The sequence below is a fragment of the Corapipo altera genome, unplaced genomic scaffold, assembly GCF_003945725.1.
Source record: "Corapipo altera isolate COAL_440 unplaced genomic scaffold, ASM394572v1 0, whole genome shotgun sequence".
Taxonomy (NCBI): Eukaryota; Metazoa; Chordata; class Aves; order Passeriformes; family Pipridae; genus Corapipo; species Corapipo altera.
Genome location: NW_020884872.1, coordinates 68,324,989 through 68,469,167, shown reverse-complemented (window position 1 = coordinate 68,469,167; position 144,179 = coordinate 68,324,989).

Sequence of the window (144,179 nt, the reverse complement as noted above, 5' to 3'; positions counted from 1 at the left end):
TGTCAATGACAATACCAAATGTTTTTGTCATTTTCTTTAGTATAGGCTTCACAACTCTTTCTTTGCTGGCAGTATCACTTAGCAGGAAGAAGAATACATGGGAGAATGACAACAACAGTCATCTTTGGCAAGAACAAATGGCTTTAAAAACGTTCTTCAGGCAATGTGCATTCAGAGGGATTGTTCTGTAATGCAAACAATTTGCTTGCAAGCACACTGCGATGATGACTTACTGTGAAGAATACCTTTGTTGCATGCTCTTCTTCGGCAGTGTGAGAAGGATCTATGAGGTCATGGATAGTTACAATTGACCCCAATGGGTGTCCATTACTAGCAATTCCAGTTGCAGCCATGTGCACTGTGCACAGTCCTGTAATGTAACACATACCATAAAATATCTGATTGGCTTTTTATAATTCTTTTATTTTTGTGGCAACAGATGTCCAAGGTTTAAAATAAGTGTGCTGTGAAAACAGAAAATGAAAACAGCTTGGATGACTTCATAAGAGATTATGTGATGAAGTGTCTTTATTTCCTTTCATGCCAATGTATGTAAGTATATTAAGTATATTTCAAGAAGGGTAAATATTAGCATATTACTGTCCAGTAGGGACATTTATCACCAGTTACAAGTCTTTACGTGCCTAGAACCAAAGCATATAGAGATAATTATGGTTGGTTAGATAGCTACTGCTGTACAGAACCTAAAAAAAATTTACAAGTTGTCTTGGAGACAAATACCATAAATGTACTAAAACAAGAGTGAAAATAAGAGGAAAGTTTTGAAATTCTGAAAATTCTGTGGGATGATACTAAAACCTGCTGAGAATCCATGAGGTGGATTCCCCATGCACAGAGGCCATTATTTCAGTTTCCCAATGTAGTGGAATTCCGGGTTTAGCACCCTTACGCACACCTGCATGGGTGAACACACAGTCCCAGCACAGTTCGTACAGGATAAAACCATCCTGGATGTTTGGAAAGCATCTTTGCATGGTCCCAGGTCCAGATGGTCCCAGGTCCAGCTTATGAAACCATAACTCGACTTTTCAGCAGGGTGTGTTAACTTGGGTACAGCACAGCACTTCAAGACTAGCTCTGAGCATGGGCAAAGTGAACTCAAATCTCTCTGCATGTATTCATTTAGACATATCCTCATAGTTCTCAAACATATTGTTGCGGTGGTTGCCAAATTCCCAGTGGCGACAGTTTTGACAGTCACAGTCAAAATATAACTGTGTAATAATAAGTTTTCATGTGGCAGTTGCTCATAAAGTCCCTGGGGACTACACATAGATACCAAGAGACATTCTGGTGTGCTGTTTTAAGATTGGCATGACTTTCATAAAAAAATTCTGTGTGTTAATCAATAAAATCATGTTACATAGTTCTACAAGTCCACTACAAGATGAGAATTACATTTTCTTGTGTTTATTTTCTTTCTTGTGAAAGATTAGAAAACTAATTTCCAAGATCTTCCAAGCAGAGACCACATAAATAAACTTAAAGATTTGTGTCTTAGAATGGTTAAGAAGATTGGTCAAGATAGATTGGTGTTTCCCCACCATGAAACTCACCACCGCCAGAAAGAAAGGTAAAATCAATGGAAAATAAGAAAAGTTATTTAAGTGAAAATCTTATATTATTTTTTACTCTTTTTTTTTAAAGTGGATTAAAAAATGGTTGCTACAATAAAAATAAGATGTTGTTATATGTGCATAGCTGTGGATTGTAGTGAATGTTTTACATGTCATAATTCTCATCCTAACTTGGACCTGAGAGTCTGCCCTTATCAATACAACAAGCCATGATCTGTGCAATTAACTGAAAACATTTTGTTAACCTGATCTTTCCTTCTGCTTCCTCAGTTGCTGCATATTCCTTCATCTTCATCAGGAGTTACTTGTTTGTCTCATCTACCTTTTGAAGAATAAGATGTTTTAGACTGATTTTTGACTATTTTAATCTCATTGGTTAGCTCTCATTCAAGAGCTTTTTAGATGAAGAAACAGTCACTGTGCTCTTTTTTATTCGTGGTAAGTCTGCTTCTACAGAAGATTTCCCAGTAAACTTATCAGACTGTTGCTGCCCTCGCCTCTGTTCATGTCATCCTAAGATGATACAGGTCTGCACTGCCTCTGGAGGGGCAGCCACTTTATACAAGGGAGCCATCTTTTCTAGTGCTGAAAAGGAACAAATCATTTCACATTTTTGCATCAAAATGAGTGAGGAAACTGGACAAACCATGATGACTATCACTTCTTTCTTAAATCATCTTGCTTCTTGGGGTATGTAAGTCAATATAATGAAGCACCCTAGTACACTTCTACAAAGTTACTCATGCAGTTACTCATACAGTTACTCCGACAAATAATGATGGGACTGGGCAAATTGTTCACACCTGAAAATTGCTCTTTTGCTTCGTATTTTTCTTTTGGACCACCTCAACCAGCTGCCTAAAAATCAATTCTCAGGCACAAGTAGGCAAGTACTTCAGTGCAAGGACCAGTTCCAGAAACCAATATTGATAAGCCTGTATGAGGTCTGGCCCACTCCATCCTGCACAGTCCTAGGGATCCCAGAAGGCTCTTCATTCTCACAAACACCCATATATTTCCACCTCAATGCAGATAACAAAGGCCTTAATTTCTTATTGATGGTTTGCAACATGGTACATTATTTCTGAACCAAGAATTGAGGAAAAAATGCACTCAGTAATAAGTATATTCCAGATCCCGGACCAGTGTCTGTGACACTCATGTCAATGTTGCATTCCAATTACTGTGATATAACTGTTATCTGAGGATCTATTGGTATGCAGCATCAATGTATCTGACCTGGTGATATGGTTTGAAGCTGGCTCCCTGCCAAGTCTCCAAACCTTACCACAAGAAGTGTCATACCCCCCCCCCCCCCCCCCCCCCCCACCAAAACCTCAGGGAGAAGAGGGAGGAAAACAACCAAGAAAAAACCGAAACAAGAGAGACAGCTATAGCAATATATATATAAATATATTTACGCTTATGTTACAGTTATATACAATTGAAATATATATACAATTTCACAAGGGAAAGGGAAGGGGGAAGGGACAAAGGAACAAACCAAAATAAAATATATATATATCCTGATTAGTAACCCAATATCTAGCAACTAAAAGAGTTAGCAAAGAAATATCTCACTACTCTCCTTGGGACAACTGAGAGTCGCTCCGGGACGATTGCCGGCAACCTCCATCTCCCAAGGTCGACAAGGCCTTACCAGGCCTCGCTCCCCAACACGGCAGACTCAACAGCAGGGAACCTGCACCTCCAAACCGCCGGAAGGAAAGAGAACGAAGGCCTTCCCTCCTTTCTTCTTATAGTCTGGTTTACATAAAAATCGTAGGGAATACTGAGTAAATCTGAGCTCTTCCTTGGCTACAAACTGGTCACCAAGGAAGGCCCAGACCAAACTACCACAGCTGGTTAAGGACAGGCTAGCCTCAAATCATGTAGAGGACCTCTCCTCTCCACCACTTGACCACAGATTGACAAACCATTCACTCGAGTGAATGTGTTGAACAGAACAGATGTGACCCTTGTGAGGTTTGCAAGCAGGGACTCGGGACCATCTTTTGATGTCCTTCTCTATTGCTATTGAATTCATAAAGGAGGTTGAGACCAACTCTTTGCCTAAAGCAGGGAGCTATTACTCCTATTTGGAGCTCTAAATCTGTCTCACTGCCGACATGAATGATATGCTCACATCACCTTTAAACCCAGCACTCACACAATTAATCTTTCTTATATTACAGCTGGCTCATTCAGTGAAACACTTGTTTTGTTTCTGGGGATGGTAAGATTGTTATTTTGAACATAATTCCCTGATATGTTAGAAAAACTACAGAAAGGTAGGAAAACTGGTAGAGAAAAACATGTAGCAAACACTGAAGGATTTAGTATAGTAGATAGCAGCATTTCTGGAGGCTAAGGTTGTCTTCTTTTTCATAAAAATTCTGAGCCCATTCAGTGGTATTTTTTGGCTTTTTCTCATCTAGAATTGTCAAGTTATTTTTAATTGTGTAATTCTCCAGCAGCTTGCAAATGTAAAACTTTCAATTTCTATTAAGAAGTTCTTTTCAGTTGAACTTCTATGATAGAAAACAATATTTCCACGTGAGCCAGCCATTAGACAGTCTGAGGGAAGCAACATCTGGGTTAACAGACTGTTTTAAACACATTCTCTCAGGACCTTTCTCTTCCCCTTCAGCATTTTCAGCCTGTCTGCCTCTTGCCTGCATATTTCTTCAGTGTTCTGACCAATTGTGACCTACTTGAAAAGATAGACTGGATGTATTAAAGAATGGCTTTTCATACCAAGTGAAGATTTAAAATAATAGAACAGTACACATTGCACAGAACAAATAATAAGCACACTAGCAAACAACTAACTTTTATCTCATTAGTTGTCCTTGAGTTAGTTGTAGTTCTTTGATCTTATTTGCAACAGCAATAGCAAAAATAAAGAGAAATCTTTACTCTTTTAAGTGCAGTAGCACTTGCTCACATCTGTCGGCCTCAAAGATACATGACTAGTGTGTACATGAGTTGGACTGCCTCTATGCAATCTGTGTGTGACATAAAGCTCAAGGACAATTTGCACAGCTGAAAAAGAATAAAACTTTATATACACACTACATAAGAAACTTTTCATGGGTTGTTCTCTATGCTGAAACCTCCAGACTTCCTTTTGAAACTTACAAGCTTACTTTATAAAATACCTAGGGAAGACCTGAGTCAGTGCTGTGCACTGCCTTTGGTATCAGTAGCCTCTAATATTCCTCCCAGCAGGAATGCTAGAGTTCACTGCCAACAGCTTGGAGGTAGGCTGATGGTATGCAAACTAAAGGAGTGCAGAAAGAACAGCATTAGCAGGTCCAGTGAAAAAGAAATCCATGTTACAACACCCTCAGGGCTTTGAAATAGCACTTGTGACAACATTGCATTGTATTCTCACGTACTATGATCTAACTCTTATCTGAAGAAGAGGAGTTTTGGTTTCCACAGAGACAGAATGTGATGTTTGGTAATGACATAATGATAGGTTGAAGCCCTACAAGACTGTGTAAAGATCATCAGTTTCACTCAGAACTTAAGGTGAAATTATCAACTACAGCACAAATAACATAAAATCCCTTCAGCTCAATTATCTGTCTTAGTCTTGGAGATCAATGCCTCCAATTTGTAGTCCATATTTAATTTTCTTGTGATGGATGTAACAATGGAGGATTCCCATCAAGATAATTTTGGAAAACACTTGAGAAGCTATATGTCAGGGTTTTCACATTAAATCCATTTAATCAATAAACATTAAATATTAGATAAATATTAAATAAAAATATTTTTACTCTTAAGGCACTGCAAAAGTGAAAGTTGTAATAACAAAACTTACCTGAAATTTTTTTTCAGGAGCAGAAAAAAAGTAAAGATTATGGTTTGTAGATTAAAAATTACAGAACGTGATAATTAAGAAAAAATTATTTTTTCGAGTTATGTTTGTTTTTCCAAATTAATAGGCTGATCACATCAATCTAGTCTTCAGCCCCATATTAATCTGCTCAAAATTATTTTTAAATCTCATTATTATACTGGTATCTTAAATGTAACTGAGATGTCAAGACAGTTTGGTTGATAACCAATAACAACAAAATGAGAAGAGAAGGTGATGCCTTAGAATTCTTAAGATTTGTAGCACATAGATTTTTAATATAGCTGTATGGTTTCTAACACTTGGGAAAGGCAGTTAACTGAAACTCCTTTCTCACGCTTCATATCAAGTTCCCAAAATTCCAGTTTTGTTTAATGTTCTGTTCAAGGAAAAGGCCTTAGAGAATATGTCTTGTCTGGGACATGTACCTAGAAAGCTATCATTGTAGACAAAGCAACCTAGAAGGCCTGGAGACCTTGGAGAAGCTCCAAAGAAGGGGTGTGAGGTGTGTGAAATGAGAATGGTGAAGATGACGAAGAAAAGGGTTCTGAGACCTCTGACTCAATTCTGGGGGGCTGAGGGGCGGTCCTGTGGGAGGTTCTGGGGATCAGATAATTTTCGGGTTGGACACATCATTAGATAGGATAATTAATTAGAGTTATTAAATTGTGAAAGCCCAATACTGTATTGTACACTATAGTACACTTCTGTGTGTAGTGTGCCTTAAAGCGTTGTAATTAAGGACTACTATCTACTTTATCTATATTAATACTCTCCAGAAAGTTCATTACTTCCATTTTAGGCAACACAGGCACAATCTCTTTTTAACCCAGTGGAAGCATCATATGATAAAAATGCCATATTGGCATCCTGGAAATTGGAAATTCTCTTTCGGAGGCGACATGTGACTTTGAGTAAATCACTTAGTGGGTTAGTCAACCCTCAGAGTAATACCAGTCCAGTCTCACTCAACATATCAGTTTCTTATATGTATTCCCAATTATACCTGTTTGTGCTAGAGAGAAAAACATATTTCTGGTGTTAACTCCTCTGAGGCAACGCAGTTAAATGGATGTAATCTGGAGTCTATCCTTGCTTATGAAGTTTTAGCACAGGTCACAGGCTGCATTTCTAGGGACCCATCAGTGCTGCAAAGACAAAAGAAGAGTCTCTGACACTCTAGGTAAAGACACTAAATCTAGCAGGATAACTCAGGTCCCAGTACTAACCTAAAGTATTTTTGCTAAATGGAAAAAGTAAAATTGACTGTGGAACCCTGGTCTGAATTTGCAAGGGATTTGGGGAAAAACAAAGCTGATACTCTCATCTATCATATTTGTGTTGAGAACCATTGAGAAAAAGTAGAACTCTTGTTATGTGATGAGAGTTCAGAGTAAGCCTGTGTTGCAATTGTGGATGAGCTGAGCTGTGTAGGCACAGTTTTTTCTGATGTCCCTAGAAAAAAGATGCAACTGACACTCGAAGTTACCTCTAGTCTAGTGATACTGTTGCTGAGCTCCTGTTGCAAAGAGGTACTGAGCATTGCCCTAAAGCCACAATGGAGGAACAGGGCTACATTCAAGAGCAGCGTATTCATATTTGGCAGTGAAAGCATCTTGTCTGCAAGATTGACACACTACACAGTTCCTGCACATGAGTCAAGGTGGGGAGGTCTTACTGGGGTATAGGTGCTGGAGAACTTGGAGGCACAGTGGATCCTCTTCTCCATTATAACTAGAGACATGCTTTGTCCTGAAAGAATGAGACACAGGAAAGCTGACAAGATAACCATGACAGATTTTACTGTGATGAAGGATAGCCTGGCCAATCTTGTGTCATGCTCCTTTCATACAGAAAGATAGTTCTCGTAAAAATTCTTGAGAGTCATCAGGTAATGTAAAGAGATCAGGTCCCTCAGGGAAAGGCAAAAACATGGCTGAGATTGTGAACTTCAGAGCTATAAGCACAGAGACAGCCTTCCAGTTAGGTGTCCTATTATCTGAAAGCATTGGCTATGAGCCAAAATAGGCATAACTAAATTAAGGCTCACACATTAAGGCATTCCAATGCAGATAATATCATTACACCATCACAAAAACAGTTTCAGAGGTTAGTCTCAAGCCCTTTGGGTAAAGACACAAAAAGACCCAAATATATTCATTTACTTCACATATATTCATGCTGAAGAGTATGTCAGAAACATGCAGTTTATCTCAACCCACAGAAATCTATCCATAAGGCATGTACAGAAACACATCCCAACATAGTGACTAATCCTGCACCAACAGCACTGTTTTCTTTGTCACTTGACGGCTTGGAAGATACTCACATTTAGAACTGAGCTGACAAGTGAAAGTGAGTATTTTAATGACTTAAATCAACCTTTTCCTAATTATTTATTTGCAAACTCATGAAAATTTCCTGTCCATACTTTAATTATTCAAAATGAGTCATATTTTTTTGGTCATCCTAGATGTGTAGGATTGTGGGTATATTGAGAGGTGCAAACCAAAATATTCAATGTCTTTAAGTGACAACTGATTATACAAGTAACATGGTTCTGTCTCGTTTCCCTCACTGTCTCAGTGTAATGGTTGACATTTGGACTTGAAGAAGCTGGTACAGGGCTGAACACCCCAGGGGAGCATGGTGATTTAGGGATAGGCTGTAGCTGAGAGAAATAAGAGCTACTTTAAACATTTATAGATGCATCCTTTTCAAACTACATAAAACATCACTTAGTCAGGATCCTAAAAAATCCTCAACCTCCTACTCTCTTTATCGGTATAAGTGCAGAGTTTGAACTTAATTTTGGCTCAGACTACTCATACAAATGAATCACCTGTGGGAATGTTTGGTGCGCTGGCAAAAAAACATCCATACTTGACATTTCTTCTTTGAATCTGGAAGGTTTGACAGATCTAATATTGGTCCCCATGATGGTGTTTCTAAATTTCCCACTGCTGCTCTTGAAACCATCAGTATGTCCTAGCAATAGCAAGGGAGCACTTAATCTAGGTGCTTATGACAAAGAATAAGCATCTGCCATGCCTTTTTTTAGTGTTGTCATGTAAGTGGTTTATTAGCATCAGACTTATCAGGCATAACTGGAACCCAAAAGATGAGACTGTTGAAGTAATGATACAAAGCTGAACAGAAGCAAGGAGCCAAGGAGCTACCCAAGTTGGCTTCATTACTTCCTCCAGGCAATCTCTCCCTCTTGCACAGTGCTACCAAGGGTTAAATCTAATTTGACAGTACTTATATAGTGTACTCTCTACCTCCATTCTCTTTTACAGACAGATTGTCCTAATACACTCAATATATAATGCAAGTTTATCTGTCTTTTTTTTTTTTTTCCCAGGATATTGAGACCTTTGAACTGAAATATACACAGCCTGCTATCATAACAGAGCGTCTGACATATCAGTATAACCCAGCTTGGCAGGCATCCCTGCAAATACTATTAAAAGTTTTATTGTTGAAAAATGCAGCTATTCCCTACCTTGTACTCTCCTAAGGGATCAGGTCTTATGTATACCATGAGGAAAGAAACTTCCATGAGCATGTGAGGCTGTTGAAGTTGTACTTTTGAGGCTACATCTTATTGCTCTTTCCTGAGGAATGAGAGAAGGGGAGGGGGTATGGAATGGCTGCGCATAAAATAGATTGATAGAGAAGTGGTGAGACACCACACTAATAGCAGAACTGGTCAACGATGATGTTAAAGAAGATAGTATGGAACCTGTGCAATTCTTCATTGGAAGAGAAACAAACTCATAAGAAGCAAGATAAGTGAGGAAGAGATGATATTGCCTGGAAAAATCACCCAGAGGACTATGAGATCTACAAATGAAATCAAAGGAGGGGTAAGGGATGATTTCTATTAGAGTATGTTGGTGCTATAAGTTAAAGCTGATGGTAGCTTAATCAGGTATACATGAGTTAGATGGAAATTAACAGATTCTGCGACCAGAGGACTTAATGAGTAATTGCAACAGGGCAGAGTTGAGGGCAAGATTTAAAATCTGTACTGGGTGCCATGTTACTGCAGTGAAGTATTCTCAATATGTACACCAGCTAGTTACTTAGTCTACATAGCTTGGACATCCGATAGATCTTAAATATTAAACCTGAGTATTACAAATTTGTTTCTATTTATTAGGAGCCAGGGTCTTGGCAGCAAACATCATGGACACTCTTCTGGCAAAGATGCAGACTGAACCTTGACTCCTGATTTCCATGTTTAGGCCTTAGCTGTGGTGGCAACTGTCTTAGTAATTTCAAATGGACCCAGCAGTTAGAAGTAGGAGAAGGTATGTTGCTAAGCATATCACTCCGTATGGGACTGACTGAGTTGCAAAGCAGGACCAGGGAAGTGATCCTTCCTCTGTACTCTGCGTTGGTGAGGCCACACCTTGAGTATTGTGTTCAGTTCTGGGCCCCTCAGTTCAGAAAGGATACTGAGGTGCTGGAGCGGGTCCAGAGAAGAGCAACAAGGCTGGTGAAGGGACTGGAGCATAAGTCCTATGGGGAGAGGCTGAGGGAGCTGGGGTTGTTTAGCCTGGAGAAGAGGAGGTTCAGAGGTGACCTCATCACCGTCTATAACTACCTGAAGGGAAGTTCTAGCCAGGTGGGGGTTGGTCTCTTCTCTCAGGCACTCAGCAATAGGACAAGGGGGCACGGGCTTAAGCTCCGCGAGGGGAAATTTAAGTTGGATATCAGGAGAAAATTCTTTACAGAGAGAGTAATCAGGCATTGGAATGGGCTGCCCAGAGAGGTGGTGGATTCACCATCTCTGGAGATTTTTAAACGCAGATTGGACGTGGCACTGAGTGCCATGATCTAGTAAATGGACTGGATTTGGACCAAGGGTTGGACTCGATGATCTCGGAGGTCTTTTCCAACCCAATCGATTCTATGATTCTATGATTCTATGAAAGCATTGTAAGTTATGGTGACAGGGAACATATTAGGAAGACTCTGAATACGTTGATCAACCATTCACTGTGACTTGGGAAGGCACTGCTAAAACACGTGTCTATATGTTCTTTACAGTCTTTGAGTGTCTCAATTACAATTAAGAAGCCTTGGGTCACACTGGTTCTATAGGTATTCACTGAAACTCCACAGTTCAATCACTCCCATACTGACTATGTTTCAAACTCTTTTTTACTAATGCTGGCTTCTGGTTTCTGACTGATCTAAGTGCGTTTGGTCTTAGGAGGCAATTTTCCTTTCAAAGCTGTCAGCAGCATCTGCTAACAGTTATCCCAAACAACCTTCTAAAAGCACAGTTTAGTACTTTTTTTCTTGCTAGTTTAACTACTAAGTGGGAAAAAAATTAAAATAACACTGAGGTTTACCTACACCTGAACTTTTGTAGGCTTTATTATGTTTTATTTGGTTAGGCACTTTATGATGTTTTGAATGATCTCCTACAGTTACTGCCTCACTGTCCCCCATATTGCCTTCCCCTGGTTTCTTTGTTCCCCACATTGCCTTCCCCCAGGTGTCTTTGCTCTCCACTTCTCCTCTCTAGAAAGATTTTAAAACAGATAAGTGTCCTCTGGTCTCAAGCCATAGAAGTGGGACAATAAGCTTGTTAACCTTAGCCTGAACCAGGCAGGTAGGCACTTTCAGATTAATAGCCCACCCGTTGCTCTCTGAAGGACTCTTGGTATTTGCCCTGGAGATATCTTATCTCTATCACTGAGCAAGCAGGAAATGAAACATAGATTCATAAAGTTTAAGCCCAGAAGGGACCATTAGAAGCACTATTCTCATCTTATATATATCAGAGGCTCTTTAATTTCACCCATTTATCCTTGTAGTAAGTTCAATAACTTCTGTTTGACTAAAGGAAATGCTCCTCCTAACAGATGCTCCAGATTTAAATTCATTCACTCAAACAAAAAAAAGTATCAAGCACGTAAACCAGACAGGTAAAACTGCCATTGAAATCCAATACAGACGTCTCTCTCATCCTCTGTAACAGTGTCTAGATCTCTTTTGATGCAGGCCAGACATGTTTAATATGTCACTGTCACGAGTCACTTTAAAATTCACCTGTTCCTAGCATAAGAATTAAGATTAACACTGATTAGACACCATAACAACCTTTTTAGGTAGATTTTAAATTATAGTAAATCAGTACAAAAGTATCATAATACTCTGTGGAGGACTGTGAATGTCATTGATTTTAAAGTCTATATTGACAAATGAAGGAGGGCAATCCTGACAACTCAATTTGTTAGCTCTCTTCCCAGCTCAGTTTTTGCTCATATCAACTGTCTCTGTCCAAGGCATATTTACTGTAGGGGAGTCTTACACTGAGCATTGCAGATGTAAGACAGTCCCACACGATCATGGTGTGAGAGCTCAGTCACCTTCCAGTCTTCTTTCATTTAGCTGTGTCAGTAAGTCTAGGTAACATTTAAAGGAGAGCTGAGGCCAGCAGGGAAATCATTACAGTAAGTGCAAAAGAGTAATATACCCTATGATGCTTTGCAGAAGAGCAGAGAACACTCCAAATCATCATTAATCAAAGTAACAAAACTGACTCTAAATAGTGATCTTTCTGTCAGACATAAAACTATTAAATACGGTAACATCTTTGGACACCTGTAAAATGTGTTGACATGGGGAAGTTTGGTTTTTTTATTTCTATGTATTGCAGTTATACACCCTCCTGAATGCATGATTATACCAGCACTCCTCCATTGTATTTGTAAGCAGTCATTGAACACAGGGAAGTTTTGAATAATAACATACTCCCTGGTGGTGTACCATCTCAAGGAAGGAATGTAAATATGGTTATAACACTCCTTTTTCTAAAACCATCACAACATTTAAGTTGACTTTAATTCAATAGATTGAGAAAGGTTGTATTTACATACCACTCTTCACTTGCTAGATTTTAGACAAACACTGGCCTGTAGAAGTAATGAGCATGGTTCTATCCAGATCAGATAATTTCAGATAATGTTACTTGGATTTATTTTTTCGTGGATATAATCTTCAGTATGCTCTAACACACAGCATTTCAGTCTGGGGTATACTTAACCATATAAATCCAAAAGACCAGAGCAGAGAAGATTTTGAGCACTTTCAATCAGCTTCTGAATTTGAAAAAGTGCTCGTGTGAAATAATTCTCTTAAGTCTGGCTTCTTGCCTTCAGCATATTCTGTATCTCTGGCTCTGGAAGTCAAGACAAACATGCTGTTATTCCTGAGAAATCTCTTATTACTACCCAAAAGAAATTATAAATCCCACAATGCCATGAGGGAAAGCAGTTAACACAATATGTACATGTGTCCATCCAGGGAGAACATTTTGCTGACACAGTTCACAGTTGCATAACAATGCTGATCTAACCAAAGTTTTACTTCATCTGTACCCATGCAATGGTTGGAAGAGGATTCTGCAAAGTCTTTGAACTAATTTATGAGAAAAAACTAGGGAAGAGCATTCCTGAAAAGGTAAGGGATTCCTTCAATTTAAAAAAGTAAAACTTACTAAGTTCTCATTTAAAAACTGACCAAAAATAAATAAATAAACAAAATCTGCAACATTTTACAGGAATGCTTATGGGTTGATTCCAGAACTATAGATTAGCACAAGAAAAGAATTTGAAGGGCTTTGCACAAGGTTGACCCCAATAAACAGAGATTTCTGTGAAGTCTCTAATTTCAAACACCTTATCCAGGATTAAATCAGGTGCTAGTTCACAGTTTCTATTTTATAATTTTTTTAGAGCAGCTACTGCTGATAAGAATCTGTGTTAATCTAGCTCAACAACCAGTCTATCAGTATTAATAACAATCAACAGACTAATTAATGTGTACCTGCTGCGTGTATTTCAATAATATAAATATCTTGCTATGCAAAAGGTGTAAAAGAGTAAGGTAATTTTTATAAGTGGACTCTGTGTTCTGGTTGTCATGGGCAGATGAAATATCTTTTGGTCTTAGTGTGGTTCAAGATGCAGAATGATATTTTCAACATTTTATGCAGAATGTAGTCTATAATTTTCAAATAGGTAACTGACTTTCAAATTCATCTTTTTATATCTATTGTTTTCCTTAATAAATACATATTGATAATATGTACTTTTTGCAAGCAAGAGGCCTCAGTCTTTTCATTTTGCTAGTTTTATGCTGAAACAACTCCAATAACACTGATTTATACCAACATGGCTGAGAATAGAATGAGGTCCAATGACAAAAGAAAAAAACATAGGAAACTGAATTTCAGTTCTTCAGCCATCATAACAGACATTCCAGTCATTTAAGGAGACTTATCTTGTCCATGGTAGCCTCTTTACTACACAGCAGAAAACCACTGAAGCTTTCATCTCATTACCAGTGTTTACATATGATTGCATTGGTATTTTGCTATGAATATGAGGGAATTGGTGAGGTAGTGCCAGGCCTTCATTTGCCTTCCTACATACATTTTTGTCCTTATTATTTCTTTAATATCATCATATTCAACAATAAATTTAATAACATCTTTGACAACACTGTGCCTACTAGTCAACTGTGAGGAGTTGGAATAGGTTTTGAAAGACTGCATATATAGAAAAACCAATCAAGTCATTAAAGTTACATCTTATTCTCCTGTAATGTCTCACTGTAGTATCCTATAAGCATTATGGAGTCAGTCTAACTGACAAGAAGACAAAGATTTTCTTATTAAGTATATGGATACTTGAAGCCTTCTCCAAGTTTTGAAAACACTGTAAACTTCTTTCCTTTACCAGTTGCCTGATATATGTTTACAGAAACCATTTAGGATTCCAGTGCTCCTTTGAAAATCTAAACTTTTAATTGATGAAAATTACTGGGCTTATTAAGAGCAGTAAATGCTGTCTGTAATGATCTTCACTGCCAAGAAAACTGCCTAGAAGGGGAATATGTGTGCTATTTGCCACTATCATTGTGCATATGCCTCCAGAGAGACCCCAGTCAACACAGTCATCACCATGGCCACTTCCATAGCCAGGGCCCATTTCCTTCCCCAGGAGCTGGAGCCTGGCTATGGGGCTGGTGGACTGCAAAGCTGTAGGGAGCTGCAGGAAGCCCACAGCAACCCCAGCAGAAAGACTGGGCAGGATGAGGAGGACTCAGCAGGTTCCTAGGGACAGATTGCAAATTATCCCTTTAGTTTTATTTGGTGCTGAAGGCACTATGGTAAATATCTGGCTGTTGTTGTGGGGCTGCTTCTTGTGAGTGAGTGGTAAAGAGCTTCATGCTGAGGGTACCTGTCCCTGCAGGTGACAGCTTCTGAGCTGTGGTGGGCCTACAGTCCTGCCTGCCTGCACCTGTATGGTACCAGTTACTCCATTTTATTTTACCCCTCAGGGTAAATATGAACCCCTGGGTGACACCATCCTCTCATTGGGGTTATGTGGGAACCAGAGTTAGGGAGAGCTCTTGCAGTAGCAGCACTGGTGGCTGGGAAAGGTGAGTTGCCCTGCCACACTGGTACAGTGACCTGGAGTGACTTGTGCAGTTGGACCTGTGCTGCCAGCACAGAGCAGCTGCTGTCAAGTTCCCTGTTGTGACACTTAGAAGAGTCACTTCTGTACATGTGATTGATGATTTTGAAAAGTGACAGATATATTGATGGCCTTAGAGCCTACAGCCTCTGAGGGTGTTCATAGTTTACCTAATAATATTCTGAGTTGCTAAGACAGATGTAGTTGCTGCTGACAACAGGGAAAATGGAGCCAATGATAAATGTAGTAACATTGGAAAAAGGCATCTGCTATGCACTGTGGAACAGCAGTTTTTTTCCTGAGGGATCTAATACATACTTTATGTACATTGTGGGGTTTGCTGATGCTTTGTTGAAAAACTAGTCTCCTGTTGCCAAGTTTTTAATAGACTAGTAGCATTCTTACCTTGTATTTTAAACAAACTTGGTGGCAGATTTGCAGTTTGATAACTGACTTCCGTGAAAGATACCGTCTGAACTTGGACCCCACTGATTCAGCTTTTCCTCATACTGTGATCAGTCAATCAGTGTGACTCTGGCACCTGTGTGAGACTGATAATACCTGAATCATCTTATCTAATGTATATAATGCCCCTGTGGCACTTGGTGTCTGCCATGATGGTTGTTTCCTTAGAGAACTCTTTAAAAGTTTGATTATTTTTTTTTCAGTAAGAGTAATTAATACTGGGAATGATTAATTAATACAGTGTTCAGTGATGCTGCTTCAACTTCATTAATATACTCCTTTGTACTTCACTTTGTTTGGTATTTGCAAACAGTGTTTGCAGCCTACTCTCTTCCTGCCAGGCAGTAAGCTGCATGACTCTGTTTCTGTTGGTTTACCTGCACTAAAGCAAGGTTTGTTTTGCAGTTGCGTATTTTTCCTATTAAAGTAAATGCTGGTGTTAAAAGATTTCTATGACACAAAGTTTTGGTTACAAAGAATTAGATACACACCTTTACAATCCTGGATACAATTGAATTTATATGCAACTTAAGCATGTCTGCCTTGACAGCAGTGCAGCCTTGAGTAATGCTTATCAGCTCAAAATCAATAGGTACCTTACAGCTAACCTTAAAGATTCCCAGGCATTGAAGTTATGCACTGTACACGCTAACTTGAAACCTCAAACTGGTATCAGTGCATGACTTATGCACAACGGTCTTGCAGTTGGAGCGATCATCCAGAAGAGAGGGACCAGAAACTTATTTGAACAGAAACCTTGCAGTTATGCTATTTCTTTCTTGCTTGTTTTTCTTTTAACCATGTGGATCTTACATGCTGCGCTGAGGTCTGGCCAGGTGTCGTCATTTAGGGATGGTATTCCCACTAAAGCTTCTCCCATCCCCCTCTGGTGGGAGACACAAAAGGGTGATGGATTGAGATAAAAACAATTTCCTGAAAAGAGCAATGAGATAAGAAAATGAACAGCAACAGCAACAATACTAATAACAACAATGTACAAAAGAGAGGGTGATTTATATACAAAATGCTCACCAAGCCCAGACAATGAACAGTGGCAGACATACCCTATACCCACCAGGATTGCTACCTTGTCCAGAAACATGATGCTCCTCCTTCCCAGAGGCAAGAGAAAGAGTCCCTTTCCCTTGTCCCTGGCAATGACATAATGTGGTATCAAATAGCACAATGTCGCGGTTGATCTGGGCTGGAACCAGGACACCAGGTATCATCTTTCCCTCCCACAGCACTCTACAGGAAGGATCTGTAATATGCTCTTTGGGGCAACCCTGGCAATAAGGGTCTGATCCCTCTTCATCTGAAGGAGGTTGGAAACCAGATCACCCCCTTCCCGAAACACTGCTCTAATATCATTGGTCTGTCATAAAAAAATGGCATAAACACAGCCATCTGGCAGCCTTAAAAAGACAGAAGTTCAGATCACCTGGGCATCTGTGTGGAAAGGCAAAATATGTTCAGCACGGAACAGAAATCAAAGTTTCAGAGAGGATGGGAAGGCTTCTGATCTCTGCAGATTTTCTGACCGCATCTATGTGGTACCAGTGCCAGTCTTTATGGGCAGTATCTCTCTACAAAACCTCTAGATGATCTAGGCAGCTAAAGTGGGTTGTGTGGGCCATCCTTTGGAAAGCAGGGGTAAGTGGCTAAACCCTCAAGTTTTGTATATGTCCCCTAAAAATTCAAACACTCAAAATCAATGATCTTGCACATTTTTTTCCTTATATCAATTTGCCCACCACCTCCAGAGCACCCTCTTCCAGGTGCAGAAGGACTGAGAGGGATTAGCAGTGAGGTGGATCCCACCGTGTTTTCCTGGGACTTCCGTACAGGAGTTAATGGAAAATAATTTTCTTGATGGCAACTCTGACCAAATAAATTCTATTTCAGACCAAATTTTAGTTTAAATTTAATATTTCAGAGCATACTAAATTCTTTACCACTACCAGGCTTTACAACCTCTGAATGTCATGGCTTCAAAGGCAATTTCACCATGTATTTTAAAGATTCCAAATGTATTAACGGTAATTGAAGCTTAATCTTATACTCTATAGTGATACTGTCATTTGCATAAAGTTAAAAAACTGCAAAGATTCCTTATTAAACAAAGTTATATGCTGCTTAGTACCAAAAATGTCAGCCTTTTGCTTTATGCAAGAAAACAAGATAATTACCCGCTCCATCACAACGATGGATACACATGACAGATACTGCAATGAAAAACTTTGCTTAAACATTTTTTGAAGCAAGAGGGCAATTTTACCATTTTTAGATGAAGTTAGAAATAAGTATGCTTCTAACAGAAATTTCATCCAACTTTCTCAATCTCCTGGTGGGTTCTTGGAAGATTATCAGAATTTTTTAAAACTCCAGTGATTGACTACAATTTGTACTTTTGTTTAAATTATAAGGAAAGTATGGCATTCTTCCTGAAACTTTGAGAACAAGTCTTGACTCTGATAATTTTGTGGTGGTCAAGTTGTGATTCTGTGATATTGTCCCATAAAAATGCCACCTACTAAGGGCAGGATTCATCTCCAGACTCCTAACCTTAGGGTGTGGTTCAGTGACCATTCAAACAGTTCTATTGTTATATGTGTTGCTCTGAGATGCAGCAGCTTGTCTCCATCTGCAGTTCCAGAGGGCACGTACCTTCTTCAAATTCTCTTCCATAACCTCCAGCAATAGAATCTTCTGGGAAATAACCTGAAAATTGGGAGATGGAAGTTAGTCACTCATATGTATTTTACTCTGCCTTATGGAAACTAATAGAATCAGAATCATAGAAGGGTTTGGGTCGGAAGGAACCTTAAAAATCAACCCACCTACCATGGGCAAGGAACCTTCCACTAGACCAGGTTGTCCAGAGCCCCATTTAACCTGGTCTTGAACACCTCCAGGGATGCTAATCCACAGCCTCTCTGGGCAACCTGTTCCAGTGCCGTGACACTCTTAAGGTAAAGAACTTCTTCCTACTATCTAATATACACCTACCTTCCATCATCTTACGACCATAGATCATATCATAGTACAATTTCAAGACTTAACTCAGGATTCCACAAAAATAAGTTTCTCCCTTGTTTTAGGTTTGCAAATCAGTCTGAAAGTACTGTGGACAAATATGTAACTAGAGGAAATCAATATCAAAGACAAAATGTAAAGATTTTTCCCTTCACAGCAGACTTTCCACTGATCTCAGGGGAAAGGATTTTGTTCTCAGGAGTCACATGTTCTTAGACACTATAGTGCCTAAGTGAAGCTGTTGCTAGCAAGTTTGCATTGAAACAGGATCTTTGGAAGGATGAGAAATATATACTTGGTAAACAAATTAAGAGTCATAGCAACTGCCTAAACACACCCGCTGCATGAATATAACCGCCTCAGTGACATGCTCCAATCATTCAATCTCTGCATGATAAATCTGTGCACATAACAGCCAAGGGACGTTTGCACATTGTTGGAGGGAGAACGTGGGAGAAGTCAGGGCAGGGCCAAATGCAGTATATTTTCTTGTTACCTAGTCATCAAATTCCTCTAATTCTACCAAAAATCGCAATGCAAAATATTGTTATCCTTGGCACTGATCACTGCTGAAAGAAAACCACACAGCTCACAGTTGGCTCAATTTTGGCACTAAATACGCAGGTGGGAATTTGCTGCTCAATTCACCTGGACAGTGCCTGAACTCTGCATTACTGTGTAATGAAGTTTTCCTGTAGTAGCAAGATCTAACTGTACATACAATTTACATAGGTGTATGTATTTAGTCATTCATCTTCTCTGTATTTATAGGTTTCTACCATTTCTAAAAATATAAAATAATTTTTTTTTCAAGTGAGTTCAGCAGACAGCATTAGAGGTAAAAATAATAACCTATAACTCAGAAAGTGAGATTTTCCATTTGGTCAATTGGAAGTAGTTTATAAAGGAATCTTACAGAATAATTACTCTTACTCAATAAATTGGGAAGGGAAGTATGAAAAGGGAAAAGGATCTGGTTGTGGTAATTGTGTTTCAGGTCACTGACAGAGCTGGATATCAAATCTTCCAAATTTTAGCCTGGAACCAGCTGGACTGTGCCTCTCTCCAAATAGGCAGGTGTAAGGACTGACCTGAACAGCTCTACTTGCCACCTGTCCTATCTACAAAACCAATCTGATACTGAAATAAAAAGTTTTCAGTGACTTTCCATGATTGTTCATCTGGTATTCTTCAAAACCTTTGCTGTGCTTTTTTGGTCCTCTCCAGTTCCTTTTAACTTCATTTCTTTAATTTGTTCCCTTCAGTTTTATTCACACCCCCCACCAAAAAGTTACCAATTTCCAAAGACTAGATTTCACAATTAGCTGTCAGCAGCTATACCAGAAGTGAAAACTCCTCATAATATATGTTCTTTCATCCCATCTGTGTTGCTCAGGGTATCAGTGGCTGGGATCTACCCTGTTCCCACGTGCTCTCCAGATGAGGTGGTGTGGCCATCCTGCTTGCTCTTTGAGCCCAGAACTGTGGAGTGGGTTCAGCTCACTGCTTAGCTCTCTAATGGTAACTCTGGTATGAAAACGTCTCACCTAATTTTAGACATCTAAAAGGGAGTTGTTTCATGGAAGGTTTGGTTATCAAGTCTCCTTGTGTAGTCAATGCATACAGACAGGTGTTTTCAGAAGATAGTTATTTCCAAAGGTTGGAATCCAGAGAACGTGTGATAAATAAGGCCCTCTGGAGGTGCTTGTCTCTTTTTATAGGCTAAAGACAGAACCTATCTAAGTAGAGTAGACAAGATGCCTTATATTTAGATAGCTGTCATTAGGTGAGATAAAAATTTACCTTTAATACTTTCACAACCTGTTTTACTCATCAGTTAACTGGGACTAATACAGGCATCAGTGGGATGCCAGATGTCCACATCTATTATTATCTGCAATTACAGGGAGGTCTTTCTTTGAATGCATAATTCTGTGGAAGTACGAAGAACTCATTATTCACAACTGTGACAGATGGCAGAAGTGGGTTTGGGCGCAGTTTACTGTAAATATTCCATCTATTACAATTTGCTAGGAGGTGTAACCAGGCAATAGGGAGGTAGGATGACTGCTTACACTGCCTCGACTACAGGACAGAGGGTTCAGTAGCAGGAAGAGGAGATTGGTCTAGCCTTTCCTGAGAACAGATAGGTAGGCCTGGTTAGGAGCAGCTGCCAGAGTGCTGCCTGGGGCAATAGAAGAGCTAGAAACAGTGTCAGCAAGGGGGATGGCTGCAGTGGGACAACCCATGGTCTCCCAAGAGGAATTCAGGACTGGTTTGTAGAGCAGGATACAGAGACCAAAAGTAATGCCTCTGGCTTTCCTGGGGAGTTACAGTAGCCCAGGAAGATGCTGAAAATTACTGGACTAGAAAGCAAATTGAAAGAAGCCTCTTGGAACGGTATGGTGGGGAGCAGTATCTATCTTCCAGCCTTTTAATTTAACCTGCATTAATCTGCTGACTGTATGCGATTAAAAGAGATATTCTGTTCTTTTATTTTTTTTTCACTCTGATAAGTCTCTCTTTTGAACCACTGTGATTTTAAATGCCTTTCATTGTACATGCTCTAAAGAAAAAGCAAGGTAATTTCATATTTGGCTCATATAAAGTCATGTCACAACCCTCTACTTTCCACTCATGCTATTTACACTGGGCTGTGTGGATCTCTGGTACAATTGGGTAACATATCTGATTCAATTTTAGTGAAGACCCACATGAAATAAGTATTTAGTCCTCTGAGAGGGGCCAATTTGTTCGAGAAATTTGTTTACAATTTGATTTTACAAATATAAAGTTACATTTGAAAGTAAACATAGTGCTTTTGAAATAAGATGGCTACAGGACTGAATAAACTACAGAGACAGTTAGCACAGAGCAACACATACGCTGTAAATCAATACTGTCAACTCACAATAGCTTCTTCAGAAATGCAGGACTGATAGATGTGCACATGAGTGCCTTGAAGCTGATGGAACTGGAATGCCTTAAGCCAGTAGGGAATTCGGACCATCACCTGTAATTAATATGAATCACCTTTCATAATCAAAAACGTTCTTTGCTTGATGTCAAAATACAGGCAGAAGACCAGTTTTTCTGCTCTGTCATACCTAGCTCAAACCATTTTGACCTTGGCAAAAATAATAGAAAAATGAGTATTTGTGAGGTATTAGTGACAGAAATAGACATCAGAGCAGTTAGAAATGTACTTCATTAAAAGGTTCACAGATGTGCAGAGGGCCAGGTTAGTGCACAAACTTAATAAAGATGTATTTTGCAGATTTGCTTGGTCTGAAATGAGATACTAATGCACTGAAATGAAACAACTCTTTGGCATAAGGGATTTTGATAGATGTTTTGACTCTACTTTTGCACTGAATGTTTATTTCCATGGAATTATTCAACCTGGGGATTGTTTGTGCGCAGTGTAGAGCAATGAAGAATAGGCATCACCATTGTACCAGCCTATCCTCTCACATTTTTATAAACTTGATGAATTAAGTGGACACTCACTATTCTTTACTTTTCTAAGCAATAAATCCCATTTCTGCTGTTCTACATGTATTGAATTCCCTTCTTTATCTAGCAGGAAGAGCACACTATTTGTACCACAATACATGGAAACTCAATGTTCACACTTGTGTTGCAAATGTCAGTGTAATGTGCAGCATCTGTTAACAGCTCTCATGAGGAATTGTATTGAGGTACATTCTGGTGTTAAGAGTAATTTGGGAGTTCATAACAATTTCTTTGAACTGATGGTCTGTAACATATGCACAGCAACCCATGATACACTGAAAATTTAAAGAAAAGGGTTATTGTAGAGAAACTTTGTTGCTATTTTTTTAATTATTATTATTTTAATACAAGATCATCAAGCAGAGCAATTACTGTATATTCAGATTATTTACCTAATAAAATTTCTTATAGGCAGATGTTTACCCCTAAGAACTACTCAAAAGAGAGAATTTTTGTAAGAAATGCACTTAAGATCATAAACACCAGGAACAGAGAACAGCTTGCATTACCGAGCATTTGCTTTCTAAAGATAGATAATAGTATATTTTTTTTTACCAATAAGCATCTGAAAATTGAGAATCAACCTCTGACAACAAGTTTTTCACTAAAATTAAGTTAAGAATATGCAGAGATTTAAAACATGTTAATTTATACAGATCTGAGCCGTTCAATTAAGCTCATGCTCAAAATGGTTTCCTCTGAAAGGAGCTGCCTACCATCTGTTAAGTCAACTATTTCTATTGCCAATGATCTTAAGTTCATCATTTATGCTGGAGAGATTGAGATTCTTAATCATAAATATCATCCGTTCTTTTTTCTCCCTGTCCTCCTCCTCTTCATTTGAGTCAGGATTTTTGGGGGGCTTTTTAATCAGCAGGTTCTGAAAGTGAAACTACTGGAAGAATGCAAGCACAACCTGGGAAGGAGAAAAGAGGCAGTTCTTATTGATGTTTGCTGCTTTACAGTGATTTTTCGTTGACCACAGTTTGTGTGCATTTTCCTTGCATTTGATACACTGCTGCAGTTAGAAAGGATGGTAACTGTAGCTTCAGGTCATCTATTCACTCCTTTCTGCATGTCAGTGTTTTTCACATGGACAAAAACCTTTTAATTTTCATAAAAGGGTCAAGTCCCTGAGGAAGTGTGAAAGATATCTGAATCAGCAATATTTGCTTCAATAATCCCCAGAAGTTCCCTAATACAGTTCCTGTTGGCCAATCTTTGTATCTAAGGCTCTCATATTCTGAGAGTAGCATATTTTTCTAGACAAACATTTATGTTTAACCAAAATCAAGGATTGTTTCAAACAAACAAGGAAAAAAGGGTTGTCACAGTATCTTCTTAGTGCTTTTTGGAGATGTACAACAAAGTAGAAGGACAAAGATTTGCTGCTATTTTTTTCCATTTGCTGTTTCTGCATTTCTGGTACTTATACACATTTATCTATTTCCTTTGCTGGCTGTTGTATTCCCTGGGTCTTTCCCTCTCCCTTGTCTTTGCAAACATGCAGACTTCCAGGGCTCTGCCAACAGGAAGAAATCACAGAAAGGAGAGGTGAGGACCATCCCCTCCTAACCCCACTTTTCTACACAGACACTGAACACATTCTTCATGTTCCATAGCAGCATAGGGCACAGAAATCCATGTTTAAATTCTTCCTACTGACTTGAGAGTCCACTGGGTCTTACATGGACTCTAGAAATGTATACGTGTTGACTGTGTGATTCTCATAAAGTCTAGGTGGTGCAGACTTTCCAGGGCTGCAGAGGAATCAATGAGTACCTGTCATCTGAGAGCTGTTGTGCTTGCATGAACAACATGGATTGCAAGAACTTCTCCTGGCATAGCCATTGCACCCCCACCCTTGTCTCCTACTTTGTATTTTCACCTAATGCAGCAACTCAGGCTTTGTATTACAGTAAAAGATAGCAGGGGATAAGAATAAATTAATTATTGACTTTTTAACTGTATATTTCAGGACTGTTCTATTTCTCTTTGCCTTTTTTTGCTGTGGGTAGATATCTTACCTGACAATGAGAGGCAGAGTGAAATTCAACATTGAAGACAAAATGATTTTATCCGCTAGGTAGCAGTGAGGGTGCTATTACTTTTGCACCACCAGCTGCTTACTACATAAATGATTTATGAAAGTGTGACTGACTGATTTCACATTAGTTTCTGCCTATTTCAGCACCCCTATTAGGAGGGATATTAGCAAAAATTATCATTCTTCAGTGTTTGAACTAGAATTTAGAAGCTTATATTATTCTTGTAAAGCAAACAACACAAACTCAAATAGATTGCATTAAGAACAAGAAACAGTGACGTACTGAACTCCTGCAGCTCCCACTGAGGCAATGGAATGAAGGCATTCTGCATTTCCTGGGATGGGGAAATCTAGTTCACTCAGTACTCTGATAAATTATAAATACACAGTTGATTTTACAACTAGGTCTTGATGAAGAATATATAGTACTGGAACAATCATGAAGGAATCAGAGTGGACATTTAAATTCATCAATATTCAGTTGATATGCAAAAATGAACTCACATTTTCTAAGCTACTTGGAATCTGTTTTGAAGTGTATTGCCATTTCCATGCCATGTTACATTTCCAGGAAGAAATAGAACCTTTTGAGGGTACTGTACAGTATTCCACAGCAATTTCTCCACTAACACATAGCTTACTTACTTAAAATATGTATTGAAACTCCAAGATAGATTGCAGTTCATTAACAATGTGATTCAAACTCTGAAAAAAAAAAAAAAAAGAAGAGATAAAGCTGCTGTTTTAACATGGAATGTGAATTCCCTTGGCCAGATTGTAAATATGTCATTACTACGCTGTTCTTACACTAAGGAGTTATGATGTAATTGAACCTGATTTATTTTCTATTGCAAACCCTGCTGTTTAATTTAATTTAATCTACCTTGTTATCAAATTTAACATCATCATAATAATATAACTTAAATTCCACAGATAGTAGGTCTTTAACCTGATCCTCCACAAGAACCTAAACTGAATTTCATGGTATGCCACTACAGCAAGAAAAGTGCATGTTATGCCTTCTATGACAAAGATCCCAAAGCAAACAGAAGAAATAACTTCACGAACAAGCATATGCTACCATGAAATTGATATTTTCTTCCCTCTAATTTTGGATCTTCAAAACTGGGATATGGTTATTAGAAATGCCTTTATAAAGTCACTGGTAAAATCCACAGCTCCCTTGGAGCTTGTGAGTGTGTTCAGTGCAGTGACAGCCATTCCATGTGACCATAGGGTGAAACTACAACAGTATTTATTATTATGAGGAAATTACGGCAATTGAGGATCATATCCCCATAGTTATTTAGGTGCCTAAGGCTAATGCTGGCATTTCCAAGTCTGCAACTGAGTTTCTGCTCTTCCTGAAGGTGACTAATTTTCCCTTCTTCAGTGTCTGTAAAGCTGACTAAAGTAGCAAAGCTGTTTTGCTGCTGACTAATAGCTCAGAGACCAAGGTCAATCTGAGGCCCAGAAGGTTCCCAGAAGTGAAGTTATTGAGAAAATGAAAGTTTTCTACTGAGAAGAAAATACCTAGGGTTTTACCACATTCCTCTCTTGTCCCATTTTAGTCCCATTTCCCATGGCATGAGCCAGGAACATGCACTTGTCCAGTGGCAGGGGAGGGTGGTAAAGCCTTCCTCATGACTGCAGCTGACAGGGAAGATGATGTCATCCATGGGGGCTGTGGCAAGGGGGGAAAACAGAACTGTGTATGTCAAAGAGTACATATCGGTGAGGCCAATTGTGTGCTGATAGTAGTCCCACAGCTGGGGCCAGCCTGCTGCCACTGGGCTGGTCATGTCCTACTCACCCCTAGTGACATCCCTGGGATTTGAGGAACAGGGGAAAGATGTCATCCCATAGTTTCATGCTCTGACTATGTCCACTTGTTCTTGGTTGTTTTGCCCTCCTACTGAGCCTAGCTGGTATCCTCCAAGCTTATCTGAACTTTTGTATGGATACGGAGTTGACAAACAGAAGAATTTCTACATGGAAAGGGTTATCAAGCATTGGAACAGGCTGTCCTGGGAGGTGGTGAAGTCACCATCCCTGAAGGTGTTCAAGATGTGACTGGACGTGGCATTTTGTGCCATGTCTAGTTGACAAGACAGAGATCAGCCAAAGGACAGACTCGATGACCTTGGAGGTCTTTTCCAACTTAAATGATTATGTGATTCCATCCTAATTGGTAGAAGAGGAACAGTGCAATATCATCACAATGACCACTGGAAAAGTGTTGTATGTTCTTTGGCTACCAGGGCTTGAGCTGTCAAAGCAAATGATTCTATGTGTGACTGCAGTTATGGGGTTTTGACTGAGGACTGTGAGCAGAGGACTCTCATCAATCAACTGGCTTCACCATTTTGCTCACTTAGGCTACTGCTCTGTCTTCCCCTCTCCTTGGCATTTCGCTCCTGGCCAGGAGGCTCCCCACAGAACTTGAAAGTGCATGGACAGCCTGACAGCTCAGCTGGTGGCTCTGAGCACTGAGAGCTTGGGAAATACAAGATGGAGCAAAGCAGGAGCTGGGTAGGAGGTAGGAATAAAGCAGTATCTCCATGTCAAAATAAAAGTGATCTATCTTAATTGTTGAGCAATGTAAGAAAAACAGTATGCCCATGTAGAAACAAAGCATTTTCCCCAGGTCAAAATGAGTTTTCCCCAAACTTGTTAAGTCTGGTAGTCCTATGAAATATTGAGTATCATCAAGTCCCAGAGTACTCTCTCCACACAGCTTTCACCCTTTAAAGTTATTAAGGTAGGACTTTATCTTGGGGTTTTTTGAGGTTTTGTTTGTTTGTTTGTTTGTTTTCCCCCATGTTATTATTACCTATTGGCAGACAGAAAACAGCCAGTATGAGTCAATAAGGATTGTCTCCACTTGCCATTTGACTTGTTGGAGCTCTCTTAAAACAATTCTGGTTTACAGTTAGGGAAAAAAATTTCCTTAGTGTGAAATTAGGATGAGAAAATTGGTCAGTAGAGGTTTATTTGTGTCTGGAGTAGGGAAACAGTTTTATAATAGAAATATGAGTTGGACTGTTATCACATTGATTTTAGTAAACATTGCCATCCTCTTCTCTGTATGTGTGTGCAGGTTAATTAAAAAGTTCATAGCCTTGCCTGTGAAATCCATCTTTTTAAAAATGTAGATTTGAATTTAGAAGCTTAATGAGATCTACAAAAATCTTACAGTGTTTTCTGTTCAAAGTAAGAAGACAGAAGAAATAATACTACAATCTGTTTTCTGACCTTTTCTGGAGCAAATTGACTTTCTTGGATATGCAAGGCAATTATTAACTCCATAGACAGTAATTACATCCATATAATATTTATTGCGCACCAAAAGAAAAAAAAGGAAATCAAAATTCCACGTTCATGTTCAACACACAAACAACACCAGTATGACCACTGCTTGTCTTTTACTTCCAAAGCCCAGAATAATGTTTTTCAGAGAACAAGCATCCTGCAGGATGAAGATTTAAAATCATTGCAGAGAGCTCCACCACTCAAGCTCAGGGAGCAGCTGATGGCAATAACAGAGGGTCATTTCTATGGGTATAAGCAGAATATTGGGTTGCAGAGTTTCCCACTGAGAGTCCAGATAGCACTGAAGGAGTGGCCAATGCCAGGAACCTTGGGCTCCACTCCCGGCTCTGGAGAGGAGTGTGCAGAACCATATCTGCTTTTCTCACACCTATGTGATCATTTCTGTTCAGATACATCTCAGTCCTGCCTTCTACCTATCCCACCCCAACCTCAATCTCTGTGTTCATATCATCTAAGTCTATTTGCTTGGTCTTCACACCCTAAAAGTAGACTTCCTGCATGGCTATTTTCAGTCCTTTGGTTTCTTTCCTTCAGTGTACTTATTCAAAACCCCATGACCCCTCCCTATCTTTATTTTTGTCAGCCTCTTTCCCCCACTTTACCTTCTAGCCATCTATCCCCCCCACAAATTCCTTGTCCTAATCTCTGTACTGTGACTACTGTAGCAATTTCTGACATCACCAGTTCTACAGCTTGTGACAGGTTTTCAAAGGCTGCCTACTACTCTGTGAAGATAAACTCCCCTACCAGCTTCTATACCATTTTCTTTTAATAACTGGCATGAGAAAGAGGCATTGCTTTTCCTCCCTCCTGAAATTTTATGTAATAGCCTGATTTGTAGACCTCTCATCTAGGAAGTAAATTCAACTCCATTTTCAGGTTGAAGCATCCAGACGTGCAAGTTTTATCACTCCAACAGCGTGATCGAAAATATGATTTTGCTGGCTAGGAATGTGACACAATACCTGCCAGTTGGACCACTGGGCTGAGGCTTGATTCTTATCTTTGCTGACAAAAATGTATCTGCATTTGACATTAAAAGTCATGAAAATAAGATACAGAAAGACTTTTTGAGACTCAGATCCTTTTTTCCCCTCTTATAGAAATGGTTCAAGCCACCACTGTAAAATAAAACTGTTTTCTCTGTACACCTTGCCCGATGTACCTGATACTTTTTCTGTATGGTCACAGAACTTGTCTCAGACATGAAATGGAAACCTCCTATTTTACAACAAACCTGTGGGCTAAACCATCTGAGTGTCAATATTACCACTAGTTTCCTGTGACTCCAAGAGAGTTTCACAAATCTCTGAAAGACTGTTTGGTGGTGCAAAGCTGAGTTGTACATCTCTAACCTTCCTAGCAATTTCTTTTGGTAAGTGAATACAACAATGAGCAGGACAAAGAAGTTGCAATCACATGTGAGTGGTACAACCATCAGAAGGTGTAAGTTTCTCAGTATTGTCTTGTAACTCCCCCCAGGAATACTCCTGAGAGAACTCAGACCCATGAGAGTACAGTAGTTGATACACTAGGAAAACTGGGGTAGCAGTTTTCCTAGAACGTCTTCCAAAGAAATCCTTCTGACAAGGTTCAAGATGTATGAATGGATGTTCATGATGGATGCAAGCCTGCATCTGCTGGAATATCTGAACTATATCCATGCAGGAGTACTGCAGGTCTTCCTGCTTTTTTAGAAAACCAGTACACATGTAGACAGCACTGGTACCCTGACCTAGCTCTCACATCTCAGTACAAGATATGGGATGCTTCTGTAAAAGAACCAAGAAAATTAATATTTTACTCTACTAAATGAAAGTTTCAAAAGAGTTGCATCTACCTCCACAACAGTAAAAAAAAAAGTAAATTTATCTGAAAAAAGTCTAGGAAAATAAGAAAATATATGTCATATATTCTTCTAGTCAAACAGGTAAAAACTGCAGGCTTTGAGCTAGAATTTTGTTAGACAACACCAGTCTTTTTATACACATACCAGTCAAATAGCCAACTTGCCTTCTTAATGCAACTTATATTGAAGGTTGTAATTCTTTATAACTATTATCTTTGTAAAACAAGATTGTTAATATCAACTGTTTAGTTAAGCAGTGGCACTGGTTTCCCACTGGTTAATAAGAGCCTTTGTATACACAAGGTCTCATGCAGGAATAGTAATTTTCTTGTTTGGCAGCTCCCAAATGTCATTTTGCTGCAGCACCTATGTTAGGAATGGATACGGTTTCTGTTAGTGTCTAGGATGTTTTCCAATTAAATGAGTCGGCTTAGCACTTCAGCTGGGTTGTTAGCATAACTTAGACTTTTTGTTAACTTCCTCAAAGTGACCTATAGAGTTCCAATTTTATATGCAGCCTTCACTTAATCTGATTTCAATAGATGCTTGATTCCTCAACAGCTTTGTATATCTGTTTCTACATATCTACTTTAATTCCCAATTAGCCAATCAGATTCTTCTATTTTAATGAAACAATATTTTTACTTAGGTAAAATCCTTAAACTGAATTGGGCTTTCCACTTCTACAAGAAAAAAATATATTATATTTGGGTGGAAATAAACATAATCACTAATTATCATTAACAATTTATTATATGTGTCATTAAATTATTTAAAATTACAAAGGAGCAAGTATTTTTCCCAACTACTAATTATATTTTTAAGGAATCTCTGATTTTCTTAAAACAGCATCTGCTTTAGTTATGGATTTCACAGGTTTTTATGTGTTTGCGATGTGCCTATTTGCTCTTCAGAAAATAATCATTTATTTGTTTATAGAGATCATTCCTTTTATGAAATGATACCAAATGTTTCTCATTTTTCTACCCAACAGAGAAACTGTCTGTTACCTTTCTTACTCAGTCTATTTCTGTCAATTATTTATTTCATGCAAGTTTCTCTAACCTAATTGATTTTCACACATTTTTTTCCACAGTCAAGCTTGGAAAGTAGAGAAAATCCAGTTAGCTGAGGTTATGACTCCAGTTAAACAGAATAAGGAAATTTGGTATGCTGTGATTTATTTTATCAAATGCCTATTGAATACTGAGGAAGGTTCTCTGCATCTGATATCTGTGCAATCTACAAGTCAATCACATTGGGCATTTGATATTATTAATGCTTTTTGAAGTCAGACCTTTGTTCTTCATTTGTTGTATGCCAGTAAGAGGTTTTGTTTTCAGTTGCCAAAACAAGAATCTCAGTTTTGCATTCTGTAGTTTAACACTATGAACAAAGGCCAACTAACCTGAATTAGGAAAATTTAAAGATACCAGCAAAAGCTCAAAAGCCAGGGTCCTGACAGGATATTACTCCAAGCTTTCCATTTGATGCACTGAAATCCATGGTGAAGACCCAGGCTCCTCTCTCTGGGCAGTGCAGTGGTTCCACAACTCACTTGACAGATGCCATGTATGCATGGCCACAGCTTCCTTTCAGCAGAGATGATGGTTGCCAACCATGATCCAGAAAATATCTGGGCTTGTCTCATTCCACATCTGGGGGAGCTAAAGTGACCAAGGTTCTCAGATCGCAGCAAGTACGTCTGGACATTATCATGCTCCCTAAAAAACATGGTGGTTGGATGCCTTTCGTGCAGTATTGCAGTAATCAAAGTGTTCTTGGGGCTCTGTTACGGACAAGGATATCCACTCTCACCAGGGACACTGCCACCACAGCTTTTCCTGGAGCCTGTAGGTAATTGTGGGTAGCTACTCTCACCTTCAGACAAGTCTGTAGTTTCATGCCTTCTCTGCACACAGAAGAAAGCTGGGAAAATAAGAAGATAATTTAGCAGCTCTTAGACTCTCAAAAAACCCCAAAGATCCTTTCTCCATTTCCTTTTTAGAGTGTTTGTCCTGAAAGATGCCTGGTGAGATATATAGCTATATATCTATGCAATGGTAACCTCAAATATCAAGATAAACTCTGCCAAATCTTGACTTAAATGGTTATTTTAACCACAGTGGGTATCCTTTCTACACTTGGTACCTTCAGATGGTACCATATCAGATGGTATCTTGTTGTATAGACATTGCACAAACAGCGGTGAGCACCCAAGGGAGGTTATTGACTTATGGAATGGTTTGGTTTAGAAAAGACCATAAAGATCATCTATTTCCAACCAGCCTTCCATGAGTGGGTCACCCTTCCACAACAGGTGCAGCCTTTGCTAGGCACAGTATGTATTTGGGTAAATATCACAGATAGATATGGGTAAATGAAATGACATAAAATATGTAGACATTTTGACAGTTTGTGGCTCTCAGAATTACCTCCACATTTTTTTTTTCTAGAGTCGTAAAGGGGTTTTGCGTCGTTGGTTTTTTTTATTCTGTTTTGACTAAAATGTGGTGTCTTGAAACCCCAAAGGCAGAAGGTTCCTCAAAAAGGCTATAGATAAGCAATAAACAACAGCAAAGAACTCAGTTTTCAGACATGCAAGATTTTGAGGCATTTTTGTTAAACTGCTGTCACAGTTGGAATCTGGAGGTTATCAATAATTATTATCCCTAATGTAATTACTTACAATCCAGAAAACACAACTAGAATAATGAGTATCTTATTGATAGTGAAATTGAGCAGACATGGATATTTAAACAGAACTACACTTCCAGTTCATTCTCAACATTTCTTGCTATCTTCAATGTTCCTTACTGTAGTTTGTTCTCCCACCTTGGATAACCAGTCCTACCACTTATCCAGAAAAACCTGATGTACCTGACTCTTGCTATTTACTTTGGTGTTATTTTAAATATTTTTACTCTTGTTGACATTAAGGAAGAGATTTGGAAGTGTTTATATAGCAGACAAATATTGGAATCTATTTCACTCAGGAGCTTAGAAAGAAGTTTGAAAGATCTTAGCTCTCAGTTAGAGACAAAAATTAATAGATGTGGTTTTACATTTTTATTGCAGGGATTATGGTCTTTTTATAGTATTAAGATTTCTATATTCATACTCAAATTTACCAGTTAGTTTCACATTCTGTCACACCACATTTTGAAACTTGTTTGGCTAAAATGAAAGACATTCATCTATACATAAACACCTGTGATAAGAAACAGTTTTCTGTTGGATATTTATAGACTTAATATATTCGGTCTGTAAGTAAGTGGATTTCTATACCCTTTTCCAAATGAAAATAATCTAATTTTCAACTTAAGTTAAGCCAGTGCTTAAATATTGTGCTGAATTATGCAATGATTACTTGTTTGTAAAAAATACATTATTGTTTTCTGTTTTGATTTGATTCCTCACAATACAAAGGAGCTGTCTAGATCTGTGAACATGTACTTGCACAGCAACAAAATCATCTGGTCAACCTTCTTACTCAATGAGTCCTTTATATTTTTCATAGATGTATAAACTAGGATTTATGCCACAGTGAATACATTCAGGGAAATATAAATCACACAAAACATTGCACATCATTATAGATTTGTGTCCCTGTCCGATATGATGTATAACAACTCTGAGCTGGCCCGGCTTTTGCTAGCCAAGCCACATAAATCCTCTTTAAAGTAGGAATTCTTAAACATTTAACAAACAGTTATTAACTGAAAGATATAAGACAATACCAATGATGTCTTGCAGAGAAGATACAAAAAGGTGTGCCAAAACAATACCTTTGCAATATGTAGGTATGCACATCTCATCCTCGTAGTTAAAAATTAAATGAGAATAGCAAAACTGCATTTTGGGGGAGCTTCATCCTGGGATGAAGTGCAATGCCCTGTAGCACATTGGGGATGGTACTTATTCACTGAAGCTAGGCATGAGATAGAGATGTTCAGTAACATTGGTTAGGGGATAACTCTCCTAATACATCACTAAAAGTTCATACATTCCTTGATCTCAGTGATTGTCTAAGAGGTTCTGAAATAAAGGGTTTAGGGGCACAGTAGATTTCTCTAAAAAAACATATTTTTAAGGAAACGTGAAGGAAGATTTCAACAGCCTATGAATCCAAATCCCTGGGAATGATCTATATATAGATATATAATAATATAATAATATATTATTACCTTCCATCTATGTTACAGTATATTTGTTAAAATCTCCATAATCAGAAAGACATTTATTCATATCAACAGACTGTACCCTGATTTTTCTGTTGAGCTCTCTTTAATGCTACATTTCCTAAGGACATATCTTCAGTGCTCACTCTGCGTCAGCTTAATGAGGGCACCTTTTACAAATGAGAGCAGTCAATGTTCTCCCATCACTGGTCTTTTTACTATTCTTTCCTTTTCAGGATTTTTTTTTTCCAAATGAGAAACTCTGAATATAGTTTTCATTTCTACCATAGCTGGGCCACTACTTAAGTGAGTAGCTTCAGGAAATAATGATTGAGGAATCATTATTATTCAAAATACCCAGAAACATGGTCCTGAGCTACAGAAAAATTGTCAGGGTTGAATGACAGAGTATTGTTCAGTCCTCTGCAGTCAGCTATGTACCAACTTACCTGAAAATTGAGAGTTCAGAAGTTCAACATGAGTTCAAATGTTATTAAGTTCATTTTTCACTAGAGGAAGAGAGAACAAGTGATTAATGTTTATACTACGGTATTGGATTAAAATATATATTTTATGGCTTCTATATCTACTTAAAATTATATCTGAATAAATTGTACTACTGTGACTGGGCAAAACACTCAAGGCAGTAAACCAGTTAAATGTGAACAGATGGGACTTGGCTTAAACTAATGAACGAGTGACCCTTGAAAGATGCAGGTGACTATGCATCAAGGACCTGGAATCAGGATGTGCAGTTGGAAATGCTGTAAACTGATCCAAAGTAAAACCCACTCACATTAGTGACACAGAGCATAGATACTGGCAACTGGGTGATGTACATTTCTCCTGTCTGTGTCAGATCTTTCTTAAATTTTTGCTTGACTGATGAAAGGACAGTTACATATGTGTGTGTGGTGGGTTGACCTTGGCTGGATACCAAGTGCCCACCAAAGCACTCTATCACTCCCCTTCCTGGGCGGACAGGGACAAGAAAATAAGATGGAAAACAACTCTTACATTGAGATAAGGCAGTTTACTAAAAAAAAGCAAAAGTTTGCATGCACCCAAGCAAAGACTGAAAAAAAAAGCTTTATTCTCTACTTCCCATGAGCGAGCAATGTTCAGCCACTTCCCAGGAGCAGCGCTTCAGCACATGTAGTGGTTGCCCCAAAAGGAAAACATTGTAAATAACAAATGGCGCTCTTTCATTCTCCTTCCATTAGCTTTTATGTCTGAGCTGATGTCATATGGTATGGAATATTCCTTTGGTTAATTTGGGTAAGTTGACCTAGTTTTGACCCCTCCCAGGATCTTGCCCACCCCCTACTCCTTGATGTGGGGACAATGCTGAGAGACAGTGCTGATGCTGTGCCGGTGCTGCTCAGCAGTAGCCGAAACACAGGTGTGTTATCAACACCTTTGTACCTACCAATGCAGAGCACAGCACTGTGAGGGCTGCTGTGGGAAAATGAACTCCATCTCATCCAGACTCATTACAATGTGTTAAGATCTGATTAGTGAGAGATGCTTCTGCTCAAATTAAGGTGCAAATGAGACCATATGCCAAAGTCAATAATACAGACTTTATTTAACAATGAGTGTGAGGCAGAGAGAGAGAAAGAAATAGAAAAGAGAGAGAGGAGAGAGAACGAGATATCAAGCAGAAGATAGTCACCATCTGTGAATCCAGCAGCATCCCATTGCTCCTTCTTCACTCTTAGCTTCTTGGTGGTGGAGTCCCAGAGTAGTTCTTCTGGGGGTACCACTTTTATATAGCCCAAGTTCTGGGTATCCACAGGGTGGTTGCAGATGCTGTTCCCATAACTTGGGATGATATGCGTATGAATTGTTGCATCCTTTCCCAAAGTTTGCCACAGTGGGAATTTCTGTCCAGACACGTTAACCAGGATATGCTAACCAGATGTCACCTCTGTCAGGTTTGGAATTAATGCGTTCTTGTTGCAAATTCCTCCCCTCTGTGCTTATCTTAAGTTCCCACTGAGATGGTTTATCTTATGGCCTTCTGTGGTCCTGACAGTGTTTGAGATAGGCAACTGTGCTCTTTAAGTCCTAACAATGTGATAGTACTTCCTGGTTTCTTTAAACCCAAAGAGAAATCACAGACCTCACTGAACCCAAAAGCTAGAAGGAGACCTCAGAATGTCTTTGACTTCATTCCCTAGCTTGGAAACAAAGTCTAATACAGTTTCTGGGCTACTCCTGGCAGATACATCTCTAACTGTACCTGTTCTTAAAAATCTCCCGTTCTGGGAATTCCATAATCTTCACAGATAATTAAATTAAAGAATCAAATTAAATAAAATGTTCAAATATCTTGACATCAAAGAAGTTTTTGCAATGTCTAATTTAAATATCTCTTATAAATTAGGTCTATTTCCTCTTGCTTTTTGATCACTGCTATTGAGACCAGTTGATTACTGTACTAACAGTCTCAAATCTCTTAACATGATTATACTGTCCTGTCTCAGTCTTCTATTTTCTGGACCGAACATTTTCTTCAGCTTTTCCTGCAAATTTTTTAGATTACTTATCACTTTTTTTCATCACTTGGAGTTTCCTTTCAGATTATCTGCAAGATTTTTAATTATGGTTTTCAAAATGTTGAAATGACATAATGTTGTCATTGAATGTCTAACATTTACTCCAAGGAGCGTAATAACTATACTGTATATTAGTAATTATTTGGGGGTTAGTATTTAACTGTCAATAAATCTTGTATGTAATGACATTTCAGAACAAGAATTGTCTCTTTTGTGACAGCCTCTCAAACACTGAGTCATTTCATGTGAATCCCCTTAGCCTTGCTTTCATTGTTGCCAGCTAGCCAATTACTCTGTTTTTTTCCTCATTTTGCATTTATGAACTTAATTTTTGTTTTCTTCCCAGAGAACTTTTAGCTTGGCATTATTAAATTTCATTATATTGATTTCAGACTACTGCTCTAATTTATCAAGTTCATTCTCAATTCTGCTTCTGACCATTGAAGTGCATATTGTACTTCTCAGCTTTCTGTCACGTGCAGATTTCATGGGACTATCCCACCCATTTCATCACCACAATATTCAAGGTTTGTATTGATTATTAATGAAAAGAGACTTTTGCAGGGCCTCATAATTTGTCAGGGTCTTCATTTTATGAAAGCAAATCCTTCATAAAACCATTTCAACAATATTTTCCAAATTCGCATGTGAAAATGTTGTAAGGATTGTGTCACAAGCTTTACTAACAAGAAGATGTACATACACACTGTTTCTACTCTCTCCACTAGGCCGTGTTACCCCACTGAAAGAGGGAACTAGAGTGATGTGACTGGTCTTAAAAAATCTATATTGACTTGCTTTGATTACTGTATTATCCTTCAAGTGCTTATAATCTGAAGTTTAAGAATTTTTTTCTAGTAGCTAAACAAGTTTAGGCTACCTGGCTCATAGCTCTGCATTTCAAAGATTGAAATCATATTTTGGTTTGGTCTACTGGTGAGAAAGTTAAGGAAAATTATGTCTCAGCTCTGGGTTCAGCTCCAAAAGAATGGCAACTCTATCATTCCAATTTCTGACAAAGCTTAGATTTTGGGATGGACAAGCTGTAATACTACTATAGTCATGCTATTGCTTTCCTATGTCGTCAGTTCCTGCAAATGATATCTACTTGTTGCATATTGACACAGCAAAATAAAAGTCATCTTAATGAGGGATATGTTAACATTCCAGAGGATGTATTTGTATATCCATTAATATTTACAGCTGGTTGTGATAGCAGAATAGACATTTTCTACTGGCAAAGACTAAAGGAAAGCAAACAGCTTCTTGACCTCAAGGGAAGTGGAGCAAGAGGTACATAAGAGATATAACGAGATCACTCTTTCAGCAGAGAAGTAGGTCACATTCAGAAAACAGATATTTCCAAATTTCTTGTGAGTCACTTTTGATAATCCCTCAAGCTTTCTTTCTGTAGGTGTCTGGATATTTCCATTCTTTATCCCCTCTTCATATGTAAAATGAAAGGAGTAGAACTCCCTTTCTTACACAGTTCATCTCTAAATAACTCAGTATGGAGACCTATATGGTATAGAGACCTATATATTTCCTGATTATATTTGTGCCATATTTTATACAATGGAGTTCTGATACTAAGGACATTATTCACACATAAAATATAAAAATAATAATGTGAATGTCAATACTGAGGCAAAGGGAAAGAAATTTTTTGTGCTTTCCTCAGATGGCACATGAAATCCAGGCTAGGTTAGCTGGAGCATGTAGAGCTCCAACTATAACCAAATTGTCTGAGGGGCGCTAAGTATGATTACACTGTTTAAAAGAAGTATATAGAGGGAGATGCATATGAAAAACAATACAAAGAGATGTGGGAACAGCATGAGAAAAGGATATGACATGACATGACGACATACAGAGGACAGTGGGCAAGCAAGCAAGAGATGGAGAACAACAGTGAACTAAAAGAGGTAAATTGCCCTTATTAAGAGGGGGTGTACAGTGTTCTGGTCTCTGCTTCAGTGATTTTGCTGGTTGTCTCTTAGGAAAGGGTTATTTACTACTGGATTCATTCTTGCGAGTGGGAGAGCCATCAGATCTGCAGAACAAATGCAGACACCTTGTCTTGACTCTGTCACTGCCAGAGGCCCATACACAACCTGGGTGGGAGCAGGATATGGTCTCAGCACAAGCAGCAGCCATCAGGCCGAACCTAAGGCTGAGGCTCATGGGGTAGAAAAAAGGACTGAATTACATTTTCTATTATTTTCTGTCTAGCTCTCTCTCTCTCAAAAAAAGTGAACTTGTAGCAGACACCTCCACACTTGTAGAATGGTGACTGGAGGGACATAATGAGAACAACATGGTGTGTTCTAAGCATCCAAATTGGTGTGTCAACAGTCTGAACAGAAACTGAAATTCTGTTAAAGAGGTACTGAGCAATAATTGTCTGGTCTGCAGAGGTGGCTTCCAAAGGCTTGTCAGTGCAGGTAGGGAAGATTCAGACCCTCTATACCTCAGGCAACAGAGGTAGACAACAGCACTGCTGTTGGTGGAAGTACAGACTGAAAATAAATGCACTGAAGAAATTATGGAACTTTCCAAATTAGGAGGGGACACCAAATTGGGTGTCTGACAGCAGCGCCATGCTTTGCTGTGCACATCTGTGTGCAGGGAAAACATTCTTGATCCTGGATGTCCCAAGCTGCCCCTCTTGGTGAACACACCAGGATGCCCATTCTACCAGTATACATGATAGCCAGAAACAAAACAGTTAATGCACTCATTGAACAAAGTACCTGACACAGGTTCTCAAACACTGAGACTGAAAAAGAAGCTACACAGGAAAGAGTATGACTAAATTCAGTCACTCTAAATTTCCAGAAGAAAAAAGCAAAGAAAGAAGAAATCAGAATTATACACATCCAACAAAACTTTCCTCCCTAGGTTTCCAGCTGAGTGAAATCTAGGAACTATCTGGTTCCTAGTAGGAAGTAGTAGGAATCTTCTTTGGACTTAACTTTTTATCACTGGATACAGGAAGAATGTTTGCTCTCATTTGTCTCAGTATGGGGTCCCAAGTTATTCTAAATTTAGCCAACCTATTGCCAATCTGCAATATGAATATTTGTCTGAATCTCCAGCAAATTTTGTGATCTTATAGTATAATTTTTTTTCAATTGCAAATAGCATATTAATTTATACTAAAAGATGTAGAAGACTAACACAACAATACCTGCTATGGTACAATCATGTCTAAAGTAGTATATGACAAATGACTTTGATAAAAAAATGTATTATGAGATATTAGCTGGTATCTGGATGTTGAAGGACTACAAAAAACCACACAGTAAATAGGCCGAAAAAGTTGTGAGAGAGAATTTGGTAGAAACTAAACTTAGTAAAGAAAGTAAGGAGTGGTAAGACTTACCTGAATTTAATTCAAGATTAAATTGATTTTACTTTATGTCATAGAATCATAGAGTTGTTTAGGTTGGAAAAGAGCTTTGAGATCAATGAATTCAACCATTAACCCAGCCCTGCCAAGTTCATGACAAACCACGTCCCCAAGTGCCATATACACACATCTTTTGAACTTCCAGGAATGGTGACTTCACCATTTCCCTGAGAAGCCTGCTTCAATGCCTGACCAACCTTTTCAACAAAGAAATTTTTCCTAATATCCAATCTAAACCTCACTGGCATGATTTGGTGTGACTTTGTCTTGTCCTGTCACTTGTTATCTGGAAGAAGAAACCAACCTCCCCCTTGGTACAACCTCCTTTCAGGTAATTGTAGAGAGTGAACCTCCAAGCCTCCTTTCATCCAGGCTAAACAACCCCAGTTCCCTCAGCTGCTCCTCAAAAGACTTGTGCCCCAGACCCTTCACCAGCTCCATTGCCCTTCTCTGGACACGCTTCAGCATCTGTTTTGTAGTGAGGGGCCCAAAACCGAACAGAGGATTTGAGGTACAGCCTAACTAGTACCAGGTATAGAGGGACAATCACTACCCTAGTCCTTCTAGCTACAATATTTTTGATATAAATAAATAAATAAATAAATAATATCTTGTATAGTTAGCATATTTCCATAGGAAACTTATTTCCATAGTATAACCATGTTAGACATCTAGTAAGACTGAAATAAGAAAAAATTAGAAGTGAATATAAACTAAAAGAATAATGACAGTTGAAACAAAGCACTCGCTTCATATACGGATTTAAAAGTGCATGCTATATACTTGAGAGAGGACAACAGATACAGTGAAGATCTGATAAACTTTTTTGGGAGTAGACTATTGTATTAATTGTTGGCTAAATTTTATTACAAAATCCCAGTGAGTGCTAGAGACAAAATACGAAAAGAAAAGATGATATGATTTGGTATTCCATTTCTCTATTCCCATTAGTGTACAAACATTATCATTCTGGACAATATGACTCTTAATCTTACCTAAACATAGCTGCTGAATAGTCACTTGAATCCACTTCTAGAATGATCTAACTAAAAAGCCCCTGACCACTACATTTCTAGGCTAAGTGTACATTTAAACATTCGTTATATCTACTTGTGTGATGTGTATTTATCATACACACACACACACGTACACTCCCCCCGGCAATTCAAAATAAGACATTCAAAAGTAGCGGACTGGTTATAACTGAGATGTACTGGAGGCTTTTTTTTGTCACAAAGCACTTCACACACTGGCATTACTGCTCTTCTAATATGTTAGGCATGTGGTTAACTCAAAATGCGATTTTAGTAATGTATTTTTCTGCTAGAAAAAAACCACAGCTTTGAGATGTTTCTCACAAAATAATGGTTTTTAAGAGAAATGTAATTAATACAACTACAATTTTACATTGTTTGCCTAGAATCAGTAGCAATTGTGGAGATTTAATTGGGATTACTGATGTTTTATCTCACAGAAATCCATTAAGTCTTATTTGAAGCCAGAAATTCATACATTCTTAGAGGTAAAATTGCATTATGTATTTTTGTTGTAAGTTCTCCCTTAATCAAAAAGCAATATTATTCCCAGTATTCTTAAACTAAGCGATTTCTTTCATATTTTATTACTATATGTGCTACTATTTTCTCTTTTAGCCTCAACATGGCTTGGAAATCACGGAAATAATATTATCTTCATTTTTCTTAAGGAGAATTTTTCATAAAGGGAATTGAATCACAGAGAAAATAAGAGGGTTGTCCAGTCTGGCACTGTAAGCTCATGGCAGGATCAAGGATCAATACTGAACTTTCTACTGGGTAAGATCAGAGTATGCAGCAAGTCCAGGAAAATGTGAACATTAGCAATTAAACGAACGATGTGAAATTACTAAGGCAATGATGTTACAGAGCAGTATACTTCTTCAGATCTTTGACTGTCTTTTTGCAAGTGGGTGTTTCAACTTAGAAGCACGTGAATCCAATTCAACTGGGAAGGAATTGGCTTTCCCCCTGCCCCTGTGTCCACTACCTTCTGCTTTTTATTGTTTGTTTATTAGCCTGATGAGCGGAACAGTTGTTCACACCAAAATTTAAATGACCAAGAGACAGCTGAGTAGAACCTTGCTGAAGTGAATGGGGAAGTTCAAATCTCACAGAATTACTCTTCTTGCTCTCAATCAGCTTGCGCAGTCATGTGTAGTTTGAATGACTCATGGATGAGTTTTTTCAGAACTCTAACAACTGGAATCTAATTTTCATAGCTTTTTTTGATAAAAAGAAATAATAAGGCAATATGCCTAGGCTGATGACTTTTAGCCTTTGCATCACATGCTTCTGGTTAGAATATGTTCTTAGGAAGTGCAAGATCTAGATGCGAATTTATAATCTGATCCTACTTCTCCTCTTAGATTAATGTCACCTCCAACTGAAGGCAAACTCTGTAGAGATACCCTTGATTTTCCTGTTACGGCTGATTGTACAGCCAGACCCATGGTGCTTATGAACCAGAAAGCGACAGGCCAGGACAGCTGTGACTCTAAATTGCTTGTTATGGCACTGACAACATGTAAATTCTCAGGTTAGTTTCTCTGCTCCCAGGGTTGTTTTTGCAATTTGTGTGTGATAAAAGCCTGCAGTGATTCTAGAAGTGGAGGCTGTAAATTCTGCTATGTGTTCTGCTCAGAGCACTCACAGCACCTATTTCTCATGGAGCATGGCAAGACCTGCCTGTGTTTCTGGATCCTACTGGGGTTTTGGTCAATGTCATGTGCCTGCCTCTCATGCCCATGTGCAAATACTCAGAGCCAAAAGCAGAGAAGGAGGCTCCTTGGACCTTGCAGGAACCAACCAAGCACTTTAGCTGTCTGCAGAGGTGAACTAAAGGCCCAGTAGTAATTCAAGCACAGCTATCCAAAGTCTTGCCATGGATATATGCAATATCTACAAGGGTCCTTGCCATTAATGTTTATCCCCACAATACCTCAGAGCTCCCAAGAAAATATTTACATGAAAAGCCCTTTAAATGAAACAAAACAGCTTTTAGAATTAGATAGCTTCTCTGTTGATTGCTCAGCAGTATTTCATCATCCTGTAAGTGCTAAATGTCTATGTAGAGATTATCAGAATGTCTCTCATTTAGCCCATTGCTTCCTTGTTCTAGCTAGAACATTCACTATGATAGAATGAAAAGAAGTTGGTTCTTCATGATTTTTTCACTAGATCATGCTAATACTAAATGTGCCTATCACAGTTACGAATTCATTTTTCAGTTTGTCAGTACTGCAATAATTTTTATGGATGTGGCCATTTAAAATATGAAACTTTTACTAACTGATTCAATATCAGTTTTCCTTAACTTCCTCTCTCTTAATTTGCTTGGCAAAGTTGTGCTTAAAGATAAGCTAAGCATTAAGCATAATTTTACACTAAGTCTTAGTTTAGAAATGTCCTACTTTCAATGTACATTTGCTTATTCATGTTTTGTAGTAATAATCATAAAAACACTCTACAGGTTTATTCCATCAAATTGAAATTATGAAAGTAATTCAGTGTGTTATGATTCCAGATTATGACTCAAACATGGTTTTCTTTAGTCAGGGAATGTGGCTAACCAGAATATTAAGTCTTTTTAGCAGCACTTTCTATATATTCTTCTCTGTCTGACATAAGTTGACCTACAAGCCTAAATATGCTCCAAGTCACACTCCATAAATTAGGGAGACTCCAATAATGAGGCTAAGTGAGTCCAGCTTGCTCAAAGCTTAGAAATGTCAGCCAGATTTCTATAGGGCAAGAGAGCTATTTGGCTTTTTCTTTTAGAGGCAAACTTTTAAAAAAACACCTTCAACTTAAGCCAGGTAATAGCACTATTAAATGTGCTAGATGTTCTAACCAGCTTACAAGAAACGTACAACTCATGCCTTATTACTGCTGCAAGTGGACACAGCTGTAAAACCTGTCTTTTAAAGCCATTTTGGTCTAAATATGTGTTTTAGATCTAGACCTGAGGGCATACAGTGAAATGCCAGCCCTTTGCCTAGGAACCTCTGAAGACAGAACTGTCAACCTGAAAAATGAAACACTCTTTCTTACGTGTGATCTTCTCGTATGGCTCTTGCAGGTATGTGCATGGGTTTGCTTGTACACAACTGTAGAATGAGACAAGAACACATTTCCTCTTTGCTGGTTGAAGAAATTAGCACCACTGCCTTTCCTCTGGAGTCCTGCTCACTCAGATTCAGTGACATATTGTTGTGCACAGGAGGACCAACAAACAAAGCAGGAGCTGCCAACAAACTGATGAGACAGTTGCAGACCAAGAGAAATAATGATTTCTTTAGGTCAGTCAGCTAGAAATGGGCGTAATCAAGAACTAACACTGCAGAACTAATAAAATCTGAAGTGTCCCATTACAAGGTTGGGGTTTCTCACCTCTCTAGGCCAAGGCAGCTGTCAGGTTCACAGTTCAATAGACATAACTTTGTCAGGTTAAGACACGATGCCAAAATGCCACTCATAATTTGTCACTGTCAGCACTGCCATCACAGCAGTCTGTATTCTGGTTGAATGCAGTCTTCCTTCTGATGTACTGGGGAAAAAGAAACCAAAATCTGACCAGTTTGAAAATTAATAAAAGAAATTTGAGGATTTCATGTCTCACATGGAAAAGGAAAGAAAACTGTACTAATTTGAACTTAGTTTTCATGCAAGTATAAACAAGGTTTGTGGGTACCGATAATTCAAAACATGAGGAGGCTAGTCCTAGAAAAGGAACTAAGAATTAAGTCATAATCACATTCAAAACAGAGTATAGAGGAAGATTTAAAAGTACATTTAATTTTCAAAAATTTGTGGATTATATACTAAAATTAACACGTAATCACCTTTAAAGATCATGCTTTAAGTTAACAAATTAAGTTATATTTGAAGAAGTGATAAATAGATTTTGGTTCTACTGACAGAGAAAAACTTATGCATCACTTTTGCTCTTTGATAGTCCCTTTCAGTGCAGTAGAGGGACGAGAACCTGCCTACACATGAATGAGCTGAATTCCACAAGGAAAATAATCCACAGGATGCACATCTTCTCTGACTTGGCCCTTAGTGGCTGCCCGGGGCTGCTACAGAACACTGCTCAAAGAACAATGAGTTGGTCTCCCACTGTGAATTGTCCCTGGGAGAAATCTTTCTCTGGGATACAGAAGGAGACTTAAGATCTTTACAGCTAAATGTAGACTTCATCAACAACCTTCCTAATATTTAATTTTTTTCTGATTATTGATCATGTCTTACTGTCCAGTGTGTTCAAACACATTCACATGCGTCCCTGCACTTCCAGAGATACAGATATCTCATAAGAGTTGTGATGTATTGGACATTCAGAAAAGGAAACACTCATGTCTTGGGAAGTGTGTTGTAGATAGATACTTTATTCAGAGTATTAAAGAAGGAGAAACCACAATGGTCAACAAACATTCTGTTGATATCCATCTGAACTATTACTGGCATGATGTTCATCTTTCTTCTATTTCTTCTTAGGTGAGTTTCCAATTGTGGAGCAGATGGGAACAGAAAGCTCTGTAATTTGACTTCCAATCTCACCTTCCTCAAGAAAGAAAATAAGTGAACAACACTTACCGATCAACTTCTTTTTCCTGTAGTTCTTGAACTTTAGTGAACTAGAGAGTAAGAAAAAAGTGGGGTCATGAAAATAATGACATCTACCCTATTATCTTATATACTCTTTTTCTTTCTTCTGCTTTTAATTTTATTAATAAAAGAAAAATGTTTTCAGCAATACGAAATGACATTGAGCTGTTTGAACAGTGAATGATCAGAAATATGGAGTGTGACACATCCTAAAATTAAATAAAGAGATTTGATTCTCCTCCATATGATGTCTTTCTTCACCTCCCATTTATCTCTCTTCCTGTGCTCTGTTCCACCTTCAGTACTTTCCTTTTAATGAAGGGGTAGAATATTTCAGAAGCAGAAGTTATGGGCTGTCATGTCATTATCTGTGAGCCCAAAAGCTTGACATTCTCTCTAGAGAATGAGTTATAAAACACTTGCAGAGTTGGACATGCATTTGAAACCAATTTGAAGGTTTCAGAAGGTTTTGCTTTGATGTCACCGATTATTTCCTGCATTTTATTATGTCTTTGTAGCCCTTCAATTTCATAATTCTCATAGGCATCAACAAATAAGGTTTAAATTGAAATGTATTTGCCCAAACAGGTATTTTCTATCTCAATTTACTTGTGACAAGCCTAATGTACTCATATGAACAACGGGTATTTGTATACCAACTAGCTCTCAGAAATTGCCTGCTCATGTTCAAAAAAAGTTAGGCAAAAGTTAGACTACTTAGGTGCCAAAATATCTGAACATTATTAGCATCTGTATATTCAAATTATAGGACTGCTTTCTGTTTCTTTGCTTCTTTGCATTATTGGTCACAAAAAAAGACAGGAAGTGGACTTCATGTCCTGCTGCCTTGAATAACTGTAGAAGGAACTCAGAGCAGCACATGTAATATTTGTACCATATAACGATTTATGTAAAAAAAAAAAAAAAACAAAAGCCACGTCCTCTGTGAGCAGCAAAGAAAAAATTATTGACAATTTAGCAATATCCTTTTGGTATGACCATTGTGTTTGACAGTAAGACAAAGAACAGGGTGGAGGGAAGGAATTAACTAGAGGGAAGGGTACAATTTCTATGGAGCAAGTATGGTATGTTAGCAAATGATTTCCAGAAACATATAAAGCAGTTGAGCACAGGCTGTTCTTCATATATATAATATTTCCTGATATCTTGAAAAATATCCCACTAACACAGAGGAGGTATTTTTCTGAGTAAGTCAAGGAGATGGTTGTGCCTTTGCTAAAGCAGATGATCAGTCAGCACAATACAAAGAACCAAGACAGAACCAGTGTCTAAAAGCATACTTGCTGTATATCCACTGCTTCAAATTCATGCAGTATAGTGCTATAATAACATGTCCTTCTTATTAATTTGCCTTTTTCTGTGAAGTATTGCTAAAATTTACATCTAACAGACTTTATTCCTTCTCCCTTACCTATTCTGTTAATTATTCTGTAACTAGCTAACATTTTAAATGTTAGTCTTTTTATTTTTTAGTAGTGTATGTTTTAATAGATTTTTTGGTTTACAAGGCAAAGGTCTAGACAAGCCCCAGTTATTCAGGTAAACAAATAATATTTAGATAACAGGCCTGTAATGCTAAGGGATTTTAAGATATATTCATACAGTGATCCTGGGGCTGTGAGTAGGTCAAGTAGGAGAGAAAAAAATAAAAGTGAAAGGTCAGGATATAAGTTAATTTTGTCACAAGGTTTTCCATTATATTACAGACACTTAGTGCTCAAGAAGTAAAATGTTATAAATTGTTTACTTGCGATATAAAGCATTTTTTCAAGAATTCCCACCAAAATCCCATTTCGAAATACTTTCCCTTCCCCTGAAGCAATCATTATTTTTTATGAGTTACATAGTAGAATATTTTTTCTTGCTGACTGTAATGGGAGTGTCTCTCAGCTGAGAATCAGTAACCTTTCCAAAATCATTCTCTACTCTAATTATTGGTTCATTGTGTGCCTGAAAAAAAGGAATTAATAGAAAACTGATGTGAAAATACCATTCTGTAAACTGGAATCTATACAATAGTTTCTATTTCAATTTGCAGTAATTTAAACCAGACTCAACTCTCTCACTTTAGAAGAGTATCACAAATTCACTGTGGTGTATCTCAGCATCCAGTCCCAAGTTTTCAAAAATAAATGGGTTCCATTTGTGTGATATAATATCCAGAATTTTCTAACATTTAGGGGATTTGAGAGTTAACAGCCTAGAGCAAAATCAGTTAGGCATACATCAGAAAGGTAATATGTTTTGGCTTATGGAAATAATAGAGCATACATGCTGGAAGGGATCCCTGGGACTGCATATACTCTGCCCTTATTAATTTTTCACGGCTTTTTGCATACAAAAGTACACATACATCTCACTGGGTGCGAACTGTTTGTGCACGCAGAAATGGCACTTTGCCCTGGAAGCCTTTGTAAGCCTTCACTTTTCTTTAATTCAAAAGTACTATTCATTGGAGTTGAGAACAACACATTACACAACCTCTGTGGCCAGGCTGTGGATAACCGATGCAGTGATCTCTCCCCAGCCACTGCCTACCGAGGCAGCTGGGCTGCTGATTTGGGGAGACGTGTGCTTGCACACTATGGAATACTTTCAGACTGTTCTACTTGCCCACTCTGATACCTCCCCAAATCACTTGGATCCCTTTATTTCCCCACCTTTGTCCTTCCCTAAACATCCCCCATAAAAAATCTTGCACCTCATAATGTGTCCCAGACCCTTGTAGGCAGTAACCTCCCTCAGTCCGTAAAGGTGATCGAGACAACATCTCCTATGGACTCATGGATTGATGTTGTCTGTGGATGATCGGGCTAATGCTCTGTTACAGCCCTGGTATGAGCCAAGTCAGGGTGCTTCATTTCTCTGATTAGGTTACTGGGACTCCTCTGCCTGTCACTGTTCCTGTGTGTTCCATTGTGTTCAGGGAGACAAGCCTTTTGATGCATAGGGCAAAAGCCATTTAAAACTCAATGTGAATGTCAGAAAAAGATCAAATGAACGATGACGTAAAAGTTCCCATTCTCCTCACTGGATGCCTGTGTAACTTAGGTGTTCACGTGAACATCACGTATGCTTATGTTAAATATAGTGGACCATATTTAGTAGGGAAGAGCACATATATTTTCCTCCTTACATCAGTGTAGATCCTTCTCTAAGACTTCAACTCACTTTCATTACCATAAATGACCCCATACTTGCTCGAAGGCAATTTACATTCATGTGTCCATCCATGTGTTCTTAGAGATTCAGCACAGTAAGTAAGCTTCACTAGGGTAGGCTTCCTTTCTTATTAGAAGTGGTTTCAGCACTAAATGAACATGAAAAGCTCCACATTACTATAGGCAATTCTAATCAAGCCAAACTAGCTGAATAAATATAACAGGAAAGAAATATTTTGTAGAGAGAAAGCTCTATTATTCTGTACTGATGATTTAGATTAATCAGCCTAAATGTAACCTGAAAATTTGTAGTAAATACATAATTAGGACATTACAAATGTATAAATTCATCAAAATATTGCAAAATTCAGTAGAAATGTTTCAAAGCCATGTCCTTATTACAGGGAACACCATTCTTTCATCAGAATTTTAGAAAGGATTACTGATGAACATTTTGGCAAATAAAATTCCCACCAGAGCGCATCTGAACAGTCCAAAAGAGAGCAAGAACCATGGTAATAATTAAGCAACTTTGATGTTCATGGGCTTCAGCACTCAAGCTCATTCGTTATCTGACGCTCTTTCACTTCCCAGTGCAGAGGAAGTTGTCTCTCCATCTGAATTGCCAAAAAAACCTCCAACCACTGTCTGCCTTACTCTTTTTCTCTTTCCCTTCTGAAAAAATCATTGGCATGGTTGTGCTTTGGAAGTTACAGGGTCACTTCCTACAAACTAATTACAGCAGATCCCAGCACAGAACTCAAGGAACACTTCTACTTATTATGCTCATCTCAAGAACAGACCCATTGGGAAATGATGAGAAAAAGGAGAGAATACTGAATAAACTGAAAAAAAAAGAAACATAAGACAGGAAATAGCATTTCAACTGTTAATTGCAAGATGACACTGAAATGGTTCAGATTAGATGTGAACCTCCTCCTATAAGAGATAAACACTTAGAAGAGTTATTCAAAGAAAGGCATAATTTCCTTCCTCACAAATCCTGAAACCTTGTCCCATTCATTCTGAGAGAAGAACAACACAAAGAGTTCTCAGACAGGAAAGAAAGAACAAATGATGCCTTCCTAGTATGAAACAGTTTTCTAGGCAGTTCATTGTTGGACAGTTTCCAAATGTCACAGATGAATGAGATGGCAAACTTTGCCTTGAGTTCCATGGCAACAGGAGCATTGAATGGCAAATGGAAGGGCAGGTAAATCTAGAAAGAATGTTATAGCATATCTTGCTGTGATGGAAAGAACATTGGCATCTGCCACCCTTCCTGGGTTTGAGTTTTAACAGTGGTTTTAAAATGTGAATTTAAATGAAAATAGAATTAAAGTATTACATAAAAGAATAAACCAGCTTCAATCCTCTCTAAATTTAAAAACTATTTACAGTAGGTTTTGTGTTGGTACTGAATGGTGTTTTGCAGGGGGAGGACCACACCCACATCACTACTTGGATAATCACACTTTAGTAGCCTAGAGATCTGTCCATTTTTAAAGTGGTCCAAGTTTATGGTTTTAGTAAATCTGTAGTAATGGAAACACTACATAGTAGAGTTGCCAAGATTCAGTTGATATGAAAAGTTTGATTACTGTGACAATGGAGATGGTCAAGATAGCATCTATCTGAAGAGAGTGTCAGCATTTTGTTAGGAATTGCCAAATCTGGTACACCAATGTGATCTACTCACGTCCTCAGGTCCATCCATCTGGTAGTGAAGTTGGACATGTACCCTGTTAGGCACACAAGCACACACAAACACATTTGTGTATGACTGGCCACACTGATCAACACTGAGAGGAAACAGACAGCACCCACATAGACAACTTCATCTTGTTCCTCCTCTTCTGCTCATCTAGAGTGAAGTCTGCTAGTGGACTCCTGGTCCCTGGTTTCCCCAGAAGGTGCTGGCCCTTGGCCATGCCAAACACCAAGGTTTGCTATCTCACTCCCATTGCTGGCACCTTTGCTTCCACTTACTACCACATACAGGCTGGTCCACACCAAATGTCTTCCCAGTAGTTGGCTTTCAGACCTCTGGGCTCTTGAGTATCCAAACCCCAGGCCTGTATCTGTTTGGTACCTGGCCCCAAGACCTCTTATTCTTCTTGCTGCTGCTCTAGCTTGAAGTTCACATGTGAGCTGTCTGTATCTATGCTCACATACACACAGAGAGGGTTGAAGTTCCCTGGGGAAATGCTCTTGTTCACTTAGTGGTACTTAGACTGCCCATATATAAACACAAACTGGAAGGAGACCCTGTTACTTCAATCAGTCAGCCCTTAAAAACAGCACCTAACAGATTGTCATTTGGGGATTCTATATCTGATTCAACACCTGAAAGTTTTGGTAATACAGTAAAATAAAGCGCTTTATGTGCCAGGAGGAAATCTTAAAAATTACTCCTGAGTCACAATCTCTACCAGTTAAAAAGAAACACACTATGCATGAGAGGAGGAAATATAATCTTCTAAGATCTTCCTTGAGTTTTTCCCTTTTTCTTACATGTTATATGAGTCCTGTACATCACAGGAGACCATAAATATCTGCAACATTTCTTTTTACCATTAATCTCATGTTCAAAGGAGTTGTGCACCAGTTAGGATAGTGATGTAAGACACAGAGATTTCAGATTTGAAAATAAGGCTGAAAATTACAACATCCGAGTTGTAAGAAATATAACTTACCTAGGGAAAAATGTCATCAAATACAGCTTCATTGGAAGCACAGCCTCTGGAAAAGAGGTATGAAAGATTTGAACTTTATGTATGTTAGAGCAGAACTTGGTTCCAACTAGCACAGGAGAGGATTGTGATTCTTCTGTGTCTTTATGCAGCATAGTACTGGCAGAGTCTTAAAAGCTCCCATTGTCCCAGCATTAAACAAAAACGTAAAAGATATTTTAATTTATGCTCAGAGGTGGTCCTACATCTTTTTGTCTGGGATTCTTTTTGTCTGGGATTCACAAAAGTATGATTTTTTTTTAAATTATTTTCCTCCCTTTTCTCTTTTTCTGAGTTGATTGTTTGTTTGTTTGTCTAGGTTTCTTCTTTTTTTCTTCTACAGATGCATCCTGTTCCCCAGAAGTAGATGTGCTGTTCTATCCAGCCTAGAGTGAATAAACCTTTTCATTCCTTTCCCTTCCCTTTCCTCAAGTATAAATCCCCTTTTGAAGTAAATAGAGTGAAAATATCGAGATTCATACATTACCAATATCTGCAACTACAAAGTCACAGATTTGTTAAACTGTTTAGAAAACCCAGAGATACTGAACATTTTCTGTGAAGAGGAGTGAGCAATCAATTTTGTTAGGACCTTCAGTGCAGAAAATATTCCAGTCTTTCTTGTAAGTACTTTTGTGACAGACCAAGGAGGTTTGCTTTAAAAAGTCAGCCATCTAGAGGTTACTAGGTAATTCTCTTCATCTGAGAGACAATAAAGCTATCCAGGAATGTATTATATCTGGAAATCTGTACTGGCCAATAACTGACCTTTGGAATACCTACTTACTTCTTTCTAGGACTGTAATATAGTGCAATCTTGACTACAATCATAAAGTCTTCAGAATATTAATTACGTGGTTAAGCACAAGTCGAGCTATTACTTTAAAAAAAAAATATGAGAAATTCAGCCTTTACAGAATCATTGCTGTTCACCCAGAGCACAATGCTGGCAATAGAGAAATTCCAAAAGTGCATCAGTGTAACCAACAGTAGAATCTGGTTTTATTCATATAGCTGAGACCAGAAGCCACTGATGTGGTATTTATGGGGTGGCCAGGTCCTGGTGCTGTCACTTGACTCATGTAACCCGGTAGAGGGAAGTGATAAATGTTGGATATAATACCACTCACACTATTCACCAATAATAACCTTTATGTGAAGAAAAGTATATCTTTCATTATTTATGCCAAGCAGTTTTTATTTAAATCATTAGCGTTCGTGAAGTTGACAAAAGAGACCAGTGAAGTAGGCCAGGGCAACCATATATGAGTTTCTGCCTTCAGGTGAAATCAACTTTGTGTGGCTCCAAAAAATTCACTTACCTCAGCAAGAGAAAGTAATTCTGAGTTAATTCTGAGTCCTGCTTATGAAATCAAAGCCTGAACAAAGAGTATAACATGACGTTATTTGAAGGGATTTGATATGGTTACATGCGTGTAAGAAGAATTTGATGTATACTGTTTGAACATATCTATCAGTACAGAGAGGATCTGGTACTAAATCAGTTGTTTAAAAGTTGTGCACAAAAATGTGTAGGTACTGTGGACTGTGTTAACTATTTCCCAAATTATTCTTTGATGGCATTTCTGTCTTCCTCTAACTTTCTTTTTAGAATTCCTTAAGTTAGAATATATTGTATTTCTATATTTCTAAACTGGTAAATCACTAAGTGATCAGGAAAGTTCTTATTCCAACTATATTACATTATATTCTCCACTCCTCAAGACACTGCAGTTCAAGACCATAAAGATGCTGTATTTACAGTATTTGTATGTTCACTTGAAGCATTTGAAGGGAATTTTGCATGCCAGTTTAGCTACACTACTACCACCAGAGGTGCTTCCCAGTTCCCTAACCTGCATGTGCACCCTTCCATCTGCATAGTAAGATGAGACTGATGCACAGTATTCTACTCACTTCTCCAGATATAAGCACTGGAGCAAACTAGGCAAATGATTTGGGTGCTGAAGAGCCAGAACTCCAAGTCACCATGTGTAAGAAAATAATAAAACCAACTCAGCAACTGTGCTGAACCACCTCTGACTGGGTAAAAGGTAGGTCCAACAGGGGGACATCTCGACAACTAACTCACGGACCACCAATCTAACTGACTCAAAAGAAGAGAAAGTCTGAGAATGTGGACTGATTAGCATGAGAAGCGAGAGAATGATTAACCAATAGAAGATTGAATGCTAATTAATAAGAGAACAATGTAACTTCTAGCTAAAGAATATTAGTTCCTTTGTTTGCTAAAATGTATAAATAATAAAAAGTTTTGATAGTCGGGGGGCTTGTGTAATTATTGGTTTGTTGCACACTGGGTAATGAATCTAACTGTTTTGGATAGCAAAACAATTTTAGTATTGCAGTTAGGGCACTGTAAGACCTAATTTTAAGCACCTAAGTCTAAAACCCTGCTTTAGTTAAATGGATTCCTTTTATAATGACAGAAAAGAATTAGTGACTCAGACTGGGACTTCCAAAATAAATCACACTAAATTGCTTAAGATTATGAGGAAGGAGACAGAGACAAAAGCATGGATCTCACTCAGCAACCTGAGAACATATTTTATTCCACAAGGGGTTAACAACCAGGAGTCTGTCCTGCAAACACATATCCCTGCTTTTTTTTTCTCCTAAAATGAAATATAGATCACTGTTCAGGCAGAGGAGATAATGGGCAGGCCTTGCTGGAGGACAGATCACCATGTATACTCATGTAACAGCTTCACCAAAGCACCACTCAAAGCAGTCCTCAGAGACAGCTGTGATTGATAGACACATTGTCTATTCAAGATTGTGCTAACTCAGTTGGAAGGGTGGAACAATATGCACATTCCTGCAAAAAAAGTCTATTAACTGAACAGAGGGTGAATCAAGGTGAAACATGAACAATCAGATTGCAAGGCAAGACTAGTCTGAAATGTTCCTCTGACCAATGTATAAACATTACAGCTTAGGTTTTGGACATGGAGACGTGGCAAAGCTTTGTCATGGTCATGTGTGTATTCAAACAAAGTATTTTTGTTTGAACTATGCCTTGACAACAGAAAACCAGGCTGAGTTTGCTACCAAACTGGACCTACAGCTGTTTTACAAAACAAGGTTAGTGGTGGAGTTTTCAAACAGCTGATAAGCTGCTACCAAGATTACAACGCCTACACTGCACATCTACTAAGAGCAGATAACAGAAGCCAAATAGAACATCTTCATAAATAACTTGACATTATGTGAGAGATGGAGTTAATTTGGCTGTTTTGCCTCAGGAAAGACCTAGCCTGCAAAAGCAGGTTGAAAAGTCCTCTGTGCAAAATTCCCCTGTGACAAGTCTGTGACCAAACTGGTGTTCAGGGTACACTCTGGCAGACATGAATTTGGATACCTTTCAGAAGTAGAGGTATCCTCCACTGTATGAGAGAGAGCTCTAGCCAGTTGGCCCTTCTGGGAAGAAACCTCCTCCTTAGCAATGGTTTCCAAAGAAAGCCCTTTCCACCACTGTGTCTTGTAAGGATGACAATCTTGCATGCTCCAAATGTTGCCTGGATTAGGTGCACACTGCTGCATTAAAAAGAGTGTTACGTGAAAGCGTGAGCTCAGACAGTGACCGCCCATGCAGCTTAATTCCTGTTGCTGATTTTAACTACTTCAGCCATCTCTCTCCATGCGAGGTCTGGTGTAACACAGCTCCTCCTCAGCAGCATGGACATGAGCCAGTCCATACTATTGCATCTCTGCCTACCCCCCTCCTGTTTAGCACCACTACACAATGACCCTAAGGGGACACAAGCCAGACAGTGTCTGTGGAGAAATTAATCTGCTTTAGTTTAGGAAATCACAAGTCAAAGTCTGTGTAGTTTTACTGGTGTGTCTTTATAGTTGGTGGAGAAATAGATACCTCTGGAGGTGACACAACTCATCCCAGGACTGGTATCTGCACTGTCAATTCCCATTTCGTTCCTAGATCATGAAATGCAGACCATCTATTTTGGATACCTATCTTTGAGGGCCAGCCAGCTCCCTCAGCAGTAAGCACCATGTGCTTTCAGCAGGATGATCCTGCCTGGACAGGCAGTATGTTGTGCTGCACCTGAAGTCATCCCAGACCCACACCCTGGTAGACCTCACACCCCAATGTGGTACAGCCACCCTGCACCCCACTGCTGGCATATAAGACATTTGCATGGCAAAACTAGTGTCCTAACTATTTTAGTTACTTTGAGCTGATTCCCACTCCTCAGAGCATTATGTTATGGGGCACAATGGAAGATCTTGAGAAGGCCTGGCCAAACCTGTATGTGGGCAGTTTTCACTGGAAGGGTGACAGCAATGTGTACTTCAGGCACTGAGCAACACTTGGTTCAGGGCTATATCCCTAGGGTGATAATGGAGGCAGTGCAAAGCTGTTCTAAAAAGTGTGTCTTAAGGATCACCCTTTTGAGTGCCTTTGGACAGGGGGAATCTAAGGTGACGTGCTTAGATTCAGAGATCTAACTTTTCCATCATTACAAAAGAACATTGAAAAACGATCTTTCAAGACAAGAATGTTAAAAGGGCTCAGGATAAGATAATTTCCAACATAATAAACAAACACATTAATCCTTATCAATCCTTATATTACATTTCTATCTGTAATGCCCGTGCATTACTCACTACACCAAGAACGGTTCATCTACTGAAGAGCGTAACATAATAACACTGCTCTGAAAAACCAGTTAATATTTATTATGCTTGTGACACCAGGAGAGTTTGAATGACTGATTTGACAGCTACAGTTGATGATAATAGACTTAGAAGCCATCAAAGATTTGATAGCACAAAATAGGTCTTTCCATTCATCACCTAATTCTGCCAAACAAAGAAGATGCAATATTTGATGTATAGATACATGGAAAGATATGAGGATGCAAGCATACTATTGAGCTCTAAATCATGTTAGACTTACAGAATATGGATGAAATCTGCATTACCATGTGATGACCATGAATTCATGCGTTTCTTTCCATAGCTGGAACCCCCAAGTCTGACTCAACTATAAACAAGCACCTGCCCTTGTGGTTGCACCACATAGCTACTTTCTAGTAGACACATTAATCTTGGGCCCTTTTCTATAAAAGGCCTGATATTATATGATGCAAGAGCAAACATAAGTTTAAGAAAGTGGGATTTATTACTACTGGGGATATCTATAGTCTAACTACCATTGCCGTGAACCCTTGTTATGTGGAACTGCAGAACTGAGTCAGGCACATCTAAGCATGTAGATTATAGATTGTGTAGATAATCATATTCCCATGGACTTTATCCAGTCTGTACACCCTGTTTTTGTTTCACTTGCTCAAAACAATGGCTTTAGAAATCATATGAATTCCATGGGGATTTGTATGCAGACTGAATGCTGTAGTTTGATTTGAAATGTTTGCAAATGAACCAGTCCCTTCAGGCTCATGATTAGATTTGTGTTACAAGAACTCACTGCATCATCACCTGAACATTACAGTCATCTCTGAATGACAAAACAAACATTTTCTGCACCTTCGGAACTCAACTGAGTTAAACAATCTCAAGATTTATTACAATTCCATGTGAAAAAAACTGCTAATAATAATTTCTTCTTCAAGAGAAAGAGTAAATCCTATCCATGTGCTTAGATGATGTTTAATTCTTCAGTTTTTTGGGAATGAAAGGTTAGGTTCTGTTGGAAAACCCAAGGGCATTTCATTTGAGGTAGAAATGTTTTACAGAATGTTTAGTTGTGTTCTCTAAACATTAAAGTGAAAGACTCTGGTTTGCAAGCCATAGAAAATAAGGTAGGAAGTGATCTCAGAGAATCATTAAGGTGCCTTACCCTGCCAGTGCTGGATGTGAAATAGTGAGCCAGCAGCCACCTGTGTAGTAATTTTTATTTTTTAAATATGAATGGATTCTCCTATTAGAACTTCCTGTGTAACATAGATTTAGTTTGCTCTTCTTACTGTTTTACTGCAGAGATGACCACTTTCTACATCTGTCACTTAGGTCTTCACTTTCTAATTGATAAAAGGTCACAAGGGATACTTTTGCAGTAAATATCTGTTGAATCTAAGAGTTAAACCTTTCTTCAGTTTTTTTAAACTACATCCTTTTCTCTACTTAGTTCTTGGAACCAGTTATAATCAAAAGGTTTCTACCAGACAAGAAGGACAGAATTTGCCATTCCTTATATCAACAGCATTGCTGAGACCAAATCTTTTCTCATTAGTTCGCAGTTTGCTGTGTTTTAGCAGGATTCATACCAGCAATAACTGGAAGGAAACAACAATCCAGACTACAAAACTGATGTGAACTACAAATCAACTAATTCTGGTAACATTCAATGTATCATGACCTCTTCAGCACTCCCATCACACCAGATCCAGAGGAATGAGATGTAAAAGAGCTATATATGCCCATTTTCATCAACGCATATCAGAAAACATACATCCCAATAAGCTATAGAGAGGACAATTCAAATTATCCTATTTACAGATCGGGAAGGTCTGTAAAGAACATTGTAAAGAAATCACAGAGAACTAATTAATTAATAATTAAAGAGTGAAAAATTATAAAGAACTATGTTGCTGTTATCCTTGAAAACTGACAGAGTTTTACAAATAAAAATAAAGAGGCAGAATGAAATCAGCATCTGGAATAACAAGTGGACTAAAGGAAACTGTAACAACCATAAAATGCAGAAATAATAACGTGCTTAAGGTCTGTTGAAATTACCTTAATTTCCCCTTCAAACCAGCAGTTATTCTTCTCTTAGTGGGAACAGTACAAGGTTGGCAGGTCTGTATCCAACCGACAGTACCATAACCAGGGAGAAAAACATTCCTAAAAACCTCAACACAAAAGAAGCAGCTGTCTGAAATGATAAATCACTGCCAAAATATTCAGACAGCCTATTCAAACACAAGCAAAGGCAGTAAATACTAGCAATTGATAAACACACCAAATGGAGCAATTGATGCTCAGCTCTTGTGGTACAAGGTAATAACAGCCCATGCACATATTCACCCAACTGTTCTCCTTTCTGAAGGGTAGAGATGGACAGAGAGATAGTTCTGGTTTCAAAAGTTCTTGCTGTGACACTTGCACAAAATCAAAAGAGGTCAACATATTTTTGATTTTCAGGAATTCAGGATGTATAGCTGATACATCTCTTATTTGTGCTATGGTCTTGAGGTCAGTTGACCTACTTCATCCTGCTGTATTCAGCTTTGATCTGAGAGGGGAGTGCAATACGTACACTGCTTTCAAGGTAACATCTCAAAGTCACTTCTTCCTTTTTAATAGCTCTGTATCTGCACTTCAAGTTGACAGGCCCCTGCACTGCAAGAAGTGTTTCTTCTGGTCTATAACTTACAAAGCTGAACCAGGGAGTGAGGTTTGAGCTAAACCTCAGTGCACTCCCTGAGATGTCTCCATGACCAGAACAGAGCATATAGCTTTACATTCACATCTGTCACATGCAAAGTCAAATTGGGCAAAAATTTTAGAAATCTGGGTTGCCTTTTCAGCAGTCTGTGGTGGAGTCCATTTCAGAAAGCTCCTACGAATTACATATATCCAATATCAGCTGTATGAAGACACTGTAAGTGCTAATGGGACCATGTGGTGGATACGAAGGACATTGTTTGACTGGTTCATCTGCACTGGAGGTAGGTGGTATGACACTGAACAGTAAAAGAGGCCCCAGTCTTTCTCCTGTGAATGGGTCTCAGCACCAGCTTGCATCCAAACAGTAGCTCAGTGTGCAGCAGCAACAGTCTTGGGAATCCAGAGAGGTCCCAGCTGACTGGAAGCTGTTGCCTGCTTTTCAAGAAGGCCAAGGAGAACCCCAGAAACTACAGGCCTGCCAATCGCACTTCAGTGCTTGGTAAAGTTATGGAGAAGACTATTGTGGGAGGTATTGAAAAACACCTGAAATACAGGGCAGTCATTGGTCACAGCCAGAGCGGCTTTGTGAAAGGAAAGTCCTGCTTATCAAAACTGATTTCCTTCTATGATGAGGTAACTCACCCAGCTGATCAAGGGAAGCCACTTGATGTAATCTTTTTAGATATCAGTAAAGCTTTCAATACTCTCTCTCCCAGGATCCTTCTGGACAAAATGTCCAACACACAGCTTGATAAACACGTCACGTGATGGTTGAGCAATTGGCTCACGGGTCAAGCACAGAGGGTAATAGTGAATGGGGTAACATCAGACTGGTGACTTGTCACTAGTGGAGTTCTACAAGGCTCAATCTTAGGCTCTGTGCTCTTCAACATCTTTGTATATGACTTGGACACAGAACTGGAGGGGATACTAAACAAGTTTGCAGATGACACAAAATTCAGAGGAGCTGTTGGATGCTTCAAAGGCAGAGAGACCCTGCAGAGAGACCTCAACATATTAGAGGACTGGGCAATCTCCAGCCATGTGAAGTTCAACAAGGGAAAATGGCAAATTCTGCACCTGGTAACCCTGGATATATGTACAGACTGGGGAATGAGACGCTAGAAAGCATTGCCATGGAAAGGGACCTGGGGGTCCTGACTGATGGCAAATTGAATATGAGTCAGCAGTGCCCCGGTAGCCAGGAGGGCCAACCGTGTCCTGGGGGGGCATCAGGTAAAGCATCAACAACCAGTCGAGGGAAGGGATTGTCCTGCTCTACTCTGCACTGAGGCAGCCTCACCTTGAATATTGTGTGCAGTTTTGGGCACTGCAATATAAGAAAGATATTGAGCTCTTGGAGAGTGTCCAAAGGAGGGCAATGAAGATGGTGAAGGGCCTTGAGGGGAAGTCGTGTGAGGAGTGGCTGAGGTCGCTTGCTCTGTTCAGCCTGGAGAAACTGGGGAGAAACCTCATCACAGTCTACAACTTCCTCGTGAGGGGAAGAGGAAAGGTAGGCACGGATCTCTTCCCTGTGGTGACCACCGACAAGACCCGAGTGAGTGGCCTGAAGTTTTGTCAGGGGAGGTTTAGGTTGGATACTAAAAAAAGGTTCTTCAGCCAGAGAGTGGTTGGGTGTTGGAACAGGTTCCTCAGGGAAGTGGTCACAGCACTGACATAGTTCAAGAAGAGTTCAAGAAAGTATTGGGCTTCACCAAGAGGAGTATTGATAACAAAATAGAAGACAACATTTCACTGGTATGAATACACTGGTGTAGCCATTGCTTGAGAAGCATAGGGAAGTCCATATACTTCTAGTGTTCCATTCTAGAAAAATGCAGAAGCATTTAGTAGAAGCAACTAAAAGATCAAGAGGCTACAGCAGATGCCTTATGAGACCAAGAAGAGACTAAAAAGTCCAGGAGTAGATACTTGGTCTCTCAGTCTTTGGAGATGAGAAACTTGGATGGAATATGACTTAGGTTTGTAAAGACATACAAACAGTGGATAAGATAATGTAGACCTGTTATTCGCTGAACTGTCTACACTTTGAATTACAGACAGGTTTTTAAACCAGTAGGAGCTTGATTTAAAACATTTGAAAGAAAGTAACTCTCTCCAGAGAGTACTGAACTTCTGCAATTAACAGCCATAAGAGTTTGTGGATACAGATGATATCAGCAGGTTCAGAAAACTATTAGACAACTCATGCACAATAGGTCCATAAAGAAATACTAAAGGGAGAAGAAAGACACTCCCTTCTGACATCCCTGACATACCAGCTGGGGTTGTGAGGAGTACAAGGAGAAGGGACAGCAGAAAATGGTGTGGCTTTTGTGCACTGCTGAAACAACATCTCCTGTTGTCAATGGAGAGATAGAACAGGGAGCTGGATAGGCCCCTGGTCTGATCCAGGCAGGCATTTATTCTGTTCTTGTTTTTATCTTCAGTCTGATGTGAATACAGCTCTGTGCTAGGCAATTCATATTCTCTTGACTTCAACTACTTCATTACAAATTATCCAAAAAAGTAAAAAAGAATCTAGCAATGATCACATTGAGTGGGTATCTGAATTCTCTTCCAATTCATGAATTAGATTTTGAATAAAAATGTAGCTCATAAAAAAGTGAGAAAAAAAAAGGAAACAGGAAAAGTATTCTCCCATATTAACATGTTTAATTCTTCATGCAAGCTTTTGTTAGTCAAGCTCACACAACTGCTGCCATAAAAGGATACTGTTGTTTATGACTTGATATAGAGACTAGAGACGGAAAATGACCAGGTAGGAATATGATTATCTGGTATTCAATTTGTGTGTGACATTCAGAAAGCGGCAGGAAGTAAATAAGGGTAATTCCATCATTATCACATAGTACTCACACTTTAATGCTTTTATAATGTACAGTAGCTTTCTGGGCCTTTCCACAGTAATTGCTGGGTCAGCTCAGAGCACCATCAATATTCTGCAACTGCATTATACTGCATAATGCTAATGGTATTACAGAATGATAGCAGGCAAATAATTACAACATGAAGTAAAGGAAAAACAAAGAAAGGACAGAAGCATTGGGTAGACTGCATGGTGTGACTCTAGATGAGGTGGGAAGGGAGATGGAAACACTGCGTAGTTAATATTGTCATCTGTGTGGTTGTAGTTGATGGGTTGAAATAGCTTTTCTACCCAATCTGTTGCCACCAGAAGACTTGATTCAACGTGTATGTAAACATATGCCTCTCCTGAGCATGTGAGCAAACCAGTGAAGGTCAGAGTACTATGCACTTCTTCAGTGAGAAACAGATAGATTTACGGATTTCTATAGCATAGCCCGTGACAATGATATTTCTGGAAGTTGAAAAAAAGAATGTGTGCTCAAGTTTCAGATACAAAGCCTAAATTTTCTTGATTCGACAAGGACCACATAGCATTTCATGATAGCAACAACTTGTATTACACACTTCATTGGAATTTTTATTTTCTGAAGGATATCAAGTGGAATCTGGACACAGGTGACATATGCAGGGAAAAATTAAATCCTCACTCATAACTGGGCACATTAATTGAAAACTTGAAAAAAATCATACCTAAAATGAAATGTTCCCTTCACCCAGAAGTAGGGAGGAAGAAGCAGAAAATATCTATACTCTTTTATAATCTCTTTTCCTTACAATTAATAACAATTATTGCAGTCAAAACATGTCTTAGATCCTTTGCAAAGCATGAACTATATATATGAAATATTAAATTTTTTTTGTGAAAAGTTGCTTTTGTGCAATTACTTTGCTCTTTTCTAGTAGAGTAAATTGATAGATCATTACCATGAAAGAGTTTAAGATTTTGTATATTTCGAAATACTTATTTCAAGCTACAAAAGATATAAATGTTTAACTATTGACCACAGTTATATATACTTGTGTTTTACAGAATCAGAGTTGGCACAGGCTGTTGGATATCATCCAGTCCAATCCTGCTGCTCAGAGCTAGGTGAGCTACTCCAGACTGACCAGGTCTGTGGTCAGCTGGCTTTTGAATACTCCTCTGAATGGAGACTCCACAACCTGTCTAGGAAACCTCTTCCAGTGTTCAATCACTCCCACAGTGACTTCTTTTTCCTTATGTTTAAACTGCATTTTCTATATTTCAACTTCACCCATTGCCTCGAGTCCCTTTACTGGCATCACTCGGTAGAGCAAGTTGCATCTTCTTGTTTCCCTCCCTTCAGGTACTTGTACACATTGATAAAATCCCCTTTTACATTATTTTTTCCAGGTTGAATTATGCCAATACTTTCAGCCCTTTTTGTTTGTCAGATGCTCCAGTCCCTCAGACATCTTAATGGCCCTTCACTGGATTCTGGCTAGTAAATCCATCTCTCTCTTCTTCTGAGGAGCCCAGAACTGGACACAGCACTGCAGATGTGCCTTTGACAGTGCTGAGTAGAGGGGAGAAATCACCTCCCTTGGCTTGCTGGCAATGCTATTCCTAATGCAGTCTGGGAGATGGTTGGTTTTCAGAATTATTTGCTCCATTATCTTCCCAGGGACTGAAGTGAGGCTGTCCAGCCTGCAGTTCCCCAGGTGTCCTCCTTGCCCTTCTCAAAGACCATAGTGGTGTTTTTCTTTCAGTCCTCTGGAAACTCTGACAGCCACCACAGCGTTTCAGAAATGATCAGTGGTACATACAAGGGTACATAGTGTTTTTATCACAATCTCAAGGCGATGTGGTGGGACTCATGTTTTCTCTTTTCCTATGTGTTTTAATCTACTTTATTTCTTTCTATGATACACTATGAAAGAAAAATTTGAAGAGCTGAAATTCTTTCAGATTTCAGACTCGAAGAAAGGTTGTATGGCCAAAACCCTCTCTGTAGTTTTGACAGTTTTTTCCCGGTGATGTCTATTGGTCTTATATCAACTTTCTTCTTTTGCAACAAATTGTCTTGCTTTAGTTTCATTCTGCCATTGCCATCACTTCAAAAGGAGTTCTGTAATTTGCTTTGCAGGAGTTAGTTGGAGGAAATATTAAAGAATTATTCTAGAAGTATAGTAATTTATGACTTTGTCAGAAATAATGTTCTGAAGCTGCTTTCTTTTCCAAACATGCTGCTACACTTTAGAGTTCCTGAAACTGTTATGTACAGCCCTATACACACCAGCGATACTGTGCATCAGAAAAGGTATACAGATGCACTTCTTAAGAAGTGAATATTCTTTCACACTGAATATTCTTGTTCATGTGTTCTCTGAAATACTTTAAAACAGTATGCTGTTAGACAATTGTTATCACCCCCTTTTACCACTTCATAGTGATGGTATTGTGGTTTTTTATTAAATTTCTTTCTTCCTCCAGGATTTTCATGAGCTATGAGCTCCTAAAGTTATTCCTAAAATAAATAACTTGCTGTAAGAGAGAGAAATTGACACTTTTGTAGAATAATAGGGTTTTCTGTTCCCTAAAACAAATCATGCTTTGAACCTGCATTTCTGCTAAAAGTGGTCTCCAGCAGAAGCATGCTTGCTGACTGTCCTCTGCTTGCATGTTATGGCTAAATACAGCCAGGCTCACTCTGAAAGAAAAACAGAACTTCTAAGTCATGAGTCAGACTGCTGTTAGCAATTACAACAAAAAAACCCCAAAAAATTAAAATCAGATTTTATGGCAGAACATTACTTGCACATGAACTGAGAGTTTGGTTCTCAGTAGAAAATACTAGTCTACAGACACATCCCTTAAAAAACAGCTGAGATGAATAGTTATAATAATAGTTTTAGTTAAACTGTGCTTCTTACATTTCTATGGGTAGATTACCAACAAAGCCCTGGATCTCTTAGCATGACAATTCCTCCCTTACCCTATGTGGTGAGTTGACCCTGGCTGGGCACCAGGCACCCACCAAAGCCACTCTCTCATTCCCTTCTGCAACTGGGTAGGGGAGAGAAAATATAACAAAAGGCTCATGAGTTGAGATAAGGTCAGGGAGACATCACTCACCAATTACTGTCATGGGCAAAACAGACTCAACTTGGGAAAATTAATTGAACTTATTACCAATTAAAATCAGAGCAGAATAATGAGAAGTAAACCAAACCTTGAAAACATCTTCCCTCAGGAGCTTCCACCCGCAACTCATGAAGGAGTTCCATGGTGGAGCAGGTGCATGCCCAAAAGAAGGCTGTTAACCTGGTAACCCACGCTGGAGCTGGCTCCTGGCAGGGACCTGTGGACTCACAGAAAGAAGAGTCCATGCTAGTACAGGTTTGCTGACAGAACTTGTGATCCCATGGGGGACCCACACTAGAGCACACTGTTTCTGAGGTACTGCACACCCTGTGAAGGGACCCATGCTGGAGCTGTTCGTGAAGAAGTGTAGCCCACAGGAAGAATTCATTCTGGAGGACTGTCTCCTGTGGGAGGGACTATATGCCTGAGGAAGGGAAAGACTACTTTCTCTGAGAAGGACTGAAATGTGATAAAACTGACCATCACCCCCATTCCCTGTCTCTCTGCAATGCTGCAGGGGAGGATGTAGAGGCTAGGAAGGAATGAGGTGCTTTTAAGATTTGTTTTACTTCTCATTACCCTTGTCTAATCTTGCTTGATTTGTGAGAAAGCCTTGAAAGGGTTATTCCACATACACCCTGCTTATGCATTTGTTCCTGTGTGACAAGCAATAAACTGTGAGTTTTGGTCTATGTTGGATGTGAAATTGAAACCGAGCAGCCTGTGCTGGAGGGTAATGGTGGGAGATTTTGTTTTCTCTTCCCTGAAGCAGCCCTGTGCTCTTGTTGCTTCAGGATGAATGAAATGAAATGTTGGTTATAATCTGACGGTCCCAGCTGATAGCTGAACCTACTGGAGTGCTCCAAATAATAGCTTGCTATCTCAGAAAAATAGAGAGAAAAGATTTATCAGTTTCTTATACTTTATTTGGAACATTGAACATTTTGTGCATTTTAGAGAGGCAGTTGAACTCAGATGGGTTCTCTAAGATGCTTTTTGTAAGTAGTCCTTCACACTTAAATGAAATCTGTAAATTCAGTTGAATTTCCTTCAAGTCTACAAACCAACCCATAGGGACGCCCTGCATTCAGTCTCACTACATGAGACTTAATGAGGCCTCATCTGGTATAGACTATACAGAAATATTTTTCCACAAGAAGAACATGGAGCCACATTTGTGATGAGCCTGAGGAAAATAAAAATTATAAGTGGAAATATAAAATGACAATAATTTTGTGATAAGAATTGAAGTGAATTATGAGTTCCTACTGTTTTCCTAATGCTTTTCAGTAAAAAGTTCAAATATTTTGTGAAACTTGGTGCCATCACTGTGAAAGAAGTTTATGCATGCAATGACTCCATTTGAATGGAAGATGGGAATTTAAAAAAGAAAAGTTCATAGAATGTCTCAAGGAAGCTTTAAAGATCTTCTAATCCAAACCCACTGACATGCACAGGGATATCTTTTGCTAGATTGGATTGCTTAAAGCCCCATGCAAGCTAACCTTGAACACTTCCAGTGCTGGGGCATCCACACCTTTTCTGGACAACCCGTTCTAGTGTCTCACCAAGCTCATAAAAAATAATTTCTTTCTTATGTCCAATCTATATCCTCCCTGTTTCTCTTTAAAACCATTAACCCCTGTTCTATTAAGATGATGTCTTTATTTTTCTCCATTGACTCAGCTGGAGAACTGGAATTGAAGCACAGACTGAGCTAAGCTAGGTTTTCAGGGTCACAACTCAGCAAACTAGAGAGCTTTCCATCACAGCCCGTACTTGGGGGCTTTCTCTTTTTCATCAAACCCCCAGCAACATCTGAAGTTAAATGACACTGTTTTTTTGTTGCTAGGACATTTGGAGAAAGAATTGGGGGGAGGCACTGATTCCTCTGCAGTCTGGCAAAAAATCCAAAGACCTGATGATTTCTAGTTCCTGGGGACACCAACCAGCCATGTGGGTCCAAATTCTCAAGAAACAGAATGGGAGAAGATCACCATTGAGTTTAGTCCCCAAGTCATCTTGCATGTGGTGCTTTTTTTTTTTTTTAAGGCACGTATGGGAAAAGTGCCTTTAGGAGCTTACTGGAAGTAAATATATACCCACAGTTATGTCAACCTGTAGACTATTCTGATTTGGTTTAATGACCTTTGTTTTTTTTCTCTACTGTGTCTAATTTAGCATTATGTCTGTCTTCAATTTGTGGTAAAGAAGTGTGGAATTAAACACAGTTGTCAATAGTATGCAGTAGCAGTGAGATATACAGCAGGACTATTAAAGCAACACTTCTGAAAGTGTCAGACAGCAAAGTTTCTTCTGATAAACTAGGAGACTTCTCCACTGGTGCTAGGTGTCTTCCTTGGTAGGGGCCTTATGGCCAAAGACTTATGCTGGGTGGGCTTCACCTCACGCAACTTCTGACTGCTGAAATGTAGATGTTTGTTTTAGTCTCCTGCAGTTAATAAAGACAAACCGACCCTTTAGTAGTCTATTGAAAATGAAGTACACCACAAAAGAGTTTGGGTTTTTTTTTCTTTTCCACTGATGCCAGTCAAAACAACCCAGATGGCTGGCAAAAGTGTAAAATCAAATGACACCTACAGTTAGCAATGTTCTTCCCGAACAGGCCATTGCTTCAAAGCTTTCAATCAGTGATCTGAGATGTTAAAGCAAAAGCAAACTTGTTCCTCAAATTCTTTTAAAGCAAGACTAACATAAATATTAAACCAGGAAAGAGACAGCAAAAAAAATGCATATTCAGAGTACGAGTAGGTATCTTAACCTTAAACTATGGATAAAATATCATAATTTCCCCTTTCTGACACTTCCTCTTGGTACAGTAACATATTCCACTATTTTTTTACTCATATTTAGGTGTTCAACCTTTCACATGCGGCACAAAAGTAGTTTTAATCCCAAATTCAGCACTATAAATTCCATTCCTGGAATAAAGTACCTGAAAGTTCCCAATTCCGTTTGTAGATCTAACCTTTGAAATCCTTGTAGATTTGTTCAAGAAAGAGGAATTCAGCCTAAAGCAAGTGCAGAGAAGAACAGTTTTATCAATCATAGGAGTAGAGAGCATATTTTTGTAAAAATATGGTGCTCAGATAGTTTAACAAAACAAAGGTGACAGAGAGGTGATGCAATTGATTTTTAAAAATACATCAGAAAGAGAGTTATTTATTCTGAAGAAAGTGCTCTTAGAAGCCAAAAAAGACATAGACTGCCCAAGGAATAAATTAAAAAGGGATATTGGAAAAAAGGTTCTATTGCTAACGCAGAGAAGTCCTGGAAGAGTCTTCCAGTAAGTCTAATAAGGAAGAATGGGAAGTATATAACCTCAAATGGATCCCAATCACCCAAAGGATGTAGTCAACTAATGCACCTGAACTACTGCGACAACAGAAGGCTGGAGTCAGTGGCCCAGGAATATGCTCACAGTCATGTTTTACTCATATTCCTAACTGCAAAATTAGAGTTTTAGCTCATATCTTGGTGGATTAGCTTTAGCAACTTATTTCAGGGAGGGAAGGTGCCTAGAGGTGCCATTTGATTGGCACTGATAACATCAGATGTCCATGGCACAATTCTGCTATTTTCCCTGAATCCCTAGCTACTTGGTGTCTGTGCCATGGCATGTTTCAGCTCAGGTAATCCAGCTACAAGGCAAAGCAGCAGTTCCAGCTGCATCATTAAAAGAAGATAGAGACATGAAAGGGATGAAAACTATCTCAGGCATGCCTTACCAAATACATATATTTGATAGAGTAAAAAGGTACACTCAGAGCAAGAAGCAACCCTGACCCAGGAGTCAGTTTTACAAAGCAGAGATGCTGAAGAACAAACCAAGTGCTATGAAATGCCCTCTTTCGTTCAGGTTCAGGCAGGCTGGGATGTGTTGTATGATCCAAGTCTGTCCTGAAGGAGTAAGAGCAGAGCATTGCCCTTCTTTCTTTTCATCCCAGCTCTCCAGAGTGAGGAAGAAAGAAGATGCCCCAGGACTTTTGAACTATGCTTATAATGAAGAATATAGCTGAGTCTTCCCTCTTTTCCTCACTTTCTGTGTGGTCCAATTCTGTTTCCTACCTATTCTGTGAATTCTAATATCTAATTGTAGCTAATACGTCCTTAATAGTTTTCCGGTATCAGAGATGCTCTACTGTAACTTGAGGAACACAAAATAAGCATTCAGGAGTGCCTCTTTCTCTGGTTTCAAGATGTAAGTGAAAAAATAATAACTGCAAGGGGCGTATGAGAGCATTTTGTTGTTTTTGTTGGGAGTTTTTGGCATTACTGTTTCCTGACTGCTATGGAAAATGAGATTTGCATACTAAGAACAGTCTTCAAAGCACTATTCCTCCATTTGAAGGCAGGACTCCTAGAGGAAGGCCTCTTCCAATCCCTGTGAACCATCCCAGAGCAGTGCTGTAATCCAACTTCTGCTCCCAGTTGTGTTATCTCAAAAAGGACCAAATGCAAAGCCCTGCCTACAGTTCCGGTCCTAGTCAACTAGTTTGACCAGTGACCTCAAGCAAGTCAAGACTTAAAATCTCCATTAAATCTGAATTCAAGGGAGTCATGATTTAAAATCTCCATTAGATATGAATTCCACTCCTGCACCCTGGTCTAATTTCTAATACATAAACTATAGTAGTTTTCAAAACTAGCATCCTGCAGCACTTAAACCTGGTGCTTTTCATGTGGTGATAGCCATATGACAGTGCAAATATACTAGGCAAACCAGGGCAACCTTGCTAAGATAAATATAAAAGTCTCTCTCCCTAAAGAACCCAGATTAATTTTAGTACAACAAAATCTTTTGGTTAGGCTGCTCTCACACAAAAGTTTTGGTGGTATGTTGTTCATTTTACTGATGATAAATGTGCCTTTTATGTTCAAGATCATAAGCAACATACGTTTAACAGCCTGACGTATTTAGAGGAAAACAAATTTCCTTTCTGCACACCAGATGGAAATTATAGATGTGAGAGCTGGGAACAAAGCAACAGTATCTGTAAATCTAGTATATTATCAACCTATTTCGGGTTGTACAATTAGAAAAGTTATCAGTGACATCACAGCTCATGATACATACCCACTGAAGTGTCCCCTTTGGGAAGATCAATATCGGTAACTCATCATGAAAGTAAAAGACATGCATCATTTAAACTACACTACACTCCCAGGTGATGAGCTAGGTTATCTGAAATAATTGTACTGCACACGGAGCTGTTGTCAGACCCCAGGGAGTGCTAAGATTTACACAACCTTCTCTGAATGCCTGAAAAAGGAGATCACTGTGATAATTTTCATGAAGGTGATTATTCTCATAATCCATACCCAACAGATGAGTGGAGTTTTTTTTGATTTTGTTTTTTGGTGCTTTGTTTGTTTTTTTTTTTTTTTTAATGGATACATAAAGATTAGGATACCTCAAGCAGTCAGTAGAAAATTCCAGGGGAAGTGTATATTGGTAAGTCTTTCTTCTCCATTTCCTGTGACACCTATCTCAAGGAAGAAGAACCAATGCCTCCGTGACACTAGGTTGGATTCATCCCATCTTAGCCTATATCAGAGTTTGTCAACCTCATGTTTTTACAAAGAGCAGAGAAAACCCAGAAATTTCAGGTAGAATTAATTTAATTTCCTTTAGACATCTACCTTTAAGAAAGGTCATGCCTTAGTGTCTGTTTCCCTCATCACTTTAAAAAGGAAAATGAATAGAGAAATTCAGGTGCAGGCACTGTGTTTTGCCAGATTAATTACATACAGTGATTTACAATTTAAATATCCCTCCTGATCTCAAGGTGTCTTTTTCATGAGTCAGAGTGGGACTACACTGTGGTCACATTATGCACAAACAGGAGTAGATTTGGCAGAAAGGTCCCTGGGCTTTTGCCTTATCACTGTCTTAAAACAGTGTGAGCAATGATCCCATGCCACCTGATGCAGTGTGGGATACCATGAACTCTGTCTCATTCTTACCTTGTTCAGATTTCCCCTACGTTAGAGCTTAGTGAGTCATAAACATGCTTAAGAAACAAGACATATGACTTTTAGACCTGTTTCATTCGGAGCAGGGAACACTAAATCCAGAGTTGTTTTCTCCTGGGAGAAGAATGTAATTAATTCACTGGGAACTCTCCTCCTTTCTGTTTAAGCTGGGCATATAGCCAGGAGTATTAGAACATGTAGGTTCATCAGGAGAAAAAATAAAGTGGTGAGTTCAAGTTCAGTCTTAGTCTTCAAGTACTCAGGTGGGTAAAACCGCTGATTAGAAAAAAGCTGATTACGATAACACAACGATTTGCCTCAAGTTCATGACTATCTCCAAAATGAGGTGAGATTTTGTTTCCTAATTCATTACCTCTGTCTACATTTCTCAAAATTAATCCATATCTATTAACACAGTAAAATTAAGACAGAAACTCTATTTCCTATTTGCTGCAAAGAAAGTACTGCTGCAGGGAATGATGCTGCTAGCTTTCCATCTAACCAAGGGTTCAGCACTATAGAAACAGGGCATAATTAGTGCTTTCAAGAGCTATAGTTCCAACTATAATGCTAAACATATGATAGTTCCCTTGCCTTTTAACTAGTGCTTCAGGTAGAAAAATAAAACTGCTGTACCACTTTGGCCAATATGTTTTTCTTCTGTCCCTGTGTAGTTAGTAAAATACTATTTTTCTTAAGGTACTTCAATAATCCATTTTATTTATCTCCTTTAATAACTGAAAAATGAATGAATGATACATTTCAATTAAAAAAAAAAAAGTTTAATTGTGCTAGTAGAGCTAAACAAGCTCAGTCTAGGATCTCACCTAGTATCCAGTCTCCAGCAGTGAGCAATAGCAGAGGTTGTTGCATGCAAATAGGGTGAACATGTTGTGATATTGATCAAATACTCTAAAGCTCGTAGTTGACAGCTTTGTTGAGCCAAAGACGTTATGTTTGCATGTGACTGGGAAGGTCATGGAAGAGTTAAGAAGAATCAGGCCTCTATTCATCAGCAATGGTGAGTTTGTTTCTAAATTCTATGTTATAAATAAAAAGAGAAGGAAGAAAATCTAACTTGTTGTGGTCCGACAGTTCTTAAGGACTTTGTAAAATCATGTTGATACTGTTCCCACTCCCTGCTCCTGGCCCTGATCTAGGATCTGGGTTCATAAAGATATGAATTTCCAATTTTGTGAGACCAGCAGCCAGCACCCCACACCTTTCAATAAGGAGTGCACAAAGACAACTTTTCATGGGACACAGTGTCCCCTTGTACTTGTGGAGTGACAGCTAGCAGTAGTAAGTTGATACCACCAGGGTGGCAAAGACATTGCACCTTCTGAGGATCTGTTTCAAGTCACATAATCACAGAACTAATTAGATTGGAAAAACCTCTGAGTTCACTGAGTCCAATCTATGAACAAACACCACCATATCAAACAGACCATAGCACAAAGTGCCACATCCAGTCTTTCCTTAAACACCTCCAGGGATGGTGACTTCACCACCTCCCTGGGCACCTCATTCCAATATCTAATCATCCCTTCTGTGAAGAACTTCTTTCTCATGTCTAACCTAAACCTCCCCATGTGCAACTAAAGGCTATGTCCTCCTGTCTCATTAATAGTTACCTGTGAGAAGAGACCGACTCCCCTCTTTCAGGTAGCTGCAGAGAGTGATGAGGTCTCCCTTGAGTCTCCTCTTCTCCAGGCTAAACAAGTGCAGCACCTTCAGCCACTCCTCAGACGACTTGTGCTCCAGATACTTCACCAGCTTCATTGCCCTTCTCTGGATCCATTCCAGCACCTCAATATCATTCCTGATTTGAGGGACCAGTACTGGACGCAGTACTTGAGATGCAACTATACCAGCGTTGAGTGCAGAGGATGAATCACTTCCATTGTCCTGCTGGTCACACTATTCTTGATACAGGCCAAGATGCCATTGGCCTTCTTAGCTACCTGGGGATTGTCTTAGTTTAAAGACAATGTATGCTGGCAGGCGGGGCCATCAATGGAATAGAAACACCTTCCTCCAAATTACTGTAAGTTTGAAATTATGAGACTTTTAGAGCAAAGTGCAGGAACAAATAACAGTTTTTACTAAAACAGAGAACAAAACAGAACAAAACAATAACCAAATAAGAACGGAGTAAATGTATGCAAAAATAACCCTTTCACCTCTGCGCTGCTGAGGCGACACCGCAGCCCTGGTGTGGTCACATGATCACAATGGTGCCGGGGCAGAGCTGCTGCCATGCCATGTGGGTGACATGTGAAGAAGTTCACAAAGGGGGCTCCCAAGTCTCCTCAATGAGGCTGCAGTGGTGGCGAGGTACTGCTGAGGTGGCACTGATGAAAAGTGGCAAAAAAGCAGCAGAAAGTGGCAGCTGCACTGGCCATCTAAAAGCAGCAGAAAGAAGTGGCCATGGTGGGAGGCTGGTATGGGGGGGCTGCAGGACCTGGCGCTGCAGGAGTTGGTGTGGCGTAGCCTCAGGTCTCCTGCGGCTACTGATGACTCCCTCTCAACTGCAGTCCCAGGACCAAGAGGGCTCATTCCATGGCAGGAGAGAGACTGGCAGTGGATGCAGTACTAGGACAAAAGCAAAGAATGCTGGCTTCTTTTATTCTCTTCAGTTCTTGCAGAACCTTCACTTCAAGGGATCTCATCTCAGTTCCCATGGTGTTTTCCCTTCCTGTCTCCCCTACCACCCATCTCCGCCTCACTCCCTGACCACCATTCAAGTGGCATCTGGTGTGGTGTGCCACTCTCAGCGTGAGGTGTAGCACAGACTCCCCATGCCTGGGTGGCTGCTCAGGCTTGGGGCCGCTGCAGATGTGCTGCTGCCTGGCCCCATGCGCAGCCATCTCCGCACACTATCCCTACCCAAAACCTCAAGGTGGCGTGGAAAAATTCGGCAAGAAGGTCTAAACCACAACAGTCACACTGCAGGCTTATGTTGAGCCAGCTGTCAACCAGCACCACCAGGTCCTTTTCCATTGAGCCATTTTCCAGCCACTCTGCTCCCAGTCTGTAGTGCTGCATGGGGTTATTGTGACAAAAGCGTAGGACCTGACACTTAATCTTTTTGAAGCTCAAACCATTGGTCTTGTCCAATCTATCTAGCCTAGTTGTGGCTCCAAAATATGGGGTGCCAAAACAATTGCCATGATTTTATTTGGGGGATTTAAATGAAATTGTCTGCAAAACTCAGGCTGATATGAACAGCCAGCATGGAATCCTTTGGACTGATATTTAACAAAATGCCAGTCAATTTGAAAATACAGAAAAATACTGAGTGCCTCAGATCCACTCATTGCTACCTACCCATGACACCTTTCACATTTCTGTCTCTTCTGTAGCCAAGTGCTGCATTGACAGGTCTGAACTGACATTCTTTGTGAATGATGATGATGTTGCCAGAGGTCCTTGATGCTGAGACAGATATATGCTCATTTTGCTGTTACAAATGTTGTTGACCGATCCTGTTAAATCTGTGTATCTCCTATGTGTGAATGTGTCATTAAAACTAGACATTTCGATGTGGGAAGGCTCGAGGGGTTTATAATATTTATAATGTCACTGATATTACCTTTAATCTAATTTAGATATTTTCTACTTATCAAGCTAGGGGGTTTTATTTTTTTTTTTTTTTTTTGTAGAGACAAACACGGAAACAATATAAACCTTTTGTAAACAGTAAATAGAGACTTGAAATAGTTTCCAGAAGAGTCTGGTTATTGGACTCCATCTGGGTAGTCTAGTCGTGGTTTGGTTTCATTTACAAATGGAAAGAAAAGGATCTTTTCTCTCTTGGTGATTGTTTGAAATTATCTTTCTAAAAGTTCAGTTTTAAACACAAAATTCTCCAGAAGCTTTCTGAAGTTACACTGTTCTCTTCTCTTCTCTGCTGGGAGACAGCCTGTTTCAAAACTGAACATAGAAACATAAAATTCTTTGAAAGCAAAGACTTTGGAGCACTTCAGTTCCACTAATAAAGCCCAGATATCAGCATTCAGTTACTGAAACAAAGGACTCTAGAAGTAAATCCACCTGTTTATTACACAGATAATGTTGTAGCAATAGCTGCTAGCAGGAACTTTGTTAAAGAAATGGGTACAGAAATAGAAGAAAAGATGAAAGTAGATATGGATATAAGAAAAATGCTGTAATTTCCAGTAAAGCATAACAATTTCAGAAGTGAAATACTAGCTATATGCAAAAGTTTTTGTTATATACAAGTGGAGAGAACAGCCAAAGCCAGAACTGTAATGCATGCAGTTGGCAACCTCAACCCCTGATATCCGCCATCACTACTCTCTGGCATTCATCCCTCCATGTGTGTCAGTCCTTTCCTGTATGGACTCCGCTACCTGCTCCATGGTGGATGGGGCAAGGAAGGGAAAAGTGTAATCCTGGCCTTTGCATCTGGTCCCTGGGGCAGCAGCAAGAGGAGTTTGTGTTTATTTGCTCCCAGTTGATATCTCTGAACAGAGCTCTTCTCCCATTGCTCCTTCCTGAGGCCATGGTTACATCTGTTTATAATTTATTTTTATGATGCTAATTAGACCATGCTGCTAGGAGTGACCTGAATCCCTCTACATTTTCCCGAGATTTGTCTCATTGCAACAATGTTATGCTTTTAAGTAACATGAACTATAAGTGTTATGCCTATTTGTCACATCTCCCATTACAACAGATGTTTGAGGGCCTTACTATGAAATAACTCATGGTCACTCAGTCACTGCCAGTCAGACAGTACCAAGGTGAAGGCAGATGGGAGGCGTGGAGATCACTGGGCCACCTCTTACCTGTTCCCACTGAAGGTTGTGGTACCTTTGACTGTGTGTGTGCATGCACGTTGCTGCCTAACATGCAAGATACACCGACAGCTTGTTTCCTCAGGCAGATCCTATGTTTCATAATGAGCCTAGTACAAGTGCTTTTCTCAATGTGAAATGTGTGTAAATTTGACACAAAGCGTGCTCTAAAAATGTAGTTCAGAGCCTGTGAAGTGGTTTTGACACACAGAACAAAAATTTGAGGCATGTAAATGCAGAGGTGTGAGGTGCCTCTCCCAGGAGCTGGAGGTGGTTAAAGGTGGAAAGGTCTAATGACCCTGTGCAAACAATGAAGGAATCCCCCACAGCAGATATGACGAATTTTCATGCTTTTCTAAAAAAAGCCTATAATTGCTGATAGAGAGGAGTGGTAGTAATTTACAGTTGAGTAGGGAACTCCTAGGTGCTGTGCTGTTTTGTGACAGTGGTTAAGGAGAAGATAGACTAGGAAGTTACCACTTTGATGAATCTCCCTTAATTAGGACAAGGAAATCAACAAACAGAAGAGATGCTTAAAAGTGAAACAGGAGGCACAAAGATCTGTTCAGTTGTTTATAGAGTACAATCACAGATTTAACTGAACAGCTAAAGCTCGTTAAATCAAAGTGTTAAATTTCAGCACAGATTTTAAAGAATGAAACATTCTCCCAGCTGCTGTGGCCACATTTCATCTCTGGTCAGCTGCTCCTTACTGATCCAAGTGATTGCTTTAGTGCAGTGAGCTGCAGCATCTCACCAGAAAGGAAGCTGAGAGTGTCCACCTACACCCTGTGAATGATGTTTGAAGACAGGGACACTCTCAATATGTCTGCCTCCAGCTGAAAACCCTATTTTGTTTGCAGGGCTGGCTTTTGCTCCCCTGCTGTCTTCTGACCTCCATCTTGATTAAAATTCTGCAATGAAGTTGGACAGTAGCACAGGGATAACAACAGAGGAGCCTTATGTGGTGAGAAAACAAGCCAAATAAAAAGATTGCAACCATCCAATAGAGGACAGATTTTCGGTTCTGAGCTCTAAAGAAGATATAACTAGATCTCAGAATAGTGGACTGGAGACTTTGGTTATGTAGCAGAAGGCAGTAGATTTATTAGGAATCACCACTGTACTGAAGAGTACCTCTACTACCCAATGAAGGACAGCACACAGCTCCCTGAGCTATTGGAGATGTTTGCAGTAAGTCCACACAGTACATTATTAGCCCAGCATTCTGACTGAGACAGTCTTTGGTGCTGGGGAAGACTGATCAGCCCAGCCTTACTGAAGGAACTGCCAAGTGCTAACCATTGCAGCTGCAGAGCAGGTCATATGTCATAATTACACTTCAGAAGGTCAGGCAGTATAATATTCAGAAATCATTCTGTGAACAACACATTGGTCTTACAGCCGGCAAAGGTTAACTTCAGCATTGTTGAAACCAAGAAGGTTTTAGTGAACTGAATGGAGGTAGGAATCACCATGTGATATATAAAGGCTTTCACATTAGAAATAGTTTTTAGGTCCTCACAAATGTCATTATGCTTCTTTTCAAGTGACCTTGAAGCAGACTACACTGTCCTTGCAGCATAACAAACTGTCTTGGAGTGGGATTAAGGACACCATGACCCATGTTTTCAGCTCCATAACCCATTGAGTGTGGGCTCAAAGCCATCTTAGATGTGTATTGACACTGCTCATCTCTCAGGGGATTTTTAACTCGGTTGTAGCATTGTCCAACTGGCATTTCTGGAGACAATTTCATGTGAGCTCTGTGGCTTAATTATGAACCAGTTTGCTGTGTTCAACTCCCTGTAACCTCCATCTATCCCTGTTGCCCATCTGCAATGACAACATCAGGCAAACAAGAATGATGTTGTCTCCTGGAAGGGCCCTGGCACAGCCGTCTGCAGAGCAGTGGGGGTTGTAGGCAGAATTCAAATGGGATCGAATTCAGGTTATTGGAAAAGACATTGTAGATACACAGTACTGGGCTTCTGACTGCCTCAGCTTCAAGCTTCTCCAAGGAAGCATTTGGTACAGGATGGACAAATGCAGTCCAAAAAAACCAAAGCTGTGGATATCTTCCAGACTACTGGACCATAGTGGATTCATCTCAGCCTGTGATCACATTCAACCCTGACAAAGTGTCAGCTGTATTTGGCAGCAGTTGACCAGTCCTGAGTAGCACAAGTGTGCTGTAGGTGAGTCTGAAGTTGCTTTTTATCTTGTGAGTTATAAATGGTACGCCCCAATTTAATGCTTTCACTGAAACTGCACTGCTCACTCTCCCCCATTAAAAGCACAAAAGGCAAAGATCACAGGTTGAAATAAAACAATTTACTGTAAACAGTAATTAAATAAGAAAACAAACATTATCAGTAACAATACTAATGAAAAAGATGCACAAAAGAGAAGGTGATTTTCATGCAAAATTCTCACCAAGCCTGAGACAATGAAACTGGCTTCCTTTGTTCCACTGGAAGAAATGCAAGAGGGAGAGACCTCCGCTTTCCTCCTCCCGGACAATGACCTGAGGGGGTATCAAATAAAAGTAGGGTCTTGGCCACATCCCCTCCTGCTGGTCTGGGCCAAAACCAGGACAGCTTAGACCTGTAGGGAGCTGAGGGTGCAAACCTTACTGACTGTGCAGCAAAAGGTAGCCCAGGTTTGAAGAGTCTGATGCCAACTTTCATATATTTCTGGGTCATCAGCTTTTGCTGGATTTTTTGGTCTGCTTTAATACATGAGACAATTCAATCTTCTGCTAGGGAAGTAACTGGAATTTTATGAAATTTATAGGTGTAAACAAATCTAGATGATACATGTGCCACTTTAGGAGAATTTCATAGAATAGTAGAATGTTAAGTATTGAAAGGGGCTTCACAGATCCTCTAATCCCAACATGCCTGCCATGGATAGGGACAAGGCCTTGTCCAAACTGTACTTGAACACTACCAGGGTTGGGGCACCCATAACCTCGCTGGGCAACCTGTTCCAGTATCTCACTACCCTCACCACCAGCCTAAATTTCCCCTCTTTCAGTTTGTACCCATTAGTCCTTGTCCTATCACTACAGTTTCTGATGAAGAGTCCCTCTCCAGCCTTCCTTTCAGATGCTGCTGTGAGATCTCCATGCAACCTTCTCTTCTCCAAGCTGAACAGCCCCAAATTCCTCAGCCTGTCTTCATAGTGTAGGTGCTCCAGTCCTCTTACCAACTTTATGACCCTCCTCTGGACTTGTTCCAACAGTTCCATGTCCTTCTTGTGTTGGGGGCACTAGAACTGCATGCAATACCTATCAGAAATGGATCCTTCTGAGAAATCGTTATTGCCCATTTCAGATCACCTTGAGCTTCTGGGATCCTAAAAATGTACAGCGCTCTTTAAAAAACAGGAGAACCCACTACAGCAATACTCTCCAAGAGATATATGAAAAGTACTGCTAGTCTTCAATATAAAACATTTTCTTTATCTAGGATTTAATTTTATTAATTAGCATTCAGCTTTAAAAATCTGAAGCAGAGGCAGAAGGATTCAGTGTCTTTTAGATTATCATCAGTAAAGTACTTTCATTCAGAGTTTCCAGATATGGAGGAATACTTATATATCATTATTGCAATTTTCTGATGATATTTCACTTTAGAAACCCAGGAGTATTTCAAATCTCATCAGTTCATCCAAAACACTGGTAGATTGATTTTAATGAGTTCAAGTCCTTGAATGGTATAAATCAGAATAACATCTGTCATTCCTGGTTTTCACTTTGGTCTTACATTTCTTTGATGATTTAAATACATTGAAATAAAGATGCCTGACATAGTGTTTGTTACATTTTAAATGCCTTTTGAATAGTTCTTCATCCAATTATACGCAGTCGCTTATGTAACTGAACAACAGTGACATTTTTCATTGCATATGCTATACGTGTATGAAGTACTTGAGACCTTTAATAGATTTGATGCTGCAGGGTACTAAATGCACAAGGAAGTGGCCAAATGTCATCACCATTAGTGGGGTTGTCTGCATTGAAAATCTGGACTGACAGCAAATCATGAAATTTGAAAGACTTTCATGCAAGCTTGCCAAATTCATGGGCCCCACCTTAGAATAGAATAGAATAGAATAGAATAGAATAGATTTCAGTTGGAAGGCACTTACAGTGATCATCTAGTCCAACTACCTGACCACTTCAGGGCTGACCAAAAGGTTAAACATGTTGTTAAGGACATGGTTCAAATGCCTCCTAAACCCTGACAGGTTTGAGGCATCAACCATCTCTCTAGTGAGCCTGTTCCAGTGTCTGACTACCCTCTTAGTAAAGAAAAACTCCCAAGTGTCAGGTCTAAACCTCCTATGGCACTGCTTTGAAGCATTATCATGCATCCTGTTACTAGGTACCAGAGAGAAGAGCTCAGCACCTCCTTCTCCACCTCCCCTCCTCAGGAAGATGTAGAGAGCAATCTCCTTTATTTCAAATTAGAAAAACCCAGAATCTTTAGCTGTTCCCTATAGGACATGCCGTTCAACCCTTTCACCAGCTTTGTTTCCTTCCTCTGGACACATTTAAGGACCTTCACAACCTTCTTAAATTATGGGGCCCAGAACTGCACTCAGTACTCAAGGTGACACTGCACTAACACTGAATACAGTGGGATTTGACCTTTGATGTCAAGTCCAAGCATAAACCCAGCACTGCCAAGTCCATGTCTAAGCCATGCCACTATGTGCCACACGTACATGTTTGACACATCCCAGGATGCAGTTTTCCCTCATGGATGCCAGGGCACTCAGATGACTCATATTGAGCCTTCTGCCAACCAGCACCCCCAGATCCCTCTCTGCAGAGCTGTTCTCCAGCCACTCCTCTTTCACTTTGCACTTGTGCCTGGTGTTAGTCTGTCACAGGTGCAGAATCTGGCATTTGTGCCAATGGGAAATGCAAACATGGGTCAATCACTCTAGATAGTGATTGTGTTAGACATGTTCTAGACCAGGTTCTAGACACCTTAGGCAGGGTTCATCTTGACCTACATTTTGGATGTCTACAAGGTAAATCAATACATTGATATATTGATATTGATTGCTGGTCATCCTACACTGTCTTTTTAATCAATTACATAAGCCTTTCTATGACAGGTGATTCATCTTACCTGTCTTAGAAGTGTAGATAAGCATGAAAAGAAACACTTTCCAAAACTGTTTGTTCATCCTATTAACAGCAAAGGTATAGATCAAAATTTGGTCTTACAAATACCACTTTTTGTTTGAAGGAAAGTTTCAGTACTAATGGCATATTAGGTGCCTAATGGAGCTAGGGAGGTGTTTTTGGATTGATTTTTAGAATTTAAGTGCCTCCTGTTAATGTATTTTTCATTTCCAGCACCTGAGGATTACCTGGATATTGTCCTCTCACTTTATTCAGTTGTACAGCCATAGGAGAGAGATATTGTGCTGGTTTAAAAGTTAACCAGCAGGGGAAATGAACTCAACTCAAAAGAGAGATTATAAGTCAGAATAAAAATTTAATAAAATAATACAATAAGTACGATTATACAGACAAACAATTGGTCTTAACCCACAAACCCCAAATGTATAACCCAGCACCCTGGGGCACGAACAAAGTGGTGTTCCTTGCCCCCCTCCCCTGAGTCCAAAGTAAAGGGAGAGGGGAAAAAACCTGCTGGTGGGAGATCTGTTGCAGTCTGGTCAAAAGTAGTGATTGCAGTCCAGTCTGGTTGAGAGCGGTGAGCTGCAGTCCTCCCCTGGATCCCACAAGTGGTGGAAAGGTTCTGAAACTCCAGGTTTATATATTCTCCAGTTCAGGTAGGAATGCTCAGTCCTTCCCTCGTTGGGAATTCCATAAAAGGGTATGAGGACAGGAACATCTTCCTATTTCGCAGGCCTCTACTGATAACAGTTTCTGGGAGATGGCATGGAAGGCTATAGAATACACAGTTTTGGGCTACACCCATCCATTGATGAATCGGTCCCAGCTGTTCTAACTAGGACAGATATAACAAGCAAAATCTTTGGATATGGTCTGGTTCCTAGTCTGTTTCACAGCAGTATATCTGTGTGTTTAGGACAATGGCCAAGTCACAGCTGATCCCATATGCAGAAATGTACCTTGAGCCTCTTAAAAACCTTAGCCTTCCTAATCAGTTCATTTCCATTCACAAATCTGTAATCTTTTCCCTGGAGCACTTAAGTGCACATGTCATTCACAACCTTTTAGGGGTCAGGGATGTTAAACATTCATTGTCACTGCCATACATGTCTGGCATATCTACTACAAGCAATCATCCAGGTTTAGTCATCTTCTTTGTCTTCCACAGCCACTACTGAGTGTGAAATGTCTATCTTTAGAGGAATATCTATGATTTGTTTCATCTTCTGAGTAAATCTAAAAGACCCATTGTGTGAAACAGTTCAAAGCACCTTTCTGTTGGACTGCTACTACAGTTTTGCTTAATGTATATGTTATACAGAAAAATGTTCTTGGACTCTGGGCTTATATGAGGTGCTTTATAAGATCAGTAGTGTATTGTGATAGTGAGGCACCTTAAAAGGACAACTCAGATCTAACATAGGTAGAACAGCTTTTGGCAGCTTTTTTTCTCTTTCCATCTGCATTTTACAGAGCTGACAAAAAAAAAGAGGAGAAAAAAAAGTGCCCCATTTGAGCTAGGAAAGAATCTAGGTCTTATCCAATATTAATGGAAAGACAGTCTGAAGCCTCTGTGTGTCCTGGGACAAATAAATTCATATCTCTGGAACTTGAGAGCATCATACTAAAAAAGGTACATAGAACAAATTCAGAGCTGTCCTAATCTCACAGATAAATAATTGAACATTGGAATATTTTTACTCCAACTATATTTAAATACTAAAACCTAGGTTTAAATAAAAACATTCAAATCAATATTAAACCTACTTCACTTCCTTCCCTCTTTTACCCTCTTGCCCAAGCTTTATGAAGCGCCTGATTTGGACAGAGAGAGAGAGAGAGACAGAGACAGAGACAGAGACAAAGAGAAGAAAGAACGAATCCTATGAAAGATATTTTGTGGGGAAAAATACCAGATGCAAATAGAAATTACTTTCAATGTGTATACACCAGAGCACTAGCGTTCAGCTCGCTGAAAAATCTGCCAGTGAAATGCCAACCTTTTGAAAGGATTTTATTTTCTTTGGTTCAGCAGATTCCTTTTTCATTACTATAAGAAATATTGTAGAGTGCACAAAGCTCTGGATAAAGTACATAAACAGCTTCAGCTGGGAAAGAAGCATTCATGTGTATGAATACACGGGATGAAGTGAAATGTCTGTTGCTACAACAATTGTTGCCTTTGACCCTCTGTTGCTTGTCCTCCAGAAGATGAACCTGATACATGGTGAGCTTTACAGCCAGAAATCTATTGACTTTGAAGTGCTGGAATGTTGCTATTGAAGAATGGAAGAAAACAAAACAAAGCAAAGCAAAGCAAGCTTACTCTATTGACATTAAAGCCAAACACAACTGAAATCTCACAACTCCAGCAGCTGTCTGTTGTTTCAGGATATGTTTCCCACGTTATGCCCATAGCATTTTGCAGGAAATACATTTCAACATCCTCAAAGATTAAACTTTAGTATCACACCCAGGAATGAAATTGTAAAGGCTTTGAGCTAAAGTGGGAGGATTGAATCTTAAAATGAAACATTTTGTCTGTGATTGCAAGCAAATGAATTAATTTTCTCCTTGTAACTTCTATACTGCCTGTGCAATGCACAAGGTTTTACCTTAGTACGTAGTGCGAGATTAAAGGGAAGATACACATTAATAAAGAGGTTTTACCTTAATATCCATTTCCAAGTGCAGCTCAGTAGAGCAGTACGAATAATGGTAAGTCACAGTACCATTAGAGAGAAAATCATCAATGGTAGCTGTTAAGATATGAGGTACATGAGATCTCACATGTACTTCCTGTGAGGGCAGGAGGAGTGATCTGGGCTCTGAGAGAAGGCGGTGCACAATCATCTACAAAATACAAATAAAATAATAAGCTTTAGTTTGGTAAAAAAAAGAGCATCAATCACAGATGTTTTTGCAAATGTCTCCAGTAATGTCAGCTTATTAATTTTATCACACATGAACAGAAAATCAGCTATGGTATTGATACAAAAATTAGGTATTTGTGCTCTAGTGGCATACAATAAAAGCAAATATCTTTTTACCTATCTTTCATGATGTTCATAAACTGGTGGTTTAGAGCTTCTATTTAAAGACACATAGCAGATCCAGTAAAGGCATGAGCATAACCTGAGGGACTTTGTCTTCCTTTCTTCCCTAATTGGGTTTTGTTTTGTTTTTTTCCTGGTCCAAAATTAGATTGTTAAGTCTTCAGAGGAGGGACCTGAACTCAATTATCCTCTTATTTTCTTCAGTCAAAGTCATTGGAGCTTCACTAACAGTAAACTTGCAAAACGGGGTGAAGAATCATACTTGCCTTACTATATGTCTCCAAAGAAATCTCAATTGCACAGGCATGTGATGCAGCCACTTGAGAAAGTTCACTGGATACTACATCAGTTGTTCCACCTTGCCCATTGTCATTTCTTTCATTATCACATGACTACAGAAGTGTCACCCCTTGCTGTTCTTGCACCAGAAATGAGAAGTGCTTCCTTAGGACTGTTAATGTTGTTTCTGCTTCCAAAGATTCGACTGCAGAATGACATACTGATTTATTATGGTCAACTGTAATTTAGGAAAAGGTATTTCTCATTCCAAGCAGGTTGGCCTCCTCTCTATTCAACAATTACAAAAGGACTTAGGTCCTTAAATTCAAACTTCATATTTTTTGAAAACCCCATGCTTAAAGTCTTCCTCTCAGGGGAATCAGACTGATCTATGTGTTGAACAAAGCTTCATAGGTATAAGCCCCCAGTAAAGGGGAGATCTTTCCAGAGGTGTACCATAAGGTACCCAACTAAATCTGTCAAGAAGGGCTTAGCCCACAGCTCTCCTTTCTGTATTTCTTTCTTGTTAGTTTAGAGCTGCTTCTATGTGTAAGTCTTTATAGTCTAGCACAAACTCTTCCTTATGCATTATGCGGAGGACTTGCCACTTTACTATCATTTCTGGGTGCAGCCTCAGTGGTTACCAGGATTTGGAAAGTCTTCTGAATCCCCAAGGATGGCACTAGGAATTAGGAACAGTATTCTGCTTTGATGAGGACAAAAATCATAGAATAAAAAGTGCAGTGGAAACCTTTGTCCAAGCCATTTTCATGTCACTGTGACAAAATGTGCATCAGGCCCAGTGGAAGAGCAAGAGAAGTGAGTATCAAAGGAGCTTCTGAAAATCTGTGGAAAATTTAACTGTTTCACTAAGTCAAGGTTATACAGAGTAAGGGAATATTTATTTTTCTTGCTTTACTTTTTTTGCCTTGTAAAATTTTCTGTAATTATATGCATATGTATAAAAGTATTCAGATATTGATACAAAAATAAACTCCTAACTGATCTCTAAATATTACTTGATGATTCTGATGTTCTGTTCCTAAATGGCATAGGTTACCTTTAAAATTACCTTTAAAGTTACCTTTTATTACCTTTGTAATTGATTAGCCATTTTATATATCAAAGCTTAATGTAATATGTGTTGCAATGCTTTATAATTCGTTCATTTGTTTAAAGGGTGCTGCAGTATTTTAAATAGAGGGGTTTTTTATATAATTTGTCTTAAAATGAGAAGTATTTCTATCTAAGAATAATAATCAGGTTCAAGTACTGTCAGCCTGAAACATAGTGAACAAAAAATAGTTAAAATGGAATTTTACCTTTACTTGACAGTCCTCCTGCCATATTTATGGATTTTATTTTTGCAATAAAATTTGACAGGGAAAAGGAAAATGACTGATTTTCTTTGTTCCACCTATTAACTCTACATTGGGTTTAGAAAGATATATTCACGTAGGGAAAAATAATTAAACCAAAGGTACTCCTAATAACTTGAAGAAAATCAGTTGAATATATTATGTTGAGTCTTCTTCAGTTACAGCATATCATAATGATAAAATTGAAACACTTTCCAAGAGGAACATTTTGGCATGTTTGCTTTTATTAGGCTGGAAATGTCCCTTTAACATTCTGATCTAAAACTGAATTATGCACATTCTCTCACGTCTTGGAAGAATGAGACGAATTTCAAGGGAGCAGTTAATGTCAAACACACTTATTCTGCCTTTTTCTTGAAAACTTAGTAGGGCTGACTGCTTACTTCGTTTTTTTACTTCAGTGTTATTGTGTGTTTTCAGGTAAAAACTAGATCAGTAACACTGTTTCATTATAGATCTTTTCTTGCTCTTTATCTGTACTTTGAGAAAATACCACTTTATTCCAAGTGCATGAATCATACCTATATGATATTCTCTGACTGGTAGTCCAGAGAACATTTTGTTATGCTAAAGTTCTCTGAGAGCAGAAGACTAGCACTGAATGCACACACCAGTGGTGGATTGTCACCGGCCAACAGCCAAACACCCACACAGCTGCTCACTCACTCCCCTCTCCTGTGAGACGAGGAGACAAATAAAGGTAAAAAGATTCGTGCATTATGAAGGAAGTCCAATAGGGAAACACAAAAGCAAAGCAAAAAAAGAATTTATTCACTGTTTCCTATCAACAGGCAAATGTCCAATCACTTCTGCAAAAGCAGGACTTCATTGCCTGTAACAGTTACTTGGGAAGACAAATACCATAATCATGGATATCCCTATTGCTTCTCCTTTCCCTCAGCTTTTATTGTGGAGCATAACATCATATAGTATGGAATATCCTTTTGTCTGAGTACAGGTCAGCTGTCCTGCCTGTGCCTCCTCCCAGTTCCTAGCCCTCTCTCAGTGGAGAGTTTCAGCTTGTAGAGTTATTGCTTTTGGTATCTGTCACTCCATGTTTGAACTTGGACAAAGCACTTCTCAGTGCCTCAGTTTACTTGGGCTTAACATAGGGGGAAAATTTCTCCTTCAAGATGTCAAGAATCACTATTCAGAAAGTGCTTTCAGAGCCACGGCCAAAAAGAGCAATAGAAGCATCAAATACCATAGTATTATTTTTAACATTTGTGTTTCAATTCTGTCCTCTCTAGTTTTGTTCTGGAATTTGACTTAGATTTATGCACACTGAATCTTATGGTTTCATCAAATTTAGTCCTCCTTTTCTAGTCCTTTCATTTTACATTTTATGCGTATCTCAGCTTTGGTGAAACCATGCGAACAGAAGGCTTTGAGATATTTTAGAAACAATTAAATATTTTATTCCCATTAATGTTTAGGACCGATGTTTGATTTGTTCATGTTAGCAGGTTAAAGTAAAGTCCTGACTATACCTCCTTTAGACATGTTTGTATGAAAAATAATCATGCCTAGGCTTCACGAACAAAGATTTAGGAAGACCCTATCCACGTTTGTTACAATGAAAAATAATAGCTATAAAGTTAGTCTTTGGAGTAACAATAACATGCAAAATAAAAATCCCAACAAAATAAAACAAAAAAAACCCCAAACCCCAACAATAACAACAACAAAAACCCAACCAACCAAGCAAACAAAAAAACCCCAAAAAAACCAGAGAGAGATCATACCTGTTCTAGAGATGAATAGCACTTGTTTAAAGTTACTAAAAGAGGTTCCAGAGATAAGAAAAGGAAGGAAAGGAAGGATTTCATACCAGTCTTCTAGATAGTGCCTACTAAGTGTACAGAAAGGATGACAACGGCCTCAGGTACTATAAATTAGGCCAGTGCAAAATAAAGAAAACAAACCAAGTTCAAAGGAATGAGAAAGAGTAAGAAAGACCATGCTGGATTCTACTAGGATGTGCTAATCAAAGACAAGTAAACTGCATATAAATCCCAGTCAGTTTCTTCTCATTCATATGACTAATAGGGCATTACCAGGGAATACTTCTAGGAGGAAGGCAAGAATGGAGCTGAAGTTAGAGTGGCCTCAGCATGCACACTCAACCTGGTATCTAAGAGGTAGGTGCTTAACCCCAGCTAGGAGCCATTTAGACTCTTCATCACGGTCAGTGAAGGGTTCCCTCTGTTAGTATGCTGCTGCACTGTTGAAATCACAGAGTGGAGGAGAGAACAGAAGTTCCACTGCTCTCAGACGAGGAAGCACACCGTGCTTCAAGAGTCAGTTCTGGCCCATAGGTTGCATATGCCTCACTCCTGACTGCCTGACAGCCTTGCTCGGTGGCAGGTTGGCCCCAGCTTCCCATGCCTCTGGACTTACGGCTTTTGTATCGGTGGACACCTTATGTCTCTGTGCCAGCAGTCAGGCTGCTGTGCAGAGAAGTGGGGTTGAAGCTGATCCTGAGAGGAATCAGGATGGTGCAAGACACAATAAGGAGCACAATCCTGCATAGGGTTATCCTTATATACATCTGGAGCACTGTCCTGGAGGTCATGTGTTATCTGAAACTTACACCCTTTAAACAAACCCGATTAAGTTCTCACCCCTCTCTGCAAGTACTTTCTATCAAAATGACATAGCAGTAATAGTCAATAACATACACATAAAAGTTATCACAAAAAATGGAAAAAGTGTAATAAGAGATTACCCAGTAGGTTTTTGTGGTTTTATTTACCATTTAAAGACCAAATGTAGAATTTTTACACTGCTGAATAACCAGCCAACATAAAATGTAAATTCTACTTTTCACTTTTTTCTCTTCTACGTGGTGCAACAATGACTCAGGCTGCACATGCATGGCAGTTTTATAAAATTACATTTCTGACCATTTCTAGTCCTGATCCTTTTTAAAGGGAAGGAGTTTTCATATGTTTCTATTACTCACTAATTTCATGCTCTATGGTTGAACATAAGGCTGTAATTCAATTGTGGATTTTTTTCTAATAATGCAAACAACAAGAGTAATGCTGATTTACATTCTTAGTGTTCACGTATTGTTATTTATAACATAGGCAATTTATATTACAGGCAATTTATAATATATTCATTAAGGTATTTGAAGTCTGTCATGCTGGAAAAGAAGACTTAAGCCATAGAATGTGTAAAGTCAGGGACTACAGTGAAAGAAATCTCAAAAGGAAGAGATTGCTGAGACAAAGAATAATTCGTACAGTAGTTCACTTCCAGAGGCACAATCACTTGTAGACAAGTAACAATGTGCAGCCTGCCTGCATGTACAGTCAATTTTTAACCAAAAAATAGTATGTGGTTAATCAAATACTAGCAAGTCATCACATTATAAGATGTTTATAACACATGTTCCACAAAATAATGCATGGAAATTAATTAACAAAGTAATGATGATATCTTATATCAACTTATCCTTGTCCTGGCAATATCTATTTCATGTTATTTTCAGATGAACAAGAAAGTACAGTCATAATTACAGTAGAAAAAGCTTTTGAAAGATGTGAAATCAATAGCTATCCTGAAACTGGTACCAGAAGAGAAATATTTTGCAGAGCGATTAAACTTACAACCCACTGGGAGCCGCACACTGTCATGACACTTGATCTTACAAGAAGCTGAACATTTTCCCTCTGCTCTAGCAGACTATTCATGCGAGGATGACAGATAAAGTCCCATGGACAACACTGGCACTTCTCTTGTGCTTACATTTAAACTGGCCCTTAAACACTTCAGATTTTGAACCAGTATGCACAATAAGATAGAAGAAATTTTTTTTAACAAAAATTTATTAAGAGTCCAGAATTGAATTCTGTAATCCTCAAGGTCAAAGTAAGTTCTGTTCATTCACAGTCTGTGACTCATGCTGCTTAAGACACTTTGGTTGCATATTTAAATTATGATTATCTCACAATCTCTACCCAGGCAAAATGTCCTTTGGTCTATCTGTTGGAGCATATGCATTCATTCTACAGATCAGCTTCTGCGCTCTTTATACTGGCTTAATCCTCTTCCTTTACTTTTTAGCCAGTCTCTGCACCTCATGCCTTTAGGTTGATGCTGTATATCACTGACAAAGGAGCAGTTTTGCTGCCATCATTAGATGTAGAGGGATCCATGTGCTTTTAGTGAGTAAGGAAGAAAAAGAAAAACCTGAGGTGCTCAGGCACAGGGCTTGGAACTCTACCTTAGTATTGACTACCTTAGAGACTCCCACTCTGTTGGCTACTTTAGAGGCAGCAGAAGCAGGAGTAAGTCAGAAAAGTTGTGATGAGACTGGTAGATAAACTGTCATGGGATCTGTTGCCCATTGGAAAACAGAGATGTGAGAGTCTGCTCCCACTGACATGGGGCAGCTTCTGCTATGGAGTGTCCTCATTGTACTGCCAAGGGAGGTTAATTTTATTAATGCCTTCCCACTGAAATCATGAAAATAGATATTGTTCAGCTAAATTAGTATCTCTTTATAATAGAGAAGTTTAGTCAATAAAGATGATAACGTTGATTGAACATCAGCAGAGAAAAAAGTATTTGACTTAAAGCTTCACATGGTAAATGGATTAAAAACTAGTGAGTTGATAGATCTCAAAAGATAACTGTAAATGAATAATCCTCAAGTGTTGCTTCTTGGGATCCCTCCCGGGACTGGGGTTTCATTCTGAGATGTGTAACACTCTTCTCAATGACCTAGAAGGAAACACTAAATCATTGCAGATAAGATTTATAGATCACAGTGTTAAGGATGGGGAACAGTAAACAGGCTCTGTAACTGGTAAAGAGAATGGTGTTAAGCTTAGGCTAAATGCAAAGCAAGACAGATAAATACAAACTCAAAATCAAGAATAGAAAATGTAGCTTATACATACAGGTGAGGGGAGCATAACCTAGATAGCAGTCCAAAAAGAGTTTGAGGATCACACAGGACAACCTGAGTATAAAAACCTAGGTCAACGCTGTCCAAAGGGCTAAAACAATCCTAGGACACATAAACAAAGGAAATTTCCAATATGAGGAGACAAAAATATGTTTGCATATGTGGCAAGAATATACTTCCTCTTTAGGTTCTAGGTGTCCAGAACATCGCTGAGAAATTAGAGTTCAGGGAGGAGCCATGACAAAGATTGAAGGGTTGGAAGCTCTGCTTTGAAACTCAGTTTTCCTTATAAGAGAGAAAGTTCAAGGATGAATAAATCAGTTTATGAGAATCTATATTTGGAAGAAAACCAAGAATGAAAAACTAATTCACAGACAAGCTACAAATTTTTATCTGTTAAGGCCTCTGTTGAATTTCAAATAGCTGAAAATGTTAAAACTGGTTTTTTATTCTTTTGGTTTTGGTTTTGGTTTTGGTTTGTTTGGTTTTGTTTGTTTTGGTTTTGTTTTGGGTTTTTGTTTGTTTTGTCTTCGGTTTTGGTTTTGGTTTTGTTTGTTTGGGGTTTTTTGTTCTTTGTTTTTTTTTAATAAAAGAGACCTTTTTGTGTTTCCCACTCAAATATACAGTAACACAAGAAGGGAAAATCTTGCCCGAACTACATGAGGGGTAAGAATATGAGATTTAATGACTTCTTCTGGCCTTCTAATCTTTAGAGTATATTCTACAATATGTTTTAGTCTCCTGTTCAAGAATGAGTGTTCTGAATTTTTATTCTGTTTCCCTTTGACTTGAGAATGTCATTATAAAAGGACAACCAAGTTGACTAAATTGTACTAAATTTCATCTGCTGTCCTGGCAAATTTTGCTTCCAAAAGAACAGTGCATGTAAAACATATTGAATACTTTACACTATTAGTTTTTTGTCTCATGACTACTTGCTCATTCACCATTCTATATGAGCAACAAAGCCATAAGGATTAAGGGTATAAGAACAAATACATTTTCCATTTGAGTGCCAAACCAAAACATGGAAAAAATCCCCTCACCAAACTAAAAACCAAAACCCCATAGGTATCAAATTTACAATAGAATTATTCGTTCTTGGGTGTTTAACATATTAAAAGGAGATGGAGGGACTAGAGCAAAACAAGAGAAACGAGGAGAATGAGAAGGTGTCTAGGGGTTTATTCCTTATGTCAACAAACCTGCTTACCTCTCCCAGCTCCCACTGGAGTGTCCAGTGCTTCAGTGTGTCTGAAAGCCATCCTGCCAAAGCTGTCCTTAGCTAGGAGTGCTCTCATTCAGACTTAGTAAGAGAATGTGAGACAGTGCATTCCCTATAGGACATGTAAAATGAATGAAATGGTCATCTGCCTTTGTAGGCACTTTTCTGAATCACAGAATGAGTGCACATGGCTAAAACGTGCAAGCCTTTTGAAGGCAGAAGTCCACCCTTGTGAGGCGAGTAGAAACCCAGAACAGCCAGAGAGGAGCTGGGAAGATGGGAAGGATGAGATATCAGAGCATCTCACTGTCTCTCCTCTGGCAACATCCACACTCAGAAACAAAAGAGCATACGGACCACTGGACCATTGGACCACTATGTAACCATAAGGCTAGGTGGCACCAGACAGTTCACATGTATATTGCCTACAGTATCTCCTGCTATAGCAAAATACTTGAGACCTGATCGAAACACTCCAAAAGAGAGCCAGAAATGCACAGATGAGAAGGACACAAGTGCCTGAGTTCATACCCAGGCATAATACATGCATGCCATTCTACCAATGTTTCCATCACAATGCTGCATGTTGCCATTGGTTCACTACACATTTTAATAGGTGTGAGAGTAACTCAGAATACCTTAAAAACATGGTGGCTAGGATATTGTAAATGTGAAAGAAATAAGGGATATTCACCTACCATCTTCAGACTGTGTGAATTCTTAATGAATAGAAAGGGATCACTTTGACAATATTGTGTCTTTGCTTCTGTGTAGTGTCTGAAATTAAGACGTTTGGGAGAAGTCCATGTAAATATACTTTAGAAAGTGTGGGAATGAACTGCTTTGACATTTCTAGCATTATCAGCATTTTCACAGTGACCAAAACTTAGCAAATCCAGGTTGAATTTATCATGTCATTGCATCTATTTCAACACTGCTTACTTTGCCTTACCTTACCTTACATTTTTTGTCTTTTTTTTCCCCAAATATAGGAATCATTGGAAAAAAAAATAAAAGTGGATGACATCCAGTCATCTCATTAGCACTGCATCATGGTACACCAGTGAACTGATGCCCATTTGTGAAGACTCCAGGCACGAAGGAAAGGGGTTGGAGCACACCCAGGTCTTGCCCCAGTGTGAAGTCAGTACAGACTCAGGATGCTCATTTGCATCCATGAGTCCAGGACCTCTCCCAGTCCATCCTTTTGGTATCCTGCATCACTAGGATACAAGACGATGGGTATGCTAGAGGTCTGGAGCACTGTTTTCCCCCTCTAGAAATCTAGATAGTCATGCCCAAGGCCAGGTCACTGATCAGTGCTGTTGTGCAGCAAGAGCTGGAAGAGCATTAGGCGAGGCTCTCTCTCCTTCCCTTAAGAGTTGCTTTGGAGCCAAGGTACTTGTGTTTGGTGCCCACCTGAGCTGCACTTTGACTACTCTGTAGCCTTAACTGTACTTCCTCCATCTTGTGCCTCCCTGATCCTTTCTCTGACTCCCAGCTTCTGCATTGACTTCCTGGTTTTACCTTGGACTTGTCTCATCGCCATGGATTTGCTGGGTGAATGCTGATCTGTGTCTGATGCTGGTTGCTTTCACAGGCTTGCTGTAGACTCCTGGCTCAGGGACAGTGGGACAGTCCTGGATGGTGGCAGTACTGGCTCTGTCTGCCTTGCTAAGAATCTCAGTTCTCAGCTCCTCTTCTTCTGTGTGAAGAAGGTAGTGTGTGACACTACCTTCTGTGGCAGGTAGTGTCTTTGGCAGAGATTTTCAACCTGTCTTTGATTTCCTACTCACTAATTCAAATGCAGGAGCTTATATCAAAACACCTGGTAATCCCTATTTGAGTGCAATTGCTTTCATAAAATGAATCATGTTGAGTCAGATTCCTGAAGATGTCTGTCCACATCTCAATTGACTCATCTAATCAGTTACCATGGGTATTCTCAGAACCAACAAGTGTGGTTGATGATATAATATCAATGGAATTACATCTGCTTACATAGAAGCAGACCCTCTGACCTTGAGTACTTGACTTCCTAGATCTGACATGAAATGCAAAGGCTCAACAGTGGAAACTCATGTATTCATTGCATCATGCCTCTTACAGGGAAAAAGGGAAGACTCCAGTCTTTCTGCCTCTCAGACTGTCACTACTTGTCACACAGGAAACCTCTTAAAGGAAAACAGAGGAAAAATTGAATTAATAAATAAATAAATCAGTGGAAGTTTTTGACAAAGTTAACACAGAGATATAGTTCATATACTGCTAGTAGGACACATAAGGGTTTCTCAGGAATGTAAGTGCTGTTATGGGGATGCCTTTTTTATGTGAAGTTCCGTTATATTGTATAAATAGAAATTTTAGAGTCATTTTAAGCAGGAAAAATTAGCAGGCTGGAGGATCGAATTTACTATCCAAATCTTTACCTTGGTTTTAATCCTTGGTTTAAACTGTTTCAAAACTCTTTACTGCAAATACTCTTCTCTTAGGACAGAAAATTAAAGACCTGTCCCAATCTCTGGTCATCTGTTGGGCAGAACAGGAGATGACATTCTTAGCTTTAAACTATAAGGTCTTTGAACAGCAGACACTCTTTTTGTTCTGTCTTTGTCAAGCAGATGGGAATCTGAGGTCCTATACCATTGTCATGTAAATTAAACATAATATTAAATTATAGAACTCCCTCTTCATCCACCCAGAATTCAATCTCTATCCACCCCCACAACAGGTGGAGGATGCACAACTTTGGTAAAAATTTTTCCTTTTGATAGAGGAAATCATTTTCAGTAAAGCTGAATTTAATCATAAGATAGAATTATAGGTAAATTGGAATACCTTTACAGCAAAGTAAGAGGAAGATAACCATGTTTAAAAGTTAATCCAGCATTTACAGTGCAAGTAAAAAGGAAAGTGAGTCTAAATGTATTTTTCTTTTTAAAGGTGAGACCTTCCACATAGAAACCAAAAATCTGACTCTTATGACAATTTTTCTGAAGTAGTGAAATGTAAGTACAAGAATGTTAGGTTAATAAATCATACTTATATACAAAGATCACATATTTTATTATATTTTCTATTTTATTATATTTCCTATATTTCCATTTTCCTCAGAAAACCATCCAGAAAATTATCAGTTTTAGAAGCTGTGTAGAGTTCCAGCTTAGCTCTATTGATCCAGTACAGGCATATATAAGCCAAAATCTCACACACATGGTAAGGAGGCTTGGAGAAAAGTTCAACTCAGAGGAACGTTGAAATTTACGAATTTGCTTGAGCTACTTTTACCACTGTTGATCTAAATGAGAGACACCAGAGATGAAGGACTTCAAGTAGTGGAGGCTCTTAGTAGCCCCTTCTGGTGTTCAGTGGGGTATCTCTCAAGGGGGTGGTGCATCTTTCAAGGGGGTGGTGCAGTCACTGTAAACTGTTACACAGATGGAGAGGACACAGAATATGTGATGCACTGACCTCCTTCTGGAGGCATGATGAGCATCGCCCTGAAACAGTCTGGAAGAAAAATGGATCTGCAGAACTGCACTAGACAGAGTTGAGTATAATAAAAGGCACCTACAGAGTGCTACATCTGCCTCAGAAGGACTTTTGTGGGAATAAAGACTCTTTACCCACAGTTCAGGTGGTTTAAAGTGATCCAAATCAGGGACATATTCTTAGGGTTATGGGAATTTGAGAGCTATATCATTATTCTCCATATTAGATGTACTCTAATATTTTATTATCAGCATATACTTCTGCTTGAAGTGAGACAAAATGACTGTAACCAATTTAAGCTGCTGAGGGTGGTATAAGCAAAATTTCTGTCACTTAATGTGGTTTGAATCTTTGTTCTGCAAAGTTTCAAAACAAGTAACAAAGCACAACCCTCTCCGGGAAAGTACTTGCACATAGATTTAAGTTTCAGTATTGTTAGCACATGTTAAGAAAGTATTTAACACCTAGTGCATGGTCAGGAGCTTTCCTGAATATGAATTGTGAAACAGAGGCTTTAGTTACAGTAAAAACTTTGGAAAGCCCAACTGTAAAGTAAGATATGTGTAGACAGATCTCCAGTGGGGGATAAATTGAAACCCTCTTTCTCCTGTTAAATAGCAACTAATTCTACCCAAGTGAGTATGAAAAATTGATCCAAATGGCCTAACATACCCGTATGCTAAGCCAGGATTTTCCAGGAAACATTTTGTAAGACCCAAACCCTTAAGTTTAAAGCAATTTCTGAATATAAGAAGATAATAAATACATTCTACAAGGGATCTTAGATCTAGTTGTCATCCCTTAGTTGCATGAAATATCCAGAAAGCTTTCAGATATCTAACAAAAACTGATTGTTGCAAAATTTCTTTTAAGCAAAAAAACTTTCCCTTTTAGTCTAATAAAACAAGACAGTTTCCATTGCCTGAATTAAAACTAAACTTTAACTAATTTTTTAAAAAATTCCAGCCTGCCATTAAATAAAGGATATATTTGTTATATGTGGGTGTTTAATAATCAGAATTGTAGAATGGGTACAAGCTGTGCTTTTTCATCCTAGATGTTTATACCACTTGATTTTAGTTTTTCAGCATGTAGGGAAAGAATGCAGTCAAAAAAATATTGCTTGGTCTGAAAGTTGCACTTTAAATAATTTCTTATTTCAATAATTTCTATATTTGCCATAGAGAAGGTAACACTTAAATGAAAACAGCAGAAATATCAACTTGAATAAATTGTTAATGGCTACTTTCCTTTTTTTCCAAAAAAACCCTCATTTGTTATGTCATAATAATGATTACTTTCAAGGCCTGTCACTTGCCAGTCCCACACAGTGTAGGAGGGGTGAATGAAAGCTGAAGCACATAGCAGACTTGTACAAAAGGATGCTAGAAGGATGCTATATAATGTTATCTCAGTCATTGTCTAATGATATTCTGAGTTGTTCTTAAATTTGCTTTTATTTTGCAGAGGAGTTTAATAAAGCAAGCCTCTATTACCTTCTAAACCCAGTAAGTCATATTTTGTGCTTTTAACTACTTGCTTCATTTTGACCTGCATTTCAATGAATATGAGACTTGAAGAATAATTATGTTGTTCAGGCAAAGATAAAAAAACCCCCACCAGTTATTTTGGACTTCTCCTCCCCTCCAGACAGCCTACTCAAAACCATGGACATTATTATCACAGATAGTATTTAAAACTCAGTTACATTCTTGAGGTCTGACTGCCACAACCACTGACTTACAGCAATTTACACAAATGATTCTTGGATACCTTACTGACAGGCTAATGGAGTCCATGAAGTCCTGAGCAGTGGTTCAGTTGTACCGAATTGCACCTGAAAATAGAACGTGTGGGTAGGTTTAAGTGTCAGTGTCCAGTCATTCAGCTACAGGTTGTGCACACATTTAATTTTATGCACATAAGCAAAGCCATGGTTTAACTTGGAGCAAAACTAAGTGCTTTAATTTGTTCTCCTACCATTTATAATGATAGTATTTCTATTAACTGAGCGATTCCATTACTTATTTATGCTCTTAAAACATTATCTGTTACTATTTTTAAAAGCTTCATTTTACACTTACAAAAAGCATGGTCCTGACTGAGCTGCCACAAAAGTCCTTTTATCTGCATTACCATTGTTTTAGTGGGTGAATACCGAGATGTTATAAGTTGTATTCACTGTGTGTCAGCACACCCAGTTGTGTTCTCACTGCAGCCAAAATAGCAGCTTTATACCAGCCCTGTAACATCCACCCTCCAGCTTATTCACTCTCTTCCCTGATGCCTATGTGAAGTATGTTGCTGTCTATCAGCAGCTCAGGACTTTGGTAATCCTATGGCTCTTTTTTCTAACCATGAAATGAGGTGGAAGCAAAAACTGGAAAGCATGGTGGATAAACGACAATGGTAAGCGGGGCACCTGACTGAGAATTTACCCCTCCTTCTTTCAGCTCAGCATTTTACTGGTGGCAACAGTTCTTTTACCTGACCAGCAGCACAGAATATGCTTACCTTGGAGCTTTTCAATACTCTGAAGCATGAAACACAGTCCAGCTGGAACACCATTTCTTTGAATGGATGCTGGAAGGATGCATCCATTCCTAAACAAGTCTAGGTTAGAAGACTATGGGACCATACCACTTATGGGACCATACCACTTATGGGACCATACCAGGCTGGAAATATGATATTGACTCCAATGGACTAAAAAACCTTTCTGTGCACAGGGTTACTGTTACAAGCTGTGAAAACCTCATTTTGTTTCCATTTCAACAGTGTGGTTCCTCCCAGCAATGGAGGTTTCTATCACAGGAAGATGCAGGATGGAAGAAGGACATTGCTCAGTCAAGAAATGAGTAGTGAGACACTGTGGAAACATGAAATGAGAATCTTGGATAGCCACTTTGGAAAAGCAAGGCTATCCATTACCAACATTGTCATGAAGATGACTCTACTCGGTATCATCTACGTTCAGCACAGGACGCAGCATGACAGGCATCATTGCTGTCTGTAAACATAATGCCTTCCCAAAATTAGAGGCACATATCTTGTCCACAGATAAGATGTCCACCTTGCTGTGCCCATGATCTCACACGACTATTCAAACTACAGAGACAATCACCCTTCTTTCCAGTGAATCACCATGTTCCCACAGAAACACCAGAATTAGCAGCCAAGTCTTTGCTAACCACATAGGTCAAAGTTTACATAAAACAGCACAGCATACATCAAACATGGAGTGGATACACACGTGACCACTGCGACACTTAAATGCTTTCTGCAGACTACTGTCAAGTTAATGTCATCCTGCATAGATGTGACACAGAAGGGCTAATTCATGCTCCAAAACCTCTGTGACTTGTCACCTACAGGTATGTTACCAGAAGAATCCAGTGACTAGCATAACAAGTGAGATTTATTGTGCCTAACCTATTTGGATTTCTCTCTGTACGAAATAACAGGCATGGTCTTCTTGCATCCACTCTGTAGGACCTCCAAACCCACTCATACCTCTTCCTAGTACCTGCCTTACCTTGTTTGGTTGTGGGTTTACTAATTTTGTGGGGGTTTGGTTTTTTGGTGTGTTTGTTTGTTTGTTTTTTTTTAATTCTCCTTAACTTCTTCTTAATTAGTATGTTCTCTCTGCAGAGTGCAGCCCACTCTATCTTTTTCCTCTGACAGGAATTCCAATCCAGAGCCACACAGTGGATATTAGCCACTGCTGGGACAGATGTGATGCCTAAAGAAATGTGGTCTTCTGTGTTGCTGATCTTCCAGTCCCTGAATCTTTACCTCTGCTATGGAAAGCTAAACTTTGTAAAGTCTGAAGTTGTTACCCAGACTCACAGCTGCTGTCCTGCCACACACGTGTCCTGACTTTGACAGCATTAGTGAAAAATAATAAACACAGGAGAAAAGTAGCTTTATTCAGACATTTTTAGGCTAACTAGATGCTAGTTATCGTCAGTTACTCTAATGATTATAGAGTCATTGATAATTGCTGTTTGAAACAGACATGCATAAATTTTAAGTAAAGGAAAACTAGATGAACACATGGCTGGAATTGATGTAAAACAAAATAGACTAGGACTGTGTAAAGCGGAAAAGGAAGACTGAGGCAGGATATAATATTAAAAATGTTGAAGGAAACTATCAACGTAAAATAATAATATCAGTATAAAATAACTATCAATATGAGATAATAGTCTTAAATATATAATTTTTAAATTATACAGAAATGGTAAAAGCAGAGAATGGAAAAGATTTAAGACAAAACTGTGATGTTATCTGATAAATTCTTGAGAATTACTTGTCAACAGAGGCCAGAGGTCCTGAATTATTTTAAAATGGGACAGTATAGGGTCTTTTTATATACAGAACAACACTGTGAAGCATCATAACCTTATTATTATTAATCCAATATTTATGTCGGTACAAATTATTTATACCAAAATCAACAGAAAAATGTAATATAATAGCACTACTTACATGCTTATTAGTCTTCAGGGTGTCATAACAGAAAAGTAATTTCAGAGAATACTTAATAAGAAAATTATATAAAAGTATACAATAAAATACTCTCTTTTACACTTTGGGGACTATAAATAGCTCTCAAAATAAAAGTGCTAAGCTTCTGGAAGTCAGTGAAAAATATATAAGAACTCAAACTAAGTGAAATATTCCTATTGCCTTATGTGGCTAAAAATTTGTATCTCACTGTCAGAAGTCCTTAATGGAGTAACAGCCTTATCATCAACCTATCAGACATGTACTATACCTTGTAAGAGGATATATATTACCTTTATATATGATGATGGTTGGAGTAGAGTACAGTCATTATGGGAAATAATCCTCCTCCCTTCCACTACCTACAGAAATGAGTCTATGAGGGAGCCATGGGTAGTATAGTGATAAAGACAACAGTGGTTGCTCTAGATATCCTAAAGATGGAAGAAAAGGATTTAGACTATAGTCAGAAATGAAGAATAGGAAATCAGTTTCAGTATCTGGAATAAAGGTAGTGACGGCATGACAACGGCCTAGTTTATGGAATTAAAAAGTGGAAAATGAGGTGTTAAATGCAAAAATGTTCATATATATGTCAATAAATAGAAAGAAGCTCCTATAGAGGGAAAGTCTACATTCAGTTAAGAGAAGAGAGAGCAGTATGATTTTGTCAATAGGAGAGAGAGAACCAAGTTTCTGCACTTTGTCTGATTTTGATATATTTTTCTTCTTTAACTTACAAGTAGGATGAATCCTGTTATTATACAGAGTTGAAGACACTGAAGGTAAAACTGTGCCATGTTTCACAATTAATAGAGTTACCGGCTTCAACAGAAACAGATATTACCCAAGGTCTTCTAAATGCATGAGAAGATCTCAAATCAGGAGCTGTTTCTTGCCTTCTTTTTTTTTTAAGTCCATGATGCTGCAGCTAAATGAATTTGAATTTTAATAGACAAAACACAAGAAAATTTCATTTAAGTTAGGTTGTAATGCAAGATAGGAAGCCCTGTAAGCATCAGAACCAATGCATGTTCTGTCTCTGACTTAGGTGAACACAGAGTGGACCTTTTTTCCCTCTGATTACAGAGGATAAAACTAGCTGAATAGCTGTCATGAAATATTTGACGTGTTGCTTGCAGAACCTTCTTTATGAGAAACTAAATAAATGTCATATGAAATGGAGCTTTTCTCAGTCAGACTATTTTTTTTTTTTTTTTTACTTTAAGATCCTTTAAAGATCTTGAAAGAGAACTAAGTTTGGATTTTTGGGGTTTGAATTGTTTGGGGGTTTTTTAGCCTACACTGAAAGACTTACAGGAAACAAATTACCTGATCTTAACAGTCTCATGTCACCAAAAAGTCCAAGAAGAAAGGTTTGCATTGTAAGCCATAGAGTATGTGGAATATGTGTTACTTCTAAAACTGCACATTATTATGGGCTTAAAGACATAGTTTTTCCCTGTAACCTTTAGCTTGACCTTTGGTAATTAGCCATTCTTTTTTCTCAGCCCAGAGAAATAGAGGCTATTATCTAAAAAAGAAAGTTAGAGACCTTAGAAAATGTTCCAGAGTCCTTACTTCAGAATTCAGTTTGGAAATAGCTAGCTAGTGTGGACTTTCCATATAGTGTCTTTAATGTGCAACTGACAATAAAAAACTTGCTTTTAGTAACAATCAAGAATTGCTTTTCTTCACAGGATTTAATTTTAGTGAATATTGCTACATCTTGAGATTGTTGTTCCCTAACATTTTTGCTTTGAGTTCCACCTTTTAAAAAATGCATGTCCACCTAGAAGCTGTCTTGCAGAAAACTTAAATAATATTTCAGTGTTGAAGCTCTCTAGACAAAGAGAGCTTATTTTTCACTATTAGTACATAAATTTGTTCCAATTCTTAATTTCAGGTTCTCTCATTCCACCCTTTTATGCAGATCAAGGTCACTGGCAAACTTTCACTGACATTCATGGTGGGATTGGATAAGAAAAGCCGAGCACTAAGACAGTTCACAATCCATGGAAACTGAAGGTGTTTTTCCAATCTTCAGAGGCCTTTAAAATAAGACTCAAGGATATAACACGTTTCTTTTTCATTAAAAAATTGGGATATCATTCTGAGACTACAAGACCAGATCCAAGACAAAGAAAGCTGATGGGATTTCACTGATGATGAAGCTGTTTCTATCAGAGATTTATCTCTGCATTCACACTTTCCATGTTCCATGATGTCATGGAAGACATTTAAGAATATTGACTTATGTTGATCAGAGGTTAGCTCCTTTTTCTTCTTTGACAAATATATATTTACTAATTTCTTTGTAACAAAAGTCACTGTATAAAGTAAGTAAAGAAAATATCAGGACAGGAAGTGGGGAAGGTTTCCTGTAGGGAGGCTTTTTTCTCCCCAAGTCAAAAGTGAAGGATTTGAAATGTGTGAGTACAGGCACTCTGGGGCAGGCAGAAGGAGGCAAAAGACAGAGAGAAATTATGTTTCACTCTCAATAGGACAGTCAGATGCAGTGTGAAAACAAGATATGGTGGCACATCACTATCATTACCATGTCTCCCACAAATTTTAAGTTTTACGAATTTTTCAGTGAAAAGAAAAGGGAATAAACAAAAGCATTCTTGGACTTTATTAAACAATTCAGTGAAGTGTAAGTCCATTAAAACTGCCATATCTGAAACATTATGAATGTAATTCAAATAGTTGCAAACCTTTTGCAAAACCATTTAAACACAATGTAAATTAAACTTCGAAACCATTATTGGTGCTCTGCTCTCTAACACTCTTAATTGACTAATATAAACTAAACTCACTGCAAAATCTTAATAAATCATATTGCTATTAAAGTACAAAGGAAATTCCAGCTAAAACTCTAGAAAACATACCAGTCAATAATACAGTAGAGCACCTTGTTCATTGAAGGGAAAATGCATATCATAGAATGATAAAATATCTCATATTAGAAGAGAACCATAAAGATCATCAAGTCCAAATCCAGATGTACATAAAATCATCTGTACATTCAGTAAAATAAACCATGTGCTAATGCTACAATGAATAAATCCACCTCCATTTCAAAGGTATCTCAGACATCAGAATTTCACTGATTTATTCTGATACATTTGATTCCCTTTGAGTTTGCTTGAATTCAGCCTTTAGTTACCAACATGATTGCTCAAATCTGTATTAATATCAACATCCTCCTCCACTGGCATCCTCCCCACACTGTTCCCACAGCAGGGACAAGCAACATAAATTTTTGTGAACTAATGAAAGATCCATCAGTGTTACCACTTCAGGGTTCAATCAGGTGTTCATTTTATTTAGATAATAGAGAAGATCATCAAAGTTAGTTTGATGTAGGATGTATTTGCTAGAAAGGTGCTTAGAGATATAACAAAAGAACTGATTTCAAAACATCTACAGAAGTGGTAAAAGCATTCACTTTGAAAAGATTTGTTATGCTATTTATGTCTAGAATAAAATATTTAACTCTCTGAAGACCAACCTTTTAACAGTCTCCTTGTAATCCTCGTTTTTAGCATAATTTTCATTTATGAAAGTATCTTCTTATTTTTATCCAGTTGTCCTTTTATTTTATTCACTAGAATGCTTTTTGTAGCCCACTTTTTGGGCTCCCCATTCTATTGCAGTGCTCCCAGAGCCGTGGCTTCAGCGGCAGACTGGGGGAATGGCTGGGAACTCTACCAGGACTGCTGAGATATGAACGTATGGCACTCAATCCTCAGGATGAGAAAAGGGGTTTCTTCCTCAGCTTCTAAAATAGATGCACCTTTTGGTGGGTCTGAGGCTTCAGAGAAAATTTCTCCAGGCTTCTGAGAAAAATGTCCCATTTTTTAATGTCACTTCTAATTACATCCTTGGTTTCTTGTCTGTTAATAACAGATCAGCTTGCTCTAGACAACTCACCATACAAATGTGACAGCCATGTGTGAGAACAAAGGAAAACTGCATTTCCTTTTGATTAGCCAGAACACACTGTGAAGTGTTCAGCTGGCTCTGTGTCAGCTGCATGAAGACGGGTACCTGATCCAGCAAAGGGTATGATGGGACCAAGTTACCCCTTTAAAAATTTTCTAGGAGTTTCAACTGGCTGAAGGAACTTGCACCAAGTTTTATCAATTCTTTATATCATGTGAAGGTGGTATCTCAGACCTGGTATTTCTTACCCTAAAATTGAATTTAATGTTGAAAGTCTCAACGTCTACTGAAACACAGTCTGACGCTGGGAATGAAACCAGGTTTTTTACACCTGAATAAAGTATAGGCTAGCACTGAGGACATTCCAAATAAAGGTCATTCTATAAAAGAAGAGAGATATTCTGTACACATATACCTTGGGGATCTTTTTGTTCTGAAATGCACTCTGATACTGAGTAGACATCCTTGAAAGTCCCTGTACCATAACCACACATATCTGAGACTTCCCATTTGCAGAGAGGTCCAGGTGTGAATTTAAGCATATAACCAGTTTGCAGTCAGTTTTGCAGGACCAGGACATCTATATTTCACTAACAAGTAATGAGAATATTTTGAAGGGTGGTGGAAACAAGTGATGGAAAAGATATAAAGATTCAATATTTTGAATTTAGAAAAAACTACATGTAGGTGGGTTTATATGTGTTAATGAATTGCCATTGTCTAGGACACATATGGAGTCACAGTAACAGAAGGAGCTTGGAGAAGAGAAGGTAGTCATCCCAAAATGGGGACTTGGGTGTTTCTGACTCATGGCTGCAAATACAGACACACAAACTATCTGGTTGTTTTAATGGAGGTTCAGGGATGGATACATCCTTTTGTATGTCAAATAAATCAATTTTTCTCCTTATTGTGATCTGGAAATGATTGCAAAATTTATATTAAAAGCATTTTGATTTGTGGTTCCTGAAAATACTGTATTTACTCTCAATGTTTATAGTGAATTGGCTTTAAAGTCAATTCAGAAAAAATTGTTATTCCTAGAGAAAAGAAATGTGGCCAAGGCTGGGTTTTCATCAGATATTTTTCCTTCACATTTATGTTTTGTCCTGTTTGACTATTCATTTAGAATTCTAAGGTTTTTTTATTATTTGTGTAATCCTGTAGGGGAGCTACTATCTAGAGGTTTTGAATCTAATATCTTAGGCTGCACAAAAGGGCCATAAGATAACCTCCTTCCTTATTCTTCTGTTGCAGTTGACAATTACTTTAAACATTCCAAAAATGGAAAAGATCAGAACTAGGAGCCAGCTTACAGCTTTTTTAAAGTGCATATACTAGTACTGTAACAACCCAGAGCTGGGAATGGAAGAGGAAAATAGAATAGCTGGTGGGGAGGGGAGGGGGAAAAGAGCAAGGAACAAAGCAGGCAGAAACATTTTTTTAGTACAGTAGTACATTTTGCAATATCAACCAAAGCCTTAAATGAAAAAAAGGAAAATTCAAAGTGACTCTAAAATGTGAAGCTATTTCAACTGAAAGAGTGCCTTGGAAGGCATTCCAGCATTTCTCATGTTGACAGTGACTAAGGCAGGACTAGCTGTGAGCTTCCCTGCAGCTACGTTTGTCCTGTATTGTATGCTTCAAGGTCACCCATGTCACAAAGAGCACGTTTCACTCAAACAATACACCCTGTTTTATGAACTGCATACATTTTTTAATTGCTTTCTCTGCAAGTGAGAGAGAAGGTTATAACAGAAGAAAATTGTTCAGTAGTGGTGAAGGTCAGAAGCTGAATAGATTTGTTTAACAAACCATCTCAGTACCATCTTTTTAATCCTTTGAGAAAGGAATAGAGCAGAAGTGCTGTTAAAGTTCAGTCTACTCCATTATTAATTTGCCTTTTTTCTTCCCTATTTACTCATATACTATAACACTTTCCACATCTAAGCAATGGCTCCAGGCAAAACCAGGGTCTGGCCTTCAGCAGCAAACATGTGCTTGACTTACTGGGGCTTTCCAATATGACGAGGATGTGGAGCCTCCAGCTGAAAGAAACAACTGAACATTCCCTATCACCTTCACTCCTGCTGCCCCATAAAACCATATGGGAAATGCAGCACAGCACTGATACCAACAGCATTAAATCCATTTTCCCTTTCACACTTGGCAACTGCCCACTGTGTTTACATAGACATACATGTATATGCAGATGGATGCTCATCATCGTCTCCCCAACTCTGGAGATCAGTAGCATGGCTTTAACACAGTGCAGTGTCACCTGCAGATTTTGTGCAAGTGCAACTTGTTGTGCAAGGCACAACACCTGTACAAAACCTGAGTGTAACTGTTTGGATATAACAGGGACCAAACAAAAAAATATTTGGATAACAGGATTGCAGGTGTTAAACTTACTCTTCAATAAACACAGTAGCTTTATGCATATAATAACCCACTAAGGATTTCACATATACAGTGTATACATACGTACAACCTGAGAAATCAGTAAAATGTCTCCATTGAACCATAGAGCAAAACTGACAGTAAAGTTGAAGAAGCACTGTTGTAAATAATTAATAGTAAAATAACATACAGTTTGGGTCTGTCTAGTACAACTGCCAGTACATGTCAGCTAAGAATATCTGAAACTTTGTACTAAAATGTTTCATTCTGATGAGTGTGATAATGGAGGCCTGGCAGAAAATAAGACAGTGAAAATCCCCCAATGATCATGATTTTTCTTGGTGTAATTCTTCGTTGAGGAGCATGGTAATAAAGGTTCTTAATATAGGCCAAAGCAAACAGCTTCTGAGGATAAGATTGGTGCTCCACTGATTTCTGGTGCATTTCTGTTGAAGTCTTCCCAAGCAGCATGGCCTTTTTGCACTACAGCTGGCTGGTCTATCTACCTGCAAGCTCTGCCTCAGCCCAAGGACACTACCGCAGGTGACTTTTCTTGACTTCTCTGTTTTAAGACTCTTACAATAGGTTTTCTCCTGTGTAGAATCCTACACACCATTGAAAAGAAAACCCAAAACACCTTTAATGACATTTTCCTTAACTAACTTCTGGGGAGCAGGATCCCTTGCTACAATTAAGGTCACAGATCTTGGAAGGTGTAAAGAAAAGCTCTTATGCCCAAGGTGCCCATGAGGATGAATGGGTACTAGACCTTCTAGCCTGAGAGTGCATTACTTTTTCATCCATCCTTCCCCATTCCTACTTTTACCCATCCTGAGGGAACTGGACCCCAGCATCTGCTTGCAGCTCAGAGACAGGTAGGCACATTAGGTGGGAACCTGTGAAGGTCAGAACCTTATGGTATGTTTCTTGCCACACTGAGGTAGGCACTTACATGGTGTACAACATGTAATACTCACTGTCCAAATCTTTCTGCTCAACCCATGCACCTTGTGAGCGCTGGTGGCTCACTCATTAAAAAAACTGCAGAGACACATGAAAAAGGGGTGCTGTCACTGACATCTCTATGCTATACAATGTCCTAATGAGGGCTGTTCACTCCAACAATGGATGGATGTCAGACTCAGGAACTTCAAGAGGCCTGTCCTCTGCCTGTTGGGAATAAACTTAGCCACCATTTTAGCACTGGTACAAAAGCTATCTTGCAGCACACTTGCATAAAATCTTTCCAAAGTTAATTTATAAAATTAAAATATGGTTACCCATCCAGAATAAGTTTTTCTACTTTTTTCCCAGGTATGTGGTAAAGTCTATGAACCAAAAATCATGTTACAGGCTAGAAAGGAGCCAAAAGTTAAAATCATATATTTTTGTTCAAGAAACCTGTGATAAACTCTTTGAACCACCCTCCTGTTTACAGCAATGGATTAACTTCTTAGTGTGAGCATTATTATTATTATTACTACTATTATTATTTGTCAATGTTTCTACTCAATTACTGATTTTGTTTTAGTTCGCTGATTTTTGTCTAGTCATCACACCTGTAAAATATTTTTCAGAAGCTGAATTTCACCCTATTGTCTTTGTTAACCTAATTTCTGATTAATACATTGGCAGCAGTCACGTAGGACTGATGAAAAAATAAGAGGCATAAATCTTTCTAACTAATCTTAGAATAAAGAGACTTTTCTGGGGACTATTGGAAGCTGGTTTCCTTGCCTTGTGAGAAAAGATGTAGTGGCCTTTTGACACCAAAAGGGTCTCATTAAAACACAGATATTACTGAACTCTCTTGATCAAGATTGATTTCTATTTCTTTGTGGTGTGATTAATCTAGGAAAAAGAAGCAGTATTTGAGCAAACTAGCAAAGGGTTATTCATTTATGGACAAAAATATCTGCTCAATCAAGAGACCTCACAGAACAGCTTTTTGTTCTAATTAAGATATATATGTAATTAAAGGTTTCAAACTAATTCCCACTTAAATCAAAGGGAACTTTCTCCACCAACTTCGATGGTTGTTGATTAAGCCTGCAGAGAGGATGTCCTTTCATATATGAGAGTTTTCTTAGAACACTCTGTTTTCCTTGAGGTAAATTACTAGTTCAAATAGGAGAAGGAGGACCCTGAGACAAGACATTGTCTGAGAGATTTCTAAGGAAGGATATTTGTAAAGAGGTAGAGATCAGGAGATATTTTTAATAATTTCTGCATAAGATCCACTTTATTTAAGTCTGTACTTTACTGTGAATCACAGGTATACACATAAGCATCCACAGAATAAACAGAAGGTTGACTGTTATTTATTTTTGAGAGTGTGTTTAAATAAATAAATGATGAGGGCGAGTAAAGTTTTGGTTGGTTGTTTGGGTTTTTTGGGTTTGCTTTGATTTGGGTTTGGTTTTGTTTTTTTTCTACAAGCACTGGTGAAATGAAGTACTACTAGAGAACTATCACAGTAAATATCCACAAAAACCTTGTTAACTCCTGTAGGAATATTTGAAAACTAGTTAATTTTAACTTATACCATTCAATGGACCTGAGTTTACACTGAGTTTACACCTAGCTAGTTTAATTCTGGTGTGTAGATCCATCCTCTTCAACAATATGCAAGTCTTTCAATTTTTAAAAGGAGTATTTAAATTCTAAAGCAGTTAGAGGACAAACTTTAACATTTAAGAACTAACCTAGCTAGGGTACTAGAAAACTCATACAGTTACAGGAAATAAGCTTTTCCCAGGTAACAAGTGACAGGAAAAGAGGAAATGAGTTCATGTTACTCCAGCAGTGGGTTAGATTAGCTATTAGGAAAAATTTCTTCACTGAAAGAGTTGTCAAGCATTGGAACAGGATGCCCGGGGAGGTGGTGAAGTCTTTATATGCCTTTGCAAGGTATCTAAAAGATGTCTAAGTGTGATGTTTAGGGACATGGTTTAGTGGTGGACTTGGCAGTGTTGGGTTAATGATTGGGTTTGATGATCTTAAAGATCTTTTTCTAACTTAAATTATTGAATGATTATTATATTTTTCTCAGAATGCTATACAGGCTGCCAGTACATCCACTGCTACAGCTACACTATGTGCCTCTGACAAGTTTCTAGATTCTAAAAGGGATTACAAGGAATGAAGAATCTGTTAGGACCAGGTAGATGTGTACATACATGAAGAAGGGACACCTGTGATGGTTTCACTCTAGACCTTCCTGGAGACCAGTTTGTAACCAGGAAGGAACTAGGAAGGTGACCACGGAAGTATTCCATGCTACTCCTTTACATAACTTGAGGTATAAATAAAGCCAGCGGGAGGGACCTCGTCCTCTTCCTTTCCGGCGAGGTTTGAGAACGGTGGGTCCCTGTCTTGGTCTTGCTTATCTGGAGCTGAGGCCTACAGCAACTGCTGTGTCTGCCACACATGAGGAGAGAGTGCTGGGCCGTGTCCAGCCATCCTGCTTCTCTCAAGGGAAGTGGTGAGATTTTGCCAGTTCTTCAGTTTGCTGGTTACCGGGGTTTTAGATTGTGTAGACTTGTTTTGGTTTTGTCCCTTTTCATCTTATTTTGTCCTTTTCCCTTCTCCCTTCCCCTCTTCCCTTAGGAAGCTATTTAGAGTTTCTAGGGTTATAGGTATATAATATTCTCAGAATATGTATCTGTTTTATATGCAAAATATATATATTTTTGCTATAGTTTTGGCAATTTTCGGATTTGCAGTGAAGAATTGCTGGTATTTAGAGACCTTTGGTGTAAAGCAGTTAATGAGTGAGAGGATTTGAGGTTTCGGTTTTGGACTTTGGATATAAAGTCCACCTAAATCCTTCTCTGGATTTGGCCTGTAATTGCTAAGTACCACATCTCTCTGGGTATGTTCTTTCTCTAGTTGATCTTTCTTAACTCAAACCATATCCAGTTTTTGAGTGAGTATCAAATGGCACAGTGTTAATATATCCCACCATTGTGCATGCTCATGCTTTTGAATGGAGAATTATTTTGAACACTGAATATCTTAAAGAATGCCAAGGAAGTCTTGCATAATGCCAGCTTCAAGAGAATTAGTCGGCTATGGTGAGAAGAAACATTCTTGGCATCTCTCAGTTCTGATCCTCTTGGCTAAGCCCTCTTTGCTTTTAATAATTTCTTAGAAAATGTAAATCTTCAACTTGTCTGACAAAATCTGCAGAAATTACGAGTAACCTTTTCTTAAATATAGCACATCTGTGTCCCTACAATATTCATATTTATTTTACTAATTTTGTCCACCCGATATTCCTATCAGAATGAATCCTAAAGTTGAAAGTATCATTCCTGTTATTGTATATATTACTAGAGTGCCTATGGACATAGTAGCGCAGCATTTTTGGAGTGCACAGCGCTGCACAAAGAGAAAACAGGAATATAATGTCCATTTCAAAAATACATCTACCTAAGTAAAACAGAAAAAACCCAAACCTTGCAGTAGATTAACACAAACAAGTCAGCACAAAAAAAGTTAGTAACTTTTCTTTCACATTTCTGAAGATGCAGAATAGTTCCCTAGTCTTTCTACTGTCTTTCCAACTGCATAGTTTAAAATGTTAGAACTCAGTATCCTTACCTGCCTGCAGTGAAGATTTTCAGTCTACTGTTCTGACCCCAGAAAAAAGTAGCCAAGCGGTGGCCAAGTAATACTGTCATGCAAGTGGAAAATTGAGATGAACAGCATTCTTGAATTCTATTTTTTCAGTATTTTAAAATTTTGTATTAAATTGAAAGAGCACAATACACTTACATCTAGGTCTGCCTAGTTTGCTTCATGTTAGGCTAAGTTGGAGATGTCTGAGTCACAAGAGGAAAATAGATGCAACTGAGTTTCTCTGAACAAGAATAACTTCATCTCTGTTAGCTTCCTAAAATATCTGTCATCTCCTCATGGGGTCTGAGTCAGCACCTCAATCACAGAATCATAGACTAGAACCATTAAGGTTGGAAAAGACCTCCAAGATCATCAAATCCAACCTTCAACTGAATATTACCATACCCACTAAACCCTATCACTAAGTGCCATGCCTACTCTTTCAGTGAAGAAATTTTTCCTGATATCCAACCTGAACCTCCCCTGGTGCAACTTGAGGGCATTTCCTCTTGTCCTAACACTTGATGCTGGGGAGAAGAGGTCAACCCCCATTTCACTGCAACCTTCTTATAGGTGGTTGTAGAGAGCAATAAGGTCTCCCTGAGCCTCCTTTATTCCAGGCTAAAAAAACCTCAGCTCCCTCAGCCACTCCTCGTAAGACATACACTACAAAATTCCATGTTCTTTGTATAAGACCTGTGTGTAAACTCTTCTTCTGAATAAAGCATCACCCTCAAGGAGTCAGAGATTTACCTGACTTAGGGAATGTTTGCTTTTTCATTTCAGAGGCTTGTGTAGTGAGCCTTCCATTGTTAGCTGGTTTGGATATTCAGACATGTTTTAGGTACAAGGCAGTAGGAGCTGGATTCTTGGAGAAGAAGTGGTTTGTTGCCAGCGGAACTGGTACCTGTGCTGTGGAGTCACTTATGCTCTACTCCTGTCCAAACTAAAGGAATGAATTTGAACCATCAATGCCTATAAGTAATTATGCCTTAAGGTCCCCTGCTTGCCTTTGCATTAGAAGAAATGAAGATCAGTGATCTCAATGCAGAGATAGTGAACAGGAGAAATACCTTTCATCTGGTGGAAGCTGTGTGCTGAATCTGTTCTGCTTGTGGCACTTCAGCCCATCACCAGAGCATCCTAATTTGTTATGTTGCTGTGCCACCACTCTATTCAGCAACTTCATGTATAACTTAATAAGCAGGTTTTGGTAAAACTTTGGAGACAAGGGCAAATAGCTAACCAAGTTTAGTGAGCAAGAATTGTACTTGACTTCATGGTCCTCAGATTGTGCTCCCTCTGACTAACTCATGGAAAATTGGTTCAATGCATAGTATACAGCCAATTCTTCACTGTACCTTTGGGTGTAGACAGAAACAACGGGTTATGCTGATCACAGAAAGTCTCCTTGTTAACCTAGGTGCAATACTAAATGCAGAGAAAAATTCTTCCTTACAAAAGATGAAAGAGAAAGAGTCAGAGAAAGAGTCAAAGAAAGAGAAAATTACCCTGACAGTACCCTCAGGGAAGGAAGAAAAGAGGAAACCTAGCATGGAAGAACCAAAGTGGAAAAGAGCTGATGAGTGGAAAGTAGCCTTCATTCTCACATTTTCAAGGATCTAAATAGTTATTCTCCCTTCCCTAAGATTAATCTCTAAGGTTATTCTCCCATGTCAATCTAACAGCTTCTGATGTTCAAACTGAAAATCATTCCAATCTCAACTGTTAGATGACATTTTGGGTACTCTATGACATATATATCACATGCATCGTTTATCCTGGTTTTGCCAGCAATTTATTTACTGTTCTTACCTCCTTCTTATTTGAACAGGACGTCACTGTTTTATTTGCCATCTGTGAGCTCCATATGGTCATACCTAATGAAAGTAAGTAGTCTAAAAAAGATGACACCATTAAATAACCTTTTCTGATTAAATACACAGTCTACTTCTTTTAGACTATACTTGCCATCACTAAATGTCAAGACAGATAATGTTCTTGTATTTTCTGTAGACCACACGGTTTGGGATAGCTAAAAAAAATATTGGCTGTCAAGTTAAAACTCCACTGAAATTTCCTAAAACTCTCCAAAATTAAAGTTCTGCTGTGTCTTTTCACTCAGATAAGGCCCTTACATATTAGCAGCTTTTCCTGAATCTCCAGCTCTATCAGAAAGAAAGAGAAAGCTGATAGGCCTTTACATTTTTTTGTCTTCTAGTCTTAAATGCTTGGACCCTTCAATCCATAGAGCTTACCTCTGACTCTGTGATCTCATTTATAAACTCACTCATTTTGGTGGGAACAACAGCATGAGAATTTCATGGTGTGTTCTCAGGCACCACAAACACTGCTGTGTTTCTGAGCACTTTAGATGAATGAGCAACTCAAAATCAGCTGAATCTGCCTCTCAGTTGTCTGTCTCATCAGCATCCTTTACATTTAGTAGTTAATAAAATATTCCTAGGCTTATTTTTGTAAAAATGAGACCTTTCAGGCCCACAGTCTCCACCTTCCCCAGGGAAAGTCTTAGCAACCAGTACAGCATCTACAAGGTGTCCCTGTGGAACTCTTTGAACAAGATGCTTTTTCTGAAAACCCTTGAGACAAGAGGCCAGGATTTGTTCCTGATATATTTTTACACTTTGGGGATATAATTAAGGTTGGCTTACATCTGTGAAACCCCATTAAAGCTCTGGCAGGCAGAGTCAGGACCTTTTAAGCTAGTGGGTTTCAAAGTTCGATTTTTATAAATAAAGTTGAAATAGATGCTAGCTTTATGTGACTACAGAACTGCTACTGTACACATGAGTAGGGATTTTAATGATTAGTAGAAATCCCTAGGGTGTTGAGTGAGGTTTTAAATATTGTTTTAAAATGCATTAAATGAAAATAATTAAATAATATATTGCTTTTACAATGCAACTAAAAGGGCTATGTAATTAGAATGAGGGGTAATAAACAATATTTAATTGTGGCCCTGGTGTTCTTTATAATGAGATTTGAGTAATTAGTGGGATGATGACTGAGTACTTATTACTTAGTATGAGGTTTGTGTTCCATTACACAAAACATCAATCACTGTTTCCCCATGACAGTTGTTATGGCAGTGTCTCTTTTTCACTTTTCATGTTACTCGGTTTGCAGATTTGTGGAGTTACCCCAAATTTTGCTTAAGCTTTTCACTGTCTGCCTTGATTGTTTTGACAAGTAAGACCGAACTCCATTGTGACCTATATAATGTAGCATGAATGACTACTAAAAAGGAGATTTATTTTTCCTTTTGATAAACCTGCTTGTATTGAAAAGTATGCTGCAAAAAAAGTCAGGTTTAAAATTTTTTCAGCATAACTGTTCATCTATGAAGTTTATATGCATATTTATTACAGAATTTGAAAGACGTTTTTGAATTATCTGGGAAGCTTTTTTGCAAACCTCTGTTGATGGGTTCTTTCCATAGTGTGCCCTGCTCTTTAAGAATTGAGCTCATGGTAAAACTTCATCTGAGATTGTCAAGCCTGATCCTCTCAAAGGTTTTGACATGCAAAAAGTGAATGTTAGTATGGAGTTTAACTAGGAGCCAATACTGAAAAAATGCTTTTCCCATCACATTTTTGTTAGCAAATATTCTATTTCCCTCAACACCACCTGAAGTTTCTCCTGTATCCATGGTCAGTCTGAATTCTATTACAATGAGGGCAGGTTACTCATAAATGGCTGTGTTCCTTGACTGCCTGACAGTACGATCTTTTTCTGAATGGGGAAAAGGCAAAGAAGTTTTCTCCTTGTTTATCTACTCTAGGCCAGAGTAGTTTTAGTGACTGTTGCATAGCTGGCATTCTAATGGTAATGGAAAGGTATTAATTGCCTCTTTAAAGGTTGGGTACTTCTGAGCATTTCCTGACTACATCCAAGACAGCTGTTCTTTTTTCAATGTCTGACACCATCCAGGCCTTGAGGACTGACATACTGTTTAATGCAAACATAAAAAATGGCAGACTCTTCTCAGTAAAATTAACACGTAAGATCATAGCACCTCCTCGCCAGCCAGCCACTCCAGGACATCCCACAGATACTGCTGTCAATTTTCTGTCAGTTTGTTTAATGGTGAGGCTGAGATCCATGGGTATTCCCTTACATCACATACTTCAAGTGATGAACTACAAGTACATGATATAACAAAAAAAATCTTTATCAGCTGCAAAAAGCAAAGCCCTGCTGGGATAACTCGTAAGTTGTGATGACGTATTCAACTTCAGTGACTGATTGTCGTATTGTGAATAGAGGTGAAGACAGTGCAGTCTGGACTGAACTGACCGTGGCAGGGAATCTAGTGACTGTGCTAAACAAAGCCAACAGCAAAAAAGGTTTTTCTAAGATATGTAGACTAGGTTGTTTAGCATCAACAACTCTTTCCAAGACCAAGAAGAATGAGGGGAAAAGAGCCTTTTCTACACATACAAATGGACTAAATACAGGAAATTGGTTCTGCCCTGTGTCTTTTTCTTCTCTTCTGACGAAGAAGCAGAAAAAGGCCGATTAATGTAAGTCTATTGGCTGTCAGATAATACACTTGGTCTGAAGTCTGCAAGTCTTGGGGTTTTTTAATAGTTTTGATTTTCTTTTTGTTTGCATTTTTTTATTCAACATTCAAGGAACGGTGAAAGACAATCTTCTGGTACAAGAAAGTATTTTCATCAGAGAATTGAGACGTAAATATTACCAGTTTGAGGTATAAAATCAATCCTGAAAAGATGCTGATCTGCAGTTGCTGGCTTGTTTGAGCTGGACAAATAAATAAGGAACCTTCTCTGACAAGCACTGTTGCTTGTGCTCAGATTGACTCATACAGTCGATTTCATTGACTTCAAGCTAACTTTGCTGAATGCCATTAGTTCTTATTGATTTAAAATAGTTTTAAAGTATATGGGATACTCCTATACCTAATGAGCTATAAGATGAAGGCAGAATAGACCCCAGAAGAACTTTGGATGTGAAATTGAAAAAGAAAGGATTAAAAAAGGGAAGAGTGAATAAATGCATAGGGTAAATTTAGTTTCACCTAAGTTGGGACACATAAAAGCTAGATATGTAGGCTGTGTTAACTGCTTGGATTTTCTTCGTAGTCATGAAGAGAAAGTGACAACTCCACGGAGATATTAATTTCACAAATCTTGGAAAATTATTTTAGGAATGAATGAATCACTCTTTGGGGCATCAATATCTCTCCACTGAGTTTAAAGGAAGTACAGGGAATACCAGTGAGCAGAGGAGAGCATACCACTGTCCTAAAGACAAACCATCGTAAATAGATCAGATTTTTTTTTTCTCTTAGATATCGTATTGAACTCTAAGGTATAAAATATCTGAAAGGCTTTTTCATAGAGTAAGACTATTAAGTTTTGTCTCTAGCTCTACCAATTTTTAACCAAATGATCCTAAGTGTTTTAAAGTACCTGAATGCCCATATACACAAAATTAACCAGCTGTTATGTGGAAGAAGCATATTACATGCAAACATTAACATATACATTGTTATCCATGGTGGGTGTATCCTGTAAGACTGGTGAGTCCTTCGATGTGGGCTATAACCATAGAAAAGCTGAAGCATTTAAACTAGGATCTTGGTACCACATAATCTTACTTTGCAATCTTTAAACCTCCACCCAGCTGTGGACATATTTTGTGTTTGATTTCCAACAGCTTGCTCTGCAGGTATTACTCTGCAGAATTACTCCTATCTGAAACATAAGGTGCATAATTCATTACCAGGAGATACCTATAAATAGATGCCATGAAGCTGTCTGACCACTTGCTAATTAGGTGCTCCAATGACTAACTTTCAAGTATCTGGACACCAGCCTGGTATCAAAGGCTGAAAGATGCAAGCTTAAGAAGCATCAATTCAGTAAGGAGACACACTTAACTATCCACTAGGAAAGGACATGAGTTTGGGAGTAGGAAGGTGTGTGATTGAATAAGATAATGGTTGAGGAGGCCAGAGACAGGACACAGGAGACAGCAAAATGTTCAGTCTGAGACTTCTGATCATAAGATCACACTGGGAAGAAGTGTAAAAATGGGCTCAGAAGTGGAAGACAACCCTGCAACTGCCTTGGCCTAGCCACCTCCTCTTCAGTTCTCTGGTCCTCACAGTGAGGGATTCCCAATGAGGACAGCATGCCTGCCCCTGGGACTTCCTCCAAGAGATCCTCTCTACTGATTGTGCAGTTAACATTGCTCACTTATTTTAAGGTTTGTTCAAGTGCCATCTGTTTCTTCCAACCTCTCCTAAACTCTCGATTGGCAGGGGGTGGGAACTCATTTCTGGTCCCTTGTCAGCTTGAGGAGTTTAGATCTTGGTCTCTCACCACCATTGCCCTAAGAAGACACTTACAGCTTAGATTAGTGCACAAATCTTCTTCCTCTCCTCTTGAAGTTCCAAAATTGCCTGGGGAAAAATAAATCAATATTTCTACAGTTAGAAACAAAGAGAACAAATAAAGTCAGATGAAAAAGGACAGTTATCCGCCTTGGAACTTTGAGTTCTTTTTGCAGAGAAAAAAAAAAAAACCTATTTGCAATACCTTGAAACAGTTTGTACCTGTTTCATATGCTTCCTGTCTGGGTGAACGCCCTCATTACTAGCTGTGGAATCAAGAGTTTTCTTCTGCCTTTTCTTTTTGAGCCTTGAATTTCTGAAATGAACCCTTAGCAGCTCAGTAGTCCCTAAATAACTCTAGGAGAAGGCTAAAATATGTATTAGCATTTTCTCAGATATAGCCTCTTTTGCAACCCAGAAATCTCATCCTGAAGTGGTTCAAGAAACTGATACTTGTTCCAGATGTCCAGCAGTGTGCTGCTCCTGGTCTCCAGGAACAGTACAGCCCTCCGGCAACAACAGTGCACGTGCCCAGTAGGGAGTGCTGGACCTGTGTAACAGCAGAAAATGTTGGAGTGCTCTGGGGTGGTGTGCAACACATCAGATCCAGTGTTTTTTCGGAGGCATTAGGTTTATAGCTCATGCATCACAGATATTCTGGCCATGTGCAATAAGTATGAGGTTACATAGAAAAATTTAACTTACTGAGCACTTCCTAAATGTCAGAAATGCACTGCACTGATCCTTGATACCCAGGTCTTACTCTATGCCAAATACAGTGAGAGTTGATTTTGGTTTCCCACCTCTAGGTACAAAATTATCCCCATGTGGCAAATAGACATCTAGCACAGACCTGACTGCTCCAGGAGCAAGCCCTACCATTGTAAAGCACTGCAATGTGTAACCTGTGTGCAACTTGGTCCTCTTCTAGGTTTAGTCCCAGCTGTCAGTTCGTATTTGCTAAATAGTGGTATTATTTACATTCTGTTTCCATTAATAACTGTACAGCATGAATATGCAATTTTATTCTTATTTGATGAACTTTTGTATTCCTTTTAGTCTGATAAACACAGGAGATGAAGGCTCAAGCACTGGTCATTAAGACTCACTCCACTTTTACTTGCTCCCGAATAACAGCATTTACTCTACTAGATTGATTTGTGATAGCCAGGATTAGTTTCCAGGAAATACAACTTTTCTATTCTACATGAATTCTGGGAAAAATACCATGAAGCTGTGAAATGACTAAAAATGGTAAGAATGGGGAAAAACAAAATTTCTCAGAAATATAACTTAAAGCAGTTCATATTACTCCTGATCACTTAAAGGTATTTTATCACCCTCCAACTTCAAATTTTTTTTGGTTTTGAGAAATTTTTAACTTCAGAAGAAATCATATTACATGTAATTTTCCTTCTAACTGGTTCATCAGCATCAGGGATGCCAAAACTTTTTCTGTCCTGTTGCATTCTCCATCTCCCTCTTCTAGAAATGCCAGTAAGGTGAATTTAGCAATCTTTTCTGTACTTCCACAGAAGATAACAAACTGAGGATAAGATGGTATGAGTGGTGACTCTGCAGTCATGGTGTCTGCTTACTTCCCTAAATCAAGTTTAGCCAAGCTGATTCCTCATATGCAGCATATTAGGTTGTTAAGTTTAAACGGGTCTCCAAAATCTGCATATCAGTCTGGCTTCTTAACCTTGTTTCAGACTCTCTTAAAAACTCACTGCAACATAAAAGTATACTTTTTAAATGAAAGGAACTTTAAAAGGTGAATATGCAAAAATGTTGTGCCATATCTGTCATATCCACCTGAACACCTTGGTTATCCTGCAGCACCTAAAATGTCATGAGATATGTATGTTCAGTTATCATGATTGCTTACTACATGTCCAAGTTGGTTGCCTGAGATAGTTACCCATCATAACGAGTAGAGGTAGATAAACAACCCCTATAGGTCAAACAGTCAATTTGCTCTAGGCATTTCTAAGGGAAGATGAGCCTCTCATAGTGGGTCTCTGCTTCTTTCCACTGGGTGGAAATGGGACCTAAGGCAGATAAGTCAGGCCTTCTGTATAACTTCTAGGTGTCTTAGGACAAATGAATCCCATCTTCAAATCTTAAGTCAGTACCATTCCTAATTGAGTTAAAACCTTGTTTGTGTGTAATGTAACAGAAAAAATAACACCTGGGTTACCTGACTGTTAGAACTGGACAATGCATCTTATCCTGAAAGTTCTAAGCAGATTCTGCTGTTACATGCACTGGTTTAAATAGAAATATAATCAGTGAGAACATTTTAAGTCTCAAAAAATGTTTGAATTCCTGACTAATGCAACCTGCACAATGAATATACAGAGTTCTTTGCAGAACAGTCCAGCTGTTTCATGGCTTCTTACCGAATGGGTGTGAAATCAAACAATTTTCAATAATCTACTAAAGAATAAAATTGTTTAAAAAATCACTTTGGGCATGGAAAACAGATCCTCTTCTTTGTTTAATATGTGGAGAGTATGAGCATTTTAGTAGACAACTCACTGAGTAGATCATAAGAATCCAAGTTGTGCCCTGAGCCAGACAAGGGCCTTTCCATTCCAAAACCACCACAGATAAGGCAAAACTCATTTGAGGCAGTGTTGGTGTCTCTGACTTATTTCTTCTTGAGCTTTAAGCCCCACCTTGCTCTAATGAATTAGTCCCATTTCATTCACCATATTAGAGGCATAGAAAAAATATTACTGAAAATGTGTAGTTAAGATTGGGCGGTTTTTGTGTTAAAATGCAAGGCGCTTGTCACAAAGGGATCTTTATAAATGGTTTGTCTACCTAAAGCAGATACTGAAAAGAATGGTACACTTTTGAGATTAAAAACAATGAAACTAACCAAAAACCTACCAGAAGAAAAGATACTGATCATTTGAATCAAAGTATCAAGAATCAGCTCTGTCAAGGAAATCCTGATGCTATAAAACTACTCAGGTAGTTTTGGTTGGGTTTGCATTTTACATTGAATGCCCTATTAAGGTCTGTGCAAGGCTAATTTTAAAAGTCAAGGAAGTGATAGTCTGTGTAAAGTGTAGCTATACATTGACTAGAAAGGAAGGTCAATAGGTTTTGATCTGCTTTATGCTTTCTTGATCATATTTTCACTCATTTTAAGAAAAGTCATGTAATATTTCCCCAGCCTTTTGAATCAGGGCATGATCTAAAGCTTAATAAATGAATTTGAGATACTCATACTCATTTCAGTCATTTACAGTCAATATTTTACTGGGTTTTTCCTGAGGCATCCTTCTCCAAGTCTTACTTTCAAAGATACAATCTTGCTGGTCTGAGGTTCAAAAAGAAACCAACACATTCAGAAATTTCACCTAGTACTGAGCAATTTGCTCTCAAAAAAACTACACTTTTTTTTTTTCTCCTTGCAAGAAATCTAGACATATGAAGATTCAGTTCAGCTTGTTCTGAGATTTGAGATATATATAGATGAATACAAAGGGTAATGTTACAATAGCGCAACAAGTGACCTCTCATCAGCTCTGCAGTAGTATCTGTCAGCATACATAGTCCTAGGCAATTACAACAGTAAAATAAAACATTTTTACTTTAAGCTTCCCTGAGAGTATATAAGGTGATAACCCTGCATCTCAAGACCTGACATGTAAGGTATTGGAGATGTGTTAGATTCAGTTCAGAAGGACACATCCTCTTGTCTTTCTGAGTATACTGAGTACCTGACCACAGCTGGAAATCTGGGCCAGGCACTTTCACTGCCACGTCTTTTATTTCTTCGGTTCATTAGTTTGTATAAAACCACCAAGCAATACTAATTAGGCTACCATGAAAAAAAAAAAAAAAGGAAAGAGAAAGAGTAAGAGTAAGGAAAGATTAGGAGGGTGCACTGCATCTTGTAACATCATGATCAGTTAACTGTGAAATTACTGCTTATCCCCACTATACATTTTCTATTACCCTATGGACCTTTTCAAACTCAGTATGTTGCTGATGGAAAAAAAAACCTTTTAAAGCTGCAGGTTAAAGTCAAGGTTAAGCAAATATGTATATATGTACTCCAAAGTAAAAAAAAAAAAAGCGGAAGATTACAGACAAATTTTTACATTTTAGCAAAAAATACTTATTTCTAAGTAATTATTTGTTGAGATAGATGTTTGAATAAACAGATTTGCACTAGAATATCCAGGCATTCTAAACTCTGCCCTGCATGTATGTTTTAAGAAGCTCTAAGAAGAGTGTTTTATCATCCTTAGCAAACAATTTCCCCTGCACCATTGCAGCTTGGCCAGATTCCAAGTCCTGTCCCACAGAGTGTATTTTCCAGTGGATATAAAAGGATTATATTTCTCCTTTAAGGGATACATTCTGCACACGGTTAATTTCCACAAGGATGTGATATTGATCTAGTCAGAAAACTGTATTTTAGAACCAAGATTAAGAAGTTTTAATTCACAAAAATTCCAGTAATTAATTAAAATGAAGATTCAGGGGCTCATGTACTTTTTGCAATAACATCAATCATGATAAAACCATGATAATTGATAACAATACAGATATTATACACACACAATTTTTTTACTTGTACAGCACAACTGAGCCAATGTTTTAGTACACCAAAATGTTTTAAGAACAAAAGCACACTAGTTATTCTACAGTGAACAACTTAAAGAAATGAGATAACAAAATTTGAAAAACATATAACTATTCACTTTCATAAAGCCATCCTTTTTTAATAGTAGATATTTTAATAGTTCATTTACTTTACATACTGTATGCTTAACTTGTGAAATATTTTTAGGGTTATACTAGTGATATGAACTATAAAGATGTCATTGCTCTCTTATTGGAATTAGAATATAAATACTGAAAAATAAAAGATCTAATTGTGTCTCAAAAACAAAATCTTCAAATTCCCTCAAACAACAACTAATTTGTGAAACTATACATCAGATCTTGTAATAAAAAGTAGTAGTCTACGGGCGAGAAAAAAGATTCACAGTAATAGCACATCTAATAAAAGAATATGAATTTAAGAATGGAATGTTGTCCTTGTCTATTACTGGTCTTCATTTCTGATCTGATTTATCGCCTATTGAAATTGATGAAAATATTTTCAATTACTTCAGTGAAAACTGGATCAGTAACTGGATCCCTTAGTAGATGCACAAACTAAAAAAGTTATTGTCATAAACCAAAAGCTAGTAGGATATAAATCAGTGACTTTCATCAGATGAAATTAAATGCTAAGAATCTCCCAATAATAGCTATACCAGTTAATAGTATGTTTGTTAGGCTATCCAGAGCATTAAAGTTTAATGGAGGTCTCTTCAAAATAACTATGATGTAGCCATTCTCATATGTACACTGCTTAATTATATCTTCTAACAGTACAGGATTCACTACATTGCAAACTCAGCAGCATTGTATTATATAAGCAGCAACTTTAAAATAATTAACAAATTAATATGAACACAACCTGGTATCCATTGATCACATGGCACTTTGAATCATCATTTTTGTTCTTATAGGCTAGAGAGTCTAACTAAATTACATTGGGCTTTAACTTGCATGTATATACTAGTGTTTCAGTCATGTCTGTCCATAGGGAAGTACATCACCTCTTGCAGCTGAACTACAAAATGACATCTAGGTTCAGCAGTGGTGGAAACTTCTGGGATGGGAGATCCTAAGATCTGGCGACAGGGACAGACATGGAGGCTGTTGACACTAAACTCTACCTGGACAAGAGGCTTTCCCCACAGCAATAAAAGCTGGTTTATTTTTCATAAAAGGAATTGTGGCATGTAAGATGTCCAAACAGATATCAGAGGCAAGTAAGATTCTAACCAAATATGAGAGCTTGATGGTTTTAGTCAGGATTTACGAGCTTGCTCTACTAAGTCCCCAGACTGTCTCAGCAGGGTGACACAGACACCTGACATAGGAAACATGAGTCACTGCTGTTCTCTGGTATAGCTCATGGGTTATATAGCTCATATATATAGGCTACAGTTCATAGGCTATAGGAGTTTACCTTGTCTCTTACTGATCAGTTGGGTTTTTTGCTGGCATCAAGAGTAACTGTGGAATATGAGAACTTCAGTCACAGACATGACACATTGGGGATGGAGGACTGTATTAAGGAACCATGTGCTCTTTAAATGCATATATTAAATGAGAAAAATTTTCTTCTGAGGAAGATAAGTCATGAGAGATACTTTAAGCTGTGCAATGTAAAGGGCATGAGACAAAATAATCACTGTTAAAAGAGACCACAGTTTTATTTCTTTTGACATTCGTGTGTTCACTCATCCAAAATGGCAGACAGAACAAAAGCACTTCAAGCCAGTGTCTAGTGCCAGTTACACAGATAGCACTCCACCGAAGTCTTGCCAGCATGTATGAAGGGCTTAGGTTATTAAATGGGATCATGTGGTTTTATTTACCTTAGCCTTTGCAGGTCAGAAGAGGAATAATTCTGGATCAACAACTGGAAGACGAATTTAGCCACTGCCATCTTACAGCAAATCACTGTCGTCTGGTATTAGTGTCAAGGAAAGAAAAGGAGAAAGGTCTAGGTATAAATCTTAGAGCTTAGTTAATGCATCTCTTATCGAATTGTTCTCTCAACAAAATCAAGAACATTTACTATAAAATATCAGTTTGGTCTTAGAAAATAAAGCTGACATAAATGTATGAGACATTGTGAAAAATAGCATTGATAAATTTCTTCAAATAATTAATATAGTTGTGATATTCATGTTCTCAAAAGATAACTGATTTTTTTTTTGTAATTGACACTTTTTGTAGATTCTACAATACTTTCTGAGGTGAGATATATATTCTACACTTTTTGCTAATAGTTCATACTATGTGTTCATACTTTCTATATTTCTGTGGTGAAGTTCATGTTATTGTTCTTATATCTCATTTCAATTATTTAAGTGCTACAGGAAACAATATTTAAAGCTATATATAAAAAAATATAGTTCCAAAATGTCTTCAAGAACATCTCTGATGCAAATATCTTCTCTATTACTTTGTGCAAGCAGTCACTGTGATTCTCTTTTCTGCATAAATGTTCAATTACTGCATGTTTACAACTAAACAAATATACAAATTTATAAATACCAGACAGGTAACTGCATGAGTTTTATTTTCAAAAATACTGAAGAGATTTTATCACATTGAACATAATGTCAATTTCACACCTATTCTAAAAAATGGATGAACCTGCATGCACTTAGAATTACTTCAAAATTTTAAAGGTGTAGATGACAAGGTGTAGAAAATGTGAATTCATATGAAATTTAGACAATGGCTCCAGAAAAATACTCTTTACTCTGCCCAGATCTCGGAAATAGGCTAGGCCAGAGTTACTCTCAAAATTTTAAAAGATAAAGCAAAGAGTCTAACTGGGACAAGACAATTGGTGTCAGATGGAATATGTTTCAGAGAAACTAGTACTATTAAAAATGGAGAAAATTAACATTTAGAGTACATAGCTTGAAAACTTAGACACAGTGGATTAATCCATATTGACTTTTGAATTTAATTATATCCAAGACTTATAGGTAAATCCTGAGTTTCTTGCAAGGACTGGAACTTAACCAAAACGAGAACATATTCACAGTTGAACTGATTTCTTCTTTTGTGTGACAGTAATGTCTCTACATGAAGGAATTAATTTGCGTGAAGCTCTTTCCCAATTTTCCATCAGGACAGAAGTTTCAGGATGTCTTTCCCCTCTCTCCTCCACCCTACCATTCCTTTCCACTAAAAACCTCCAGGAAAATGTCAGGATAATGTAAATGTAAACCAGTATTTTTTATGATGTCTCCAAAATGAAAATTCAATACAAGAAGTTCTTTGTCATTTTATAAGCCTTTGGTAGTACCAAGACTATATTGTGTAAGGCAAGGTCAGACAGCCCGATACTTCCCAGAGCCAATCTAGGCCACATTTGTACTGGTAAACAAAACAAGCCTCGGCCTGTTTCCTATATCTGACATCAAGTGTTGTGATGCAAGCTGTAAAAGTAAGAGAATATTTTCACATCCAGTTTTGAGAGAGGAAATTGAACAACTGATGAGTGGAAATTCATTAGGTCAACTCACCATTTTCCTTTCTTAATATAGTTAGTTACAAAGCATGTTTCATAGAATCATAGAATTGCAGAATTCTTTGAATTGGAAGATACCTTTACAGATGACTAAGCTCAACACCCACTGCCATAGATAGGGGCACTTTCCACTGGACCAGGTTGCTCAAAGCACTGGCCTTGAACACTTCCAGGGACTCAACTTGTAACTGACATATTTTCTAATTCTACCACATCATCTCTTAGCAGTGAGTAGAAGAACTACAAATGGAATGGAAACCACTGAATACAATAAGCCTACAGAGAAGGATTGTTCTGGTTTTGTTTTCATTTTCTGTTTTTTTCCCCCAAATATTCTATTTTTTTTCAGTGTTGCCAAGCATTTAGATAGGAATATCAATTTCTTCGTTTATATTGGATTTTATTCATCATTTTATTACACTATGATTCACTATCCCCAGCCTTTTCTGCAAACTTTGTTAATCAGTTCTCTTTTTGATATGTCTTTTTAAAACTTATTTATATTAGCAAACTGTTGCCAATTATTTTCTCTTGTTTACAGATTATCTGTGAATATATTGAACAGTTGCAGTGGGGATCTCCATTTCCAGTGGGAAATGGTAGCTCAGTACCTCCCTGTTCTGGGAAGAGTATTTATTACTGCTCTGGTTTCCTATATTTTACCATGTTAGAACTTTCCCTTTTAATTCATGTGAGTTATTTCTGTAACAGTGCTTGGTGAGTGCTTGACAAAGGAAATTGTGTAGTCTGCTATCCTTTTTGTTATCAGAACTCTTTTAGGATGTCATTTCTGTCTTGAGTGCTTTCTGAGTCTTTCTAACATCTCAAGTAATACGAATTTTCTGTGAACATCCTATATGTTGTTTATTTAATGCATTTTATATGTCATGTAAATTTATTTTACCCTGTGGTTCTCCCCTATATCTTCTTTTTAAACATGAATCACCATTCTGTCATGCTTATGTGGTCTTCTTTTTGACATTAAATAGTAGGGCAGCAGACTGGGGGTCACAGAGCTTGCTAGCCCTGCAAAATTTTGGATCTAATACTTTATAAAGAGCTTTTTAGTAAAAAATGCGTGTGCAGCAGAAGAGCAAGCCACAAGTTGCATCTCTTTCTACATGCTCCCCTACCAGTTGCTCTACAGGTCAGCCAATCATGTTTAAAAATTTAGTCTTGGCATCATCCCCCATTGTGATGTGTTCCTTATACGAGAGCATAGTGAACCCTTCTCTGCTATTCTTCTGTTTCTTGGCCTTTTGGTTTGATGAGTTGCTCTGAGCAGGTCACAAAAATCGTTATCATTTTAGTTGTAAATTATTAGATGTTTCCTATTTAGAACTAAATATTCAAACATCCAGCAGGATTTCAAAGTTTCCTGAACCATTGAACTTACTTATTGGATTTGACTATTACCATAAGATATAGTATAAAATATATTACAATTTATGCTGTATTTCCCATATAGTTCATGCATTTCTCTTACTGTGTCCCTAATTATCTTCCTCCCATTTTCATGTTTATAGCAGAATATGGTAGATTAAAGCATGTAGTCTTCCTCTTTTTTATTTCTTAGTTTTTTATACTTTCTGCACCTAATTTTTATTTCTTCAGTGCCCTATTTAACTGGGAATTCATTTATTGAGATTGTTGCTCATCATTTCCTGTTGTCTCCTTTATTTTAGGATACACACTTCATCAACTTGAACTATATTGTTCATCTGCATCTACTGGCTTCTTGACCTCTCACCAAGACCATTTGTTTAATTTCTATGGTGGTTTTTGTTGTTCTAAGAGAGAGAGAAAAAGAGGGAAGGAGGGAAGGAAGGAAGGGAGGAAGGAGACAAAGAGAGAAAAGAATGAACCTATCTATCCTGGAAATAGTACTTCTGTTTCAGAAGTTTTCACAATTCCTGAAGAATCTAAAAATCTAAAAGCCTTCTCCAATGTTTATCCTGCAAGTCTAGTAGCAAGTGTCTCTCTTTCCCTTACTGCTTTTCAGCACTGTGAGGGTTACTAGCCTGGACTTGGGATTTCTCAACAGTGTCTCTAGAGATACTGAGGAATAAACTCTCTTTCTCCCTGGAGGACCTAACTCTGGACCACATAACCTGCCCAGAAGATTTTTTCAGTAGGAATTACAGTAATGTGACAAGAGAAAACCAGATAAAGGTTATACAGCCTTAAGGCTGTGAAAACTTGATGGTACAGAATAATCCTGGGGAGAAGAGCAAGTTTCTCAGTCCTTTAAATAAGCTTGTGCCTAGAGTGCAAAGGGACTTTCCTGTGATACATGAAGAGAGTTGAATGTGCTACCAAGACAGTTAGCTTCTGCAAAGCAGGGTTTCCCAAAGTACATACAATTAGAAGGTGGAATAAACCTGGAGTAGTTCTCTAAGGTAAGCAAAAAACTGAAGGTTGGGCACTGCATGGTAAACATCAGTGAAATAAGGTGCTTTCAAACAGTAGGTCTGGGTGGAATTTTAGCTACAAATATTTTTGCAGTTCTGAAGGAGAAAGACTTTCCAGTTTAGGAAAGGATCTGAATGAAGGGAACAACTGTGGCAAAACAGAGTATGAACACAGTAGATTCTGCCAAGAGAGAAATCCTTGAGGGCAAAGGAGTATGAAGGTTAACTCTCAGAGTTTTTATTGGATTAGTTCCAGTATAGTGCTGCATGTTGAAATGAACAGCAGTGAGGCTTGAAACAATTTCTAGTCAGGAACCTGTTCTTTTTTTTTTCTTAATTCTACAGTGCTATAGATTATGAACTGCTTTTATGTCACATTCATTAGCTGCACCCTGCTAACTAACCACTTGGGTTCTATAATAATTGCAAACTTAAATCACTTTATTACTTTTAAACTCTTTTTAACTTAACCATCTTTGACCAACTACATAAAAACTCTTCATTATTTTATTGCCTCACTGGAGCCTGGAACCCTTGACAGGTTAACAAGAGTTAACTTATGACATTGCAACACTAAGTCATAACAAAATGTCAAAAATGTAAACGAACAAGAGAAACAGAGACTCAGCTGTGGAGAGGGTTAGGAGAAATGTGTTGCTCCTCCTGTTTTCTATTTGACACCTTTTGGAGGCTCTCAGAGCTGGTGACAAACTGAGAAACCCAGGTTCTTTGGAACTACCGTCATTTTCTCATTCCTGTTACAATGCCAGGTACCTGCAAACCACTGCAAAACAGACTTAGCCCCAGTGTGAGCCAGAACTAGAAATCCAATTCAGTGTTTTAAATCATTGAGGAAGCCTTGGCAGAAGTCTTTAGCTCCAAGCCTCATTTCTTTGTCAAGAGGAAAATCCAAATCCAAAGAATTGCTTGAGGAAAATAAAAAATAGTGCTGACCAGTGTGACAGCAGACATATATTTCCTTTAATCAAACTAATTAAATATTTGTAGCAGCTCACATGAATATAAAATAGCATTTAGTAAAAGAAAAACTATAATGAGGAACATGTTAATTGAATAGCTATATTAAGAAAGGGAAACCAGGAGTCAATCTAATTCATTTCCATTCATCAAGTTTTCAATTTCCTCTGTCTCTCAAAACAGGATATGAACATATTCTCTTGCTTTTACAGCTTACATTACCCAAAAAATTGGAAAATTTGGAAAATAGGTTTTATCTTAAATCTCAGTTTCTTTATCAAATTTCTAACTTAGCTGTGATATCTCTTCTTATCACTGAAAAAAAAAAAAAGAGCAAGACTAAGACTGATGAGTCTCTACCTACTAAAGGTCTACCACAAAGGTTAAAGCTATGAAGAAGCTTTGTAGGATACCAATGAAAGCCTTCAAAGAAGTCTCTTTAGCTATAGCTAAATCACTGTTTTTCGAACAGCTACCCCAGGTTAAGCTCATGGCTGAACCCTTACACTGCTATCTATTCAATTACCTCATGTGGTCCCTCCAGAGCAGGAAAATTTAAACCACAGCTCAACATATTAAGGTACGCTTAAAAAATCCTAATGTCCTGTTCAGCACACAGTACCCCAAACATGGTTCTTGATCACTGAGTTCTGTGAACCCAATCTACTGTTATCTAAGAAAGCATAATTCACATGAAAATATGGATTATGAGGTTCAGTTCACTTAAACTGCTCTGAGGCAGTGTGGGGTAATCTCCAAGGAGATCTGCTAAGGAAAAATGTCGGGAATGTTCTACTTCTACTTCTTTATGACAGGTACAAAAAGCCTGTAATGTTTCTTTTTATAAAAAATGCAAAGGATGGTGTTTATAGAGGGGTTAATTATACTCGGACAAATATTTAGTTGTATTATGGAAAGCAGCTTAGCAAGATATTTGGGATCTCCACAAAACTCAGAGAGTTTCCAGGCAGAACTTTGTCTTTATTTCATCCTACAAAACAGTTAGCATGTTTCAGGAAAGGGAGCTGTCTCCTGACACCTCTGATAGGGAACAAACATTGCACACAGCAGGAAAACTGTGCATTGATTAGATAGAAAAAGAATATGCTAATACATGAGTATGCCTACGATTTTTGTAAGTGCACTGCTAAGTCATCTGGAGAATAATATTACAGTTTTAGAACAAGTGGGTCTGAAAACCCTAGTTGATACTGTGTAAGTTTCCTTCCAAACTGCCTAATTTTCATCAATAACAACTTTCAGGAGTGTCATTTGGTTTTTCAGGTAGCTTTACTGTTCCACAGTAATTTGGTTTTTTAAAGTTTAAAGCTAAATAATCTAATTACTTTTGAAAACTGGAAAAGTAGAGGGATACTATCCCCATGGCAAATAATGACAGTGATTCCTAATTTTCTAAATGCTATAATGTCAACACTGTTATCAGACCATGAATGATATCCCACATTTGGATCTGGAGAAATACAACTCCCTTTCTTGCAGAGCAAGGAGTCAAAATACACAAGTTCAATGATATATATTTGATGAACCTTTACCCAAGGTGCGCAAAAGGATTCCCATCTGCCCCCTAAAATGAAAAAGAAATAAGTAATTTACCAAATTACCAAATTATTTTTTAATTCTTAGGAACTTCAAATTAGACTTTTTCTCATGTAATCAGGGAATTGAAGATCATATCTGAGTGCCCAGCAAGGCCAGCTCACTGATAGGGATAGCTTTGTGGGACACCACCACCAACCTGGGCTCCTCTGCCTTGGAGCTCTTACTGGGAGATACTTGCTCTTCATCCTTTCCAGAGCTGCACTGCATCACAGCTGTCTGCCTGGCCAGAGGTCCCATGGATCCAGAACCTAACCCATGGGCTGACACCTTGGCCCAGCCTTGGCTTATCCTCATTCCCAGGGAGGTGCCTAATGCCCTGGGCTGGGGCTGCCCTTGGTTATCCCCTAGCTCGTCTGTGGGCAGTGAGATGGCCTGACTGCTGAGGCTCTGCCCTGCATGCCTGTGAGTCTTGTCTCACAGCTCCCCTCAAAAAGGACTCTGTCCTCCCTGCCTCCTGACAAACTGGTGTTTTTTTCCAAGTTAAATATGTAGAGCAAAAGTATTTTGAAAAGAAAGAAAGGCCGACAGCTCTACTTTAGCTGCCACTTTCCACTCGTATTGAGTGGGGTGGGATTCAGTCCAGATGGTCAAGCAACCACAGGCTAATGTACTAGAAATGAGCAACTAATTGGGGCTAAAGTTAGGAACCTGTACTCCCTCGTCCTCTACACTGACTGATACCCTGACTCTGGAGGGAACACATAAATCTTGCCCTCCTTCACCTACAGTAAATCTTTGTAAATAACCCCCAAAATGTGTTTTTCATTCCATCTAGTATTAGTGATCTGTAAGTTAGGCAACTTGAACATCAAGGCAGTCTAAATAGTGGACAGACTAGAACAACAATTTAAAGAATGCAATTTATGCCACCTATCTTTAATAATTGCACACATCTTTTACGTGCCATGGAAGGAGCTAAATGGCTAGCCTAGACCAAAAAATAAAGTGCAATGCTTTTAGACAAAATTAATTTTAGACATATACTTTTACACCAATGGCTACTCTGGTAGAGTAGCCACCAATGCATTGGTTAATACATGAACTTTGAGGATACTTGATGGTGATTTATTTCGGCTGAGGTTCTGGTCTGTGTGTTAGAGTGAGAGGCAGGGCAGGTGCCTGAAGCCAGGTCATCTCAGGGGTATTTCACTCCAAGGGATGGCAATTAATTACAACAAATTAGTAGGGCAATTTGCAATCTTTGAAAAGATCTCTGTTGTTGTTTTTTCACGTTCTGAACTTCTACTGACTTGAAAGAGATTCATCAAATGGGCTTCCGAATCTGACCATCATGAAGCTCCTAAGATCTGTATTGATTTTTAGCTTTTAGTCTAGAAACATGAGGCTGGGAGGGAAATCCTCAGTTGTGAAAGAACAACAGTTTGCTATTACAGACAATCACTTTATGTAGTAGGTCCTTGAAAACTCACCTATCTCTGATTTTAAGCAGTCTTCTTCCTTCTTTCTACTAATCAGCTGTGCAGAACATCACTATACTCATATTTACAAGCTTTTCCTGACTTTTCAGAATGAATATACCAATCAGAAATCTATGATTGTCTGGGTTTTAATGCCCTAACTGTTCCATTCTCATGTTTAACAATAGACTTCTATAATTTCTGCCCACATCATTAACAAATTGACAGAAAAAAAAGCCAGAAATCATCCTTTAGGGACATTGCTGGGAATAATTCCCAGGTTTTGTGCTTCCTCTTTTGATACAACCAATGTTTTGACACAACCAATCCTGTTTACCTTCCTTAAACTTTCCCATCTCTCTCTCTTCCAGGATTACTAAGTGTTTCAAATGCCACCATAGCACTATAGTGAATGTCAGATACACTAGTTCCTTGTCTAGAAAAATAATTTTTGTTTTCTAGGAGAGTCATTGTGTTATTCTGGTTTTATCTAGGGTGGGTGAAAACATGTTATGTTCTTGTACAATTTATTTCAATGCTTAATATCTTTTCAAATTTCTTCTAAAGCTTTGCTTACTACTGAAATCAATCTACTGCAGCTGATGTTACTCTATATTTTTCTGTTTTGAAATAGGTAATTTTCCAGTCATAAAACAGCACCCAGGACTGACAGAGTCATTTTCAAACTTGATATCAAGTTCCATGATTTTGGACAATAACTTTTTCAGATTTTCGGAAGGCAATTTTTTGATGGGAGCATATTGTGTTTCACAAATGAAATCTCATGAATGAGATTTCTACTCTGCTTGAGGTAATTTTTTTTTTTTTAAACACATACCCAGAATTTCCTCTGCCTTCCCTTCCTTATTCAATATTGTGATACTTATTCAACTGAAGCATCCAGGGAAGATGGCAGGAAGGAACAACTAAATTTTTTTATCCTCAATACCATGGTTATTGTATAGGATTTCCCCTCTCATTTTCCTTCTTAGAAACATAGCAAAAAATATACCAAGTCAAACTGGAAGTCTATCTCCCTCAATATTATCCTTACAAGAACAAACTAAGCATCCGCCCTGATAAAAATAATAACATGAAAATATAGATACCACTATCAACCTTTCAGGAACTGGTATTTTGCTCATCTATTCATTTAAACAACTTGGAAAAAATAATTCTGTTTATTCCAACTTCAAATTTAAACGCTAAACTAGTTTGACCTGGGGCAAGCCTGAATTGCCTCCTGCCTGAGCTTTATGATGTTTGCTGTCTCATTCTGTCTCTTTTTCTACTACTGATTATTCTTCATGCCTTTTGAGAGGTGGCACTTGAGCCTGTTAGAACTAGAAACGTCATCCTTCTGGTTTATTTGAGGTGCAAACGCTGAAGATTTTTTGCAATTATGATAAAGAAAGTCCAAACAAACAGCAGATTACAGATCCTGTACTGTACCATTTAAGTATTTAAAGCTTGTTCCTTTGAGCCTGAAAATCTTAGACAAAGAGCTAATTTTATGCCTATGTAAATTTACACAGCTCAAGGCCACTTGCATTATTCAGTCTAAGATTGTATTCTAAAATTGGTCTTTATATTCTCATATGCTTTAAAAACCTAACCTTAACCAACATAATTTCTTACACATGTAGTATTTATGTGAATTAGTCTTTGAGCCAACATTTCTATAAATACCTTTACCATATAATTCACTTTTATTCTCTCTGTTCTCCAGTTTGTATGTAGGAAGTTAAAATCTTCTACCATTACACAATTCCAAAGAATATCTCTTTCTAGCAATATTTCAGAGATCTCTGTTCCACTTCCCATCCAGTCTCTTGGATACCACATAATACCTCTAATCCTTTGAATATATTTCACAATTTTCCTGAAAGCTATTTTTTACTTAAGAAGATTCTGCTTTTTCTGTAGCCATCATATTTCTGCCTCATCTTTACAATATTTTGAATTCTTCCTTTTTCTTTTTTTTCCCCCAAGCTAGCACATTCCACAGCGGTGTAAATCTTGACCTCGCATATATTTCTAGCTGACAGAAGTATGGTCCAAGAACTACTGGTACTAATGTTAAGTTATACATCTTTTAAAACTTGAAAATCTCACACAATCTTGCTAGATCCATTTTTTAAGAAATCTGAAACGACATGAATTATCCAATATTTTATTTTGAAATTTAATGTCAGGTTATAAATTATTCCACTTTAAAACTTTTTTCCTGCATTTTGTATAATCTTACATACAGTTTTGCACACACTTCAGCAGACAGTGTTTTCCCTTTGAACAGTTACTTGCATAAAATGAAAAAAAAAAGAGAATTTTTTTTTAAAAATACATCTTTACATGGTGTGCATAATAATAAGCCATAAAAAAATATTCAGATTATAATCAAGAACCATTAGAGGGTTTCTGGAAATTCTGACATTGTTAGGCACTCAGACCTGAGAGACCTACATACAAACTTGCTATATTTCAGAGCATGAACACCTGCTAGCTGTTTCAGACACACACAGTTCTCAGTGTATTCCTAAACTGGTTCTCTTTCAGGGCACTCTTTCTTTAATGTACCTACAGCAATAAAGGACTACTTTTTCTTACAAGATGTCAACAGCAATAAAGGACTACTTTGTCTGACATGATGTCATCACTCTGTAGTAAAAAGGTGGTGTTACTGAATGCATGGCTAGATAAACAGTGTTATGTTGCATTGCCTGTACCACACCAGTGCCTCACACTGATTTATATAATTCAATCAGAATGAACAATCTATTTCAAATTGGAAAAAGTCATTGAATTGCCACCTAGGACCTTCTACTTTAAAGAATTTAGTCCTATGTTTGCACTGCCTCAGACTGCATATTTTGGGTTGGGGTTGCCTTTCCCAACTTCTCCTTTCAACACTTTGTGCCTCCCATGACCTGCACTGAACAAAGCTGATGCCTACTCAGTCCAGTGAATTGGTCATGTCTAGAAATAATGCAGAAAGGGACAGTCCTCTGGTTAAGCAGTTGGAATGACATCTCCAAACAATCGCAGAATACATATGTGACCATAGACTGCATATATCATACAGTACTGCAAGTATTTTTCGCAGACACATCTAACACCTGTGTTCGCTTTCTGCTGAGCAGTGAGAGTTCACAGCAGAACCTCAGTCAGGTGCCTAAAGTTAGGTGACCTGAACCTCAGAGACAGATTCCAGTTTAGAGAAAAGTTGTAATGGGCATAAATGCAACTTCTTGAGGAGTATTAGTAAAGTCAGGGGGTTTTAAAAACACAAAATCAAGCTTGTATGTGTTTTTTTTAATAGAGTTGAAATTCTCAAATTAAATAGGTCTCAATGTGTTAATGGATGGAAGCTTTTCCTTCTGTCTATCTCAGTTTCTTATTTAGAAAGAAAACCTACTCTTTTACTTTCTTTTGCTTTCTTTTACTCAGTTTGACATCTCTAGGACAGATAGTGTCTTTGGGAGTGGAACTGAAGACTGACTTCTCTGTGCCTCTGTATTTGTTTGCAATATTTTTCTTATAGTCAAGACTTCTAAATCACCTGAACACTCTGGAATCCAGGCTTTCATTAAAAAAAATTAAATTATAAAAAATTAAAAAAATTAAATTAAAAAAATACAGGGAAAGGTTTGAATACGTGTTCTAATTTATCTTGGCAGTTTAACAATCAGGCAACAACAACAAAAAAAGGAATTGAAACCTTTGAAATAAGGAATTAAAACCTTTGAAATATCATTACTTTTAAATTGATTTGATGATAATTGGATTTTCATTTAGAGGTTTGGAAATGTTGAAATTAGGAAATTCTGATCTCCACAGTGCAATGGGACAAAATGTTCACTGGAATCAAACACTGCAAATAATGCCATATTAGCAAATGCATGCTTTAACTGCAAGAACTCATGTACTTTTTTCCATGACTTTAGCTGGAAATACGATTTGACGCAGGTAGAAAGCTAGAGTATTTCATCTCTCTCCATAATCTTCCTTAGTTGAAGCAATTTTCAAAGAATAGCTAATTAATAAGGAGGTCCCTGAGGAAGGTGGGTTCTGGCATTCGAAGTGAGCAAGAATGGCGATTTCAAAGTGGAAAAAATATTTCAAATATTAACAGTTCTGGGCAACCAACTTAAACTGAAAAGTCAGACAAGATGCTTATTCCATCTTATTTTTCCTTCACATGTTATCAAGAAGCCTCTTCCCAAAGAATATAAATGTTCAAAATTTGCTTGTCTATTCCCCTATTTATGAGGAATGCAATTAACAAAACTACTGAGCAACCAGAAATATATTTTTCAAATTTTTTTAATTTTAGATGAAGTCTGGACACACTTTCGGTGATTACTATTTGCTGTACACAAAAATTCCCTGGCACGCTTTCTCACCTGGTAAAGGTTTGACTAGATCCTTATTTCTTCTAGATCCATTTGCTCATTGCCAATTGTTTGTTTTCTGTAGGAACATCTAGTCCCTAAGACAGCTTCAGGTATTAAATAAACTATGTCTCAGCGGGTTAGCTACTTATAACTGCAGCCACTTGAAAACAGTAGCAGTAGGAGAGGCAAGGGAGATTATCATATGTGTTTGAGAGCAGAACAAGAAGTCACGGAAAACAAAAGTCTCTCACAGAAATAAATACCAGAAAAAAGCCCAATTATAGAACAAGGACATCATAAGTTCTTTTTCTTCCTCTAAACAAGAATAACAATGCTGCGGAAACAGGAATTTTATATTTAAAGGCCAAGTACTTTTCAATTACACCAAATTGAAGCTTGAACAAGACAAGGATTTTCCTCTTAATCCATGAACTTCAGATTAATATTGGTGAAGGTGAAGAAAAAGATCTTACCAAATATGTGGTGAGCAAAATATATAGTAATACCACAACAAGATAGATTTCACCACAGCTGTTCATTTGGCAGCGTAATTCCGTATATTTTATTTGTTTCGCTCATGACTAAATAGTTAATCAAAATTTGAGTCACTATCACCCAGGTAGACAATCCATTCTTCAACAAAATTAGGAAAAAAAAAAAGAAAGTAAGAAAGGAAAGATAGTGAGCAGAGATGCTGACTCGTCTCCAGATGACTAACAAGGGAAATACAGTACTTGTTAAAGTTAGGTGAGCAAAAGATAATAGTGACGATATAGTATGGTCAAAATACGTTTCTCATAGCAAAGTGTATTACATATAGCATTTAATTTAGTTAACTATCTATCAATAAGAATATCAATAGGAATATCAACAGGAAATTAGTATCTGTCTGATAGGAAACATCCACAGGTTCTCTTGTTTAGAGATCTTCCTGTATTTTTTATAAAATTTGTCATAATTTTTTCATATGAGTCTGTGTCAGTCCTTTTCATAACTGTAATGGAGTGATTCCATTGCTTTTTACAATATTGTGCTCTTTGTCTGACTATCAGTGAGGAAAACAGGGGTTTTTTTCCAATTCTAGTTACACATTAATATGTAACTTTATGATTCTGTCATTTAAAGACTTTTACATCCTGAATATTTGTGAGGAGTTTTAATTTGTAAAAGTAAAACATACTTGAGCTTGTACTTATACTTTTGACAGAAGTCCTCACCAAGATATTCCATCTTCCTGAGAAGGCAAATATTTAAAGTCTGGGGCAGTGTTTTAAAAAAATTGTTTTTTCTTGTACACATCCAAGCCTAAACATAAGCAGCAGTGATGAAGAGAAAGTTGAATCATCAAACGTTCTTTGACTTAAAATAGTTACATTTCTTTCAAGTGCAGTGCATGGAAAATTTATCAGTAATGTAAGCAGATACCAAGGCAGGAGGCATAAAAGTTACTACCCCTTTTGACTGCATCATTTACTCAAAATTCAGGGTCCTACAGCTTATTTCTGTTAGAAGGAGGAATGGGTGGAACCAGGTACTTTTGATGCTGACCTGTTTATTTGTGAACAGTGGAGACTAAGTTCTTTTACTCTTAAAACAGCAGGAATGAAAAAGCCAGAGGCAGTTTCCTTGCTTGTAGTTCCAATCCCCTTCTTAGCTCACCACTATTTAATAAATATCTTCCTTTCATAGTAGAAAATTGAGACAATGCAGGAGTGCTTCTCTGTTTTTATCTTGGCCTTCTGGTTGTTTTATTTGTGTTGAACTGTGACACTTTCAGCAATTCTCTTCAATTTATCCCATCGGTCTGCCTTCCCTCCTTTGTTGTTATCTGACATTTGAAAAAATCCTAGAACCACAGGACCTAAGGTAGCATTAAGATGCTCACATTATTACAAACATAAGAAATGTCTCAAAAATCAAGGGAAGTAATTAAACATCCAAAAATTTTTGGTAGCTAAATTGAACCATTTCTATTATTTTTTCTTTGAGCCTCTCTCAAAGAGAAGAATAACTGTTCAGGAACCAATTAATCTGCTTAGCCTCAGTGACAGACAGTAATCACATTCAACTAATTTCAGTGAATACAGCAATCATATTCAACTAATTTCAGTGAATAAAATAGCTTTACCACTGGTTTATTTGCCATCTGGGGACACTTCTTCATGCTCAACAATATCATTTTCTCTACAATAGTCAATATGTACAGTGTTACTGAATGTCAGGCATTTGAGCACATTGCCCCACTCCTGTGGATTTGTCTGCTTGGACTCAGGGCCAGCTTAGATAATGGTGTGGGTGCCTGACCTTGAAGAGAGCTGTTGTTAAAAGCCCTGCTAAAAAGCCTCGGTGAAGCTCCTCCTGAATAGGTCTGCTGAGATGCCCCAGAGAGGAATCTGTTTCCTTTCCCAGGAGCTGGATCAAGATGAGGCTTTCATCCCAAGGCACTGCCAGAGCCTCTCCACACTTACAGCCATGCTTGCACCTTGCCACACACCTGATGATCCAGATCTGGACTCTGACCCACAGGCTGACCTCTGGACTTGACCCCAGATGTACCTCCTGCTAGGGACTTGCCTGGCACATACTGGACAGTTGACTGAACTGGTTACCACTAGCATCCTCCTGTTGCCCCTAGGTGCACCCTGAAGGTGCCCTTGGGCTCCTGGCCCCCAAGGAGCAGCCAACCCACACCAAAAGTTCAGTAAAAGGCAACAAAATCATCAGCAAAGGAAATAACCACCTTTTAGGTATCTGCGTCATACAGGAAAGCACAAGTTAAAACAGCAGCCAGAACAAATGAGTACTCTGATGGCAAAGTCTGGTAAGTAAACCAAATGCAGGAGCAGCTGCACTGAAAATAGTGTGTTCTACAGTCTTTCTTTTCAAGTGTACCCAAAAACACTACATGGCTTCCTCCCAATCACACTAAAAGACACTGCGTAAACTTTGCCAATCCTGAAACACATAATCAGGAGATGTATATCAGGTTTGGACCCTGATATATAGCACAATGTAAAAAAAAAGTAAATATAGTCTATGTTGCATCTCCTTATAATGGATGGTATATTAATTTTTAATGCCATTTTCTTAAGATGCCTGGCTTAGTTCATTTAACAAGCCACAGATTCTAATGAAAAAAGTATTTGACTGTCTCCAATAAGAATGGTAATAACTAAAATTATTTCAACTACATTATCGTTAGAGGCCCCAGGTTAAATGAATTCACATCGGCTTCTAGCGCATTTACACACATCATCCTCTGTCTTTTTCTTGTGTCTTGTTCAATAATGCTTCTTGAAAGATTCAGCTTATAGGGAAACACAGTCTCAGACACTTTATTTTTTTTCTGTATATATATTTATAGAGAAGAATCAATTGCTTCTGATCAAAGAGTGATTTATGAACAGAAGTGCACAATAGAGGAAAAAATCCCCAATGTACTTGGTAACTTCTTGTTTAGCCTGTAAACTAGATGTACATTGCATTTTTTACATTCCAAGTAAAATACAGATCCATTCTTGGTAAGCAATTTTTACTCTGCAAATTTTTTTATTAAATCAGTAAGAGCCCCTTGCATAGTAAAATGACACCCGTTGTAAAAAAGTAATGGAGAATCCGATCAACACTGATAAAAATAAAATGTTGAGGCGAAAAATTACTATTAGCTCTGAGAAACACTTTCAAGGAAAAAAGAAAAATAATGATGCATAAAAACATTGGGTATACTAATATGCTGGTGAGCTGAAGTTGGAAGTTAGTTGTATAGAGCAAGATCAGAATATAACGCAGGAAAACTGAATGACCATGAAGACTAAAGAGGAACTAGTGAATAGTAGATTAATAGTACAAGTTGTAGGCAGAGATGGCTCTGAGAAATTATTTTCAAACTTAGAATTTATCCTTGGAAAATTCAGGTGAATTTCAGGGAAAAGAATGACACACAGGAAATATGTCCACCAATATGACGAGATTGGAAAATACAGCTTTAGATCTAGAATGTATTCCTTTTTACAGATACAGAGAAACATGAATAGTATATTTCTCACTTTTATTAGCTGAGATCAAGATGTGTGGCTTGTTTAGACAAACAGGAAGAAAGCTGAGTGGGGGTCTCATTGCTGTCTATAAATATCAAAAGCAGAGAAAGATTCAGCTGTATTTATGCCAAAGATCCAGTTTGGCATAGGTATGAATGAACCATGAATACATTAACAGCAGATTAAATTGTTTTCAAATAGCACAGCGAAGTGCTGATTGGGCTGTTTGGAGGCTTGAGGGAGAATACCTTCAAGGTTTTTTCATTTCTCAGTTCTAGAAAAAGGTTAATTGATACATAACAGGAGATGAAGGTGCAGAAGCTGATGTCCCAGGAGTTCCCTTCCAGTCTTGTGGCACCTAAAGTGGCATGGAGGAAATAACAATGATTATCAAAAACCAAGATCTACTAGGATGAGGTTGTTGGACATCAGACTACAATTGTTTACTAATCTATCTTTTTCACTTACATTGCTCTGAAATATAGGGTCATTTACTGTTGGTGGAATTGTTTACCATTTTGCATAGAATATATATATATACTATTTCTTTTGTAAGAAAAAATGTAAGAACTATTTTAATATTATAAAGTGCTGATACAGGAACATTTATTGTACCAGCACCCTTTCATAGACTCCTGCCTGATCTGAATCACATTCTGTATTCACCATTTTAAGAATGGATTAGGGCAGAAAGGTAAAGTAGTTTCCAGATTTTCCAAGAGCTGTACACAACACTGGAGGGAAGTAAATGCTCTAATAGTCACAGTGTTTCTCACATTGTGAGGCTTACTGAAAATAAGCCCTTTTACTCAATGACAGCGTTTGGCCTCTGTCATATAGCATGAAAGGGATATAATGGAGAGGCTTACATTCATGTTGGGAACACTGTGTATTACTTAAAATCAATGGGTCTAAAATATTTTATTCCTAGGTCTGTTTTTTTACTTGAGCCGGCTTCAGTTAGGCCAAGCACTGTCACAGACCAGTGACATTTCAAATATCTTTATTTGCTTGAGCCGCTGGGAATCCCTCAGTGCCCCTTTGGACAAAACACACAGATTAAATACCAGCTGCAGCAGGTTATTTAAAGAAAGGCAAAGAATGGGAACATAATATTGTCTGAGAAACAAGAGTTTCTTGTCATGTCCAAGAACCAGTTACACAGCAGCACTGGTGTAATACCTCCAAAGTAGATAGAGGAGCATGACTTAGATTGTGGTGAGAACTGTGGTGAGAACCACAGGAGCCCTACTCCAGGTGATGCACAAGCACTCTTCTGCAACTACCTGTCAGGTTTGTTTAGTATCATACCCTGGATGAACATCGTTCTGCTACTGTTGTTGGTTATTGCTGGCTTAGTAATGGGTCTCTAGCAAATACCAAGTAGTTTCCCAGATGCCTGTGGCGAGGTGCCTGTAGTTTGAATAACTCCTTTGGGGTACTCTTAGTTTGACAGCCTGGATGTCTTCCTCTTCCTTCCCCTCCTCCTCACTGGTAATGATGCTTTCCCCTGTCAAGACTGTGTTGAGCATTCCTAAGGGTCTTATAGCAGCTTTCATAGAATCATAGAATTGATAAGGTTGGGAAAGATCTTTGAGGTCACCAAGTTCAACTTTTCTGCTGAAGTCCGTCTGTTAAAATCTTTAAAATGTGCCAGGATAGTCAGGGCACAGGTTTATAAACTTTCAGTCTGTGAGTGGGAAAGTCAAAAAACTAAACTCAACATTTATTCTCAAATGATTTTTTTTTTCTTTTTATATATTAAAATATGTAGAAGTAGAAAATCTTTGAAGATTATTTGGATTTTTAAAAAATATTGGTTTAAGTATTCTGCAGCCACAGTATTTCCCAGTGTTGTGTTAATGTACAAATACAGTGGATGACTGTATTCTCATGACTATTACAAAAGTATAGATGTCACTAGTGTGAATTACAACCAGGCACACAGATTTTCTTGCCATTTTTCCTTTGGAAACTTCCTTATTTTATTTTATTTATTTTATTTTTTCCTTTTCATCATTTTTGCTCTAGAATACTTTTGAAAGACTTCAATAAAGATATTTATTTTAGTTTATTTCTCTGGGTAAAGGGGTTAAACTAATTGTCTAAAGGACAAGACTTGACTAGCCCCAGATATGATTGTTGGAAGCCTATCATTTAGGGTTTTATGAAAAGAATGAGGAGCATAATGAGTATTCCTGCAGCATGAAGGCAAAGTAGCTTTGCATCCGAAAGTCTCAAGAAGCTTCAAGAGGCAGAGAGGCATTGTTTTCTCCCTTGATATACCATTTGCTGTTTGCACTTGATGATCTAAATTTAATATGAAAAAAACCTGTGACTCTTTAGAAAGAAAAACAGTCAAAGGGAAATGGTGTCTTTCAATATACAGTACATAAAGTCACTAAAGGTATAGCAGAACACTTTAACAAATAAAAGGTCATATGAGTTAATTAGGCTTTTTTCCTCTTCCATTTAATAAGAAACAAAGTTGCCATGGAGACTCACTGGATAATGCATTCTATTTTGGCACAAAAACACCTTTTAAAAAGAACATATTTAGTGAGGAATTTTCAAAGTGAGTGCCCTGGAAAAAAACCCACATGAAACCTTTACTTATTTTTCTTCTTTTTCATTTGTGTCTGCAGTAATTGTTCTGTCCCTGTTGTGTGGTTGTTGTCTGAGAAGAGTTCTCTCTTCTGCCTATGGAACAAATAGATGGAAATAACAATTTTGGTGAGGCAGGAGTCCTGCAAACTAACAGGACACATTATCTGTGAATCTGATACTCCTGGAATCCCTGAACTCTATGAACCTCTTCTGAATTGCTTTTTAATGTCATGGACCCTATATTCCCTGTGTCTAAATTGATCTGTGCCTTGTATTATAGTCCCTAACCTGGAAGTAAGGTTCACAGGACAGAGAGAAGAATCTTCCTAGAACTCTCTGTATTTCGTTCTTGGCACAACGTTGAACCAGGACTAGAAAAAAAAGTGTGAAGAGTACCAGTTTCCCTCCTGATCTTTGTATGGTATAAATGCCTAACTCAGAAGAAGGACTCCCTCTGATGGGTTTTCTACTGAGAAAAATTTTTCAATACACTTTCATCTTGATAGATGGTGTGAAGATTGGTTCTTGGGCACCAATTTCCTCTTCTCCAGACCGTGTGGCTGCTTCAGGGCTTACCACCACTTGTTTAAAGGACACCTACAAGTTTCCATAACAAAAGGGATTGCCATTGTCATTTATAGTTCTTTCAATTTTTATGAAAAGAAGTTTGTCTCATGGAATATTTGAAGACTGTGAGTATAATTCTAAGACTTTGAGTTTTAATACTGTATGTTTATATTTCTCTGTAGTTTTTCATTCGCATTATTGGATGATATATTTTTTTCACCTGAAGGAACAGTCCCAAAACGTTTTCTGATTTGTAATTAAGTTTACCTTGACAACAGATTTTTTATGTGAGCTTTCATATGAATATAATGTGAATTTGCTTCTCCAGTCACAGAAAGCTATGAAAATAGATGATAATAATAATAAAAATTATATTACATTTGAAAGTGTTGAAATGCTGCATCTTTCATTATTCAGTGTTTCAGAATACTAGTGTTTAGCAAAAATAGATTAATCTTACTCAAAACCAGGCCTAAAAATGAATTATAAAATGTGTATAGTAAGAATATTTTGACGGACAGTCAGTATCTCTACACCAGGTAAAATACATAATGAAATGTAAATAGTATGTGTGTCCTAATAGAGAGAAGCACTCCATAATGCTCAACATTTTTTTTCTCATTCATTTTCAATTCCTTGTTTTAACTTGCACCTAAAACAGTTTAGGAAAATAATTGCACATACTTCAATTTAAATATTTTGTTAAAATTGTATACTATTCTCAGTTTTTTGACAAACACCTAAGACCTTGTATGCAAATGAGCTATTTTGAAATTTATCACAAAGAGTCCTTATCAAGCAGGCAAGGAGGCAAAAACATCTGCACAAGTCTGATTACTGTCTGCAGACAGCAGAAGCTGTGTGGAACCAAGCGTAATCTATCATAGGAAAGGCTTACTTAGGGCACTTGGTAGAAGTGACACCATTTAGAGGGGAAGTAATTTTTCTTAAATTTATTCCCTGAAGGACAAGAGGAAATATTAAATATTTAATGACTTCACAGAAAAGTAAAATTGCCTACTTTAACTCAATTTCCAAGTCTGATTGATGCTGTATTATTTCTACATCTGCATACATGACTAAGAACTTGACATATGCCCATAGTTTCTTAGAGAAATATAAAACAGTAAGTAAAATATTGGAAATATTACTAACACAGGATACGCCAAGTTGGAAGGGATCCACAAGAATCATTAAATCCAACTCCTGGCCCTGCACAGAATCATCCCCAAGAGTCACACCATGTGCCCAAGAGTATTGTCCAAATGTTTCTTGAACTCTGTCAGTCTTGGTGCTGTGGCAACTTCGCTGGAGAACCTGTTCCAACACCCAACCATCCTATGGCTGGAGAACCTTTGCCTAATATCCAGCCTAAACCTCCCCCGAAACAACTTCAGGCCATTCTCTCAGGTCCTGTCACTGGTCACCAAAGACGAGAGATCAGTGCCTGCTCCTCCTCTTCCCCTCATGAGGAAGTTGTAG